Here is a 131930-nt window from a genome sequence, read left to right as displayed (position 1 = left end):
GAGACTGAGCTGGCTGCAGGAGGCAGCATCCCTGCTCAGTCCAGCTTTCCTTATTTTAATGGCTGGTGATTCTGCAAGGTTGTGAAGGTGCTCCTGGGGCTGTTCTCTTGCCTGGAGTGAATTCCTGCCTGGCCATGAGGAGGGAATGCAGGAGGATGCAGAGCCAAGAGAAGAACTGGGATTGCAGTGGGGTCTGCCTGCATCATAGGCTCCTCACCCAGGTCAGGGCATTGCCATGTCTTGGCTTTACCCTCCATGACCAGGATGAGGTGGAAGATTTGCAAGGCCTGCTGTAAAATGTTTTTAAAGACAGGTTTAATGCAAAAAAAAAAAAAAAAAATCCAGCCCTGAATCAGTTTCTTTTTGTCATGGAGAAGGAGGGAAGATGCTGCTCTGCAAGAAGCAGCCTCCGTGCAGGAAAGCTCCCTCTCTATATAAATGCTAATAAGCCTGGCTGATGCCACCGGAGTCATTTGACAAGCTGAGTCACCCTTCTCCTTCAGATCTTCCTCCCCTTCTGTGCTCAGTAATTTTTAGCTTGCCCAAATACTGAGAGGGAGTGAGGGCTGTGCCCCTTTTCCCACCTGTCCCACACACTGCCCCCAGCCCCTGCCATGCAGCCATTCCAGGTGACAGCCCCTGTGCCAAAGGCTCATGGTCATGGCAGAGATGGCCAGGAGCAGCCCAAAGCCTGGGCACTCTTCCCCTCCTATCTCACCCTGTCTCCTGTCCCATCCCATTCCATGTCCTTTCCTATCCTCCAGCCCATTCTCCATCTTCCATCCCTTCCTATTCTATTATCACCTGTCCCCTCACATCCTATCTCATGTCCCCCATCTCCTCCCATCTCATGCTTTCCTTTCCCATCCCAGCTTCTCTTTAAGGCTGGAGATAAAAGTCTCTGCTGCTGCTGCTGCTGCTGCTGCTGCAGAAGGCCTGGGGTTTGAGGTGATGCTTGGGAAAGCCACATTTGGCCAGCAGTGGCTTGTGCCACCTCAGGGCACGTAGCACTTGCCTGGCTGGGCAGGGGACAGCAGGGCACAGCCTGTTTCAAACAGAAGGGGCAGCTGCAGGGGCTGTGGCTGAGCACCACACCCAGCCCCAGTCCTCAGGGCTTGTAACATTCACACACAAAGGTTCATGGACTCCACAGCAAACGAGGTGCAGAGTAAATGATATGACTGTGATGCTTTTCTTTATGGGATTCCCACGTGGGAAAGGGCAAAATCTCAGAGGAGCTTACAGCTTTGGCTTCCACTCCCCTGAGACCTGGAGCAGAGGGGCTGCAAATGAGTTACACCTGGTTGTAAGCTGAATGTGTGAATTAAGAGTCAATTGGCACCTGGGCTATAAAACCTCAGGTGCCTGTGGGAAAGGGAGATGAGCCCTTGTCCTCCCTCCAATCCTTGGGGAATGGCAGGAGGCAGGTAGCAGCAGCAGGGAGGGAAAGGCTGTTTGCCTGTGGGGTAAGGATATCTGGGATCAGCCCCCTGGGATTGTGCAGGTTTGGGGGTTGGAAGGAGGGTGTCTAACCTAACCTAAACCTAACCTAACCTAACCTAACCTAACCTAACCTAACCTAACCTAGGTGATGAGGACTTGGGATCAAGCTGGAGGGTAGCTGGGGCACAGAACATCCTAAATATTCAGAGTCCAGCTGTGCTGTGGTGGGCTAGCAGCTCTGGGCCAGGGGCTACTTTGCATGAGGCTTTTGCTGCCTTGTGCCAGTGTGTGCCCCAACAGGAATGGTTTGTGGTGAATCCACACTCACATTCCCCCATCCCAGCTGCTGGCAGCAGGCCAGGGTGCAGTGCAAGGATGTGTCCCAAAATAAATGGGTGCAAAGCACCAGGGATGGCAGAGCTGTGGGTTTGGGGGTGTCAGTAATGCCATGGCAGGAGCAGAAGCCCCTGCAGCTCCTCCCAGCAATGGGGAACACGTGCCCCTGCTTGCACTTGGAATGGTTTTGCTGCTCCTGTAGCACCTGGGGTTTCTCCTTTGTGTAAATAGGTTGGGAAATGGAGGGGGGTGTGAGTTTAGGGCTATGCAACATTTAACTAGATGAATTGTTTTGGCCCAGACAAATGTTAGCCATGGCTTTATGGCTGCATTCCTGCTTCCTCCCTCTGCCACTGCCATTGTCTGACCTTAAACATATTTTACTGATTACTTCCTCTATTATTTTTTCTGGGAACCAAACTGAAGTTTGCATAACTTATCCCTACTTATACAACCCCCCATTCAATTTTTATTTGCTGGGAAACAATATGTGTTTATTTTTTCTTTCTTTGTCCTTTCCATTGGGGAGAATTTATCTTTTCAATGTGCCATTGGATTTGTCTTTTGCAGTTAAGTGATGGACATCTGCTGGCCCCTTGCTGTGCCCTGGTTCTGCTTTCTCACTCTTGCTTGCCAACAGTAGTGTAAAGGTAATTTGTCACAGCTGATGTTAAAGGTGGGGAGGCACTGGCTGCCACGTGCTGAGGTTATTCGTGTTCCTGTCATTTCAAAGGTTGCCAGCTTTGAATCCTGGAGTTTGGTTCTTTCCTGATTAATTTGGAGACTTTTGATAGCTGGTACCTTCCTATGTCTTATTTCTTCTCCTTGGTAGAAGAAAGTGTTGAGTTGACATTATTAAAACTAGGGAGAAAAACTGGGCTTATGAAGTGGTTTGTAAAATGGACTGGGCCAATTCTGAAGGCTTTCAGTGAAAAAAAAGCTAGAAATGCAAGTGGCCTGGTGCTGTCAGAATATGGCCATGTGTGAGTCAACATGTTGTGTTATCTCCCACACACACTGATTACTTACAGCTGTTCCCCGATTGTTGCCAGAGTTTGCAATGACCTTGTTGGCATGTCGTGGTGCTGGGGACAAAGTCCTTGGGAGAGGCTGATGGAGGAGCTGTGGCTTGTTAGTTTATGTCTCCAGTTAATGTAGGAATATAACCTAAAAGATAATGGGAAGAACTCTGTAACAGATGCATGCATATGCATTGAGTTTTGGGCCACAAATGGTTCTTGGCAAGGCCAGGCAGGTCACATCCTCCCTTCTACAGAGCACCTGCATGTGGCAGAGGCAGCCCCTTGGCTGGCTTGGCAAAGAGCTTTTCCAAAGTAGCTTGACTGCTTGGAAAGTCAAATGTTTTATAAAACTCTTCTGAGAATGGCAGGGTGCTTCAGTACATGCTTAAACAACTGGTGACTTCCAGCTGATGGTTTTGCCTTAATTTGGGATTGTATCTCCCCCCCACATGGCTATTTGTGATACTTTAACAGATCCCCGGTGGGAGGGAGCCTCACAGCACACACGTGAGTGTGCCAGGAGGGGGAAGTGCCAGGCTGGCTCCTTCCAGCCACAAGAGTCCCTGCAGAGAGTGGCTGCTCAGAGGCAGTGAAAGCCACTACAGCAGTGCCAGACGTGCCTGCACCTGCAAGCAGTTCAGTGCTCTGCCTGACTTTGTGCCAATACTGACCTCTGAGCAAAGGCACTCACCCAGAGAATTTACTTCCCCCTGTTCAAAGCAGGCCTTTGCTATTTACCAAAGCATTAAATAAGATAGGCCTGTTACACCCAATTGCTAAGGTTCCAGAAGGGTTGCATGGGCAGTACTGATGCCATCCCACAAGGACTTCTCTCAGAGACATGAACTATTATATTGCTTGCTGCCAGTTTTTACAGCCAGAGCCCACCTGCAATGGTGAACACACCTTCCTTTTCCAGCCCCTGCCAATCCACCACCTTGGTGTTCTGTCAGGTAGTCAGAAAATAGCACTTAATGCATTAGCACCTTTTCCCTCAGTGTAGTCAATGCCAGAAGGGGAATGCTTGTGCACAAACTACAAAGGAAGAAGAGAGTAGCAGAGAGAGACAACCATTCTAAACCCATTCTAAATGCCTGACTCCCAAAACATGGGTGCAAGCTGCTTATAAGCAGCACTTCTCAAGGTGCTTAAGTATTATTGGGCATGTAGAACTATCCCTGCATGCTTTCAGGAAGACGTCCCAGAGAAGCTATTTTCTCTTTTCATAATAAATACACCCCATGCAGGAAGCACTAGTGAAGTTCTTTGGGCATAGTCATTGGACAAGCAGTAGTTCAGCTGCGGGGCACAAAGCTGTAGAGCACTGTTTTATTCCATCAAATGCCATCCCACCCCCTGAGACATCAGTTCCAGTTCTGGAAGGGACACAGAGAAGCACACAAACACAACAGGGCATCATGGCTCTTGAACTTTATTTTCAGAGCGTAGTGCTTCAACTACAATTAAAATACTTGAGCAATTAAAAAATGTTACTGACTCCATACTAGAGCTGGACAACAACTGACACTGCTGCTCTCATGCACTGACAGATACTAGTTTGCTCATGCCACTGAAGTAGGCTCGTTCTCTTTCACTCATCACTTCAAAATGCAGGGGTCGTCGACAGAAGTTGCATTCAGCTGAGGAGTGTGGTTTCAGCTCTAGACCAACATCCTTCCATGTAGCCAGCAGTTTTTCTGTTAAGAAAAGTTTATCAAGATCAAAGCTTAAGACTGAATTGCTTTAGAGAAGCAGCAGAAGTTTCAGCATATTCTCCTAACAAGTGAGCAGGGATAATAGGATTACACTCTGACACAATCTACCTCTTGAAACAACTGGGCTGCAACTAAGTCTCAGCTATCCTCACAACACCTCTCCTGACAGGATCAAGGAGGATCTACTTTCTCTGAACAGATCCATGTTTAAGACAAGTTAACAGCTCAGCTGAGGACAGCTGAGTTTGGAATCCATGTAGCATGTGACGATTGGTTTGCACAATGCATGAGAAGAGCCCTGGCTGGGCTGCAGTGGCCTTGCAACTCTGATCCAAGTCACAGTGCACTGACCTTCACACCTCACACTCCAAGCAGGGAAGTGTGCAGGATGTGCTGCAGCAGTGGAAACAGGCTATCCAGCTCACGACATCTAAAACTTAAGTGCTTCCTAAAGTAAAAAGACTGCACAGAGAGGAAGGATCTTCAGTGCCCTGATGCAGGAGTCCACTCACCGATAAAATAACTCATCATCTGGGGGGTGTGGTGAGGTGTAGGGGCGATTCGGAGCAGCTCCTCTCCACGGGGAACCGTTGGGTAGTTGATGGCTTGGACGTAGATGCTGTGCTGGCTCATCAGCTTGTCACAGATCTCTGTATTTTTAGCAGCATCTGCAACCTGAAGTTCACAATTTTAAGTTACAAGAGCAACCAAAAGAATGAGAGTTGGTAAAATTGTCAGCCCAACTTAGCAAGATCTAAGAATCCAACAGGGCTGGTAAGTAACGTGTAGGTCAGAAAAAAAGGCTAAAGGTCTGTGTTGTATACAGATCAGACTTTTTCAATAGCTCTCAAAGATGGTTGACATCATTATGGCAAAATATATGTGTATGCCAGAAAAAAAGGCTAAAAGTCTGTGTTGGGCATAAGAACACCACTGCAGCCTGGGCAGGTAGCTGTTTACGACCCAAATCTTTTAGCTTGTTAGCAGTTTCCTTATTTTCTGTATACTGTTAGTGTATGAAACCCATGGTCTTTCTCCCTTTATTTTATATTTACACCAGACTTAAGGCAGGCTCCTGGCACACCACTGCTGAGCAACAGGGTGAGTTTGAATTTTGTGAAGGCAGTAACTAATGGTACATGTAACTAATGGTATGTATGAAACCCACAGTCTTTCTCCCTCTGTTTTATATTTACACCAGACTTAAGCTTAAGCCATACTCCTGGCACACCACCACTGAGCAACAAGGTGGGCTTGAACTTTGTGAAGGCAGTAACTAATGGTACATGTAACTAATGTACCTGATGGTACAGTGTGCTCACGGACAGCAAAATGGGCACCGCATCCCTGTGTTAACAGCACCCCCAGCGCTCACCCTGATGGGAATGATGTGGCTGGGGCAGTGCACCACGGGCAGCCCTGCATCCATCAGCATCTGCCTCATGAGCTTGACGTTGCGCTGGTGCTGGCGGCGCAGCGCCTGGCCCTCGGCGCCCTTGAGCGTGCGCACCGACTCCAGCGCCCCGGCCAGCAGCATGGGCGGCAGCGACGTGGTGAAGATGAACCCGGCCGCGTACGAGCGAACCGTGTCGATCAGGGAGCTCGTGCTGGAGATGTAGCCTCCCACACAGCCAAATGCTTTGCCTGAAGGAGAAAGTAAAAAGGTAAGTGATTGGATTTATTCTTTCCACCTATTGAAAAGCTCCAAGGCTTCACGTCGTTCCACTTGGGAGGAATGGGTTATTCTGACCACACATGTAATGTGGTCATGGTATGTGCCAGCTCCCCACCCAGTAATCTTGTATTTACTCAGCACATGGTACAGCTTTGTTTTTAAGCTAATCTTGATAATGTGGATCTAGCTGCTGCACAGGAAGGACAGTTCATGCCTCTATCAAATACACAAGTTTTGATTTTGGGGAAGACCTTCCAAGCCAAATCATCAAGCAAGGACTTGAACAGTGACCCCAGGTGATCAACACTAAGTCTCTCAGCAGATTTAAAATAATCTGTTTCAGAGATGCTAGAAATAGCCTGTGATCCTAAGGAGCACACAAGGCTGTTACTGTGATTGTGCAGTTGATACCAGGCCTTCTTTCCAAATGTTTGGAGTGCAGAACACAGCCATAGACAGAATTAGGGTGTCTGGTGAACATTTCTGTTCCTATTAAGCTGTAACCCAGGACTTTAAGTTCCAAAGAGCATGAACTTTTCTAGTAAATTTTATTTATGTTTTAAAAGGTGTTTAAAAAACCTTTCAAATTACAGCAGTAAACTTACTCCTTAGCCTGCATTCTACTCAGATAATAGCAGTTGCTTCAGTACTTGCCAAATCTCTTTACGTAACTCCCCATCTCAGGTTTCTAGATTAGGAGCACTCCATTTCACATAAAGGAACTAAGTACGACTAAATATAGAGAACTGCTCTACTAGCATTCTCACCTGAATTTCTTCTTGAGTTGTATAACATGCCACTGGAGGACTTTTTGCTAGCTTGCTTAAAAGAAAACCCATACAAAGCTACCATAACAATTTCTAAGGCAGTGTAAGTAGCTTAACAGAAGCTTTTCAAACTGTGGGGCACACTTAAATCCCTTGGGCTTTCTGAAAAATCCTAGGCCCCAGCAGCCCTTAACAAGTTCATTTGACTAGACTGATTTTGAGCTAACCCAGTTAATTGGGCAGCTCAGCAGCTTTGCAGCCTCAGCTCCTGCAGGAGTGCCAGGCTGTGCATACCCAGCGTTCCAGAGATGATGTCCATCTTGTGCATGACTCCGTCCCGGTCTCCTATCCCGCCTCCTCGGGCTCCGTACAGCCCCACAGCGTGCACCTCATCCACAAAGGTGATGGCCCCGTGCTCGTGGGCCACATCACACAGCTCCTCCAGAGGACAAACAGCACCTAGAAACCAAAGCAGTGACTGGCAGTTCAGGATTTTCTGTACGACTGGATAAACTCCAGAAGTACCCCCAGACAACCCCTACAGAACTGTACACTTTGATGTCAGCTTACCATCCATGGAGTGAACAGTTTCAAATGCAACAATTTTAGGGGTGGATGGATCAGACTTTTTCAATAGCTCTCGGAGATGGTTGACATCGTTATGGCGAAATATATGTTTTGGCACCCTGCTGTTACAGATCCCCTGGATCATGGAGGCATGGTTTCCAGAATCAGAGTAGATCTCACAGCCTGAGGAAACAGGTTACAGCCCAGTTACATTAGGAGTAAGTATAGAAAGCATTAACTGATTCTTAGCATTGCATTATGTATGGCAAGAGTTCAGGAAACAAGGGTAGCTTGTTCTTGAAAGTAATGCTCTTGATCAAAAGAGCAAGTTACAGATCATGAAGCAAGAATATTTGAGGTTTATTTTAGGCATTCAAATTAACACAAATGAGAGCTTGAGACAATAGTTATCTAACTATCCTAACTTCTGAAGTGAGAGAGAAGTTCATCCCTTCCAGTGGGAAGACAGTAAATTCTGCTGTCTCATTTTCAGGTAGAGTTTAACCACAAGAATAGAAGACTCAGTTTATGTAATTCCTCCAGCAGTTGCCAGCTCACAAATCTCAATCTCAATATGTTGATAGTATCATTTGTACTGAACATAACTTGAATATGATATTAAAACCAGCAAACCACACTCTGCAAATGGATTAGGGTGAATCCTCACTTTGGACAGCTTTTTGTGAAACATACTCCCAACAGCCTGGGGCAAGGCTGTGTTTTTGTGGCAACACAGGTGCAGTTTGAGATCTCACCTGGCAGCATTTTAGCTAGAGTGAAGAGAGTGGAGTCATTGGCTACAAAGCAAGATGAGAACAACAGTGCTGCATCTTTTCCATGAAGATCCGCTAGTTCTTTTTCCAAGTCGACATGAAATTTACTTGTTCCTGATATGTTTCTGGTACCTCCTGCTCCAGCACCATGTTGTTTCAGTGTTTCCCTAAAGAAGGCCCAAGAGAGGATTTAGCATTGCTGTGGGACACACAGAAGAGTAAAGGATCATTGCTGAAAACATTCTGGTACATAATCAGGACTGTTCTAAAAAACTGGCAGCAAAAAGCAGCTGCTGGGTCTTGGAGCAACCTGCACACTCAGGAGTCCAGCAAGGTCAGATATCAGTGGCCAAGCACAGCTGCAATATACCATCCAGTTTATCTGGTAACATTTGGAGCTTTTAGAGAAGATCCAAGGAGCACAATCAGTGACCAATACACACAGTGTAGCCCTGGATCTGAACACTAAGGGACCACTCAAGAAACAAGTGTAACCTTAACTGCACACCAAGAATCACATCAGAAGCAACTTATGTCCCGCAGTATAGAAATCGGTTTTTCAGAAGCCTTGCCAGAGAACACAGTTTGAAAACCCCTCTTAAGAGCACAGCAGCACTCACATCACTGCTCCACAGACACGAGGGTGGCGGCTCATGCCCAGGTAGTCATTGCTGCACCACACAGACACCTCCTTCTTGGTGATCAGGGAGTCGGTGTAGTCGTCTGCCATGGGGAAGATCTGTGCCTTACGGTTCACGGTCTTGAACACCCGGTAGGTGTGATCCTTCTTCTTCTCATCTATCTTCTTCTCAAAGAACTGATCATACTGGAAGGTGGAGACAGCTGAAAGGAGACAGACACTTCAGCACACAGGAAATAATCACAACAGACCAGGCCTCTGGGGGTTTTCCAGACATTCTTACATTTTGGCAAGTTATCCTGAAGCAGATGAGAGACGCTTTCCGGTTTTTGCTTCAGCATAATATCCTTAAACTTCTCGAGCAAGCCATTCTGCTCTGCTCCCTCAGCCTCAATCTTTCTCACTGTGGAAGTACTTGGTATTTTGGCAAATTCTGTACCTACAGATATTGTAATAAATTCCAGTGAGCTTGTTTGGTTTGAAACAGTGAAGTAGGTTGAATTCAGCAAAGCAAACATTTTAAGTAAAACCAACATTTCAATCTTTAGGAAGTACATGTCCAAAACCCCATGTTGATCCTGCTAGGATGAACTGTTTTATTTGCTTACAAATTTGCCTTTCACAAGACAGAAGGATTAGCCTTGCTAATCAATCACGGTACAACAGGCGATTTCCTTATAATGTATTTGGTTCATCATGACTCAGAGAATCACACTATACAGCTACAGCACTCATCTGAAAGGATTGCTACACACCTAACTGAAAGCAGAGCTCTAGTCAGCTGCTTCCTTTTTGCTCTGTTAGCACAGATTTTTTTTTAAACTATGCCACAGAAGGCAATCAGGAAAGTAAAATAAGCCTTCTGAGACAGGCAGCAAGGCTTTACTGACACTGCTCAGAAGATCCTTCCTCTGAAGGACAGCCCTTCCACACTACCACTGCAAGCTAGCCAACACCCTTTAGTTCCATAAACAGAAAAAAACACCCCAAAACCATTTGCCTGCTTTCAAGCTTGGATTTGTGCTGGTACTTGCCTGGTGTCTTGACACTTTGCTCCAGCTTTAAATATAAAGCCTTTGTCTAAACCAGCACCGTGGCAAAGCTCTCTACAGATCTAAGCATTGGCTTGGGTGCGAGTGTACCAGCCTGACTCACACATCTAGAGCCAGCCAGCACATCAAAATACAGCTCACGGTATTCCCACATCAGAACCACCCAGGGAAGCCCTGCACAATGTCACAGGTATGTCACTAACACCTACATTCTCCAGCAGCTTCTCCCTGCAGTCTCCCCTAATACCAGCTGCATCACTTCAGTGGTGCCTGTCAGACCAGGAATGCTCCACATCCGAGAAGGCACCAGAAGCTCTTGGGAGGAATCACTGCTTCAGTGCACAGAGAACGTACCTTTCCTGTCAGCCTGCACTTCCTGCACATCCTCCTGCAGCTCCAGGCTGGCTTTGCAGAAAACATTGCTCTTCTTGTGGTTCATCTGAGCTGCCAGGAATGGGCATTTGGTACCTGTACTCTGGTTACTGCTGGCAGGTGGGTGGCCAGCAGGAAGCTGGGCTCCATCTGCATTCTGCTGGGCCGCTTCTTTGACATTCTTGGCCTCTGAGATGGGGGCAGAGAAGGGAAAATATGTCAACTTCATCATTTTAATACACTGGTTTCAGTTTCTTGATCCATTTCTTTTGGAATTAATTTGGCAGGACCCATTCAGAACTATTTAACTGAGCAGTCACATTTTATTTATACAAGCACAAAATGCCAGTAACACCCAAGGGACATCTGAGTTAAGACGCTAGATCTAGCACTGTACCCTTTGAGGGGCGGAAATATCTCTTTCACTCCCAACGGGAATATTTAAGGAAAGACTGGATATGGCAGTAAAGGCCATGGTTTAGTAGACATGGCAGTGTTCAGCCATAGGCTGGACTCGACCTCAGAGGTCTTTTCTAACCTAACAGTGATTCTGCGACCTTCTTTCGAGGACTTTCTGAGATTCTTCAGCCGTGCAGCTTCCTCTGCTGCAAGCCTCAGCTCCTTCCCCTGAGTGCCTGGGGAAGAATTCCCCAAGGAATATTCCCGGGTGGCATGAAGGGCCACCGTACCGTGACAAACACCGCTCCGAGACCCAGGAACGCGGATCCCACCCGGGGCTTGCCGCAGGACGCCCCAACAGGCCGGTCCCTGATTCATACCACGGTCACAAATTTCATTACCGCGGACATTTCCAGGATTAAGCAACCCCTGCCTACTCCAGAAGTTTTCCCCCGTGACATGCAATGTCTGTGTTATTTTTTCCCCCCTCAGGGACCCTCGGCTCGCTCCCCGGCCGTACTCACCGCGGCGGCCCGCGGGGGTCTCCTCCTCCGCCTGCTGCCCGCGGGCGGCGGACGTGGCGAGGGCGCGGGCGGCCGGCGGGGCCGCCTCCATCATGCGCGGGCAGTGCTGGGCGTACAGCAGCAGCGACGGCCCAGCCTTCTGCAGGAACGCCTGGGACACACGGGCCAGGAACGGGCAGCGCCGCACGACCGCCTCCATCCTCGCTATCGGACGGGACACCGGAGGTGACGGCAAAGCGACACTGGTGACGAGAAGGCGACACAGCGCTGTGCTCTCGCACTGCCGCCTTTATAGAGCCGGGGGGCGCGGCGCAGGCGCGGCGGGGCTGCGCAGGCGCGGGGAGGGGCCGGGGGCGGTGCCCGGCGGCTCTGGGCTGTGCTGGGGTGTGAGGGGCTGGAGGTGGAATGAGGGTACGGGGGGGGAAAGCTTTGAGGGAATGGACGTGTCCCGAGAACAGGGAGAGATCTCCGGGGGTCGTGAGAGACTGGAGGCATCCTGAGCATGTGGAGAGGCGCAGGGGTTCGTAAGGGGCTGCAGGCGTCCTGAGGATAGGGAGAGACCCCCGGGGGTCGTGAGGGACTGAAGGAGTCCTGAGGACAGGGAGAGACCCCAGGGGTCGTGAGGGGCTGCAGGCGTCTCGAAGACAGGGAGAGACCCCAGGGGTCGTGAGGGGCTGCAGGCGTCCCGAGGACAGGGAGAGACCCCCGGGGATCGTGAGGGGCTGCAGGCGTCCAGACCCCCGGGGGTCGTGAGGGCTGGAGCGGGTGTGGGCGCCATGGGGTAATAGGGGCGCTGTGAGGGTGAGCGGGAGGCTGAGCCGCTCTCGCAGCGCTGTGAGGGCACGGAGGGGGTTTGGGTAGGTTTTGGGGGTTTGCCGGGGGTCTGTGAGGGGATGGGGCAGCCGGCTCTGAGCGGGGGCTGTGTGGGCATGGCCCGCACGGGAAGCGCTGCTCCGGGTTTCCCCAGAGCCCCAGGCTGTGCAGTGCCTGTTTCCCAGAAGGTTTGGGCTCCCTCACCCCAGGACAGGAGACTCGGGGTCACCCCAGCGCGCGCGTTCGTGGGAAAAGGCGAGCTCTGGGTCAGCTGCACTGGGGGAAATCCAGCGCTGCTGGGACGCGTCTCGGTGTCTTGTTCCTAAATGCCCCTCTGACTCCCTGCAGAACCCGTGCCTGGGGCTTAGGTAGTGGTGGTGGGATCCTGAACTCCTCTCACTTTTCCTACAGCTGGTATTAATTTAACAGCTCCTCTGTGGGTGATGCTCAGACTTTCACCATTGCATTTTTGCCAGGTTTTGAAGGGAAGAACAACAGCAACAAGTAAAACAGTACCCTTCATTCTCTGGTTTGCAATGGACGTTAAAGCTTGTGTGCTTACAAGAGTATTTGGTGGGGAGAGTAATGGTAAAAGGAGTTCTTCTTACGTGTGTGGCCATTCAAACAACAGTAGTGCTACTTCCTGTAAGCGCTGACTGCTCAAGTGTGGAAAGAATGGAGAAGGAAAAACGACAACACATTTTTTTCCCCTCATCTTGTGAAACAATTTCACGGAAGACAGGATTTGGGTAGAGAGCCAAGAGCTGCCTTGGGTGCTTTGGGGCAGGAGTGGGTTTTGTTAACAGGTGTGGAGTTTGGAGGAGAGCTTTCTTAAAGGTCACTCCTGGCTCTTACCTTGCATGAAGTCACGTTGTTAGTTATTAGAAGGTGCTCATGTAGCATTACTAGAGAAGTACAAAGCCTGTATAGGACTGTGGCTGCTGAACACAAATTTGACTTTAAAAAACACTTCTTTAGCATTTAGGTACTGCAGATTAATCTTTAATCTGGGGGACAACCAGCAAGGTATTTGCCTGACCCTCTTTTATTCAGCACTGACTTGCTTTGAGGATGCTGCATGCAGTTTGTAAACTTTGGGATCTGAGTAAATTGTTCAGGAAGAAAACCTCTTAGTCAAATGTCAGATTTGATGTCAGCTCCAGTGTGTTACTAAGCTCTGAGGCAGGAAATGGGACAGAGTTCTGCCCTCATATACTACTTACAAAGCCCTGAAAAAGTTAGCTGGGGTTGTACAAGGCAGGGTGTGGGATTTGGGTTTTAGTAGGGCTTTAGTAGGAATGTTTTAAGCACAGTTCACTTCTCGCTTATTAGAAATTTAAGACAGTGTTATATAAGAAGTCTCAACGCTCAGATCTTAACTCAATATTTGTCGGTGTAATGCATAATTGGTGTCATTACACCAGATATGTGCTAGTTTTAATTTGTTCTGTAGATAAATTATTAAAGTAGGGCAGTGGTATTTGACCTCAGCCTCTGAAGCAGTTATGATAGCAGGAGTCCTGGTCATTTGGTAATACCAGGATAGTGTTTTGAATTATTAGTTCAGTTGCTCATTAAGAATTTATTTTGGTTTTTTTTTTTTCCCCTCCCACAACTGTGTTTTGGGTAGTGTTACATGCCTCAAGCATTTAGCAAAATAGTAAGTTTAAAGGCACCTGATCTGTGTTTCAGATTATTGCTGTCCCTGTTTCCTGGAACATCAGCATTTGACTCTCTACCCTGAAGTTTTGTATCACATCAGTTATTCTAAAGATTGAGGGAACATTGCAGCATTCTAACTTGTGGATACCTGGCAAGTGTCCTTAGAGCACAGTTCATGTGTCTGGGCCTAAGGGACCACTCCTGTGCTCCTGGGGTTAATTGCAGTTTTAGCAGCAGAAATCAAGTCCCATAAGCTTGATTTATAGTGTGTTGTGAGTGTTTTTCTTTCTCCTCCTATTTTCCCTTAACAATTGTCCATGATCCTTAGCTCAGAGGGAATGTGTGTTGCTGTAAGAGGCACCAGAGAAAGGTGTTGAGCAAATGAGCACAAATCTGCTGCAAGAGGCTGCAGAGCTTGTCTGCCTGGACATCTGCCACAGCAGGTTAGATCCCTCAGAAATCTGCTAATCCTCCTTTATCCTGGTAATGTGAACAGCAGCATCCTGCCATGGTGTGGGGCTGAGGGATTGTGTGTTAGTCTGCTTGGTTGCAGGAATGCAGAGGCTGCTGGGTTTGTGTTCAGCAGTGCATGTGAAGCCTGAAGTGCATCTGCTTTTTACACAGACATCATTCAAGGCTGGCAGCTGAGACACCGTGACCTTGGCTATGACATGGAGATCTCCAAATGGAGCAGAACTCAGCTTTCCTGTCAGACTCCTCTCCAATCTGTGCTGTTCATCACACACTCCAACAACTCTTCTTTTGAAGCTTGATTTTGGTGAATTTATTTAACCTTGTGCATGACGGGAATTGCGCAGAGCCGCGGAATGACGTTAACTTGACCCTCATCTTGGAGGGTGAGGAAGGAACTGTCCTTGTCAGTGCACAGAGCTGGCTGCAGCTCTGGGAGCAGCAGAGCAGGGGAAAGTCAGGAAAAGGGGGTCTTGTCAACTGCTCTGCCAGTGTCCTTCCTCCCTTTGGAAACACTGCCAGAGCTTACGCGTTGGAGGTGAAGTATATACTAATAAAGATGCTGTTAATTAAAATTTCTTAGGGCTTCAGTGGATTAATTAAACGGTGTTTAAGGATGTTAATTGTGGCAGTGTATTACTGCCATCCTACAGGGCTCAGGAGAAACAAATGCTGTTTGCCACACTGCAGGAGGAGCACAGTGTGCAGCAGGAGGGAACAGGGGCCCATCCTGAGAGAGGAAAATCAGGCTTAGACCAGAGAAAGGCATCAGGTACAGCAGGCAGGGGAGAAGGAATGGCTGCTTGGCACTATGGAAAGGGCAGGGGAACATGTAATAAAGGAGGAAAAGGTGGCCTGACAAAATGTAGCTCAGAAGGTATTTCCTTGCTGAACCTATGTTTTGGAGCAGCCTTTACAGAGACCAGATGGATTGAGCACAGGAAGACCAATCTGCCTGAAAGGCTCCTGTGTTGCTGTGGCAGAGGAAGAGAAGGGAAGACTCTTGGCTATCCTGAGAGCCTCTGCTGATTTAAGTTTCCTAAAGCCCATTCTGTTCTGATGATTTGTCAATTTCTTAGCTCAATAAAAGTTAAGGGAAAACAAGGTTAAATTCCAGCAGTTTGAGTAGAGGGTGAGAAGCCACAGGAAGTGCTTCCCACAGAGGAAATTGAAATGGGGAAAAATCCCTTGCCATAAGATCATGTTAATGTCTGCAGATGTCCCTGAAGAGTTGCTGGTGAGGATGGTCTCTTTCCATGTTGCTGGTTTACATGTAGGGTCAGGTGTAAGTTACAGTTACCTTGAATACTTCTCTCCCATCCCTCTTCTCTCAAGCATGTTTGTACCAGCATTCCTGGAAGCAGAACTGGGTTCACAGGTTTGTAGCATTCATCTCCCCTTGCACTTGTCTACAGGTAGCTCCTTTCATAAAATTTTCATGAAATTTATGCTTTAAAGAGAGCATTTACATACTTAGCAGAAAAGCAAGGGTCAGAGCCCTTCTGCCTTCAGCCTGTTCAAATGAAAGGCTGTAACTGCACCATAATTAGCAACATCTAATCCCTTTTGCCCACTTCTGAAGTCAGGACTGTGCATATTCCTAATATTTTCCCATCCTGTCAGTGTCAGAGAGGGCAAGCCAGAAAAACAATTCCCCCTCCCCATGCACAAACCCTTGCCTATATTGAGATCTGAAATTTCTGAGGGAGTGGGTGTGATCCTGACATCTGGATTTAATCCAGACTCAGATTCCAGGCTTCATCTGAGAACTTCCACCTCCGGCCCTGAGACCAGCAGTTCTTAGAGAGGATTTAGTTTATTTACCTTTTAAGGCAAAATTGGAGGCCTGTTCTAGCAGCTGCATAGTGACAGTTCTTCCCATGGTGGATTTCTTTAACACGTTTCCTGATTTGGAGCCAGTGTCTTCTTTATGTGACAGAACAGGAAATCTCATTCCTTTCTAGGACCCTCTGAGCAGCAGAGACTTGGAGCAAGCTGGAGGAGCTGCTGGATGCTGAGGCTGGTGTTGTGGAGTGGCAGAGCAGCACCCCTGCCTCACTGACACAGGCCAGGCAAGATCCGTACCCATTTCATACAAACGAGTGTGAGTTGTTTTGTTCCCTGCTGTAATGGATCTCCTCAAATCCATGGGCTGCTGGTGGGCCCTCCCAAGGCTGTTGGGTCAGGACACTTTTCCTGTCTGCCAGGAGTTGCCCACTGCTGCAGAGGAGTTTGGTTTCCTGGCAAAGTCCCATCACAGGGGGTGAGTCAGGCTCAGTCTGGGCAGTGGAAGCTGTTGCCACCCTCATACAAGGTACCTTGCTGTCCCACTGAAGGGCACCACCCCACACTGCTGCTGCAGTCCACAGCCCAGCTGATTAACACATCCACCAGTGGCTTATCCTAAGTCCAGAATATCTCCCTGATGTCTGTCCAGTTGCTTCAGATGTGGAAAATCACATAATTTTTTTAATCTTTCATTGTTGAGTTTGTCTTGCTTTGTGCAGCACATAGCCCAAAATGATACACTAATCCTTCCAGCTACTGTGTGCTTTGCTGCACTTGCCATGACTTGCTTCCACACCCTCATTTCTTCCTCTCTCCCACAGTTTTCCTCCTTCTCTTAGAAAGAACCAGTAGACACCAACCAGTATACTTTTAGTTATGGTTATTGAAGTTATTCAGCCTGTCATTTTTCTTGCATATCTCAGCCCTCACTTCTCACTAAGTACTCAGTCAGAGACAGCACCTTCTACATCCAGTTTAGGAGCTCTACTCAAAGAGAGCAGAAATACCTTAGAAAATGTGAATTCAAGTGGTTCCTATATTGAAGGTGTGAGAGGATGGGAAAAGGACTTGGATTTTTAGTCAGAGCTCTTTATAGAAATAGAATGGAGTTTTCCAATAAATATTTAAATAGATAGTCTGCTTCTCTATTGGAAGGGCAGCTGTCAGAGGAGAGAAGTGTGAGTCTCTTCAAATTTAAGTGCTTTAGGCCCAGAAAGGCACTCAAGTCATGCTTATGTAGCAAAGCATCTTTGCTATAGCAAGTATCTCTAGTGAGAGCCCTGAGTCTTGCTCATACCTGTGCTACTGTGGGCTTTGGCAGACAGGTGGAAGTCAAAGCAGAAGGGGAATTGTCCAAGTCTTTGAAAACAAGAAATCAACCCACAGCAGTGAAAAATGCTGTGCTGGAGCCTATGGGCTCTCTCCCGTAAAGCAATGTCAATGTTAGGTGTTTTCTGCCAAGAAGATTGCTAGAAAGCAAGAAGCAGACCTTGTTCTCTCCCTCTTGTCCTCTAAAAACATGCTGGTGTTGGCTGGGATAGAGTTGGTGTTCTTCATAGCAGCTTGTGTAGTCTGTGCTTTGGATTTCTGATGAAAACAGCGATGATAACAGAGGGACATTTCAGTCATTGCTGAGCAGGGCTTGTGCAGTGTCAAGGGCTTTTCTGTTTCTCACACTGCCCTGCCAGCAAGTAGGCTGGGGGCACGCAGAAGTTGGGAGGGGACAACCCAAACTGAGCATATTCCACACTATATGACATCAAAATCAGCAGTTAAATTGGGAGGGTTGAGGTTGGCTGGGGCTGTCATAGCTCAGGGACTAGCAGGACATCAGTCAGTTGGTGGTAAGCAATTGTTTTCTTTTGCATCACTTGTTTTCTCTCTGTTACTTTTGTCCTCTTTTTTACTTATTAAACTGACTTTATCTCAAGCCACAAATTTTTACACTTTCACCCTTCTGATTATCTCCCCCATCTGAGAGAAAAGGGGGACTAAGTATGGGCTGTGTGGGGATTTGGTGCCTACTGGTGTTAAATCATGACCAAAAATCATCTCTCTGTCTTGTCTACCTGTCCCATGGGCCTGCCATGGACACCTGAGAAGGCAGTAGCATAATAAAACTGCCCTCACTTCTTTCCAGTCACCATAGACTCAGATTGTTACAGGAAGTGAAATCCTTTGTATAAATTGATGTCCTTTTTTTTGTCAAAATGAAGATTCCCTGACTGGACAGTTTTTAATCAGTACTATTTCCTGCAGCCTGTACATGCTGCCTTTCTGTTCCCAGGTGTAGCAATACAAGTAAGATTGCCTTTTCAGCCTGGGAGTAGGGGTAAAGGCATCCAGTGAAGTCCTAGTACACCTACTAGTGTACTAGTCACATTACACCTGCTAGTAAGGCTTGTTGTTGTTGTTGTTTGTCTCAGCAAAGGTTTGTAATTCTTTTACACATCTGGTAATACAATTTCTGCTGCAAAGGTCAGTGAAATCCAGTGAGGTAAGGAGAAGCATTTCAGAATGAAGTACCTGCTGATGACGTGAGAAGGTGGGGGAAGATCCTGCTCCTGGCTAGAGCCAAGCTGGGCGTTTCTGTGTAGGTGTTATCCCATGAACGAGTACCCAGTGAGGCAACAGAACTCTGCTAGCTGGGTGCCTTTTCTCCTTATCCAGTCATTCCATAGCATTACATATTGCTGGCTGTGAGACAGTTTTAAGAACTGTTTTGGAGAAAGCAAGCAGTAACAGAGTAAAGTGTAAAGTGGTTTCATCTTTCATTGTTTCCATCAATGGCTAGGGAAATGTTATAGTTGTAGAATTAGTTGTCATAGTTAATATTGGATGCTAGAGTTGTACAGTCAGAGTTAGCTCCTTGCAAGGCATAATCCAAAGGATTGAGGCAAAGTGGCCAAGCAGTAGAGCAGAAGGATGCCTCACATTTAAGTAGAGGTTTTGCAGACATGAAAATAGCATGAGAGTGTGTGGAGTGTGTGGTAACAGGGGGTATAAAACCTCACAGAGCCAAACTCTCCTGTGAGTGGAACACCACAGCCTGTGTATACACCAGGAAAGGTGGAAGAATGAGCTTACAGCCTTCTTGGAGTCCAGCTCCAGATGCTTCCAGCTCCCAGTGTGCATTCTGCCCATGGCATTTGCTGTGCTGTTTTGCAATAGCTCCTGTTGCTTAACCTATGAGATGCAAGACATGCTATTCCTCCTTATGCACTGAAGATTACAGATAGAGGGTGGTGATAAGTTATTGAAATGAGAAGAGTGTCAGCTATAGGGAAGAAGGGGCCTTGTGCTGAAACATTAAGGGAGGAAATTAGCACACTGTATCTCCAAATCTGAACTTGAAAGCTGCAGATCAGAGAAACTCTGTGACGTATTGAGATTATTGGAGTATGCAAGGCTTCCATTTCTTGTTTGCTTTGGTACTGAACCTTCCCAAAAGCTGCCAAGTGCTCTGTGTGCCCTGTCTTACAAACAGCCTCAGTCATGCAAAGCTCTGACTCCACTTCCAAGGCTCCCAGGCTGCTCTGCCTGCCAAGAGGCACAGGCAGTACCAGGAGCAATGAGGATGCCAGGACAGCTGGATTGGGAGGTTTCTTGGGGTACTGTGACCCTGCTGGCAGCTTTGTCTGCACTGGTTTACTAGACCTGATGGTTCTGCAGCTGCTTTGAACATCATTCCAGCTGAGATCTGTTGGACTAGAGGACTCAAAGGAGTGAGCTGTCTCTGGCTTGGTGTGCTGAGCAAACCTAGTTGTGTTGTGTTGGCTTGGGGTGGTGGTAGTGGTGGGAAAATATGGTGCTCTTCTGCCTCCAGGAGATGTGGTAAAGAACTCTGAGCTTTTAAGGTCTTCTTTTCAGGAATCTCTCTGGTTAATTGGGGGTTAGGCATGTGCTCTCTCTTGGAAATGCATCTTGTCCCAGCCCTGGGCAAAGATGAAAACTGATTCTAGAGAATGTCCTAGAAAGAGATGGAAGTGCAAACATTACATAACAAAAAGGTTGAGAGGGGTCAGCTGAGACATTAAGATTGAATTGGCAAAAATACAAAGCCCAGGTTAAATCATTGTCTTTACCTCTGTGCCTGGTTTCTCATGTCCCACTGGCTGTAAGAGTGGGAGGGAGAGTGCATCACTATTGCTGGCTTAGCACTAGTGATTGACCTGTGTGCTGTGGTTTTATAGAGAGCTCTGATAATCTTATGGATATATACATTAGATAATTTAGGCTCTTCACACTTTCAACCCAGAAATTCCTGCAGACATCCCTCAAGCTTTTAGGAAAACTGGGGTGTAGTTCTGATGATTTAGTTTTGTACTCCTTATCTTTTTTTTAAAGACCTTTAGTCTTGAAAAGTCTGTGCTTCAAAGTTTAATTTGAAAAGGCAATTCAGAATTCAGGTTCTCAAAAAGGTGCATTGTGTTTTCACTGTGAAGTTTAATAATGCATTAATTACAAAATAAAAATAATTCTATGTTACTCCAGGTGACCTGTTGTGAGACACCCTCTCTAGGCACTGGTAAGGATGATTGATCACATGGGGAGGAAGCACTGAGTGAGGGGTGGTGGCTCTTGTGGAGACAGAACTCAGGGCAAAGGATAACTGGTGGTTCTCCAGCCCTCAGTAGCACCAGACAAATTTCAAATTAGCTCCACTGCACAAGGCTCTTGCTGGCCACAAGTGGCTGAACTGTTTTCCCAAAAGCCCTGATGGCAATTTTATATTTCCTTGTAGTTCTTTGGCACTTTGAAGTCTGCAAATACAGCACATAATGATGGATTATTACAGTGTTTAACAAGTAGAGGTGTGGTTGGGTTGCTTTGCAATGTTTTCCCACAGCCCATTCACTACTTTAAGGTTAGTTCTTCTGTCTCTGATGGAGTGTGCTGAGCAATCTCTGTGTCTAGGTGGGTGTGAAGTTGGGTTTTTTTCTCAAGCTGAATTTTGAGGCAACAATACCTTGCAATGAGTAATTTTGGGGAGAGATGCCATGCTAGGCCATGCACACTTATTGGCCAGGCTCTGATATGGAGCAAATGTTCATCCTCTCCAAATGTTTATCCTCTCCAACGTGCAGCAAGAACGAGCTACAGTAGTGGAGGGTGTGGTGCCTGAGAAGGGGACAGCCACCATTTCAACCACAAAACAGGAGCCAACAGTTCCAACAAGTGAGGATGGGCAAACCTTCTGGATCTTTGTGCTCTCTAGTGCTGAAATCCAGAGGGATCTTCAGGGCTTGTGTAACACCTGGCCTTGCACTTGGGTTGGAAGAGGCAGAGAGGAGGCTGCTGCTTAGCACAGCAAACAGCTCCACTGTTCTTTGGGGGATATGATGGGGGCAAGCTCTGAGTGCACTTGTGAGCCTTTGAGGCCATGGATTGCTCTGTGAGAGCTGTGCTCTCTGTACTTCTCTCTTGGAAAGGTGCTAATCTTTCCTGTGTTTCCTTCAGCTTTGTTCCCAAAACTGCCTGCCTCCTCCACAGTAAAAACTCTGTCAGGATTATTTACCATGAAGAACACTGAGATTTTGAGCAAGTAATTGAAATTTAAAGCTCTAATTACAAGAGCAAATAAACTAGAGATGCTTCCTGAGCTCATATTTTAATTAGAAGAAGTGATTTCAGTGCATCCTTCCCCAAGTCCTGGCACTGTCTCTTGGGTTTGATAGCCAGTGACCCAGTTTTCATGGACTGATCTCACTGTAGTGCAGTCCCTCACCCAGCTGCACTTGGATCAGGGAGAACAGTGCATGTCTACAGGGATGGTGCATATACTGTGAATTTGATTGCTCTGCTTTTCAAAGTTTCCTTGGGTAGAAATACTGTTTTATGTTTACTTGGCAGCTTTTCTCCTTTCTAGTTGTCCTGGTTTAATTGTCTGTTCCCTGGCATGCTGTCAGTTGTTCATGTTGGGGAATACAATGCCTTTGGGGGTGGTGGTGAGCACAAGTGACACTTTAATAAAGGTCCCCAGAGACATGGCTTTAGTACTAAGCTGCCCCCCTCTCCCAACAGTTGTCAGTGTAGAGCTTATTAGTCATCCATCTCTCCTCTGAAACACTATTTTTAATGTTTCTGTTCTGTGCTGAGTCCTCAAAAGCTCTGTTAGGTGTTGCTGTTTTTGCTGACAGTGGCTGCTTTTTAATTGCTCAGGTAGCAAAAGCAGGGCTTGAAAACTCAATCAACATTATCCTGTCTTATCTCCCTGTCACCAGTGGATTTCAGCAGATCAAGATATTTGTATGGATCATGTGTAGAGGCAAAACACAACCAGCTGTAGAGGCCAGGGCAGGTGACATTTACCTAGACTGCTCTCGCAGTGCCAGCCATCCATGGCCTTGCCCTGTCAGTCTCTGCTCCCTGTTGGCAGATGTGCTCTCCACTGTCATGGGCAGGATCAGCTCTTTCTGCCAAGTGAACAGCCTGGCTTTGCCAGCAAGTGACCTCTCCCACTGCCAGCTGCAGTGTCAGGCCCTTTTCTCCTCTGGCCTTGATGCCCCTCTGCAGCACCCAGGGCTGTGACTGCCTGTGTGCAAGCTGAGGCAGCCCAAGCAGAGCAGCTGGTATCTTTTAGATTCCCCCAGAGTTGTGGGAAGTGACTTGGGACAGCACACCCCACCCAGCACAGGGATGTGCAGAGGAGAAGAGCAGGACTGCAGGTGGAGCACAGCCCAGGGATCCAGGATTCAGCTGTCCATCAGGATTTGGTACAGCTCCTCTGCTGGAGCCTCATGTCTGCCTGCCCTGGTCTGTTTTCAATCTCATCACTCTCCTGTGTCATGGATTATGTCAGTGTGGTTTGGGCAGGGGTTTGTGAACAGGCTCTGGGTTGCTGTCACTTCCTCAGGGGACATGGCAGGAGCCTGGTGTGTCTGCTGGTTAAAAGCTTGGCAGGGAGCAGGCTTGGCAAAGCAGATGCTGCTTGGCTTGGGTCTGGCATAACCCCTGGCCTGCTTTTTTGCTTAATGAGCCACCTTATCTGTCATGTTCCTCATGGCAGATGGGGAATCTTCAGGATTAATTAAGGATCATAACTGTGACCTAGTTACCAGACTTGCACTATTGTCACTGGAGCTCTCTGAGCCATCAGGCTGTCTGAGAGAGCTTCTTACCCTTTCCTTCTCTGGTTACTTTCTCTGTGTGTCCTTCTGGGACTGACTCTGAGCCCCAGGCAGGATCTCATTACATTAATTTCTCTAATAGATGCCTGCTTTACCCGTGGGTAGGTAATTCTCTGCTTCCTGCTTGCAGTGCCTCAGTTGGTGTGGGGATTGGATATGCTGACATAGACCTTTCACAGGGCTGTCTCCTGTTTGGGAGCAGGGGAAGGATTGGCTGCAAGATGAGGGAGGATGGTGCTGGAGACAACATCCTGAGACAGTCCAGTTCCATGCTGTCCACCTTAAACCATATGGATACTGGAAGGTTATCCCAGGGCCTCTCTTCTCTTTGCTCAAATCTTTCTCATTTCTAGCTTGTGCTTTATTGTGGCAAACTCTTAGGGATGTTCCCCTTATGAGGAAGCAGCAACGATGACTAGAGCTTGAGAAGTAAACTGAATTCAAGCTCTTCTAACCCTGCTTTCACCTGCCAGATTTTCAGGTAGAGCACTGTTCCAGCTGGTACTGTCTGAGCCCTGTGTTCCTGTGCTCTGCAGACCTGCTACAGCCCAATCCCTCCTTCTGCTGGGGGGAGGGCTTTGCACCACAGGGACCTCTTGTTCTCTCCCCCCTGTTGCTGCTGGTTTGATGGGAGCTCGCCTTGCCCACGGGACTGAGTCCCACACAGCCGGGCCACTGCATGAGCTCCCAGCCTCGTGCTCAGGGATGCACATGGCCTCTGTACTGCTCATGTGAGGGAGGTTTGTGTTCCTGAAGCTCCCCTCAGTCCCCCATGGAGCTTTAACCAGCCTGATGTTCTGCTCAGGGTCTGTCCATAGCCCCAGAATCCCAGCAGCTCCTGCTGGTTTTGCACAGAGGAGCATGAAGGAGGCTGTGGAGTGGGACCCCAGGGAAGCAGCACTTTGTCCTCAGGAGCCCACCTGGAGGGGGAGCTGCCTGGCTTTTCTCCTCTGCCTCAAAAACATCTCTCATGTTCCAGTGACCTGCTTATTATGTAGGTCAGCATCAACAGGAAAAGAGAAACAATTTCAAAAGTAGGAGAAATCCAGCATGAATCCTCCACACAGCAGTTCCTTCCAGAAAAGCAAGGAAAGTTTTCCTGGAGGAGGTGGCAGGCAGTGTGGCCTGTGGTTCTTCCACCCAGCCAGGGCAGAGCAGCTGGAGAGGGAAAGCTCTGAGGCTGTAGGGATGTGTGATACCCTGAAAGCAAGCACAGTGCCATGTGATGGGGAAACAGTGCCTTAAATTAGGCAATAGGAACTTGACTTGGGTGGGTTGTTTGTGCTTTATTGACTTCCTTGGGCTTGGTTTGGGTAAAGAGGAGGCAGTTTCTGCTGGTCTGCTTGGTCATGTGTCTGCACAGCACACACTGGTGCCATGTTGCTGGAGGAGCATGTCCCTGCTGGGACACAGTTGTCCTGCCAGGGTGAAAAAGGGGACACAGAACAAGCAAATGCCTTTGGATGCCAAAAGTAAAACTGGGACCTCAACCAAAATTCATCTCAGTGTTTGCTGGTGCCATTACTCTGGGGCTGCTCCACTATGCTTGTAGCAGAGCTGACACCTTGTGATACCCACTGAGGAAAGAGAAAGTCCTTAGCATAAACTCCTGACTGTAACCTAAGCAAGGGACAAGTTGCTCTGTGCACAAGAGGTTTGGTGAGGTCCAACTTCAGTTGTACTTGCCACTGATGCAGTAAATCTTAGCATCCCTCATTATGCTCACTTCTCTCTCAAATCACCTACTGAATATCAGCTTGGGGGGAGACACCCTGTGCCCTGGCTAATTCTCACTTGAGAATGTGTGTGTGTGTGTTCTTGCTGGCCAGCCAGCAGGCAGTTGAGAGAGCTGCAGCTTTCTCTTGGCAGGAGCAGGAATGTAGCTCCCCTCTCTCCCTTCTCACTATGGAATTTCTCTTCCCCTTCAAATATGTAGAAACACCATGTTTTTGAGACAGCTGAGTTTGACAGAAGAAGCTAAAACCACTCAAAGACTTCACTCATAATCAAGGTGAGGCAACACAATCTTGTAATTGTACAATGAGATTTCAGTATGCTGCATTTTTGGTGATGAAAAGGTGTGTGGGCAGGTGGGTTGTGCAGTGAGCAGAAGGCTCTGCCTGCATCTGCCTTGCTGTTTGCTGGGTCCCCTCCCCATTCACCCGGCCTAAAGCTGTCTGTCTGAGGCCTCTCCAGCTGCAGGAGGCTCCTGGCACCGCCTCTTGTGCTTGAGGGTGCACTGACAGGTTCTTACAGAGCTGCTCACTCTGTTTCAAATACAGCCTCCTGCAGCCTTTGCTCCTTGCTTTATACCAGCATCTGCTGTGCTGGCTTGATAAAGCATATCTGTCTGTGACTGGACTGTCCTTTCTCTTCAGTGGCTTGATCCTGGTGATTTCTATTTAGTATTTGAAGAGCTCTCTGCAGATCCCAGCTCTCCCATTGTCTCACCCAGGGGCAGGCAGTCCTTGCCCATCACACCATGGTAGTCTGGAGAAGTCAATGCAGGAAGCAGCACAGCAGTGACATTTTGAACAGAATGATGTTTTTTCAGCTGCAGTAACAGGACATCTCCCATGCTTTGTGCACTCACATGGAGCAGAGCATTAAGGCAGCAGGCATGTGTCTTAGCTGGAGGCACTGCCAGTGCACTGCACGCAGCTTGGAAGTCTCAGTCAAGATGTAGGATTAGGGTACATTCCTAGCACAAGATTTTCTGACTTAGCAGGGGATGGGTGCCCTGTGGCTGGGATTGTCACACTGGCTTGGTGGGTCCTTGCACAATGAGGCTGCTGTGTGCTGGAGACAGCAGAGTGCTGGAGCTGTCATGTACTTGCGGTGAGAGTGTTGAGGATGGCTTGTTATCTGTGCTTGGAGGAAGGATTTGATTAGAAACTGTCTCATAAATGTGTGGTTATTGAATGAGCTGCTCCTTTAATATGTATGAGCCATCTCCACATACGTGACAAGTGCATCTGTCCTGGGCAGGCAGCTGCTCTAAAGGAAAGCAGATGAGTTTTCCTCATCACAAGCCTTTTCTCATCAAGCTTTTTCTAAATTGCTCCCTGCATGGAGCAATTCTACAACAATATTAAACACAGCAGCAGGGGTGAGTCAAGCAGATCTTGTCAAAGCTGCCCTATTTTTTCTCTTTTTGGTTTTATTATAAATTGAATTCACTGTGCCACAGGGAACAGTGCTGTTCTCAGCATGATTGGTAGCAACAAATAGCCACCCAGGAAAAATATGTATTGTGTGGTAACTGAGAAGAACCTCCTGTTCCCAACATCTCCAGCCTATCTGGGGTTTGTTGCCATGAGATTGTGGAGCTGAACTGAAAGATGATTGGGCTGTGAGAAAATCCTTTTAGCCACTGGTTAGCTGAGCTTACTTATCTGTGTCTCATTGTCTATAGAAGTTGGTGAGACCATAAATTTAGCAAGATGGAGTGTCCAGCTCATGTTCTTAAATGGAAAACAAGGCAACCTGGTGTTGGAACCAACAGTGATGCTTTTGTGAGGGAAACTTGGGTGTTACTGTCCAGACATAAACCAGTCCTGAGGTGCTGGAGGCCAGGTATGCAGGAAGTCTGTGGTTCTTGCACCTCTTTGGGAAGTGTTTGGTGTTGGTCTGGATAAGAGATGAGGTGAGGTGGCCCTTGGACTTGGCATGGAGGCCTTGACAGCACTCTGCCTGGCCTGGGGCTCTGCATAGCTTTCTGTTGCGAGAGCACATCTCCCATTTGCTCAACTTTGCTTTGCTAATATCAAGATAAGTCTTGGTGTTGTTCAATGTAGGTTTTTGCCCAAACCATGAACAGCAGTTAAACAGTTACTGTAGCCTCAGATGTTGTAAAACTTGTGGGCAGTGGGTGAGCTGTACTGGAACATGCAGGGTCTTTGAAGCAAACACCAGCCTGAGTCTTGGATAATTACTTGGGCTGCTAGCAAGTAGTTGTCCCACCAGTTACTTGTCTTGGAAGCTTCAGTTGTCCTGTGGATGAAACAACTACTAATTTGAATTAATGTTAAAGTAAAGGGTGCCTGAAGAAATAAACCACAGTGGCTGTTTGTGTGGCAGTGGGTTCTCTGCAGCCTGGGGTTGTTCTTTCCTGCACACCCCAACTTGCCAATGCTCAGATCTTGGCCTCCACCTCCGGGGTGGTGCAGTGACCCCAGCACAGACCTGGCCTGCCCAGGGCAGGAATGAGTGAGGAGCACAGCTGGGCCCTGCTGGGCAAGACAGGGAGGACTTGGAGATGAGTGTGCACCTCTGGGTGCAGGCTGAGGGAGGTAAGGAGGCAAGAGGAGGCTGCAGGAACCTCAATGCAATGGTCTTAGCATGCCTCTTCTCTTTCTGCAGCTGCAAAAGAGGCCCTTGCAGCCTCTGTGTGTCCCTGCACAGCCTTGCCCAGACCCTGCTGGGTAAAGCAGGCAGGACATCCTCCCTAGGAGGTGATTTAATTACAACCAGACAAAGCCTCAGGGATCACAGCCTCCAGTAAGCCTCTGCCATCTCTGGTTGCTCAGCCCAGTGGAGTGGGACTGTGCAGGGAACTGGTTTCACAGCTCTCTTGTGCTGGGTGAGATCGTGCTGTGGGGACAGAAAACAGCCCAGTGTCCCAGCATGAATGAGGCATCCATTCACAGCCAGCCTCTCCAGCAGTACCAGGCAGTCCTGCACGGAGATGGGCTGCAGGGATAAAGAACTGACTCTCCTCTTGTGACAGGGGGGTTCATGCCAGGCAGTTGTGGCTGTTGGTGAGAGGAGAAGGAGACTTGGACTGAAGAACTTCCCTGTGCTCTGGCTGTTCAGGGCTGAAGATCATGAGTGTCCAAGTGCTTTGGTTTGGAGGTTCAGGCTACATCTCTAAGAATTGAGGAGATGAGCCTACAAACAAGAATCTTCTGATTCAGTGCCTTTTCAGATTTGGTTTTGCAATTCTCTTTTGCTTTAAAGGATTTTTGCCAGGATAGGATATGATTGCTCTTGGCTTCCTTTTCCATTTGTTTCAAGCTGAACTCTGTGAGGGCACAGTGCTGTTCTGGGGTTGTGCTGACTGCCTGCCAGCACCTTTGAACGTGGTGGCCTTGCTGCAGTTCAGTGAAAAGCTCAAAGAACAGTAAAGCTTTTAAAGGTTCCTAAGAGAGCTCAGAAAGCCAGTTGATAGAGACCTTGCCATCCACTGACCAAGAAACAGGCTGTAGCAGACTTGAACTGTGGTGGCCATGAGGAAAAAAATCAAACCAGAAACCAATTATCCAAATACTAAATCCATGAGGGACCTGGTTTCCTTAGGTCTGCTCTGAGGGAGCTCTTTGCATGGCAGAGGAAACAAAATCTCTCACCAAGTAGAAACTAAATGAGTGGAAAATAATTTCTGGATTGCTTGCAGCTATCTGCCAGTAGTATAAGGCAGGAAAAGGTTAAACATTAATTTCTATTTATCTCTTCTCTACTTTTTTTTTCACTTGCCCAGTGCTAATTCAGTGTGGCAGTCTGGAGGGTGGATGGCACACACAGTGCTGGGGAAAGAGGTGCTTTTGGGTGAGGATATAGTGGGAATGTTCACCTTTGGGGCATATCCTGCCAGGCCAGGGCTGCTGTTGCCAGTTAGGCCAAATGTCACTGAGCTGTTGGGGCAGGGGTTTGGCCTTGGCAGCCAGGGTTGCTGTGCTGTGGAGTTGCCTTGCTGCAGCCAGGCCCGTTCTGTGCTGTGTGCCTGGATAGATGAGAACGTGAGGACTTAGCCTGGGCTATAACCCCTGCCCTGGGTTTCTCCAAGCCTGTCATTGTGAGTCATTATTTGTTTATTTACAAAGTGCACACAAATGATATCAATACAGAGTCAGTCTGTTACAGACACTGCTGTTTGGACATCAGGCTGTGTTTGCAGAGCACAGGCAGAGCAGTTGCACAATCTATGTAAGTAGTCAACCATTCCTAAGAAAACCACTCAGATATCTCAGGTTTTCTACCTGATCAATTGCTTGAGCCCAATGACCTGACTCTATGCTTGCTTTTACAATGTAGAGGATTTGATTATCCTGCTGCAAAGGTGTTTTACCATGTGTGGGCTTTGTGTCATCTTTCTACCTCCCCTACTGCATAAAAGCATTAGGTGAGAAGCTGTAAAAGCACCACATCCATACAGGTGCATTTCACTTGGAAAGGACAGGAGTTGCATGAAAGATATGTTCAACTTAATTTAATGTGGTCACTCATGATTTTATTTTTTAGTGCTAAAGCTTCCTCTCCACAGTCTAAGCCCAGAACCCCACTGTGAATGCTGGTTTCACCAGCACAGCAGAGACCACAGCTCAGCTCAGGGGCAGGGTTTTGTACTGAACAAGGTATAAGAGGTTATGATGGGGTTGGCACCAGGAACCTTTACCTAATAGTTATGACATCTGGAGGTGATATGAGAGTACTTCTTTATAGCAGCAGGGAAATGTTTCTGTAACTGTGCAAGAAACATATATTCAGCAGTAAAATGATGCTTGTGCTGTTGACATTGTAAGATCAAGGCAGCCCCCTCCAGATATGTGGCAGAAAATCTGCTGCAGCATAATCCTCAGCTAAAATAACAGGCCACAGGTAGGTGCTTGTTGCCTAGCTTAAGAGAGCTTGGAATCTCTGTTTATAATTAGAGTAAATAGGCCCTGATGGAAAATTGTCATCCTCCTCCTCTTTGGGTCATTTTTATCCATGACACCCATGATTGCAACACCAGTGTGATTAATTCCATGCAAGGGATTTATCTAAGATGTCTTTTCATGAGAGGTTAGACCATTTGCTTGCACACTGTTGTAATGCTTTACAAACAAGAAGCAGAGCAGCCCTGTGTCTGTCCTCCTCGGGGATGGTGGTCTGTCTTTTCAGGCTCACAGGAGACAGAAGGAGGAACTGAACACTCTGAGATGACACTTTGAGAAACCCCACACTGCCAAATGAGGCTTTGTTTTGCACAAACAACACTGACACTTGAATACTTCAGTCTTGGCTGACTGGATGAGTCAAGTGAGTCAGAGCAAATGTCCATCCAGCTAGCAGCAGACTCTAAAGGAAGATGCTGGTGTGCACTGTGCTCCTGGCAATCCCCTGAGCCAGAGGACATGTACTAGGAATTAAAAAAAAAAAAAGAAAAAAAAAAAAGAGAGAGAGAGAGAAAATTGTTAATCATTAAAAGAATAAAATTTCTGGTGAACTCTGCCTTGATGAACTTTTATGAACTTCACAGAATCACTAGGTTGGAAGAGACCTTCAAGACAAGTGTGCTTAGTTTCGAGCTGAAACTTGGCAATGAGTTATACAGTTCTGTGTCATTCGGAAATGAACTTCCTTAAAAGAAAAGAATATATTTGTGTTCAATGTCAGCTGCACTTTCCTGCCCTCTAAACTCTAGGATAACATATCGCACTGTCATGAAACTTGCTGGTCTTTAAACTCTCAGTTTGAAAGCCATACGGTTTTGCTTTGGCTGAGGATCCTGTAATGTCAACAGCCTGCATTTCTGACATCTTTTGTCATGGTGTAAGTATTTATGGCAACCATGTTGTGCTAGAGAGATTTTTCCCTGAAGGTCAGGACAGCTGTAGATGAAATAGCTGATCCCTTCCTCTGCTGGTCCTTTACTGTACCTCTGCAATTTCTAATAAATGTTTGCTGATTAGAATAATTACCTTTGGGGAAATTTGACAGAACTAAATACTGCTAACCCTAATTGTTCAATAAGTTGATTTAGCAAGGGAAGTACTTTGCCTTAGGACCTTTTTGGTGCACCTAGGTTTGCACCACTCGGTATGGACCACTCTGCTTAAGTAGGAAAACAAAACTGGGTGTTCTTAGCATGAAACTTCTCCTGCCTCTTGAAACTGGACACCATCTCTCTTCAGGTTAACACAAAATACTGAAAATACTTCAGGTTAACACAAATTACTGAAAATAATAAAAATAACAGGAATTAGAAACAACAGGTTTAGCACCTCAGCTCTAATTACAATAGTGTTCAGCCAGTGCCTGCATTTGGCAGAGGTACTGGCTTCTGTGATCAAATCAGCCAGCTTGAACAAGAGCTTGGCCATTCTCCAGCTTTAGTGGCACTTTCCTGGGCAGGCAATGCCTTTCTCGTGCTGTTCTCGTGCTGTTCCCTCACACAGAACAAGTTTCAGTGGATCACTTCCTCATTCTGCTCCTCAGCCTCTGCTTGGCACAGGCTAGAAGTTGCCAGGAGTTGACAAGTGGGCAGTGGCCATAGAGCCCTTGAACTGGAGCCAGCATGAACACAGCTATGGCAGAGCTGTGGGATCTGCTCCCAGCACCTGAGGTCTGCTCCTTCTGTGCAGTTGTGGTTATTCAAGGGACCAAGCAACCCCTGAGGAGCAGCTGAGTGTGATGTTCCCCCTGTTCTACTCCTGGCTGCTTGGAGCATCCTGAAGCCCAGCAGGTGTTTTCTGTTCAGCTGTAGTAGCAGGCTGTACTAGATAAATATCTACATACTCAGCAGGCTCAGGAGGGTTTGTGGGTGTCTCTGTTTAGGCTGGTCTGGACTTTGTCATGTTTTGCTGCCCTTCCCAGATGCTTTCTTCTGCACTTAATGAAGAAGGCTATGGCGTCACTTTTGGTTTTGTCTTTGGAAGAGTAAACAAAACAGAGACCAAAAGCCAGCTACTTAAAACATATTCCTCTGCTGTAACTGGGGAAAATCTCTCCTTCAGATATAGGCATCCACTGTTTGGATTGCTCATCCTCCTGGCAGGGGTTACAGCTTTGTCTGCCTCACTTGGTTCAAGCCTAACCTTGCTGATCTTTCTATTTTTGAAATGCCTGAAATTCTATTGCTTCCTGTCACGGATTCTGGCTCCAGCTGTTTCCCACATCTCCAGGAAATAATGAAAAAATAACTCATCAGTGGGTCAAGCTATGGTGCTAGACAAGAATGTGCTTGGTTTTGCCAGGGCTTGGTTTTTCTGTCAGACACATTGCAGGCCTGGCATTGAGCTGAAAGGCAGGGGCAGAGGAATGTGCCTGGTCTCCAAGAGGGAGTAAGCCCGACCAAGAAATGCAGAGCTGTGTGACTTGCAGTGGCAAATAAATTCTTCTGAGAAGGCCTGAGGTGTTGCAGGAGACTCCTACACCTACAGGCTTTTCCTATAGCTCAGGATAACTCAAAGCAGCACACCCCAAACTCACTGCAGCTGTAGCACCTCCCTTTTTTTCCTTTATTTTTTTAACTTGTCCATCTTCCTGTGAGAACCAGCATCTTTCTTCACCTTTCTGCTTTCACAGGAAAAAACACAACAACTTACTTCCTGAAGGCTGAGTTGGGAGAGGTGGTGCTGTGATCACTGGATGCTGGTTCTTCACCCCAGAGGGTTTGTCCTGCTGCCAGCAGCTGCATGTTGCTGCTCCTTGTCTTCTGTGAATGCTTGGTGAGCTTTGCCCTTGGAGTAAGCCTAAATTGCTGAGGATTTTCTGGAGATAAAGCTGAAGTCAAAAGCTGAATATGGACACTTTATAAGGGTCAGAACCTGTTAGGAACTGGCTTGTTGAATCTGTTTTGAATTGAGGATTTACATTCATTTGCAAAAGTCTGGAGCTAGACAGTGAAATATCCTCTGACCCTCCAATTTTCCAGCCCTTAATAGAGTATTAAAGCCCTGTTGGAGCAGTTTGAGGGATTCACAGCTAGATATGAACTGTTCTATAGAGGAAATATAATAATATTTACACTTCTCCCTTGTGCTCCCTCTGTTGACAAGCCCTTCATTCATTGGCACGACCATGACAAGCCTGCTTTTAGCACTGTTTCCAAACTTAGCCAATGTTTAGAACAGATTGTCAGAAAACAGCAACCTGGCAGTGCTAACAAGGTGAGCTCAGGGGTTGTTCTGGGCTCTCAGCCATCTGCTGGGTCTCTGTCCCCTCAGAAATAGCCTCTCCTCTCACAGAGACCACAGAATGCTGCAGCCAAACTGCCTCACCCTGGGCTGCAAGAGAGAGACAAGCAGCAGCTCAGAGCTGGGTACCAAGACAGGTTGTTTGTATTGATCCTGCTGGCATGAAGAGTGTTTACTCCACACAAAGGCTTGCTGCAATGTGTTTCAACACAGAAAACCCTTTCCCCTTGCTTGGCAGAACTTTTCCTAGCCAATTAAAGGCTAGTTTGTTATCAAGGAGCTTTGTAAGGTGTTTCTCCAGTGAATCATAAAAGGTGCAGACTGCCAGGGTGTTTCTGCAGGTGTCAGAGGGGTGCAGCTGGACAGGTTTCCAAATGGGGCACTGGGATGTCCCAGGCTGCAGCTGTCCCTGCTGTCTTTGGGGAACCACTCCTGGGTGCAGCTGCACATGGCCCAGGCCTCTCCTTGCCCACAGCCCTTCAGGACAGCTCTGTGGACTTGCTCAGGTAAAAACTCAGGGCTGGTTATCACTTAATAGAACCATATTGTAACATCTGAGCCAGCCTAGGTTTGGATTTTGGCCAAGACTAAAGTCTTAGTCCTTATGTATTTTTGTTTTTCAGGCTTGAACTGGTTACAACTAACTCTTCCTTCTTCTCTGCACTTTCTAGCTCTGTTATAGCCCAGCTTTAAGATGGACCATCCCAAGGTGCTGGAAGGCTACAAGCCAAGAGTGAGCCACAAAAAAAAGAACCCCAGCTGTATTGTGCCTGGATGAGGAGCTGGAGGAAAGCTGCCCCTCAGGAAGCTGCCAAGATCTTTGGCCTGTCCAGGGAACCACTGCTGGCATGGAGAAGGAGGTGCTCACAGGAGCTCCTGCACAGGACACACAGGTGTCTGCTCACAGAAAGCCTGTGCTTGCCAAGGTAACACAGCTAACCCCTAACACATATCCCTGCATATGCAGACCCTGTACAGCTTGACAAGCAGCTGCTCCCCCACTTCCCAGCTGTGCTGGAGAATGTCTGGAATGCCTCATCTCTGTCACCACCACCCAGCAGCCAGGCCCTGGCTGGCCTCCGCCTTTGGCATCAGGGCTGGGCTTTCCCACATTCCCCCTGTGCAGCCTAGTGCAGTCCCTTGGGCTGGCCCCTCTCTCTCTGATATCCTCAAGGACATTTCTGCAGGTGTCAGAGGGGCCCAGCCAGAAATGTCCCCAAACAGGGCCCTGGGATGAGGCTGCAGCTATCCCAGCTCCTCCCTAGGAACCCACTCCTGGTGCAGCCAGACATGGCCCAGGCCTCTCCTTGCCCACAGCCCCTCAGGACAGCTCTGTGGGCACTGCTGGGCTCTGGGCTCCCACCAGACAGAGAAACAAGTTCCCTTCAGCAGTTTCTGCTTGGGCTGCTCCCACTGCCATGGCACCACTGAGATCAGTGGTGAGATCAGTGGCAACCATCACTGAGATATCACCTGCAGTGTCCCCAGAGCACAGGCACCATGGTGATATGCCAGAATATTTATTGGAACCCACAGTTAGCCGTGGCCAGTTGGCTTTTGCCCACTGACTGGGAGAACGAGGTATGGCTGTGCAGGGCAATGGCCAATGAGGGAAGCTTCAAGCCACCTGTGAGAATAGAAAAGCAAGCTGATTCCCCCAGAAACACCAGCCCTTTCTGCTCCAGGTGCACTGGGGCAGTGGGCTGACATGGCTGCTCCTGGCCTTCCAGGACAGGGGGGAATTGTGCCCTGTGACACTGCCATACAAGTGATGGAGGACGAGCAGGACATCTGGAATGGCAGTGACACACACAAGACCAAAGGAGCTCCTGCTGTTTCCAGTGAGAGCACAGGCAAAGGCAATCTATTCTTGCCCCTCTGCTTTCCAGAGAAGCTTTGGAAAATGCTGGAAAGTGACCAGTTTCGGTCCATTTGGTGGAGTGAAGGTGGAAAATGTGTGGCCATCAACAAGGATCTCTTTGAGGTGGAGGTGCTGGGCAGGGGAGTTTGCCAGCAGGTTTTTAACACGCAGCACATCAGGAGTGTCATTCGCCAGCTGAACCTCTATGGATTCACCAAAGTGCAGCGGGATTGCCAAAGATCTGCCTCCCTGCCTGAATTCCTATCAGAGGAAGCAGCAGCTTCTGCTCACAGCCAGGTACAGCAGCTGCTCTGCACAGCTACTAATGCTTGTGATAATCTGGGGGGAGAGGCACCTTCACAGCAAATAAGGCCTTGCCATAGAAGAGGTGGGGATGGGAGTGAGTGGTTTGGTTTTCATTCCTTTCTCAGCCTGTGCTCAGGCAGATTTGAGAGAGTCTTTCTGACTAGCAGAAATGCAAATAAGATACATTTCAGTGAGAGCTACTGAATTTGAACCTGTTTAAGGGACAGACAGACTCAGTGTAATCTGGTTTCTCTGAATGTTTGTGCTCTGTGTCTTGCTGTATTAAATCTGTATTAAATCTTCCTGTGGCACCTGCCCAATGCCAAGCAGATGCATCCAAGGATCATGGGATTTCCTGCCTACTCAATCTGCACTGAAGCTGCTGAGAAATAGTCATATTTAATTTTTGAAAGCAGCTGTTTTGCTTTGGCCTCCGGGAGGGCAAAACCTCAGTTGTGATGGCTGAACACAATGGCCACATAATGCTTTAGCCTGAGCTTTAAGTTGCATATTTAAGTTCAAAGTCCTTTTCCTTAGTCATGCTCTTCTTTTGCAATTCAGAGTCCTAGTTCTTGTATCTTGGGTTTTTCCAGTCTTGGAATAGTAGCAACTAACTCTTCTCCTTGTTTTAGATCCTCTACTACTATAACCCCAGCTTCAACAGAGCACATCCCTGGCTGCTGGGAATGTGCAAAAGGAGAGCTGCCCTCAAACAGAGAGCCCTGTGTGCAGCAGGCCTGGATGAGAGGCCCCTCCAAAAGCCCAGATGGTCAGTATGGAAGGAGATGCAGGTGTCAGCTGAAGCCCATCCCTCTCCACTGGCAGCTGCTCCCATGCTTCTAGAGCCTCCTGGAGCACTGAATGGATATAAAGTCTGATAGCCACAACCTAACAGAGTTGATAATAAACTGTTTGAACAGTAAACCTTTCTGGTTGTCCTGTTCTATTTGAACAGCGGAAAATTCTCTTATATAGTTCTGTGTCTTTAATGTCCCACTTGTGCTTTAGTGGCCTCAGCAAGACCTGTCCCAGCACAAATGTGGCCATGTCCTGCTAGCACAAAGAGGTGCAGCAAAGGCTGAGCTGCTGTTGGCACTGGACAGAAAGGAAGCCAGGAGCTTCTTTCTCTTTCTGAGGATAAGATGTTGGAAGGGTAAATGATTCGTGCAAGGAAGCAATTGGTTTGGGTGGTAGGCAGTGAGCCCACCGCTATCTAGTTCTGCCTGCTTCAACTGGCTTGGAAATACAAAGAGCCACTGTCCCCTCACACAGTTCAGTTCACAGCAGGAATGTCCAGCTTTAGTAATTGTGGTCTGTTCAGAGGGGAAAGTGCTGCAGGGGAGATGCTCAGGTGGGTGCCATGGAGTTTATGCTCATTGGAACAAGGGCTGCTCTGACATTCTGCAAACAGGAGCATCCTTCCCTTCAGCATGTAAGAGCAGCAAATGTAACAGATATTTGGGGTTGTTCTGTGGTCTGCTCTGGTCATACTTACCTGCCATTCCTTTCTGCAATGTGCAGGAATGGTGTGTGGGAAGGAGAGAAGCCAGCTCTGGGCCTTCAGGAGGTGAAGGCTTCTGAGAGCATAGAGCTTTAGATGAAAGACTGGGCAGTTCTGTGCTTGCCTGTCCTGACCAAACTCTCCTGTCAGCAGGAGCTTCTCTAGGAAGGTTGATGTCACCCTGCCCACTCTGCTCTCATCTTGGCTGAGTCTTCATCCTTTTAGTTTTTCCCACTTTCCACAGACACTTGATATTCTCTAGCAGGGTCTGACTGATACCCTCCTCTAATCTGCAGAGTGAGGTCCCAGATTTGTGAAATTCTGGGACAAAGAACTGTTTGATAAGATTAGAGGCTTAAAAGTCAAGGCCAAATGTGATCCAGCCCAGTGATCAGTGCTGTTTGGAAAGCAGCCCCATGGGGATGGGTGAATTCTGGAACATACTTGCATGGCACTGGCAATACCAACCTGCTTTGTAGGTAGGTGGTGCTGGACATGCAGTGTTACCTGCCCTGACCAGGCCAGCCCCAGGCTCTGTGTGGCAATGAACCCTGCTAGGTGTGGGTGCTGGACATGTGCCCCATGAGTGAGGAATTCCGTGTCCCATAGGTTTCAGCTTAATTCTTGTGAACTCAGCTAGGGTTTTCCTAGCACCAGTTTTTGTGCACTTTGGGCTCTGGGTTGACGCAATTGTGAGTTCAGCAAAGTCTGAACTCTGCTCACCCCTGCAGACACCAGCAGAGAAAGTTCAGGGACTGAAAGCAGCCACCTGCCCTTGGTCAGCAAGATCAGCACAGCTGAGCCACCTGTGCTGGAGACATTTTAAAGCCAGGTTTGATCTACATTCCTGTAACAGATCTTAAGATCTTATAGCAGCTTAAGACACTAGAAGCATTTTAAGTGGTCAGAGACAAATTTGTAGATGCCAAGAGGCTGTTGATGGTATTCTGGCTGGATCCAGCTTGAGGTTTTCTCACTCCTGGATTCTTCTCCTCTTTTGGCTAGTTCTGGAAACTGCAGGCATGTATGAGCTCCCTTTACTTGCTCTCTCTCAGATGGCTTAAGAACTGTGTAGCTCCACAGAGGGAGTAGCAGTGTATTCCTCTGGTGCTTCTGCAGGCATCCCCTTGCCACCTTCCCCTCACCCAACAAATCCACTGCAAAGACTTGCAACAAATAAAACAGGGTATTGCAATTAACAATTGCAATACTCTCTGCCTAGCAGACACTTCAAATCTGAAGCAGAAATATTTTCTCTTAGTGTTCTGAGCAACTGCAGAGTCCAGGCTTTGCAGGCCCTCTGCATGCTGAGGAGAGAGCTCCCCCAGCCCTGTCAGCTGTTTCCTGCTCTTGCTGTAATCAGCTCCTGTCACTTTCCTCCCTCTTTCCAAGGCACTGATAACAAGCACCTGGGGCAGCCAGGTGACCTTTGTCTGAGCTTCCTCTTTAAACTCCCTAGGCTTTTGCTTCATTGCTTGGTTGTTATGCAGCAGTAAAGATCTGTTTCGATAGCAGTAGAGGCTGCTCTCCTTCCTTTTCTCTTCTTCATACAGCATCAAAGCTCTCTGAATTTGCTTGAATAGATTTGCATTTAGGTCAGGACTTACTTGAGTAAAAGGTTGGTATTTTATTTCCTCCTGTCTTTCTCTTAACTCTGTAAGGAAGGGTAATAAGCACAAAGGCAGGCAGGTAAAAGAAATGTGGGCTATACATAAACAGGTTTGGCACACAGGGGAGGACAAAGTCATTAGTAAGAGAAAAAATAACTGATGTGGCAGCAAGCTACATCTTCAGCTGATGTAAAGCAGCCTCTCCCCATGGAAGCAGTGGGACATGTCACTGTCATCAGGTGAGCTGCTTGGTGGGTCTGCTCCCTTCTGCAGTGTCTAACGTGTCTGTAGCTGCCCCCTTCCACAGCAGCAGTAAAGGAGGCTGAACAACAACTCTCTGAGCTATGAATCTTCATCTACATTCTTTGGCTCCTTGTAGCTGTGTGCTTGGGCTGCCCAAGTCCCTGCTGTGCCCTCTGGATGCAAAGTGCCAATACCAAGGTGGCTGTCACACCCCTGATGGCTGTTTCAACCTATGCCACAGCATTCAGAGCTGGTTGCCCAAAGCCACTGCCTCCATCTCCAGGATGGATTGGGATGGGACATGAAACAGCAGTGAAGGAGCCATGCTGGGATCATGGGGACAGGATGGCCTTGTGGTGAGAGTGCTGCTAGCAACTGGAGACTGGGTGTAGGTGCTGGTTCCATTTTAGTGTGTGCACATTGCATTCACCAACTCCGTGTCTCTTGGAGCTTCCTTTGTAGACGGCAAAGTACTTCTTCCCATCACTAGTCTCATTGAGAACCTCAGCTTTTTCAGAAAAACTCTCATGGTGGCTTTCTGAAGCTTTGCATGCTGTCCTTTGGAATATTCTTAGCACTGCAAAGGTACAAGTAGAGACTGGTATGCTCAGCAGTTTAAGTATTAACAGGACACGTGAGAACTGGGGTTTGCCATATAGAATTGGTAAACATTAAGTTTAGTTGCTAAACTTAGACCCACACACTCTTGAGAGAAATCCAGGCTTTTATGAATTGGGCTTGAAGTCAAAGGTTAACTGTAATTTCATGCAAGAACAACTCATCTGAATTCTGGGTGTGTCTGATGCTCTGCAACAGCTTTTGCAGCATGCAGAAATCACAGCTTTGGCAGAGCTGCCAGTGCAAGGCTCTGTCGATGTGACAGAGGGGGCAGATCCTGGGGCTTCTGGTCCCTTTCTGATTCACTGTGACAAAAATAAGCCCAGGGAAGGACTTGCTGAGAATTACTAGATAATGTCTAAAGGTAGCAAGCTGGTAAGTGGCATTTGAAAGAGGCACGCTCAGACCGAGAGTTCCGGTATTCTTCCCAAGGAAGCTGCCTAGATGGGCCTGATTTATCTCTAATGAAGCCGCGCTGCATTTCATCCCTTTTCCTGCTGGCTTTTCCCTTTATCCAGGAGAGGCTGCTGCGGCCCCCGCCTGCCCCCCGGTGGCCACCTGAGGGACGGCAGGAGTCCCTGCGGGGACACCGGGGGGACAGCGCATGGATGGCCTGAGGGACGGCAGGAGTCCCTGCGGGGACACCGGGGGGACAGCGCATGGATGGCCTGAGGGACGGCAGGAGTCCCTGCGGGGACACCGGGGGGACAGCGCATGGATGGCCTGAGGGACGGCAGGAGTCCCTGCGGGGACACCGGGGTGACAGCGCACGGCCTGAGTGTCCCCTCCCTGGCTGGCTCCAGGGACACCGTTTCTGAGGGACTGGGAAAACTCCATCAGATAATGCCGCAAGGATGTTTGAATGGCTGAGCTGGACTATTCAAGACTGTCAACTTCACTGCTCGACCCAATGTGTGCTTGTTGCTCCCATGGGCTCCTGTTCCCCTCTTGAATTTTCTTTAATTATTAATGAATTTTCTTTAATTCTTTCTCTTTTGACATTTGCTCTGAACTCCCACAGGTGAGAGCGTCCTGCCAATGATCTGCTGCCCCCTCTGGCTGTTGGTGTTACACAGTGGCACCCCAGGGCTGAGGTAAGCTAAGTAACCATCCGTGGCCACCATGGATGCTGCTTGTGTATTATCTAGAAGGCAGCTTGGGGTGGTTTTTTGAGTGGTGGAATCCTTCAATTAAAGCAGATGTTCCCATTTCCTGCTTTTATAAGTGGGAGTGCAATTACAACAGGTTTCCGGTTTTTTATTTCTCTAAAATGGATTCTTCCAGACCTCAGGCATACTTAGCATCATGTTTATCTTCTTTTTTTATTTAAGTATAGAGGAAAAAAAAGCTAATACTGAAATGCCAAAGAATTTAATGAGGAACAGGTCAGGCCATGCTAGAAACCACTTCAGACTTCCAGATCCAAAATCCATGGCTATGTGGGCAGAAGGGCCATGTCTGAGGGAGGAATGCATCTCTTCAGATGCAGTACCTCAAAGGGCAGGGGGAATGCAGAGCTTTTCAGGCACACAGACATACCTGAACCAGCAGACAGTCTGCTGCAGGAAGGCAGTGTATCAGGGAGAAGGAGGGATGGATTCCCTGAGAAGACCCATTCATGGAATTGTGTTCATGGCTCTGCATTTATGAACAAAGCAGGAGTGATTCAGACCAAGTAAACCAGAATATCTCTTGACCAGATGGCTTGGACTTTGTTCCCCCAGCCTGATTGCTGGGTCATTGATGGATGGAAAGGAAACTACTGCTTTTGTGTCTCATGCCAGAAATGAAGCAAGTGTGTCCCCTGCTCCATCTCTCCCAGCTAATTTTAAACCCACTAGATAAAAAAGTGCAATCCTATTCAAGAAATTTGCAAAGACAATGGGTTGGCATGAATGAATACCTGCTGCTTAGGTGCAGGAGATGTCAAGAAAATTATTCTCCAATCCAATGTTTCTGCATTGCAGGGATCCAGGGAGCCCCATTTCTGCAGGTGTCAGAGGGGCCCAGCCAGAAAACTCTCCAAACAGGGCCCTGGGATGCCCAAGGCTGTAGTGGGATAGGATATAAGAAAATAAAGATAGTGTAGAAAGTAATCTTACCCCTAAGGAATTGCAGCTGGGCCAATTATCAAAGATAAGGATCAGGCCTGACTTTAACAGGCCACAGCTGTAAGCAATGAGAAGAAGAGTGCTATAAAAGAGTGGGGTGGCTGGGTGAGAAGGGAGCTGGAGTCAGTTGGCTGCCTTGTGATGAAGTGCTTGGAGGAGATGACCATGAGAAACACCAAGAAGGTATGGAACTTTTGCAATAAGGAGATAACAGTATGGAATAAGAGGACAACACAAGGCTGCAGCCATGCCAGCTCCTCCCTGGTGAGGGCCTACTCCTGGTGCAGCCAGACACAGCCCAGGCCTCTCCTTGCCCACAGCCCCTCAGGGCAGCTCTGTGGGCACTGCTGGGCTCTGCACTCCCACCACTGGTGGCTCTGGGACAGAGAAGCAACAAGAGAGATCAGCCTCTACAATTCCCTTCAGCAGTTTCTGCTCAGGCTGCTCCCCCTGCCAGGGCAGCACCACCAACCATCACTGAGGTGTCACCTGCAATGTCCCCAGAGCAGAGGCACCACAGTGATATGCCAGAACATTCCATTGGAACCTGCTGTCTGTTGGTGCCAGTTGTTCTTTGCCTGCCAGCTGGTGGGACACAGCCAAGCTGTCCAGGGCAATGGCTGCGGAGCGAGAGTTCTCGTCCCTGCGCTTTCCAGAGAAACTTTGGAAAATGCTGGAAAGTAGCAAGTTTCAGTCAATTTGGTGGAGTGAGGGTGGAAAATGTGTGGCCATCAACAAAGATCTCTTTGAAGTGGAGGTGCTGGGCAGGGAAGGACAGCGGGTCTTCCACACACAGAAAATGAAAAGTTTCATGCGACAGCTGAATGCATATGGATTCACCAAAGTGCAGCAGAATTTCCAAAGATCTGCCTCTCTGCCCGAATTCCTGGCAGAGGAAGCAGCAGCTTCTGCTCACAGCCAGGTACAGCAGCTGCTCTGCACTAATGCTTGTGATAATCTGGGGGGAGAGAGGAACCTTCACAGCAAATAAGGCCTCCTCATAGAGGGCCATTTGCAGGTTGAAAAGAAGCCACTTTTCATAAGGGTGCTTATAAAAATGAGGGAGAGGGACTTTTAGTGCAGGCAGAGAGTGACAGGACAAGGAACAGCAGTTGTGTAGTGAAAGAGGCCAGGTTTAGATTAGTCCTTAGGAAGAAATCCTTTCCTGTGAGTGTGGTGAGGCCCTGGCACAGGTTGCCCAGACAGCTTGTGGATGCTCCATCCCTTGAAGTATTCAAGGCCAGGCTGGATGGGGCTGTGAGAACCTGGGGTAGTGAGTGGCATCCCTGCCAAAGGCAGCGGGGTTGGGACCTGATGATTTTTAAGATCCCTTCCAGCCCAAGATAGTGTGTGATTCTGTGATGGAAGGGATGGGGATGGGAGCAAGTGGTCTTGTCTTCTTTTCCTTCTCAGGCATGTTTGTGTTAGTCTTTCTGACTACTAGAAATGTGGACAAGATACATTTTGGTGAGATCTACTGACTTTGAACCCATTAAAGGCACAGACAGGCTCAGCATAACCTGATTTCTCTGAATATCTTTGCTCTGTGTCTTGCTGTACCAAATCTGAAACCTTCCCGTGGCACTTGCCCCAATGCCAAGCATCAAAGGACCAACAAGATTACCTGCCTGCTCACATCTGCACTGAAGCTGCTGAGAAATAGTTTTATTTTCAAAAAGTAGTTCTGCTTTTGACAATCCTACACTGCTCTGCTCTCAGGAGGCAAAACCCCAGAGGTGGTGATGCCTGAACACAACCATCTCAAGCTTTAGCCTGAGCTTTAGGTTCTACACAGCCCTCAGGGTACATGATCCTCTGCTGTGGTTTGGAGTAACCGGGGAGATGGTGGCAACTAACTCTTCTCCTTTGCCTGTTTTAGATCCTCTACTACTATAACCCCAGCTTCAACAGAGCGCACCCCTGGCTGTCAGAAACGTGCAAGAGGAGAGGTGTCCTTAAAGGAAGGGGCCTATATGCAGAACAGATGGAGGAAAGGCCCCTTTAGAAGCTCAGATGGTCAGCCCAAGCTTTGTGGAGAGGCAGATCTTGGCTCCACACAGGTGCCTGTTAGAGAGCAGTCAGTGTGCAGTCCATAGTGTCTAATTAATAGTACTGTTCCTAGAGATGAACAGAGTTGGAAGAAATTTGAGTTAGTATTAAACCACTGGAAGAATAAACCCTTCTCGGTTGTCCTGTGCTCTTTGCACAACCCCGGGGTGAGTTCCTATTTGGAACACTCACAGACCAAGCAGAAGCAACTGATCTCCCATCAGCTGAACCACTTATTGGAAGTGAGCAGCCCAGCCTGAGCCCTGGAGAGCACGGCTTTGTGGTGCTCCCCTGGCTGCGATCCGGACCCAGCCTCGCCAGGCTCGGGAGCCATTCGGCCTCAGAGCAGCAGTGACACAAACGAGAGGGGTGGTGGGCACTGAACGAGAGCGGCACCAAGTCTGCCAGGATAACGGCTGTAACAGCGCCGGAGGGGGCTTTCCCAACGCCCCCCAACGTCCCGAGCCCCCTGACGGGGCCGGCCGTGCTCAGAGCAGCCCGCTACCACACCCGGCCCTGAGGCGCGGCCGGGCTCCCGCCCCGGGCCCGCCACGGCGCCCTCAGCCGGGCCCGCCCCCGCCCGCCCCTCGCTGGGCGGGGCCGTTGCTACGGGGCGCGCGCGGCGCGGGAACCGAACGGCGGCCGCGGGGCGTCATGGCCGCCCTGTGCGAGGTGAGCGCCGGCCGGGCGGGAACGGAACGGACCAGCACAGCCCGTGTGGGGCTGCTGAGGCGGGACCGGGGCATCCCGCCGAGCGGGGGAGAGGCGGTGGCAGCGGCAGCTCTTGGGCCGCTGTGTCCCAGCCGGCAGGGATGTGACACTGCCCGGAAGAGTGAAAGGACAAGGCAGGGCTGGTGCAGTGTCTGGTGCTGTGGGGGGCCCTGAGGCCGCGGTGGCGGTGGGAGGCAGTGCTGGGCTCGGAGGGGTTCATGCAGGTGGGGCTGGGGACAGAGGGGTTCGGGGAGCCTAATGCTGGGGTGTAGCCCTGGGTGTGGGGTGCTGTGCAGCCGGGGTTGGTCTGTGTTTGTTTGTGGAGAGCGGCACCTCCGGGCTCTTGGAGGGGTTCTGGGTCTCCGGGGGGCCGGACTGAGCGGGGAGCGCTGCCTTGCTCTGGGACTGGGTGCTGGGCTCTGGTCAAATCCTGAGTGTGGGATTGCCAGGGAGGCAGTGGCAATGTGTGAGAGCAAGGACTGAAGGCTGACCAGCCTGTCCTGAACGATTTTCAAGTGTTAAAAGCTCTTGTAATAGTTCTCTCAGGTCTTTGTTTTTTTTGCGTGGCCTCCGGCTTTTGTTGGCCTTTGCAGCAAGGTGCTGTGGGTGGGGTTAGGTGTCAGTCTGTTTTGCTGCAATTCTCATTTGTCCTGCCTGTTTCAACAGGTGTGTTAAATCTTGTGAGTTTGCCTCTTCTGTGCAAATAATGGCCTCTTGGCTACACCTGAGCTGAGATGAGCAGCTGTCAAAGCAAAGCTGAGCTTGGCTGCCTGCTCAGGTGATCATGGACATGGCTTATCTGTTCTACAGTCAGCTTTAGAGTCTCTGTGCCAGCAGCGTGTTGTAAAAGTGCATGAGGGATTTGTGCAGTCACTCAACATCCAAGCTAATAACACCTTGGATAATTTGCTTCTTTTAAAATTTATGGTATATGTGAGATTTGTGTTTTGTGTTGTGCAGTTGCCTGCACAATGGTTCTTGCCTCTGCCTGTTTTTTTGTGGGGTGAATATGTGGCTTGGTTCACTTCTTCTAGAAATAAAATGATTTTATTGTACAAAGATGGTTCTTAAATCTGTACTGTCTAAACATTCTTGTCTTCTAGGAAGATCCATCCCTGGAGAGGCACTTCAAAGGCCACAGAGATGCTGTCACTAGTGTGGACTTCAGTCGTGCTAAGAAACAATTGGGTAAATTGTCTGTGTTTTGGTGGCCAGAGGATAAAGAAAGAGCTGTTCTGCTTTAGTTAGATAGGGGGAACAGTAGAAGTAACTGAGCTCTGCAACAGCAAAAGGTCCTGCTGCTGCTTCCTGCTAACAGCAAGTTGAGCACTGCTCCACTCACCTTCCAAGCTTGTGTTTTTAGAATGTTGTGAAGAACTGCTGAGCTGACTTTGGTCAATGTTTTGCCACAAGGGAGAGGTGTTGGAGGGAGGTGTAGCCAGCCTGCTTTTAAGACACCAACTCAGTGGTCTTCTCTGCTTAATCTGAAGTGACATTTAACCTGCTGCAGCTAATGCCTTTGCCCATAAGAAAGTGAAGAGATAACCTTCATTTCCTGAGTGTGTGGACGATTTGCAACCTGTGGCTGTTGCATGTCTGGACTCTTGGAATTAAATTGTCAGTCTAAAGTAATGCATGGCTGGCCTTGTTTTCTTTGAATTACTAATGAAATTATATGCATGACAATAATGAAATCCACAGCTTGCAATAGACCGGTGAAGCTTCAAGGGCAATGTATTGAGACTGCTGGAAGCTACGATGGAGAGCTGAGTGTGAAATGTAGTTTTTCTGTAATTGGAGGAGAGCTAATGCAAGTTTGGTTTTGTGTGGTTTTGTTTTTCCTTTTTTATTTCAGCGAGTGGCTCAATGGATTCGTGCCTGATGATCTGGAGCATGAAGCCTCAGATGAGAGCCTATCGCTTCTTGGGCCACAAAGATGCAGTGTTGTGTGTCCAGTTCTCACCCTCTGGTCACCTCGTGGCTTCAGGCTCTAGAGACAAAACAGTTCGTTTGTGGATCCCTAGTGTGTGAGTACCTGTCCCTTCTGCCTCTCTTTGTGTTTAACTGTTGCCTGGAATTTCTCCTTAGTGCTTTGTAGCAGTTCTCTGGCTATGGGACAGGGATCTGTTGGAGGGAAAGAAGAACCACTGTGTCTTTGTCTTCTCTTCAGTCTGTGGATATGGAGCTCCTGGTGGTACAGTACATGCTGGAGGACAGATTTTGGACTGAGAGTTCCATAAACCTGTTAGATCTCTAAATACACTCTGCTTTGGATCTCTAAATATGTCTTGTGCTTATTAGCCAGAAAAATGCATTTATTTGGAAATGATGTGTAAAGAAAAATCAACACATTTGAATTGTCTTGCCTGGCTGAGTTAATGGCAGATTGCTCACAGCTGTACAGTATCAGGTGTGCTGAATTTGTGTGTGATGTGGCACTGGAATGGCCAGCTGGGCATGGGCCATTACAGGAGCAGTTGGGAGGTCGTTGCCTGCTTGGCTCTTGTTTGAATGAGCTGTGAAAACACCTCACTCTTTGCCTGCCTTGCAGCAAAGTACCTGGCAAGAGTACAGAACCAAAGTGTCTTCTTTTACATTGATCTTTTTGTGTTTAAATGGTTGCACAAATTAGCTGTGGCATTTTTTTCCCCTTTATAGGAAACATGGGTTGTTTCCTGTTGGATTGGCCTCCAGTATGGAACTGGAGCAACTGGTTTTAGCTGTGTATTCTGTACTGCACATGAAGCATGAGCAACTTTGGGGTCGATCAATGTTTTTATCCTACTGTGGTCACATGCAGTTCCCATAGAAGTTATGGTTGCTAGCACTGCTCAGCATGCAGCAGCTCTGTGCTTTCAGTTACAGAAAACAAATGCATTTGCTGCCCTTTGTGCAGTTTTAAAGAGCTCTTCCCTTTTGTGTAGCAAGGGAGAATCGACTGTGTTCAAGGCTCACACAGGAACCGTGAGAAGTGTTCATTTCTCCAGCGATGGCCAGTCCTTAGTTACAGCTTCTGATGACAAAACCATCAAAGTGTGGACGGTTCACAGGCAGAAGTTTCTGTTCTCACTGAGTCAGCACATCAACTGGGTTCGCTGTGCCAGGTGAGTGCAGCCCTCTGACAGACAGAGATGGAGATTTATCCCTCAAAGCAGAGGCTCAGTGTCATGGTCTGGTGCAACACATTTCTGTTCAGGGTGGTTCACGTGTGTCTAGTGACTGAAATACATTGCTGACCTGCAGATACATTCTTTGAGTAATTATCTGTACCCACGTTGTGTTTCTCCAGTAATCTGTCAAGCAGAGGCTTTCCTGCTTTGTGATTTGTTCTGTGTTTTATTTTTATCTGGTAAGGAGAGTTCTGTGTCTTGAAGTTGCTAATAGGAAAAAAAAGGAGAGGTTTCTGCTGTTATTTCAGCTTAGTTTCTTTAGACTTGTCATTCCCCTTGTTAAAATGATCACCAGTGCTACCTCTAAAATGTTTTAAGTGCTGCCATGATAAGAACATTATTTCCTGATAACGGTTTCAGATTTGGTTTCAAGGAGTTATTTATGCATACGTGTATCTAGGCTAAAGCCATGGTTCCTCTGTAGGTGAAGAGTTCATTACAGTTGTGGAACATGGTGGTGGCAGTGGCTGGTAGCACTCTAGATGCCCACAGAAGAGCAGAAAGGATGTTTTTCCAGTATGTCTGATAATCTGGAGTTAGGGACTCAAGTCCTGATTCTGTAATGTGTATACCTGTGAAGAGAGGTCTGGATCTGTCATGTATGTGATATTTTGAGATGGGAACTTAATATATTCTCCTAAGTCACTGGAATGGTGAAGGCTCTGCTGCAGCTGTTTTCTTGTGAGTGGCTGTGTTGCTCTGAACTCTTGTGGCAAAGGCAGGAATTGTTTTGCAACTTGAGGTACACTTAAATTGAAACAAGTAAGACACAAGATCTTAAGTCAGACTCAAGACTTTCCTGAGGGTTATTTTATGTGCTCATGGAGTTAGGGATAGTTTGAGTACTTAGGGCTTGCTTTCTTTTCCCTCAACTTAGTGATTGGATTTTCAGTCTCACTGATGCCTCTGTGACTTTTTGAGAAGCTAGGTGTGTTTACCAACATGACAAAACACCTGGCCAAATTCAGTCGACCCTGTACTCCTTTCATTTGATGGCTTTTGTTAATTGCTGTCACTCTTGTCTTAGATTCTCTCCTGATGGACGATTGATAGTGTCATCCAGTGATGATAAAACTGTCAAGCTGTGGGACAAAACCAGCAGAGAATGCATCCACTCCTTCTGTGAGCATGGAGGGTAAGTACCTGGTGGTGATGTCTGAAGTGGGGAATTTACACCTGGTTTGTGAGGTTCAGAGGTCCCTGTCCTGGCAATTATAAAACTGCTTGAAAAACCATCTTGCAAAAGCACCTCTTGCAAGAGCAGCCAGTGTGAGGGCCCAGTCCAGAATTGCCCTGGCCCCTTTGACTGCTCAAGGTTAGAACTGTGAGGGTTATATTTCAGTAACTGTCCAGCACATCAAGCCTCAGTTTCTTTGTGCTTAATTATTTTTGGAGATGCTTAAATTCCTTATCTCTTCTTTTATTTTGCTCTGAGTTGACATAAATTAGAAGTGCAAAAGTGTACTGACAGAATGGCACTTGGATGCTTTGATTCATCTTCAAGTTTTTAAATAATGAGGTTATTCAAACCCCCCGCTTTGCCTTCAGAAAAATAGCTGTTAAATTTGGAATGTAGCAAAAGATAATTTACCCAGAAACATAAAACAAGTCCTCAGAGAACTGAGACTGGAATCTCCCTAATTCATTGCTGCACTGAATTTCTAGTGCAATATTTTCTTCTTTCTAGGTAATATACAGTGATGGTAAGACAAATTCAGACATTTATTTTTTTCAATGCTCTTAAGTATGTGTCTTGTCCAAACAACCTATTAAAATAGCTCAGTTTTTTTTCAGTACTTGCTACAAGAATAGTCAAAAGATAATTAATTAATTTTATCCAATTTGTTTGGTGAGGAGTTATCTTTTCCTGAAGGGTCTGAAGCTTTTATTGTAATTATGTTTTCAAACTAAAAATTGATTTGACTCAGGTCCAGGAAGAAATTTGGCCTCAGCCTTGCTACTTTCCAAGGGGCAACATATGATTTCAGGCACAAATTCACTAAGTTCCATCTTAAATTTAATTAACAGAAGAAAAATCTCTGTTCAGTGTTGTACGCATCACTCTGGAAATAATGTTAATATAGTAGAAGATATATATTATGCAAACATTAAATGAAGACTTGAAAATGTTGTTGTGACAGTTGGATCCATCAGATTTCAGGAGGTTTGTGTCTGCAGCTCCTACACCTGCAGTGTGAACTACTGAAGATGTGCTTAGGTAGGAGCCTGCAGTCTGGCTGGGGTTAGAAACAAGGTCTTAAAAGAAATTCAGAAAAATCAATATTCAGGTTATTTCCTCGTTTCTTTAATGCTCAGTGAGTCATGCTGTAGCACCCCTTGTTGAAGAGGCATTTTTGGTGTGCAGCAGGAGTTGCAGTCAGCAGTTGGGTTTGGTGCTGTTGCAGGTTTGTGAACCACGTGGATTTCCATCCCAGCGGTAACTGCATTGCCGCGGGCAGCACGGACAGCACCGTGAAGCTCTGGGACGTCAGGATGAACAAACTGCTGCAGCACTACCAAGGCAAGTCAACAGCTTACAGCAGCTGAACCTTTCCATCTATTGATGCCAGTTGCTCTGAAATCCAAGGATTGTTTCTCCATCAGCTGCTGCTTTTCCAAAAAGGCACTGGGTTAGGCCTGCCAGCAGGAGCCTTTCTTCACCAGACGTCATGCTTTGCTTTGTGTTTAGCTCCAGAGCTAATCCTGAGGCTGTCCCACGTTACAGGTGGGCATGGGTCTTACCTGTGATGCCATTTGGCTCCTATTCACTGTTACTGAGAAGGTGCTGTGCAATAAAAAGGATGTGGCCTCTGCCTCTGAATAAGCCTATAGGAGGAGTCAGAATTGTATTCCAGCAATTCAGACTGTTAGGTTCTTTTATAAGAAAATTAGGAAAAGTTAAACAAAAGGAAAATCAAAATCAATCAATAGCAATTCTATACTATGATCCATGTTTATGGTTCCTTTTCCAAACTCTGTTTTTCAGCTTCCATAATTAGCTTTGATGATGCCAAATGGCATCTCTTCCCATTACATGTTCTTGTCCCACTGATTGGTGCTGCTCTTTGGTAGATCTGGATAGGAAAAGGGTGCTTTCCCTTCCCTGCCAGCTTCTGTGAGATTGATTGACCTATTCTGTGCATTAGTTTCTTCAGCCAAAATGTGGCTTTTCTTTGCTAATAACAGTTTTTAAGGCTGCTGTGATATTTTAAAATGAATGCATTCTCCAGCACTGTTTTCAGTGTTGGTAGCTTATTAAACTTAATTTTGCTAACTTTTCCCTGAGGAACTGCTTCTGGCATGCTCATAAAGCAGATCAGAGACATGGGGCTGGAGCTTGGTGTGTCCTTTCTGCCCTCAACATAAGCTTTTGTGCATTCCTGCTGTGACAGCCTCCCAGCTTCAGTCATTCTTCTGGATCACAGTCACTCCCAGCTCTCTGATAGTTAACAAAATCTAATAGAAATCAAACTTTTTGGTGACTGTTGTTCTGATTTGTCAGTATTGAGTGGGCAATTTGTGTAATAAGCATTGTTAGCTTGTGGCCCATATCAAAACTTGGAAATGCCTTCCTGAAGTCTTGTTGCTAAAATCAGTAGTGTTTTTAAATACTTGGGCAGCGTCAGGTTGTCCTTTAACCTGCTTTATCAGCTTTTCAATGGTGGCAAGATCTGCAGTGCATGTTTCCAGCCACAGTATAACTTGGCTCAAAAGTTGTCTCTTCCTGCTTTCCACTTACTGCTATTAAATTGTCCAAATCTGATGTGATTTAGGCTTGGCTGCCAGGTTTATTTTTTGTCTTACAATGACATATTTCCCTGGTATCCCACCCTTTCTGAATGGCATTTTAGTGTGACACCCTTGCTATTGAAGTGATCATTTTCCTGGGGTGAGTGTTATTTTTAACAGCTACTGTGTAAATCCTAACTGTGGATTAAACCTTTAACTAAAAATAGTAATAATAGCTGAAGAAACCTTAAATTGCAGTGGTGGATTTTTGCAATCACTCCATGCGCCTGTGGCTACAAACTGATGTGTTTGTAACATGTTCTGGGGATGTTTATAAACCCTGCCTTTCTGAGGGTTTATACATATCTCATTTTGACTAAATCTGATTTAGTTTTGTGTCTCCCCTGTGAGGCTGCCACTCCTGTCCCACTAGATGGCATCTGTGCCTTCAGAATGTGCTGATGCTGCCTGATTGCCAGGGACTCCATTTTAAACGTGGAGTTAATTGATGAGTGGCCCTGCCTCGGGCTCTTGCGTCTGAAGTTGGGCTGCTTTCCAGCACTGATTAGTCTTTTAGCAGTGTTGCTCTTGTTGCCAGCACTTGTTCCAACTGTGACATTTGTAAATGAAAGTTGGAAGTAGAGAGCAAGCTGCAAAACCTTTTGTATGGTGTGTTTTTCTTTGAGCCAAGCAAAGTATGCTCTGGTCACGTTTACTGTACAGGAGAACACACAGATGCTTTATTTGGTTCTCTGCTTGGCACTGACTCTTTTGTACAGCCCCTACAAAAATGGCCAGTGTTTACTGCCTGACATTTTTTCCCTGTCCAAAGCTGTGTGGGGGACACCTCTGTAGCAGGTCTATGGAAACAGCTCTAACCTGTTTTTTATTCCTATTTAAAAAGAATAATTGGTACTTCTATTCAGTTTGGATGGGACTGATGGTGGTTATCTGTTCAGTGGAGACTGTGGCTGTTTCAAATTCATCCTAATTTATCTACTTGCTGGTGTTACTGAGGGTTGCATTACATAAAAGAAATGCTGTTGGCCTTGGGACAGTTTTGAGCAGGCTGGGAGGACTCAGTTTTAGATGTTCACCCCCAGTATAAGTCCCCTAAGAGGCTCTTCTTACTTTGCTAGGGCTTGGCTGGCAGAAGGATGGGCTTGTAGCAATGAGTCACTGGGAGATGCCACCTGGTGCTGCACTGGATTTCTTGCTCACAGCATGAAATCAAGTGAGGTGGCAGGATGTGTTTGCCCTTTTTTGGAGAGGTGTTATGAATGGTCTTGTGGGAGGTATGAGCTGCCTTGACAGTAGAGATGAACTTTACTCTGAGTTTAGAAGAGCCAGTAACTCCTTGGGCACAGAAGCTGTGACTACTTATGCAGCTACAGTCTGTGTGACTTTTCCATTATGGAAAGGATTTTTTGTGAAGCTGGAAATCCTTTATTTACCTTCTAGAACTTGGAAATGTGATACATTACTAACCTTGTCTATTTCTGATGTGATTCCTTTCAGGACTTTCCTTAGTTGACAAGATACGTTTACATTTATCTGAATATAGATTCTAAGGGGGTGAGGAATACTACAAATTCCTCAGAATAAGATTTTCAAGGGAAAAAGATATTTATCACTCTTTCATAAGAAAAAACTCCACACAGACCTTTTTTTCCTTCAATAGGTAGCATGATACAGGGTAGGGGGTAGAGGAAGATATAGCTGTGACAGAGACAGTATTTACCAAGAAGAAGAACAGTTTAGAAGTTACCTGTGTTAAAGTTTTCTTCTGTTTTGTAACAGTCTGGGTCAAGAGGAGTTGTTTTCAGAGCTTAGCTGAGGTATTTAGTGTTCCTGAGAATTTCAAAAGTAGAGACATTCTGTTTTACAGTTGAGCAAGGTTATTTCAGCTATCTGCTTCAAATCCACATATGCAAAAAATATTTGCTTCTAATGTACTTAAAATGGTATTTTAAGGGATTTCTTAATATGCAGTGTGGATTCAAAATGCACAGTAGACTCTCAACAGAATATAAATTTAGTTGGGTGTGATGTATCAGAAGTAGTAGATTTGAGATACCAGAACATTTGGAGGGCATATAGTATAATTAGGAATAATTGGATGGTTAAATCCCTCCTCAGGCATATTAATATTCTGCAGTGTCACATACACTCAGGAAGCTGGGCATATGTGAGGTACTGCATGTTCTCATAAATAAATATGTTCAATAGCCTGTTCTGCAAGAGTTTGGGGAGGGAAAAAAGTCATATATTAAATGTTTAATGTTACTGAACTTCAGTGAAGTTTGACTTTTTTCCTAGAACATTTTCTTTAGCTTTTTTCAGAATAAATCTTGGCCTTCATCTTCATGCAGGGAAAATGGCTTTATTGCAAGTTCACACTCTTGATAGTTTGGCTGTTTGTATTTGTTCTAAATTTTTGGCGAGACAAATAGTATGTCTGAGGAAATAATGCTTGTACTGGACCATTTTCAAGTTGCTCTTATTTCCTAGTTTCTCTTAACCCCAGTCCTGGCTAGAGTCAGATAGTAAACCAGAAGAAGTTGTGCAGTGTCAACTCTGAGTGTCTTCCATTGTAATTTCAGTCTTCTCAGTGTCCTGAGATGCAGATTTTAATCTAGAATGACTTAGGAGTTAGACCAGCAGCTCCACAGTAGTAAAGTACATCAATGTCCAGCACTTTCACAGAATCCTGTAGTTCACTTGCACATACAGTACATTTTGGGCTATACTGGAAGCTTTTGTAACATTAAATCTCTCAGAATAATTGGCAAAGCTTCCTTTTTCCTTTCAGTAAAGTAGTGCCTATTTTTACAAGAATTGAGTTACTGTTATTCTTCTCCAGTGCTTTGAAGAGTTTTTGTGGAATGTTTCCCCCATGATAATTTTCCTGTTAAATTTTATAACAGAAAATTGCAATGTGCTAGTGCTTTATTTTGTTCTTTTGCCTTGGGCTTATGTAAACTGGTCTTGGTGACTATTATACTTTTTTTTTTTCCATCCTTAGTGCACAGCTCTGTGGTCAACAGCCTTTCCTTTCATCCCTCTGGAAACTATCTGGTTACTGCTTCCAGTGATTCAACTCTGAAGATTCTGGACTTGTTAGAAGGAAGACTTCTCTATACTCTGCATGGTCACCAGGTGAGGCAAAGCCTTTTTTACAGCAATGTACAGACTCACAATAAACTGAGCAAATGCATGCTTGAGACTTTCATTCTTTGTGACCAGAAATTGTTTGAAAGCTTCCTTGTGTAAAATCATTATTATAATGCTAATAATCTTTGAGATCATCACTGTTTTGAGGGGAAGGAGGTGGAGGTGAGGCAGGAATGGAGAGAAGAGAAAGCAAGACTAAAAGCGAGTTCCAATACTGAGGATTCAAGTCTGAGGCAGAAGGAGCTCAGAGCAGCACCCTTGACTCTGACTGACCCTGTCAGCCTCCAGTGCAGCTCTGTCTCCCTCCCTCTAGAGAGCTGCAAATAACACTTGGCCCCCTGACACAGGTGTTCTGAAGATAAATGCTGTTCACCTGGCAGGAGACTCAAGAACAGTAGCAGTAAAATAGAGGATATCTATTTTGGGATTTGATTTGGGAACATCTTGTTAATGGACTGAATCATACAATTGAAGGTGATAAATGGTGCTGGTTGGTTAAGTTTAACTGATTGGCCTATTAGTATTATGCTGCTGGATGTGTTGCTTGTAAGGTTAATTTTATGAATGCTTGGAGCTCTCTTTCTGAATCTTAAATGAAAATAAATGGACTAATTTCATTGTCCATGCAGAGTGGAGTGTGAAAAAGCAGAACTGCCTTAAGGCATCCCTTTCCAAAGGGACAAAGAGAATAGAAATTCTTAACCCACTTGTGTCTCTTTTAAAGTGGGGGCTGAATTTTAAAGCATAAAAACTGTCAGGGAAAAACCACAGCCTGAAGCTTTTTGGAGTTGGTGGGGATTGTTGTGGGCAATAATGGTATCTGTGTAAGCTGTAAATCTGATAATTCTGTCTTCTTGTGGCTTTGTTTAGTGACTGCCTTGTTTGATGTCTAAAAAGATCATGTTTCTTCTGTAACTTTTCTTTTGCTGTATATTAATATTTTTTTTGTAATATTAATGGAAAAAAATAGGAAAACCTTATGCTTAAATCTTTCATGAAGTAGAGCTTTGATTAAAATTGACCAAAGGGTTCAGCTGTTAAAAGAATGGGGAGGAGATAAATGCTGGTTATCCTAACATGTCGGCCTTGGCTGTATAAAACTGTTCTTGGAAGACTGGACTGAGTGGATACTCCTATCAGATAGGGGCCGCAAAGCTTCTGTTGCTTTAATCTTGTTTTCATATTTGTCTGTTGTGTTAATCTGCCAAGTGAGTTCTTGGGAAGAAGCTTCCTGGAAAAGGGTGAGTGTTATAAGCATGGGAAATCTTTACACTTCCCCCCTTCCCTCAGGAAGGGATGTGCCTGGTTATGGTTCAGCAGCAGCCTGAACCTGCTTTCCATTTTTCTCCCATTTGAGCTGCTAGCTGTGCCTCACTGACTGCAGTAGCACACACACAAAAAAAGAGCTTAGCATTGAATGAGAGTCCAAACCTGATTATGGTGATGGAGATCTTCAGAATGAGCAATAGATAGTCCCTTTAGGCTAATGTTGTACTTCACTCGAGGCTTTAAAAGAACAGTTTGTGGATCGTCTATTCAAAAGCAGAATTAAAGCTCCCTGTTCTTCCTCCCTGCTGCGTCAGATCAATAAAAGTGTCTGCCTCTTTCTCCTGGGCATCTAAGTGGCATTGGAAAAGCTTTGCCTTTGGCACAGATGAAGAGTAGCTGCTGTTGTGGCATTTACAGCTTCTTCAGTTTGGAAACAAGTGCAAGTATTGAAGTGGCTGGTGGAGCTTTCTGGTTGCCTTTAAGGGTATTGCACTGAGATATCTGTGCAACCAGTCCTGCCTGGCATTCCCTGTCTGGCACATGCTGTGTTGTTGTGGGGTGGTTCTTTTACTGCCTGATTGAACTTATACCTTGCTTTTCTGTTAAAAGCATATGGCAACCTGTGCTTCATTCCCACTTAGCCACTGTCAGTGGCTACAGGCTGTGCTGTCTCCAGGGGTGGATTCCTGAACTGGCTGCTTCTCCAGCTAGTTCTGCTCATAGATAAATCCACTTTACTTAATAATGAGGGACTTTTTTGTCCCTCTGTTATTACTGTGACTTGTGCCAGTATCCTCAAGAGGCTAAAAACAAAGTGGTGTGGGCTTTTTGGTCATTAAATTAATTTGCCTTTTTAAGTGAGTGCTGCAGGTTAGTCACTGAATGGACAGCCTGTTCTGAGGATGTTCTTCAGTTGTGACTTTTTGAGGTTGTTCTGGTTGACACTGTGTTCCTGCTTTGACAGCTGGCTGCTGTTACATTGTTCTGGGAAGGCTGCATGCAAGTGGACACTTAAAGGAAAAAAACCCGAGGTCTTTTAGACATTCTTTGACGCAACTGCTGGAGTGCCAGAAATTTGTTAGCAGCTGATTAGCTGTAGTTTACATGGGGAGGTTGGCCAAGTTTACATTGCTGTCTTTAATTGAAATGTAGCTGGCCCCTTGTAGCAGAAGGATCATTAGAGACAGAAGTTTGCAGTTTGGAGCTGACATCTTGCAGCTGCAAGATATCATTCTGTATTGTGCTGCATATTTTGGTTCTGGAGTGCTTCAAGCTGTGAAGTGCCCTTATCTAATTCCATACAGATGAGACACTGGCTTGGTATGTAAATCCACCTCTAGTACTGAATCATTGTTGAAGAACAGAATGTTTTGAGGCCTCAAAGCCACCCCAGAGAGTTGCTAGAGGAGAGCAGGTATGTACATGGTACTTGTCTGCCCTTTGGAGTGATTTAATTAGAGCATTCCAGACTGACTTCCTTAGTAGAATGGAAGTCCTCAGTAAATATTTAGAAAACATCTCATGGTTATGTTCATAAATAGGAAGATAGAAAATGCAAAGTTACAATTCTTCAAGCAACCTTGAACTGTGAAGTAGCTACATTTTACCTACCTGGGCAACATCACTGACTAATGAGTGAGGTCTCCTGAGCAGGTGCACAGGAAACAAATGTGCTCCTTTACTGTCAGCCCTGCCTAGGTGGCATTAAACATCTGTGCAGGCCTCTTCTCTTTGAAGAGTGTGGGGACATCTCTGGGCTGCACAGAAGTCAAACAAAAAAGAAAGAAATGTGTGTTGCAAACAACAAGCAATTGACTTAGGCCAGCATTTCTGAGTCTTGAAAGGAAATATGAGTTCTCTGTCCTTGCCTTATATTTTTATAGACTAAAACTTTCAGGAGTTAAAGCTGCTGAAGATTCAGCTGTAAGATGCCAGTATAAATTTGCCCTGTGTTAGTTGTAGCTCTTACTCCCTGCTGAAGGAGGATGCAAACATAGCAGTCTTGCTCAGGAATTTTTCAAAGCCCAGTGTACTGGGAATCCTTGGGGCTTCTTGTCATAGGTATTCCACCTGAAAACATCCTTGTCATTGCCACCTCTGTTCCCTGTGCTTTTCTTCTGGATTCCCTTCCCTTCTTCCTTTCCCATGTGACTTGCCCTCTTCTCCCATGCTTGAAGCAGCTGAAGCACTGTCAACAGTGGCAGTGATTGCTCTGTTTGTTCTTGGTTCTTTTATGCCTAGAACTGATGATGCCAGGGCTGGGATCCCAGAGTGTGGTTACTGCTGGATTTGCTTCTCAGGCCTTGTCTCCTCTCATGTCTCCTGTTTCTCTTTGCACTAGTTAGTCTGTTCCTGGAGAGTTTGGCTGAATGTACTGGCTCCCACTTTTACATCTTTTGTGGCAGTGGAAGAGGAAGCTCTCCTTTAATTCAAATATTTGCATCCTCTAGGTATGCCTTATTCCAACTCTTGGCATTTTCCTTGCTCTCTTACCTGGCTTTTCTCTACTATGCATTGGTTTCTTGCAGGACTGAAACAAAAAAAGTAAAAATCTGCTAGTGTCCTTGACCCCACTTGTCTTTCTAGCTTCCTTCCACACTGCCTCTCCTTTCATAGTGCAGCCAGTGCATCATTAAACTACTCTTCTCTGGTTTATCCCTGGACCCTCTCCAACCTGGCTGTTGTTTTTTTCTGTGAAGCTGAAATGTCAGCTCTGTTCCTAGCTGAAGCCTGAATGTCTGGCCTCTCTTGACTTGCCTGTTGGTGTTGGCCCTGTTGTTGTTGAAGTGTTGTGCCTTCTGTGCCCAGCAGCTCTGGGAGAAGAAGAGGGTGTTCAAGAGGGATTTCTCTGTGATTGTCCACTCATTATTTATGGATGGTACACATTCATCTGCCTGAGTGCAGGTGTGACTCTGGGCTCCAGTCATATTTCTCCAGACTAACCTCTTGGCCTTTCTCTTAAGTATTTCTTTCAGAGACATCTATTTTTAGCTCTACCCTTGAAAGCTTTGTGTTCAGTGATGCTATTCCTGTTGTCTTATGTCACCCCTGTGTCAGTTGTTACTGATGCTATTAGCATCCTGCCAGTCACTTGGTGGTGTAATCTGTGTCTTGGCTTCAGATCTTGGTGATTAATGCATTCAAGTCATTCAGAATAGTCTCACCATCTATTTTGAAGGCCAAACATAATGTTTTATGTAAGCTGATCAACCTGGGCAATGCTAGGGCAACAAAGGCCTTGCATTCACCAACCTCCTTTGTAGGAAGTGGAAAAATAGGCAGAAGGTGTAATCTCTATCTCTGCACATAAATTATGTAACTTGCTGGGCCTCACCTTTCTCACCTGTGCAAGCAGTTAGAAATGGGCTGTCACCTGGTGTTCCAGCTGCCATGCCATGCAGATCTGACCTTGCCTGAGCTGTGTTCACTGGGAATGCTGCAGCAAACAATGAGGCTTGATGCTGTTATCATTCCTTTCTGTGGCTTCCTTTTTCTTTATGGTTGCTTTGCTCCATCCAGTATTTGGGTTATTTGTCCTTTTCAAGGCTTTCTGGTACTTGCCTGGTAGTCTTTCATTAGAGGAGATGAGTTAAATGTCAGTGGCCATGTTCTCACTCAACAATTTCAGTGGGTGACTTGTTGCTTTCTTCTGTATTTTCTTCAAAATTCCTGCAGCTCTCCCAGTATCACTAAAGCTGCTGTTATAATTTCAAACTCTACTGGATATGCACAAAATCTTGCCAGTCCTGACATTGACCTGCTGAGGATTAAATAAAAATGTTCCTTACCACTGACTTGGGGTATGTCATTGCCCAACCCTTTCTTCCTGCAGCTTGCTGTCTAGTCTGAGGCAAGAAGCTGCTGGAGTTTGGGGATTGGTGCTAGCAGCTTGTGTGGAGCACCTTGGGCCATGGGGGTTCAGGCTGGAAATTCTGAACCTCCAGGAAACACTAATAGAGGGCCATTTGATCCTGCTACAAAAAATAAGATCCTTCTACAGATCCAGTAGAAGAAGGTTGCTGCATCCCACAAGTTCTAGTTATGTGGGAAATAAGCTTAAAATTCCCTCTACAACTTTTATAGAAGAATATGCAACTGCTACTTTTTGATACTTTTAATGCAAGCAGTAAATTAACACAGGGGGGAAAAGGTTTCAATTCTTTGTTCTCCAATCTCATTTCTGTTATCCAGACCTTCATCAGAAATCTGTTGGATTTCTGCTGTGCTTTCCTGGGAAAAATGGAATTTAGGCTGTATCTAATAACTGCCAAGTGTAGCTTTTTAGTTTTGTTTGGTGTGTCAATATTAAATTGCAAGGGCATTTGGCAAACTGTTGCTACAGCAAACCTGTTGTATCTTGGAAGAGTTCTGGGAGTGTATGGAGCAGGAATACTTTTTCACTTATGTCAACAAATCTGTAGAGGATGTTGCGTCTGTAGACTTGTTTGTTCCCTTTCTTTCAATTTATAAAGGCACATTCAGTCTTAGATATAATTTTCTATTTTGGGAAGAATATGTTCTGTTGAACTTTTTTCCCTTCATAATGCCATGACTTTGGAGTCAGTTCATTGCCTGTTTTGATGTGATTTGTGTTGTACTAGATTTTGTCTAAATAGACTGAAATATTTAGACTGATAAAAAATATTTTTAGGAAACACTGCTCCTTTCCAGTGTTCCTCACTTATGCTTGTTCCTGAACACTTTGTCTTAGAGTTAGGAGGACAGAAAAAAATTTGACTGGTTTATTATAGTCTAAGAGCAGCTTCTGTATGCTCAACCTCTGTTATCTTGGAGCAATATTCACCACTGCAGGTTTCTGGCTGTGGGGTTGTTTCTACCATTTCTTACTGCTTGTCTTTTGCTTTTGCTTTTTTTTTAGAGCCTCCATTCCTGACACATGACTAGAGAGCTGAACACTGGGGTAGGTGGGTGGGAATAAAGGCAGAGCACAGTTTGTGTCAGCTGGTTGATGTCTCTGGTGTGAAATACCTACCCCTACAGTTACTGCTGTGTCAGGTGAGTGAGCTGAGTCACAGCAGGGACTGCGCCTGTGCCTTGGAGCTGCTGCTACTGGAGCACTCCTGGCAAGGCCTCTCCAGTGAGGTGTTGCTAGGGGAAGCCTCAAAGCATTTGGAAATCACTGTATGTTAAATGATAATATGGAAACACCTTTATGTGTTTTAAGGAGGCTAAAACTGTTCACACTGGGATTGAGCCCAGCAAAGCTCTGGTTTTGCTGCCATAACCTTGTGCCAGCGTGTTTGAATGCCCACAAGACTGTGGGACACAGGTTGCAGTGACAGCTGGGTGCTTATTTCACATGCAGTCTTTGGGTATTTGTCTGTCTTCAGGATTTATTATGTTGAATTCACTTTTATAAAGAAGGCAAAGAAAGAGTGTGAGGTTTTCATGCAGTGTCCATTGGAAAGATGTGGACTCAGAGTTGTGTCTCCTTCCAACAGAGTAAGGAGAAGCTTCTTATTTGCCTTCTGAGATACATGGCCTTACTTGAAAGGGGGTAACTGCTTCTGTCAGGAGGTGGATGATCACTTGGTGGAGGTTTCTGGTGGTTGTTGTGGCTTTTCTGCTGGTTTTTGGTGTTTTCTCAAGCCCTCCCCAGCCAGTCAGCTCCATAGGCAGCCTCTGGAAGTTCTCATTCTGACCTCTGCCCCTGCTGCTGAACATTGTGCAGAGGAATGTGTTCAGCAGCTGACATAAAACCCCAGGATCTGGGTTCTCAGCTGTTTACTCTGAGCAGAACAGTTTGTCTGTTGTGCCTGGGCTCAAACACACGTAGCAATTCCTCAGCTCTGTTTGGCTGCAGCTCAGAGCTCCTGCCTCAGCCTGCCATGTGCATCCTCCTGTGTGCTTGCTGGAGGGTGGAAAACACATTGAAATAGGTGTGTGGTGTGGAAGGTGTGCTGTAGCACTCAGAAGTATTTAAAGTCTCTCAGAACTGAGTGTTTTAACCATGGGCCTTCTTCAAAATGCGAGTCCTGTGCAGAGGTAATCCTGGATACCTTAACTCTGGCATCTCTCCTATCAGACTGCGAAGAGAAAAGCAGTTCAAGCCAGCTTACTATACAAAAACCTCATAGTTTCAACACTTTTAATAAATGAACAGGAGTTTTAGAAATTGCTACTTCTAAAGTGAAGAGGGAATGTTTGACGGGAACAAGAAAAAGTCTGGTGATGTAAAAATTGGCTTGTTCCTGTCTCTGCCATAAATTGAAAAGTGGGTGTCTTAAACTGGGGTCAGAAGTGTGGGAAATGGTAAGTGCCAGCAAGCTGAGCATCTTAATTATGGCCCATTTACCTGACAGGTAAGAGCTTTTCAAATTTTGCCTGTAGATTGCTGATGTCAAATGATAAATACCTTGTAAAGCTGTAATGAATGGAACATAACAATTCATTTTCTTTTCTCTTTTTTTTAAACCTGTCTTTTAAATGTGTTTGCAGGGCCCAGCTACCTGTGTAGCATTTTCAAGAGATGGAGACTTATTTGCCTCTGGAGGTTCTGATGAACAGGTACCTGATTAATTTCTAAGTTATAATCCAGATTCACATTTCCTGAAAAGCTGCTGCTTTTTGTTCTCTGTTGAGCAATGGGGAAAGCAAAAGTGTAACTTTTATCTGGTATGTCTGAACCATGCTGAAGCAACTTTCTGTTTTATGAACAAAAAACTAGAGGTCAAACCCAATTTTTTTTGCTGGTAATATAAGACATGTAGCCCAAGAAACCCATACTCAATTGCCAAACTGCAATCAGGCCCAGCCTGTGCTGCAAATATGTCCTGGTTTTAGCACTGTGAGTTGCCCTGCTGTAGACACAGACAGACTTCAGCCCAAAGCAGTGGTCTGAGTAAGGATCATCAGTCTTCAAAGGGCTGTGTTTGCTCCTAATCCCCAGGTTGGACCAGGTGGCAATGCCCATCTCTAACAGCAGCTTTGTGAAGAGATAGATTTGTCAATTCATCAAGAACATCACTTTGTTTTTCCTGTTGTACAGTGGAATGGCCTTGTTGGTTGTCCATGAAACAGTGACAGAAAATTGATTTTATTTTATGCAAAGCAGTGATGCAAATTTGTAAATGAAGAATAAGTGCTCTTTCTGCTAACCAGAGGAGCAGTCTGGATTCTTGGGTGTCTTTCAGACCTCTGAAATTGTTGATTGATTGCTCTTTAACTTTTTTAGACTTGTAAAGTCTCTGCTGAGAGGTTTATTTCATGGATTTCCTCTTGATATATTGGAGTGATTTATGTGTCAGAGGCCTCTTTTCTGAAATCAGTACTATGTTATGGATTTGGATTTAAGTTTGGTGTTCAGCTGACAAACTAGCTTAAGATTTCTAATGCTGGTATTGGTACTAACTCTCCCTCTGAGTCTCATGATAAATGAATGACTGAGTTGGGCTGTGGCTGATAAATGTTACAATGCTGAGCATGGTATTTAAAAATATTTGTGGTTTTAATGGTGTATTCTTCATGTTGCTTTGAAGTTCTTTTGGTCATTCTAGTTTAATGATGTTCTTGACCCAAAGCATGCTGAAAGAGATCACTTATCCATTGAGAACTCAGTTAAACTGTCTGTGTTTAGTAGCATATTTACAAACAACATCCTTAATTTAATCAATGGCAAAGCTTTCCTAGGGAAACTTCTTGTGAGTTTGCAGCTTCTTCTCTGAAGGGTTGAAAAAAATGACCTATAAGCAAACTTAGATGGGAAATTTTAATGGAGGTAACTTTCTTCTGCAGGTCATGGTGTGGAAGACCAACTTTGATGCTGATTATGGTGAGGTAGTGAAACCCCAGAAATACTGCAGCAGTGTGGATGGGACCCATGGCACTGGGGTAGGTCAGCAACCAGTAATTGTGGAGAGTTCCTTTCCAGTACACTTGTGCAGCCTTGGAGTGGGACTCAGGTGGTTGAACTGTAGAATCATCTTTCTGTGCTGTTTGAGCTGCTGTTTTTTAACTAACCTTGTATTGTTTGTTTTTGCTTAACTGTACTTACTTCATAGGGCAATTATATATAATGATCTTAAAAGGAAGATAAACTTGATGCATGTATAAATGTGTTTTTTAGTAACAGCCACTGTTTAGGAATGTGTGGTTCATAGTGACATGAATGATAGTTCACCAAAAAAGCAGATGTAAGCAACAACTGAAGTTGGCTTTGCTAGCTGACATGAATCCTTCAGGCTGGTGTCAGTCCTGAAAATAGAATTCATGATATCTTTTCACTGACAGTCAGCAAAGACAAAAAAAATTGCCTTGTGTAGGTGTCACACATGACAAATAGGTGACATATTGTACTGGAGCTTCTTTCCTCAATACCTGGAGACATTAGTTCATATCTGCTCCCTGAATCATGTGTTTAGACCTCTGAGTTCTGACGGTACCTGAGGATAAATCCAGCAGCTGAGCAATTCAGTGATGCACAGATCTGAGTGCAACTTAGATCAGTGCATCAGATCTGGCTGTTACAAAAGTGACCCTTGAAAGCTGCTGCCCGTAAAAGCTGTGATTTTTGCACATGGTGGTGATTCATTTAAAGGTCTTTATTTTGTCTTGTCAATCTCTGGATATTTTTGATACATTTGGGTATACTTATAGGGTTCTGCTGTATGTTATTACCATAGCTGGTTTTTAGTTAATCTTGTTCAGTGTGAGCTGTAAGCTGAAAGGCTTTCTGTGAACCAGGGGTCTGTGCATGAGTGGCATTGCCCCAGCTGAAGGCCAAACTTCAGGCAATGTCTGTTGTTCTGTGGCAGTGTCTTTGACCCATATCAGTTTAGATCTTTACTGGGGTACTACAGTTACCTCTCAAACACAATGGTGTTTTTATTTAATATGGCTTCAGTCCATTGCTGGAGATACTGGAATAGCCACAGTATTTTGGCATGAACAAGGTTGGAGTTTGCAGCTCTAAGCCTGGTGCCCTGCTATGTGGAGTGCTGTGTAAAGAAAGCAAACAAAACCTGAGGTTGGTTAATGTAGGTTAGTGGGAGAGCATGGGAGGAAACAGTCACATGAGGAAGGAGGTGAAAGTGTTTATTGGTCCTTGGCTGGTTTTAGCTAAATTTGACTTCTTCCTTTTCCTCCTCTCCTGTTCTAACTCCAAAGTTATGCAGGCTATGAAACTATCAGTCCAATGACCTTGTTGTTTATTAGCCTATTGAACTGGTCTAGCTTTGAACTCTATCTGCTTTAATTTAAAACATGGCATAGTGTAATACTGCGCTGAAGTACAGCATAGATACATCCTTTCTGGGAGAAAAATAACACTTTTGGTTTGTAGCATGCTTAATGGCTTAAAAAATGTAGACAAGGTATCAGCTAATGGGAAATGATGGTAAATTTACCCTCTCCTGTGCTGATGTATTGCCAGAGCATCTTATCCAGTAGTCTTTTAAAGAAAGGAAGAAAATGCCTGAGCTCTTCTAAAACTTAGTTTTTCATTATGAAACCTTTTAAGATGTCCGTTGAAGGGAGCTGCTGAACAAATCCTTTGAACAATGCCTAACCACCTTGAACATCTGTCCCTCCAACACAAGTGTTCCCCTGTGGAGGAGAGTTTACCTGGCCAAACATCCAGTAGATGCTGCTGGGAGCAGCTGTTTGTGTGCCACTGACAGCAAATCTGTGTCACATGCTGGTGGCTGAAAGGGTTTGCTCTAGTGATGCTCTGAGCCTGTAGGAAACAAGGCTCTCTGTATTCTCAGGTGTCATGTGTTAGTTTGGCCCAGGTGCTGTGCATTTGCAGAGGCAGAACTGAATCCATGCTCAATCATGCAGCAGAAAGATATTTTGATTTGGGGTCCTAAATTACTTCCAAGGAGTTTTCTTAAACTGCCATCCAAATGCAAGCTTTGGCTTGGGCATGCAGCGTGGGAGGTGCAAAATACAGCTAGTACTATACCCTTGGATTATTAAGGCAGTTAAAATTGCTCAAGTTAGGAGGGGAAGAATAAATAATGTCCTCTGAGACATTTGAATACCCTAGGTTAAGATTAAATTTAGAATTGATCTGAAATGTTCTTTGCTGTTAAAAAGAAACTGATATCTGAAAATGGCTTCATTCTCTATATTAAGTATAACCTGAGCATGAAGATCTTGGCTCCATAGTAACTTATACACTCATGTCAGTCTCCTCTTTTAAGTGGATGTCATGTCTTGTATCTTTTAGAAATAGATTGTGCTGGGCTCTTTAAGAGTACTACCACTCCTACAACCCACTGCAAGACTTAAATTTCACTGTATTTTAATTTCTTTCGTATTGAGCCAAATGCTTACTTTTTTACTAGTGAATTGCTTATTTTGGTGGGTTTTGGGTAGGTGAGATAGTTGTTTTCTGTCAAATTCAGACTTGAAGCTGCCACCTGCAGATCCTGATTTCATGCCAAGGTCACCTTTTCCTTCAATGACAAGTGAACCTACTCCTCCTTTCTCTACTGCTGTGTTAGTGTGCCAGGATTCTGCCTATTGAATAATATTTAGATTTTGCAGACATTGCAGGATTTTAATTACATTTAAAATAGGCATATGGGTTCTTTAGTTTTGGTACCCCTAAAATACATGAACACTATTCTTGACACATCTTGAATCTGTTTCCACTCTTAAGTCTGTGAGAGTATTTTTCCAAGGAAAGCTTATACTGCTGTGTAGCTGTATAATTTTTTTTGTTAAGCATTGTGAAGGCACAGATATTAATGAAAACAGTGGCTGTGTAAAACCAGTATCTGGTTTCTCATGGAGAGAGGCTGACTGACATGCAAGAAAGAATAACTGAATACAGACATCAAAACTAGTCTGTCATCAAGTTGAATAGGAAGGAAAAACAATCCTAAATAAGCTGTGGGATAAGAATCATGAAATATTGTCAAGGTTGGTGAGCTTAAAACCAAACTTGCTCCAAACCAATTTTCACTTTCCTATGCAGAGGGAGACTGGAGCCTTTAGAAGATTCTGGTTTCTCAGGCAGTTGGTTTTAGTTCAGGATGAATCAGGCTATTGGACATGTTTGTAACAATGGACAGAAACTTCAAAGTTGCTCTGCCCACCTGCTTGTGTTTTCTGTAAATACAGAGGCTTGGGAGATGCAGCTTGCTTTGGAAGGAGAACTGATCTGTGCAAGGACTAATGCAAATGAGAGAAGGACACATGGGCAGAATTGCAGCCATGGCTGGTGTGAAAGCAGAGATGTGAAAGCGTGATAAACAACTGAAGCTGTCAGAAGTGAATTCTAAGTATGTTAGCATAGATGTGAGACTGTAAATGTTAGATCAGAAGTAGTAGCTCTGCAATAAATGCTTGCTCCTAAATTATAGGCTAACAATTGTTGCTTTAAAGTGTTGCATAATAACCTTGAAACCCAAAGCTCAGGGTAAGCACTCCTGGTGTGTGCAGTGGGAAGCTGATGGGAAGAAAGGAAGTCTTGCAGTCCCGTGCCTTTATCCTCTGACTGTGCTTCCTTTGATCTAGAATCTAATTGGTAAATTTATGCTTTATGCTACAATATTGAGTGGTGAGGACCTAAAAGAAAGTCAGAATGAGAGAATGGGTTGTGTAGGTGATTTCAAAAATACAAGCTTTTATAATTATCTGGGGTCAGGAACTGTAAGCATTTAGGTCTGTCTGGATGAAGAGTTGTTTAGGATCAGATCAGAGGGGTGTGTTCACTGTTCTTCTAAGTTATGAAAACATTCAACATAGGATTTTTTTTTCCAGAGAGGGCAGATAATGTGCTTTATGTTGGAGATTTGGTGGTGGACTTTTGTTCTTTCTACAGGTACAAGGAAAGCTTTGCATGTGTAGCTGCAGCTGATGTGAGTGTGCAAGAACACTTGTTTCATTATGGAACAGATTTGCTGCTGTTGTTACTAATTCCAGGAAGGCTGTGTATGGTAAAGTGTCACAGCAAATGCTGAATGGCTGACGTCACACGGACAGTTAGACAGTGCTTGGGTGTTTATCTAAGCTTGTTTATCTAAACACTGCAAATGGTGAATAAAAGCATTGTAGTATAAGCTAAGTAGGTAGACAGTTTTTTTAATAAAATATTATGGAAATATGCATTGATATATAGATCTTTTTGCTCAGATATAAACATAAACCTTCTGGCATGTTGTAACTGTGCACAATGTTACTTTGCAAAGGAGGAGGCTTATGTGAGGAGAGTTTAGCCTCAACATCCATATATAACTTTCTAATGAAAAATACCTTAAAACTTGCTTGTGCTGAGACAGACGGACTCAGAAAGAGGTAATCCCTTGGTAGGGCAATTTGGGAGACATGGCCAGAAGTAGGAACTGTCCTCTGACGTTCTCTTGGCAAAAAACTGTCCTCTTGACATTGTCTTCTGAAATTCAGGAACACAAATGTTTTAAATATCCTTAGCTCTTACAGAGTTAAGTGGCTGACCTTCACAAAGGAAAGCTTGGTAAGAGCAGCATTTCAGCAGAAAGGACTTGGAAACAAGCAGCCTGTGACTCTTCAAATGTGTCTTTGAGTTAAGACAGACATTTAGGTTCTTTTGATGCTGCTGAGTTTAGAGCTTTCTCCAGGCCTTGGACTGTACTTATTTCTTCAATGGTAAATTATCCCAAATGGTCCTGTTGGATAGAATTGGAGGCAAATTCCAGAAAATGTGATCTGATTATAAAGTTGTCTGAAGTCCATCACTGAATGTCCAGAGCTGACTCCACCTCTCTCCTTTGCTGCTTGGGTTTGTTTGGTGACCTCGGGTGCCTCCAGTGCTCAGCCCATGGTCTCATGCTGACTGCAGCAGTTCATCCTGTCAGTTTGTCCTTGTGTAAACAAATTCCTTCTCAATTACTCACAGGCCAGATGTGCCTCTTTTTTTGACCTTTTGACTCCAAATTGGTAACTGTATCTAATTTTGGCATTTGTTAATACTTATGAATCCTGTTGTACCTTTTTTTTTTTTTTTACTTCCTGTGAAATTCCTTCCTGGGAATCAGTTTGATTGCATAGAGCTGCAGCTCTTTGCAATGGGATGCGAGTGTGGGTTTTTGTTTGCACCTTCTCCACCCCCTTCTGTTTATGTAACTTTAAGCATTATAAGGAAGACACACATTATATCCTGTGTTCGAGAGCGGGGATCCAATCTTCAGTCTGTGGTGAAGATGTGGTCTGCAAAATGATGATTTTTCCCCATCTGCTATCACTTTACTTTTCTGAGGATTCCCACTCCAGGAACTTAGGCTGGTGCACAATTGCCTTCCTCCTGGGATAGGTAGGTAGATTGTTTACTTAAAAGAAAAACTATGATGGGTACTCAAGGTGTTTCCACTGTTCTCTATCCTACCTGGCTGTCCAAGCAGAAACTTTGTAGGGTTGAGCAGCAGCCTTGCTGTGATTGATCACAGGAGCTCTTCCCTATGTCCTTCTCAAGCAGGGTGGTTGCAGATGATTACCCATAGCTTCCCCCTCCTTTTAGTAAAGGAAACCTACTTATCTAAGCCTGTTTGGAGATGTGACTTTGTAATTGGTTTGTGAGGGAACAAATCTTAAACAGGAACAGAGAAAAAGAGATTGAGAGCAGCCCTGAAGAGAAAGACTTGAGGATGTTGCTTGACAAGAAGCCTGACTTGACCCAGCAATGTGCACTTGCAGCCCAGAAAGCCAAATGTGCCTTGAGCTGCATTCAAAGCCCTGTGGGCAGCAGGCTGAGGGAGCTGATCCTGCCCCTCTGCTGTGCTCAGGTGAGACCCCACCTGCAGCCCCCAAAGTGACAAAAATGTGTTGGGGTGGGTCCAGAGGAGGCCATGGGGATGATCAGAGGGCTGGAGTACCTCTGCTGTGGAGACAGGCTGAGACACTTGGGATTGTTTAGCCTGGAGAAGACTCCAGGGAGACCTTAGAGCCCCTTCAGGTACCTGAGGGGGAACTACAAGAGGAGCTGGAGAGGGATAAGGGCATGGAGTGACAGGAGGAGTGTCTTGGTGAAGAACTGGGAGAGAGGAAAAGGCAGCACCCTCAGCTTGGCTGTGCAAGGAGCCTGAATGACTGCAGCAACCTGCAGCAGCTTTGCCTGGTAGTGGATGGAGCAGCTGTGCTGCTACAACTGTTTTCCCTTGTGCTCTGGTTTGACAAGATTTCTTCCAGAAATAAGAGGATCAGCTTTGAATTTCTGTCATCTTACTGTGAATAGATTTGTTCTTAGACTCTGGAACAATAAGGCAAGTTCTGACAAGTCATTATTGGTCAGAATAAAAATTGCCTTTTAAGTTGAGCATCTCAGGCTAATTAATGTAAATTCTCCCACTTAGGTTGCTGCTCTATGAGGTTTGTTTTAATGCTTGAGTCATAATTCAAAGAAGTGAGATGGAGGCAAGATTTTAAAGTTTTTTTCAAGCTGCAGTTTTGTGCCAGCTCGGAGATGGATGAAGTTAGCTTAAGCTTTAAAAGTTCCTAAGATCTCAAACTTTTCTGCTAAAATTCAAACTTCAAGGAGTAAGAACAAGTGCATGTGTTGTAGTGTGTCTGTGTCTGCATTTACATACACATGGCATGCATTTTTATACATGTATATAAGTAACAAAATAGGTATGCACATGATTTGTATGCTACACAGTGTGTATATACCTAATTCAGTGGAAAAAGAAAAATTACTCTGATGAAGGGAACGAGCTGGAAGCTGTTGTTCCCATTTCAGCAGATCACTTGCCTTGGAGGCTGGTGCTTTTAGTGTAAAAGAACCTGTAGCTGGACAACCCAAGGCTGAGAATAAACACTTTTTTTCAATGTTTGGATGCCTTTACTTGGGAGTTTTTTTTCCAAAATCAGGACCAGAAAGAAGCAGTTAAATTCTGGGTGACACTTCTTGCAAGTGGTTTTCATTCTTAGGTTTTTGTTCCTATCATGGCTTGTTTGCACACAAAACTGTTCTGTTGAAGTTTTTGTGGTTGTTATTCTCCAGGAGCAGTGTTAGACAGTTGAACATCACCTATGCAACAAAGCTTAATTATTCCATACTGAATTCTGAATGACCTCTTCCTATTTCCTAAAGAAACTCTAGGACTGATGGGAGGGGAAAATTGATAAAATGCAGGAAACATAAATCTAAAATGAAGTCCACCCTTAGCTTTTCCTTCTCAAGAAATACAGGCTTGCTTTATTTTTTTTAACAGTTGGCAGTCATTAAGTTTTATCTGTGACTGGGCTTTCAGTGTCTGGCATTACTATTTCTTACTTCACTCCTGACATGCATGCTGTTTGTGCTTTTGGAAATGCAATATGTGCCAAGCTCCCATTTGTCTTCAGTGTTACCTTGAAGCTGATGGTACTACTGTCTGTCCTGATTAAAAAGTGACACAGACTATAGGGTAAGTAAACTGGACCAATAGACACTGAACCACAGAGCAAGGTCACTGAAATGTGGGAACAGCTTTTCCCTTCTGGTGAGGACCTGTTCTTGGTTGGAGATGGCCAGACAGGGTCACTTGCAGAGATAGGATGCTGATATTTCTGCAAGCAAATCCAAATTTCAGTCCAAGTGCAGCCTTCTCTGTATGGACAGGCTGTTTTGTACATTTCTGAGTCCCTCAGCTGGGCACCAGCTCTTCCCCTGTTTGTGTCCTTCTGGGCATTCTGGTCAGCAGGGCTGGATGCTCTGCTGCTGTTTCACTTAAATACACGAGCCTGCTTCTGCCTCCTCCTGCCAGTGCCTCATTTAGGCTTTGGCACAGCAGTGCCTGGGCATTTAAATGGCTTTGAGATGTCCATATTAACTCTTATTTCTTCCTGAGTTTATCAGGAACTTAATATTTATTGGCCTATGGTGAAATATGGCTGCTACAGTAGAGGTGCCAAATTTTAGTGGTTTTTTAGGAACACCAGTAGGGGAGGAGGGTTCTGCGTAAATGATTGCATCAAACCCAAGGTACTGTTTGTCTGAAGCAAAAATAAAAGTAAGTAATGTTCTTTTCACCTGCCTTCTCTTTCCTCTCTCTCCCTCCCAAATTCTCTGCCTTATTGCAGCTTGAATTCTGACATAAGAGTTGAGCATAGATGAATGGTCATATAAATTGTTTCACAAAGCTAATTTAACCTGTGTCCTAAATTGAGTTGTTACCCTATGCTGGTCTGGATAGTAGATGGGGAGTAATGCAAGTCTTGAAGAATGTGATGGCTCCAGAAATTTCAGTGCTGCCTTGAAGAGGGGATGCCTTTCCAGGCTAGAGAAATGTGCCTGTGCTCAGTCAGTGGTACTTTGTGTGCAGCAGGGAGGACTGAGGTACTTCTTGGCTTTTCATGAGCCCTTCTGTCTAGCACGGTGTGCTCCATCTGACCTTCCTGTGGAGCTTACCTTGGAGCTGATGTGCTTCCACTGGATGTCACTGTTGCTCTGTGGGAACACATTAAAGTATTTTACCTGTAGTGAAAATGACTTCTCAGAATAGACTTTTAAAGGTATTTCTCTTTTTTTGGATTAGTAGAATTGGGGTTCAGATGAACTGCATGCAGCACCTTTGAGGATTTTCTGCTGCTTTGTTTTTTGGGGAATTTTTTCAGCTAAGATAATGAATTTGATTGCACTAGGGAATTTTAATAGATTGAAGGTCTGTGTTGAATTGAACACGTTGGATGTATGTGTTGTTTAAGGGGTGTGCTGTCTTTCTAGGTACTTGAAAATTAATTCTTGGCAACATCATACTGTCTTAAAAAAACCCCACCAAAACACAAACCTCTCAAAAGAGTAAATTATTTACTCTTAATTAATTGAAAGAGACTTAAAGGTAGAGCTGAACCTACCCCCTTCACACCACTCAATTCTTCCCATCCAGTGGAGAGAGGTGAGGAAAAGGGAGAAGAAATACTTCTTCTGGACCGAATTATAAGAATCCTACATTTTATTAGTGGGTGTAAAACTGAGGTAGGTGGTTATTGTATCAATATATCTTCTGAGGATCACCATTTAAGGAGCAAAATGGCATTTTTAGTTGTCTCCTGCAGTTTCCTACAGATGCACATGTGGTGTTTAGCTCATACCTGCCCCCCAAGCCCTGATCAGCACTCTAACTGCTGGCCAGGATGCTGTTTAGCCAGAACAATTTTCATAAGAGGCTCACTAAGAGACCTCTGGAATGAAGGCTGATTAATTTTCCCCTTCCCCCAGGTAGTTGCCTTGTGCTGTCTTTAAGTGGTTGCTATAAATAAATCACTTCTGTTTTCCCTTTGTCACTGAGATCTGTATTGTATTCTGAAACTGCTAATCTCTTCTTCCTTTAATGTTCAGCTGCTCCTTGCTCTGCTCTCAGGGTGTAATACACAGATGTTGTAATAAGATATTTAATGGCAGACACATTTGTTTGGTTGTGCCAAATAAATTGTACACTTGAACTCTGACTGAAATGAATCAAACCTCTGCAGCAGTGCCATTGTTTCTGGTGCCTGTCCCCAGCATTCAGCTGGCACTTCACCCACAGGTGAGTCAGATGAGAGCACAGGTGTCACTGCCTGTAATCATAATGGTCATTGGTACTGAGACTGACACAATTTTGTATTTTTGCAATGTTTTTCTAAACCTGTTAGAATTTAAATTCCTGATGGCTGGCTCAGATGAAATAAATTGTCTTTAGAAGGGCTCCTGGAGTCTCTCTAAGGCTGTATGTTTCTAAGGGTTTTCTTGTTCATTCTTGGGAACAGCAGCTGATTTAGTCTACTTTTACAATATTTTAAAATATTTCAACCTGCCTGCAATTTGGTTCTTCCTCAGCTAGGTGCACACTTCCCAGAACTGAGTGGTCAAAGACCTTGGTCAGCTGGAAGGCTCCCTTTGGGAAGTGGCTGCTGTGACCCAGTGGTTATTTGCTGGCTGGCTGTGTCCCTGCTTTAGACACAGGCACTAACTCAGAACCTCACTGCTGAAGGCTGCATCTGTGGCATTTCTTGATGGGCAGCAAGGAGCCTGTGCTGTTTGAAATGAGACAGTATGCCATGTTGTCATGCTTCTGTTTTTAAATGCAGATGGATTTCTGTTCTTGGGGCTGTTGGCTTCAGGAGCCCCCGTGGCCTTTGGGAGGTGGCTTTTTGTGGGAGTGGGACATAGCTTGTGAGGTGAGCAGCAGAACATGGCATCCGACAGCTCTGCCTTCAACCTGACATGATGAGGGAGCACCTGACCCCTAAAGCATCAGTGTGGGAACATCTCTGCAGTATTGCCTTTGCCAGGCTCTTACACTTTGTGAACTGTAACAAAGAGAATATAGACTCAGAGTTCAACCCCAAAGCTTTTTATGAAAAACTGTCTGACATATGCTATAAAGATAGATGGAGAAAATCTGTTGCTACAGTCATTTTTCTGCTCTGTGAGTCAGCTTGTTCTAATGGGTTTTGAAGAGGATAGCTCATCATCATTTGGGGTTTTTAAGTGCAGGTTGTATGCAGTGTTAGCTCACTAAAATTTCTGCTGTGCCATGATTGACTGGCCTGAAGTTACATCATCAGCATAAGCTAGTCAGCCTTAAAATAGAAAGAAAATGTTTTTTTAATGCTAGTTACCTATTGAAAAGCAGTGGTTTGTGGGTTTTGTTTGTTTTCACTTTTAAATTTAAGCAGCAAATAGGAGGTTTTTAAGACTGGATTGATCTCATCTCTGCAAGAACCTATTTTAGTTGATTAAATCAATGCATCAGTGAGCAATGTGTGGCTCTTTGGCTTCCTGCAGCACAGGAGTAGCTGGAGTGTGGCTCCCATGCTGTGTGACCTGGAGTGTGGGCTGTGTTGGCCAGGGGCCTGTAGACAATCCCAATTATTCAAGCAGGTGGGAGGGAGGAAATGAGCAGAGGCTGGTGTGGCTGGTACCACCTGATCCCCAGCTGCACCCTGGCCTGTGGGGGAGCACAGTGAGCCCTGTGGAGCAGCTGTCACTGAAACCTTCCCCTTCTTTCCTGCTCCCTATGCACAACTGGCCATGTGAGGCTTAGCTGTAGGAGGGTGGTTTGGTGGGCAGGGTCCTTGTAGTTGGTGGCCAGCAGCAAGGCTTTCTCCTGTCAAAGCTGCTGCAGCCTCCTCTTATTTCTTCTTCTCTTGCTCACCCCCTCCAGTCTCCACCTTCTCTAGGTACTTAATTTCTGCTCCTTGTACTACTTATTGCATATTTTGCCTGTGTTGTTGAGCTGGATCTCAGCTTTGGGAGCCTTTATGTGGCCTCAATCACAGCACAAGGGTTTTTATGTATATTTTTTAAATATATGAATTTTTTTTGTATGCATGTATATATCTTCATGATGTACTGAACAGTTTGGTGGTTCAAGTTATGTGAGCTGGTCTTGTTGCAGTTTATTTGCACATCTGCACACATCTGGCATCAAATACAGAAAGGAGCAGGTAAATCAGTACTGTGCTGGTGAGAAATGCATGTCTGCTGTTGCATAGGAGAGAAGAAACAGAGGCAAATGTTTGTTTCTACTTAGAAAAAGTACATGTGGAAGAACTTCTGGAGACTGTTTTTCAATCTGTCAGAATTCCTTGCTTTGTTGATTTGTAAACTTGGTGTGAGTAATAAGTGAATGGGATGGAGCTGCACCAGGCACTGGGCTATGGAGAAGTGTTTTGAGAGCTGTGATCTTGGCTTTCAATTCAAATTCTGTCCATTAGTGTAAATTGAGAAACTGAAGTCTGCAGTTGCTTAGCCAGTTGGCTACCTCCTTTTGCTAAACCTCTTTGTACTGCTTCTACTGGCAATATTGCAGGTAAACAATGCAAATAGTGTTTGTTCTACAAGAAAGATACCATTCTGAAAGAAAATGAAAGAAGAATAGGTTCTTTAGTAGAGATGTATTTGTGTTTTTCAAACTTAATTTATTCTGAATGAAATATTCAAGCTTGCATAACTAAAACAGTTGAAACTTCAAAGTAAACTTGTTCTTAATCTCGTTGAGGAGGAAAACCAGTTTGAGATATAAACAGAATTAAAATTACTTAATCAAAACAGTTCCAATGCATATTGGGACATCTTGCTTCTGCTGAACTTAACTATGGTACAGTGTCTTTGTCTTCTTTCAACTACCAAACATGGAGAGAGGCTTTAACTTCACTGTTGGAGTGAAATAATCAGACTCCTCTGGGATAGCTTACTTAATTCCTGTCATTGAGATGTAGTGCTTCCCTAAGCAGCTCCAGTAAGTCTTCACTTACCTGTAGTCTGTGCCTGTGTGCCACAAGAGCACACCAAAGTTCTTTGCACATAGAAAACTTCAATCTTGTAGTATTGCTTCAAGATTTTTATCTAAGGTTTGCCTTTCCTGGTGGGAGTTTAAAAACAAAAGCACACACAAAACCCCCCCAGAAAACAACAAAACCACCCTCCACCTGGAGCAGGCAGACAAGTCAGCAGAAGCTTTTCCTTTTCCAGCTGTGGCAAGAACAATTCCTTTCCTCCTTTGCCTGTTTTTAGTAGCATAGACTGTCCCAGCATAAACTGTCCTTTACTGTTTACCCTCCATGGAGCAGCAATCCCTGTGCAGTTATTTGCATTGCAATAGCAGATCATGTCTGTTTATTTTTCTAGCAGTCAGAAATGGATGGTGGCATTCATCATAAGAAAACAAAAACTCAGGATTCTGTTAGAACCCATGAGCAGCAAGAGGAGGAGAACAGTCTTGCAAATACCCTGGAGCATATTATGGGACAGCTGGATGTTCTGACTCAGGTATGATTTGCTTTTTAATTTGTTATTGATAAAGGTACTTGTGACTGAAAGAATTGGGCATGTTTTGCAATAGTTTCATTGAATAATAATATGCTAGTTCAAAACCTCTGCTTTTTACTAGTATTTTGATAAGTCTTTCATCATCTGCTTCTCAGCTTCTCTCTATCAGTTCCCTCACAGTGACTTCCACCTTAGGCCCTGTTCTTCCCTGGTTTCTTTGTGTGGTAGAGGCTGCTGGAGCAGCTCTGATAGACTGTGCTGTCAGCCAGGGTTTATCTGAGGTGATTCCTAAAGGAGTGGTTGGCAGAACAACTCTGTTTTGGTGAATAACCTGTGTCTCTCTTGCCTCCTCCGTTATACCACAGCCCATAGGTGAACTCTGTTCAGATCCTGCTCCTTTCCCCCACCCTGCAGTCACCTACACAGTCCAATCTCTGCAGAATCCTCCTCCCATCAACAAGTCTGGGCCCTTCTGTGCCTCCTTGCTGGAACATGTTTTTCACCTACAGCTACAAACAACTAATCCCTTGCTAAAGCATTAACAAACAGTTCTTTCTTGGAGTCAATAAGCAATGTTTGAAGAGAACCAGCCATGAATGGTGATCATCACAGAATGTGTTTACTTAATAAGAATTTGGGGATAGAAGTGTTTTTGATTATCTAAACTGGTCATTGTAGAGAAATACTGTTTCTAGTGGGCTGGACCTGAATCTCATTGTGGTTTTTTGAGCTATGTGAGGAGCAGGGAGAAAGTATGGAATGGCAAACATTGGAGGTCTCCTGTAGCTGGGACTATGGTGGTAGGATGGAAAAATCTGTTGGGAGGGTTTTTCTGTGAGTTTCAAGTCTGTTTCTGAGGAAGAACAAGTAGGTCTTAAACTCTTGGTGTTGAACATACTGATTAGTAGTCTGAGTTAGCTCTCTGCTCTTGAAAGAGTTAACTTGTCAAAGTACTTGTCAAAGAGTGTAAGATGATGGGTTGGAGGGCCCATCAGGAGACTGAAGGCTGTTTTAGGGATTAAAAACATGCCACAACTACAAGCAGTCTAAAATAGTGTAGGATGAAACCCAAAAGGTATTTAAGTTCACTTGGCAGAAATACAAAAAAGCACTTTTGCTGTGATCTTTAAAACACTGAACAGTGGAGGAGGGGAGGGAAATCTTGTGTGACTCTGGGCCCTCATACTTGTGAGTAAAAAGCAACCCAATGTATACACAAAATATTTTAATACTGTTTTTATGTCTCCCTAGCAAGCTTGGAATGTGATTGTTATCTTTCATTACATTAATCACATCCACATTTCTGGTGATGGATGTGTAATGGCTCCTTTTCAACTTCATAGGTGTTTAGAGGAGGCAAATATTGCAGTAAACAGTACGTGTGGGATTTAACCTAAATATAAGCAATGCAAATATCTCTGTCGAAGATATTGTGTAACTGTAGAAAATTCTAAATGTTGTTTTAAACCTAGCAGAAAGAGAAATTGAGATCAGTGGGGGAGGAATAAATTAGTAAGTTATAGGATAAAATTGGAAATAGCCCTGAAATAGCAAAAAACCAAAAAGCTGCCTTGAGTAACTGTGTTCTTCAACCTTTTACCTTTTTTGTAGCATTTTTACCATCTTTGAAGCACTTCATTTCCCATTGGTTCTACTCTGTGTATGTTGTATTAACACCATTTTAAAGCATTTGTACAGGTAGGTGTTCCTGACGTGCTGCTCTCATGCCAAGGTTTTGATGTGTAGAAGCAACACAAACTGCCACCAAAGAAACTTTATTAGCAAATGAGCCTGGAAGAATTCCTCATTCCTGGACTAAGGCACCTCAGAGAGGAGGGATGTGGGCAGTAGCAAGGCAGATATGGAGGGCATTGACTTGCATGTCTGAACTTTGGCTTTTCCACCTTGGGCTGGTGGGAGAAGGGAGTGCAGCTCCAGCAGAGCCACTGTTGCCCCTCTCTGATGCAGCTGGATGTGCTCTGGTAGGAGCTGTGTGTGCAGAGATCCAAGGGAACTGGAAGCAGGGCCTGGTGTGGGGCTGGTTGTCATTTCAAGGCATTTCTGCCAAAGCACAAATGGGTGCTGCTCCCTGCAGGCAGCAGATTCAAACCAGTGTGTGTGTGTGGCAGCTTTGGACCTGATGGCTTCTTTGTGAAAGGAGGACACCACTGCTTCTTCACAGCAGAAAGCTTTCATAAACAACACTTAACAGGTGTCACTGTTTTCTCTTCTTGGAGAAGGGCTGAAGATGCTCCTAGTGCTCTGTTAAAATCATAATTCCTGAGTTTTATGTGTTTCAGGAGAACTCTAAGGGCATAAACAGAGCCATCCACTTGAAGGGAAAGAGCATGATTTCCAGAAATGATACAGCCATCCATGGGCTTCTCAGAAATTTTAATCTGTTAGCTCCATGGGAGCTTGGATTAATTTCTGATGTGGTATCTTGAGTTCCTGTGTTCATTGTTGTTGTAGATGCAAGGCTGTGTTGCCATCATGTAAAGTTCCGGTGGGGGAAAGTTAAAGTTGTGATAAACCAGTTGGGGAAATTATGCAGATCTAAGCCAAATTTATTTTCCTAATATTTTTTTCTGCAACTCTCATTTCAAGGTTTAAACCTGGTATCATGTAGAAGTGGGAAGGAGAGAAAATACTTCCAATTTCTGCTGAAAGAGGTGATAGTAAGACATCAGCTGTGGGCTGTCATCTCTTGCCAGCACACAGCTTTGTTCTGAGCTGCACACTTGAAGCTGCATCACCAATTATTAGTACCTTCCCTCTGCTGGCAGTAGATTTCCAGATGAAATGAGGTGTCATGTGCTTTGAGTGAGATTGTTTTTGTTCAATTCAGAGGTCTCTTCCAGCCAGTCACCAATCACTGAGGCTGTGGAGGTGCTGTGTCCTGCACAGGAGGATACACTGAAGCAGAACTTGCTCCTTCAGCTGGGCACTTCAGTTCTTATCAGAGAGAGATAGATCAAAAGAATCCAGTGGCTGTTGTGTATCACAACTAGCAGTAACCATGAGAGTGAATAGAAGCTTTACTAGGCTTCATTCTTACATTGTTGATGTGATTCAATTCTTTAAAGTTTTGGCAACTTTCTTTCAACTGGTCTTTAATTCAATGAAACCTTTTTTCCTCCTCCTCCCCAAAGCTCTTTCAGGATCTCTTTCATTTTACTTGTAAGAAACTGGGCTAATGTGACCTGACAGGGTCTTCATATTTTTTCCTAAGAGCAGTTTGTGTTTGGCCTTACATGGCTCTTTTTCAGGAGAGTAGCATATGCTTAATAATTCTGCTGCCTTGAAGAGTGAAGTTGAGACCTGGACATAAGCCAGTTGTTCCGGTAGTTTTGGATTACTTAGATGCCCTGGTTCCCCTCTGTAGGAAAGCAGGCAATTCACATCTGGCAAAGGAATGAGGAAGATGAGAATAATCAATGTATGATACTGATGCTTTGCTCCTCCCTTTCCTGCAGCTTATTCTCGTCAGTGTCTCAGTGTTTAAAAATCTCTACTGGCATTTCAGAGATATGAAAATGCAAACTGTTCATCCATTTATTTGTTTATATTGAGGACTGGACCTCAGTATCTCTGAAGGGTTGGGGTGAATATTTAAGTTTAAGGGGAAAACAAGGTGATTTTTCTCTCTTGGATAACCTGGCACAGAAAAGTATATTTTGGCTGAAACAAAAATGGAGCAGATATCAAAGATTTGCTTGGTTCAGGTGCATTTCCTGCATTTAGAGCTGAGATGCCCTTCTGCAAAGATCATCTGTGAGTAACTGTCTTGGCTGCATTTGCAGTGATCATCTTCCAACAGTTTTGTCCTCACTCCAAACACCTCCAGCTGCTGTGTTCACTGTTCATCTGTGGGCAGCAGGCACTGAGGCAAAAGCTGCTGGTTTTATGTGGGAAGGAAGATGTCTTCTCCAAAAGAAGAGTTCAGAACCAGGTTAGCATAAAAATTCATAAATAGCTGCGATAATCCACCCACAGGAAATGGCTTTATATGCTTCCCCAAACTAATCTTGCAGTGAAGCTGGGAGAAAACAACACAGTGAAATGGAGAAGACTTGATAAATCTGTAAAATAATCCAAAGCCTGAATTGAAGGACAATCTAGCTCATGTGAGATTAAAGGATTATTTCACTCCAGAAAAGATTGCAGGCGGAGAAAGAATTTTTCTAAATTATTTTTTAGCATAAAAATAGACTTGGACACAAGTAGGCTGCTTTTTAATTAAAGCTGAAAATGTTTGTGTGTCCAGTGCTTAGTAATGAAAGCGGGTTAAATCAAATTTTTACTCTTTTTTTGAGATGTGGTCTCAAGCCTATGTTGGTGAGGGATGAATGTGGTCTCACTTTAGGGAGGCACTGAATGTAAATTAGTAAAATATATGCTTTATGACTTTAAGCAGTTTCAAATCAAGAAGAAATATTTGGCAGTGGTGGGGGGATCAGTATCTTTACTGTTCACAAATATCTTGGTTTCTGTAGTGCTCTCAATACCTGAACACCAATGGACCCAATATACAGGGAAAAAACTGCAAGTAATTTTTACTCCAAGAGAACTAGTTTGAAATCTGAAACACTAATAAAAAAGTTCTCATCTGAAAATCTGTGGAGTGTCAGATGAGCCTGTTTTTTAAATCTGAATTTAAAAGACATAGAGGCTATTTCTTGTGAATTAGACCCATCTCTTAGAGATTCAGTAGCTTTGATCTCTCACTCAATACAAATCAAGTACCCTGCTTATTGCCAGTCCTCTGTGTCATTCAGCAGAGCAACATTTTTTTCCCTCCTGAAATTTACTTCCAAAATACGTTTTATAAAATCTTGATGCAAATACACTTTTCTCCTTTCTAAGATTGCTTAAATTAAATGCACTCTGAGGGCTGTTGCTGTGTTAGCAGGGCACCCTCTGAAGGCTGGCTCTTCAGAAGTGCTCATCCTCTCCCTGGATGGTCACAGGACCTTCACCTTCCATTTTCCCTCAATGGGAAGGAATATTAAACACCTCCCACAATTTGTTTTCACAAGCAGCCTTTGAAGATGAATATAAGTTGTTATTCAGCTATTGGTACCAGCAGCTGAGTTCATTTAGGTGGGAGATTTGCATCCTCTCAGAGGCTGGGGATGGATATGGGAAGGCTTTGATGTCTTTGTGGTTGGGCGAGACCTCTGGTCATTCAGAGTTCTAACCTCTGTACTGTTGCTGTCATGGTGCATGTTTGGACATTTTGCTGTAGCTCATTCTGACTGGCTGTGTTTTCTTGTGAAAGTGGGAGTCTCCTGACTCCTTTTGCTGTGCTGGCCCAGCCCCAGAGGTCTGGGGGCTCTGCAGCAAGGAGGCTGCACTGAAGCCATCAGCCATTCCCTTGTAGAAACGTGCAGGATGTGATGCAAGTGCCATCAGTTCACCTTTGGCTGAGCAGCTGTCAAGACTAAAGCAACAGCAATGTGTGATGAAACATTTCTACTCAGAGGGCTGTAAATGGAAAGACTCAGTTGCAAGGGGCTTGTGTGCCTTGTGTCTCCACCCTGTGTGGATGAAACTGGCAGAGCCTGTGGCTCATTTTTGTAGCTGGGGTTTATTTAATACAAAAGACAACCTTTTCTGTACCCCAGGGTCCCTTTGGTCACTGTGATACTGGTACTGATCATGCTGCTTGCTCTGGCAAATACTGGAATTTTTGTGTATGCTTGTGTGGTTTTCCTACTGTAAAAAGCACGGTGAGCACTGCAAGTGATCACTTGTTGCTGTGCTGAGTACCACTGCAGGGGATTTGTGCATTACACCAAAGTTGCTCCTATAATTTAGTGGAAGGGCTGGTAAACTGTAATTCAGGTAATTCTGCAGAAAGTGGGGTGTGCTGGGAGGTGGAAGGAGAGGTGGCAGCTGAGAATGATAGAATGGTTTGTTTGGAAGGCACCTTAAAGTTCATCTAGTTCCAGCCCTGCTGCCAGGTTGGGTTGCTCCCAGCCCCATCCAGCCTGGCCTTGAGCACTGCCAGGGATGGGGCAGCCACAGCTTCCATGGACAGCCTGGCCAGGGCCTCAGCACCCTCATTTTAATTCTAAGGGAGGGGTAGCTGAGCACTGGCTTTGAGTTTTCTCAGTAACCATTTCCCTCTTGTAGTGCTTCAGGCTGCTGAACAGAAAATTCTTTACTTTTCAAGTGTCCTCAGTAGTGGATGTCTGAATGGTGGATGAAGAGAGCTGGTGGGACTATGAACTCTCATGCCCTGCACTAGAGAGCAGACAAGGAGGTTGTTTAGCAACACAACCTGAGCAGATCCTGATGAGGCCAGCCTAGTGCTGGCATCTGTCCTTCTGCAGGCATTGTCATGTGTTCCTAATGCATGTGACCCCACATGTGAGGGTGAGCCTTGGATGGATGTGCAAAACCTGCATTGAGGGCTCTGTGGGACTTCCTGACTCAAGTCTGTGCAGCAGCACTGACCAAGATGTTCCTGGCCAGCCACATTTGAAGCAAGTTACAAAGTAAACCCAGGAAGGTTCATGGTGTTGAATTAGAGAATGGGATAGTGCTGAGTCTTCACTCATTAACTCAGCCTGGTTTTAAAGTCTGTGCAAATAGGCTTTGTGAGAGTCCACATTAGAGTCTGCCTTCAAAACCATTCAGATGGTGAGGGGCTACAGACCTGGTTTTAAATGTTTGGGGTAGCACATCTTGTTTTAGTCTGAGCACGTGAGGAGTTATCATTTGTGTTAGAAATCACCCCACATCTTATTTTAAACCAAAACCCACTCTGAGGTTAAGGCTTTGACCACTGGAGTAAGGCTGGTCCTTGCAGGCATTTGTTTGCTACATAAAGTGTTAATTCTGTGAAAGCTTCATGCCTTGTTCTACTGTGAGATGAGACTTCTCACTCAGTCTGAGCTGCCAGCTCTTCTGAGAATGCTTCAGAGGTGCAGAAGGTGTAGCTGGCTTGGGTGCCATCTCAAAGCTGATAAATTCCAATTTGCACTGAGGAGAGCAGCCCAGCTCTCTCTAGGTGTGCTTGGTAAAAGCAGGGATCTGCTCTGGGGGTCCAGGTGCAGCTGCTGGGCTGAGGGGCACTGGCTGCAGGTTGGGGCAAAGCCCAGCAGGGAATGGGAGGAGGAGAAGCTGTTCTTGCCAGACAGGTTTGTGCTTGAACTCTCTGCATAAGTTCTGCCATGAGCCTTTCAATCTTGCAGCTGCAGTTTGGAGTTGTGAGCTGTGATTAGTGGTGGGAGTTCAGGGTTTTTTTCCTCCTGTAAAAGGTAGGGAGGGCTACCCCAGTGCAAACCCTTCCCATGTAGTTTATTTCACTCATTGCATTAGTTTAGAGAAAGGGCTCCCAAGCTTGATTTACCTCCTTGCCCTTTGGATGCTAAGGCAGCATTTTGATGATGCAGTTCATATGTACTTCCTGGCCATGTTTGGGAGTAAAGCGGGCTCTGAAATAGCTAATTTTAGGGAAAATCACCTGAAGTTACAGCAGGGTGTCTTTGAAAACACACCTGCACTGGCCATGCTTGTTACAGAGGGCAGAGCTCTCTAACCTGCAACTCCAGTTCAAATGTGACAAGTCCCATTCTGTAAATCTATGGGCAATCTGTAGTCTTCAATGGACCTTTTAAAAACCATCAATCCCTAAGTTCTGCCTTGTACCCACACAGTGGAGTGGAGAAAGTGTGGGTGCAGAAACTTACAAACTTCTGCATTTGTTGTGTGCTTATTGTGGGTGATTATTTTTTTATAAATTGAAAAGAAAATGCTGTCTTCATAAATTAACATGTCAGATAGGGAAGAAAAATCTGAAGAGGCAGAAGTAATGTTTTTTCTTTGAGCTGTTTGATACATTAGTGCTCTGCAAAATGTTTTAGCATATGCTTAGAAAAAACAGTGGAGCAAACTTATGAGAATCTTTTAAAGTAAAGCTAGGAAACTACTTCTGCTTCCTTTGAGATCAGTGGAGAGAGGGATTTTCTGCTATGAAGAAACAGGAATAGAAGTGCAAGTGTCCTACTTTTCCTGCACAGAGCCAAGAACACATCTGTGGTGCAGTCAGTGTGCAGGATCATATCCCTTGTAGGTTCAGCCAAGCTGTTGTTACTTTTCTGAGGAACTGCTGTGTCCATACCTTTTGGGAGAGTTTCCTGAATATTGATGATCAGTCAGGCAGTTCTGTCCCCTGTTCTATTCCATGGCTAGCTCAGAGCCACTGTGGCTGCATACTGGAAAGGCCCTTTGGCCTTGCAGAGAATGTCCCTGAGCAGGCTGAGCTGAGCATTAGTTATTCCATTAGTTATTCCTTGCCTGCCTTGCCCCCAGCTCCAGGCTGAGTCCTGCTTTGGCCCATCTGGCTGGCTGGATCTCTCCTTCCAGGGGCTCCTCTGCTGCTCCAGAGCCTTGCTGGTGACCTCTGCTCCCTGGCTCTGGACTCCTGTTCAGGTTTCCTTCCATGCTGGTGGAACTGGTTTCTTTTGGCATTCAGTTAGCACCTGGTTCTCCTTATCTGTCCTCCTCAAAAGCCCCTCCAGGGCTGCTGCAGAAGCTTCAGCCCTAAGGCAGTGGCTTTTGAACTATCTCTGCTGCTGAAGAGGGACTAAGGAAGAGATACCATGAGAGCACCTTGGAGCAGCATCCCAAATCACTGTTATTTGGGTTGTAAAAGTAACATGGAGAAATGCCATAAGGGACCTGTCTTGAGGTAAGCAAGCATGACTGCTGGGTGCCTCAGTTCAGGTGTCCTGGGGGAGGATGGGAGTGAATATTCCCCAGAATTTTTAACTAAATTGGAGGCAACTTTTTATTTATCCATAGCTTCTCATTAATGTTTCCAAACAGAAGATTGGTTTTTTTCAGTGTTGAGTCTGTGAAGATAAGTGAAGACCAATGTTGCCAAAAGTGTTGGTAGAAGTGATTTAGGTTTTCTGTGAAAAATTCCTGTATTCTGTTCTGGTGCCCATAGTAATACTCAGTATATTACTACAATGTCAAAAACACTCCTTAAAAAATAAATAGCTTGGTCTTTTTTTCTTGTTTAAGCCTAAGCTGTTGTCCTTCTGCCAATCTGAGCCAGGACTTCAATAAATTATCCAGCATTTACTCCCTGGTATGTGATGGAGACATGCACTGAGTTCCTGACACACCAGGAAGCCCAGATCCTGTCTCAGAGTGCCAACTGGGCTCTGTGAATCCTCACTGGATAACAGTGTTCTCCTTGGCTTAACTGCTGGTTTGTTATCTTTGAGAAGCCATAGCAAAAGCATGCAGGAGTTGAATGGGTGCAGTTTCATTTGCCTCCTGAGAATGACTTGCTTTATAAATAGCAGCATGGAAATATTGTAAAACTTTCAGTTGCTAATAAAAGAGCTTTTCTGTGCAAGTTGCAATATAGCACTTATAGCAACTGGGCAGTATTTGTGCTTTCCCTTACCTTTCCAGGATATCAGATGCCCTGGCTATTTATATTCATCATATATTCAAGTCTAAATGGACTAGAGTCATTGATTCCTACTTTGTTCTTCCTGAATTTAATTTCTGACTGCTACTTTTCCACTTTTAGTTTCCAAAAAATACTTACTGCAAGTTTCTGCTTATACTTACGTGCAATTTCCATTTCAATAAACATTTTCCTTACAGCTTTCTCACAAATTCAACACTCTGTGAAAGCTGCTTTGCTTGTGTCTCATGGTGCTGTATGTAACAGCTCTTAACTCCTATTGACAGGATCATGGTGGCAGTAAATCATGGAACAGAGGAGCCACGAGTGATCTGGGCATTGCTTCTGGCCGGGCAGTGTGACTGGGCCTTTAATTCAGCTGATTATCTTTCTAAAGGAAATTTGATGCGATGTTTCATTCTCTCTCTTTTTATTGGAGTGTTGAGTTACTAGTTCATTTTTCAGATGGAAAAGCCAGGATCCCTACTGGTTTTCATTCTCTGTCTGGTTGCTTAAAGGGTGAGATCTTTGCTGTAAACCCTTGGTAGACATTTGGCCTGCTGTGTTCTGCCCTTGGTGGCTTTGTCCTGGTCTCCAAGACAGTCACTAGGCAATGGCATGGCTGGATGTGGAAAAGATTAAGTCCTCTCTCCTTTGAATAGATGGGAGGGCTCCTGCTGGCTCTGGGGCACCTGGATGTTACCTGCTGGCACCACAGTGTTTCTTCTGGTTCTCTGTGTACTTCAGTTCCTGTGCCTCTAAGGGATGGAAGTAGAGGAGGAAAAAAATGCAGCTGGTGCTGTAGCCCATGAAATATTTGGGCAATGCAGGGTTTATTCTTTCAGGTGAAGCTTTCTACAGCTGCAGCAGAGCTCTTCTGCCTTGTCACAGGTCAGAAATAAGAAATATATTAGAAATAAGCTTTGAACTGTGTTTAGGGAGGAGAGGAAGGTGCATTGTGATGCACTGAACAACCTCAAGCCCTTCGTGACTTCCTTGATGTAGTCTTGCAAGATGGCTTTGCCTTATGCCTGCTGTTTTTACCATGTCTGTTTTCTCTTCTCCCCCACGACTTGTTTCATTCCCCAAATCATTTTACAGCAGACTTTTCTTAGTCTCAAGTGGCCTTAGCCAAGCTATTTCCTCTCTTTGTGCTTTCGTTTCCCCAGCTGTAAAATGGGGATAATGAGACCTGCTTGCTTTTGTCAGGCACTTAAAGATGTGCTTACGAAATGTGCTATTAAAAGGCTTTCTATGTATAACTGCTATACAAACAGCAGTTGGCCAAGTTTATTTTAATTACTTCATTAAAGTCCAAGGTTCTGAGCATCCTTTGTTTTTAGCAGAGGATGTTATTTATGCAGTAAAAATGCCCAAAATGTGAAGCTATCGATTGTTGCTGATAAGTTTATGGATATTAAAGCATTAAATCATCACCACCCATTATCAGCCATTCTGGTGTCTCTGGAAGCTGAAAGTGGTTGTGCATAGCTGAGGCCCTTGATTATCTTGGAGTGATCAATAAAAGGTTTTCAGCAGAAGCTTTTATTGCCACGTGGTTAAAATGTTCTTCCTGTGCATCCTGTACATGATGACTTCAGCTCCAGGAGAAAGAGAGCAATCCTTTGCAGGATAAGTGGATTACACAATGAAATGTAGGCATTATGTTGAGGGAGATATTGCCACTTTTGGAGTGGAGTTTTTCCCCTCCATCTCCTGCTGTATTGTCTTGGGCTGGGAAGGTTTTCTTGCCTGTCATGTCCAGCAAGTTTTGAGTGTTTTAATTACAGCAGACCCATGATGTTGAGGGAAGGGAGGAAATGGTTGGCAGCAAAGAGATAAAATCAGAGCCATAACTGAGTAAAATTGTTTAAAATTTCTGTCTCGTTAGCAGAAATGTGTCTGGTGGCTCTCCAGTGCCTGGTGCCTCATGAACCTGTCCAGGAAAGGAAATGCAGAGCCAGTGCTGAAATGGGTGCTTGGTGTTGTCTGCAGAAGGGCTTTGTGCCCACTGTCTGCTATTGCTCCTCTCTGAAGTCATGCAGGGCTCTGCCCTCCTGGAATACTGACACTGGAGTTCCAGCCTCAAAATATTCCTGTGAATTTAGCATTTTATTGGGCACATTTTATTGGGAGTGCAGTGTGTCTTTGTCAGTAGCTCAACAGCAGCTTTCACTTTTGTTTTGCAGACAGTTTCCATCCTGGAGCAGAGGCTGACACTCACTGAAGACAAGCTGAAGGAATGTCTTGAGACTCAGCAGAAAATCATTCAGAACAGAACAAACTGATTTCCTGAGATTTCCAGGAACTGAAGGAGTTGGGAGGTTTGAGGTTGTGTGTGTTCCTAACAGACTGTGTGTGACTTGCTTTTACAATTTTGAGCACAATCTATTTTTCAATTGGAATGTATAGTTACTGTATCTGTAAATAGCTTTGTTACTTCACTAAAATAAAAGCAATATTTTATTCCTAAGTGGGTAACAATTGTGATCTCTTGTGCTTTCCAGAAGTCCAGCAGCCAGCATGTGGACTGAAGGTCATATCTCTCCTGTCTCTGGGCCTACTAAGTTAAAGTGTGTAAGCACCTTGGAGTTGCCAGATGCCTGGCCCAGGCTGTACTAGGCCAGTTGCTGAGGCATGTGCTGCCTGAAGGTGAGGAGCAAAGTGCTCTCAGGATATCTGGGGCAGTGGTATCTGCTTTCACCTCTGCTCTAGGACCATATTGAGCTTTCACCTCTGCTCTAGAACCATATCAAGCAGGTGAGGTCCTGTGCAACTGGCACCTGGAAGGGTTTGTCTCAGCCAAGTGTCACACAGCAAATCTGACACAGCAGCTGAGCCCCTGGGTGATATTTGTGCAGAGGTGATTAAATCTGTCACATTCAACCTGCTCCCATTTGCAACAGGAAAAATGATTGAGGCTGGAACAGAGGCCCCAGCATGTCAGATGGAGGGTGATTTCCAAGGAGATTTTGCTTCATCTTTGCTTCTTAAATTAAAGACAGGGCAAAGGGACAGGAAGTGGAATGTTTTCTCCATCATGGAACTCCCCTCTTCTCACTGGACTGCCTTGAATTTTTGGTCATTTTGCAGATGTTTTCACTATTGAGTAGCTCATCACTGGCACCTTCCTCCCCTCATTGCTCCTCCTGACTGTTCTGGGGCTTGAGCAGCTGCTCAGTATGTAGCTGCACAAGAGTTTAGACTTCTGGGAGATCCTGTCTGCAACACCTCTTCTGCTAACACATACTGGTGGTCTCCTTTCCTGCAATAAACTCTGACCCACATTCCTGGAGAAACTTGAGCACCCCAGGGTTACCTTCGCACCACTGTCTGTTTGAGCTCTGCAGGCAGGGAGGCTGCCTCAGTCCCTGCCCTTGGTGGTACCTCGTGCCACAGCACCTGCCAGCCCTGCACAGCTTGCAGGGCCTCCATCTCCATGTGTGTTGTGGCACTCTGGATGCTTCCCTGAGGACAGGCTGGCATCCTTACTTCACATGGGGTTTAGCTGGTTTCAAGGCCAGGCCTTGTGGTTTTGGCTTTGGGATGGTTTCAGGTGTTGCACCTGGTTTTGTTGCAGGCTGTGTTGGCTGGGACAGTTCCTTGGTGGTGTTAATGCTCCTCATCCCACAGGTTGTATTTTCCTGCCAGCCACTAGGAAGCTTCTGGTCTCTTTCCCTCCTGGTCCTTTGTACATCTCTAAGAGCCCCTTGCTGGCATGATCACAATATTTCACTCCTTATTTGTGGGAGGCTGAGAGCTTTCTCATTTCCATGCTTGGTTGATGATGAGTTTCTCTCTGCTCTGCCACAGACTTTGTTTTCTGTTTCCAGGCTCTGAGTCTGATAAATCATTACTTTCCCTTAATGGAATCAATTCAGTGGTGATACTCTGTGCTCTTGCTCTAAGCTTTCAGTGGCTTTTTGCTGAGAGCCTGACATCATTTTCATTGAAATGAGCTTGTGTGGTGATGCAGATGGGTGGGGAGGAGGGGACTCAAAGATGCTGTGGCCAATTTGCTGCTGGAAAAACAGCTGTTCCTGCCCTGATCTGCTGCCACTGAAACAATGACATAAATCAGTTGCAAGAGCCTAAACTTTCAACGTGATCCTCAGTATTGTGGACTGGCCTTTGGGATTGAGGTGTGGAGGGGAAAATTGAAACATTCCTATATCAGTTTTTAAGCTCGGGTAGAGCGTGGTGCTAATAATGCCAAAGTTGTGGATTTGATCCCTGTATGGGCCATTCACTTGAGAGTTCGATTCAATAATCCTTGTGGGTTCCTTCCAACTCAGAATATTCTGTGATTTACTTTAAAAATAGCCTTTGCATCCTTTTAATGTGTAGCTTCTAATGTCTTAGAGACACAGAAGCAACTGTATGTAGTATTTTAGAGAGGATGGCAGTACAAGTAACACATTTCATGTGTGTCCAGAGGTGCCCGCATTTGGGCACTTTTGATACACAGATGCTTTTCAGATGTTCTGAGTGAATCCATTTGAAAGATGTAATTGTGCTTCTGAAACAGGTTAAATGCTCAAGTGCTGAGGACAAGTGAAATATAGGGTGTTGTGTTTTAACCCCAGTTGGCAGCTGATCCCCACCCAGCCCCTCACCTCAATGGGATGGGGAAGAGAATCAGAAGACTAAAGAAAACTTGTGGATTGAGATAAAGACAGTTGATCAGGTAAAGCAAAATGTGGAATTCATTCACCACTTCCAATGGGCAGGCAGGTGTTCAGCCATCCCCAGGACAGCAGGGCTCCATCACATGTAATGATGACTTGGGAGGACAAATGCCAGCACTGTGAATGCCCTCCCTCTCTCTCTCTTTCCTCAGCTCATATGCTGAGCATGATGCCACATGGTTGGAGTATCCCTTGGGTCAGCTGGGCTCAGATGTCCTGGTTGTCCCCTCCCAACTCTGTCCCTCAGCCTCCTCTCTTGGGGTGGGGTGAGAAGCGGAAGGGGCCTTGGCTCTGTGTAAGCACTGCTCAGCAGCAAACTAGAGCATCCCTGAATTATCAACTCTGTTACCAGCACTAATCTGAAACAGCCCTATAGGAGCTGCTGGGTAAAAACATAAACTCTATCCCAATCAAAAGCAGCAGATTGGGAAAATTGCTTTTCTTACCTTCTGTTCCATGTTGTTGTAGTGGTAATACTGGGTGGATGGCAGAGGGTAGTCAGAAGAAGAGGGAATCTTACAACCTGTATATGATTTAGGAGGCAAGAAAAAGATTCTGACAATATTAACTACCTACTTTACCCTAAATCTCAGCAACTTCATTTTCCCCCTTACAACCCTCCTACCTGGAATAGGACTTAAAATGTACCAGCACTTCAGAAGGCTGGCTATTGCTTGAGAGGCAGGCAAGGCTTGGAAACTACAAGACTGACATTTTAATCCTTGGGTTTAGATTGAACAACAGCTTAAAAAAAAAATCTTGAGGAGCCCAAATCCTGTTGTCTGTCTTGTTCTGAGGCTCTTTATCCACGAAGCAGCACAGGTTTTGAGTGCTAAGGAGAGAGTAGCCTCTGGAGTGAGTTAAACCCACTTTTACACTCATGATCTCTTTTTTTTTTAATGTAGGCACATCTGCAGTGTCCCATTTGTGAAGCTGTTAACTCGGGGAGCAGTGGAGCAGCCAAGTGAGGAGCAGCCTGTGGCTTGTCCTTAGGCTGCCATGGCTTCTGCACTGCTCGAGGACAAATCCTGCCTGGCAAACCTCATGTGGTGAGCTCTGTGCAGGAGGAGCCCACGAAGAGTTAAGGATTTTGTTTTGGATCTCCAAGGCACGGTGGAAGCCAAGTTCTTAAAAAAGTAGTTTAATTTGTTGCCATTACATTTGCCAGACATATGACCTCACTAAACTTTCAGCAAGGGTTCTTTGTGCTGAGATTGGCCCCTGGGGAGCCTGGTGCTGCTGCAAATGGCTTTGGCTGCTGTGAGCATGGAGCATGTTAAACATAACTGTGATCTGTGAAAAAGTAAGAATCTTCAAGCAGTGCCCACTTTCCTTCCTGTCTGGGAGCTGGAGTTGGACAGATACAACAACAGAGCTTTACTGAATAGGCAGAAACAGCAGAGCACTGTGGTTCTGACTCTCCTGGCCAGGAAATGCAATGGCCAGGAGCATCCTCTGCCCACAGGCTCGTCACTGGACATGGGTCCTGCCAACTAACCAGGAAATATAATCCAACTATGATCTAAGTAGCTGGGCTAAAACTAGCCAGCCTTGTGGTACAAATCACTTATTATATAACCTCCTTAAAGAGCTGCTTTTGAACGAAGTGTTTTTTGAAACACGAGTGAGTAGGAGGGGAGGGAAGCGAATCGTTTTACAAAGGTTTGTCACTCTGACGTGAGAGCAGGGCTGTGTTTCTTCTCTTGCTTTTAGAAATGGTTGGTTTACAAGTGCTTCTCAAGTGGCAGGACCTGATCACTGGTAGTTTTGGGAAGGAAATAAGCTGGGAAAGAAGATTCTTGTATTGATATTCTTCTGTGTATTTGACCTGTGGATTTAGTGTGCTGTAGGAAGTTTTACGTGTGTCTCAGGGAAAGGTGGGATTTGCAGCTCTACAACAGAGCTGTCACTGCAGGCAGACATCACTCTTCAGTCCCCCTGTTCTCCTTGTCAGAGGAGATGTCTATAAATTCCTTCCTCTGTTGAGGTACAGGTTCCATGAAAGAAGAGTTTGTCAGAGATTTGAATGTGGGGCGTCAGTGAAAAGAGTGATGGGCTTGCAGGGCACAGGTTTCTGGCATCCCTTCTTTTCTCCCTGTCTCCTTGTAGCACAGCAGCCAGTGCTGCTGGTAAACGTGTGCTGAGAGCCTTTTGCACTGCACAAGTGGTGGCTGTCACCTCAGGTGGAGTTTGAAGTTACCTGGTATCAATTCTCAGCAAAGGTGAGGGTATATGGTTAAACCAGCAAGATGGGAGAGAGTGCTGTGGGGTGGTTTCTGGGTGGGGGTGAGCACTGTGAACACCTGGACATGTTCTGGCAGAGGGTCATTTTCTGCTTAGCTGTAGCTGAGACAGGCCAGGTGACCACTGCTCCAGGCCAGGAATTTGCCATCTGCAAGGAAGTCTTTCCCCAGTGACCACCTTTAGATTTCTTTATAATCACTCCAGCCCTTCCTCCCTGATAATGCAATACAGCTGGAAACACACCGCTCTGTTGTCACAAAAATGCTGGGCTTGAACCAGTGCCGTCACCCAGTGCCAAAAAGCTGTCACCCCTGTTCTCCCTGGCTGTTTCTGCTCCCTGCAGGCACCTTCCATGCAGCTCATAACTCACTGCTGCCTTCCAGAGATGAGGCAAGCTGAGGATACAGTGGTGCTCTGTGTGGCACGAGGATTTTTCTGCAAATTTCCAGTGAGGAATGCTGCTGTGGCCGATCCTGCTTTCTGCAAGAGCTTGTGGCTGTGTGGAGCATGTGCCACTGGTGGTAGCTGTTCTTGCAGCTGGTGACTGAAAGGGTTAAGCTGAGCAGCTGCCTGCATGGAGCTCCTGCTTCCCTCTGGGGTGGCTGCTCCTGGCAGGGATTCCCTCCTCATGTTTTCACAGCCAGAGCTGAGCCTTGGTGTGCTGCAGTCTTCCAACTGCAGGAAGGGCTTTGCCTGTTCCAGCTGAAATGAGCACCTTGGAGTGTGCTGGGCACCATGGGATCCTCTGGCAGCATGGGCAGGGGACACGGGGGGCATTGCTGTTCCCCTTGTGTGAGTCCCCTCTGCCACAAGGGCTCTGCCTGTCTCCTGTTACACCTGGTCCATGAGGTGACCAGGGCTAACTGAGATGGTTTTCATCCTGTGACAGCCTAGGAATATCCTTTTCCTTTTGTTCTTCTAGGCTGTGGTTACTTCAGGAGACATTGTTCTTTTCATTCTGGGAGCAGTAGGTGTTGATTTCTGTGTCAGAGTCTTCTAACGCAGGCCTCTGTCTGGAAAAGTTTCTCATTGCATGTTGGATTCCCTAGGCTGGGAGCTTTTTAGAGGAGTTAGGGATGAAGATTTTGGCTTTTGGCACTTGTCCCCTGTGGACACCAGTCAGTAGAACCAAGGCAGAGGTAGCTGTGGTGTTGCAGAAACTCCTTGGGTGCTCCTGGAGTGAGAAAGGCAGGCTTCAAGATCATGTTTGTGAAGCAGGATCCCCAAGGTGACCTGTTTGACTCTGGCCCTATCTCTGTGCTGTTAAGTTAATTAACAAATAACTCTAATGCCACTTGATCTCTTGCTTAAAGATCAATGCTTGCCTGCTGGGCTATTTTTTCTTTGTAGCTCCTCTTTGTTTCTTAAGGGAGAGATTATTTGACCTGTGTATTTGTGTGATGTGTTTCTGTCTTGTACTCTATTATTTATGAAATCAATAGGTCTTAAAAAGGAGCTCTTACCACAAAGTGTCTGGAGCAAGGTGTGCTGAGGAGAAAGTGAAAACCTGCCTGCTGGCCAGCCTTTCCCATCTCCCATGCTGGAGAGAAGAGGAGCTCACCTGAGCACAAAGGGGTGGATTGTCCATGAAAATGCTTTAACAGCGGCCCAGGTGATGGGGGCAGAAGCAGAAATTCTTGCCTGAGTACCTGCAGGTCACACAGTGGAGCAGGGCCAGAAATAAGGGCGGGCCATGACATTTGGTGTTTTAAATTTGGCAGCCCAGGTGGGAGGTGGGGGGTATGGTCCATGCTACGTGCTGCAGAGGATGCTGAAAATTCTTGGGATACCTTTGGGAGGAGCTGTTGGTGGTGTTGAGCAGGCTCAGAGTGCTCTGGAGACATTGCAGTTGTGGTGAGGGAAAGAAACAAAGCTGAGCAAGTGTCTGTGTCTGGTCCCTCTCCCACCCTTTGATAGTGATGGACTTGTTTTCCCTGCCTCCTGTGCTCCCTCCCCAAGGGTCAGCAGTGCATTTTGGAGGTTGTGTTGTTTGCTGCAATTCCCCCACTCTGCCTCTCCTCACTGTGTGCTGCCTTCATTGCCAGCTCTCACAGCAGAAGTGAAGATGAAAGACAGCAGAGATAATTATATTTAATAGCAATGAAAATCGGTGTGGTGATTGAGGGCCTGCTTTCCTTCCTGCTCTCCCACCTATTGAAGTTGGGAGGCAGCTTTGAAATCTCACATGGTCATTTGACCAGCCCTGTACCAGGCTCCACTGTGGCACCAGAGGGGAAGGGAAAGCCAGGTGGCATCTGTGTTGTCTGGATTTTCCAGCCTGGCCCAGGTAGACAGAAAAGTCTTTTCTCCCCTCACTTAAATAAAAAGCCCCTTTGCCCCTTCTACAAAGTGCCTCTTCCCTATCCCCAGCAGGTTGGCTCACCTGCCTTTTGGATGCAAATACTTGCTAATTTCTAAGTTGGGAAAGGAGCAACAGAAAGCTAATAAAAGTCAGCTGAAGTCCTCTTTCCTTAATCCACCCCAGCAGTTCACAGTCTTGATCAAAGAGCTGTGGGATCAGCTGCCACTCATCCTACAACCAGCTGCTGTGGCCCTGTCCTGGGAGCCAGGCTCTGGGAGAAGGTGCTGGAATGCCAAATGGTAAATCTCCAGCAGACACTGGAAAGGTTTTCCCTGTCTTTGAGACTGGCATGAAATGGATGCTGTGCTATCTCAGGTGTTCAGAGAGCTCAAGACTGAGTGAGTGACAAAGGGACTGTGACTCCCATGGTTGGAGCCAGTGTGTCTGTCTGTCTGTCTGCAGTGAGTGGCGAGGCAGTGCAGCCACCAAGCCCGGGGCAAGGGCATGCAGTGGCCTTGGCAGAAACCTCTTTAAAGAATGACTGGAATTCTTATCCCAGCATTTATTTGATGTCCTGGGACCCATTCTTACCCTTCATCAGCTTCCCACCACCCTGCACCAAACGCTGCTCACTGCGAGTGTCATCCCCCAGGCTGTGCAGCCAGAGTGCAGGATGTGGCAGTGACCCAAATTATTCCTGATGTGTGGCTTACTCCCCTCTCCTGTGGCTATCTGTAACCTGCCTCCATCCTCCTGAAACCCTCCTGCCTGCACAGACCATGACACTTTCCTTTCCTGCACACCAGGGAGATGCTGGATCTGGCTCCACCTCCTCCCCACGTATTTCTGCTTTGTGATTTTTGTTTGCCTCTCCTTTCCTGTAGCCTCTCAAGAAGCCTGGCCTGACTGAGAACTGTGTGCACTGTTTCTTATCCTACCCTGGCAGTCATGGGCTTCTGCAGGCTCTACACCTGAGGTCCCCCAGTTGGTGGGTTTTCCAAAACCCTTTTCTAAAGGATTTCAGGGCCAGTCCTGTGAGACAACACAGGGCTGGAGGGAAAAACATGTACTACTTGAGTGTACTGGTATGTGTGTGAGTTACACTACATCCAGGAGTCTGGGACAGTGTGGGAACAGTCTTTTTCTCCAGCTGGTGATCCTTCCTGGACCCCCACCACATCCCTGCTGGGAGGTTTCTCTGCTCTCCTGTCTGGTGGAAGCTGTCACATAGGTGGGATGTCTCATAATGCCAGCATGGCACAGACATCCTTGGGATCTTTGCTGGAGACCTGTGAGGTGTGAGAGGCCATACTCCAGCTACCCTTCATGGACAGGGATCCTGACTCACTGGGAGGTGCAGTGACTTGTTTCAGACCATGGCACTTGCCTGCAGTGGTTGTGCTGTGGCCTCCAGCTGGAGCATGGTGAGGCAGGTTTGGTTGCAGCTGCCTGGGTGCTGCTGGCAGTGGGAGTGTGGTGTGGCTGGAGCATCCAGCTGTGGTGCCACAGCCTCAGCTGGCCCTTGCAGCCTGTGTGGGGCTCAGCTTTGCAGCTGCAGTGGCTGAGCCAAGATCAGCACCTGTGTTTCTGTTTCTTTTGGCTGTCCTGTGGGACACTTGTGGCTTTGCCTACTGGAAGGCACCCCAGAGTTTGGGTGCTGGGTAGGGATGTGGTGTTGCAGCAAAAGTTTGGTTTGGCTCTGAGCTCCCTGTCCTGAGCTGGAGCTGATGATTGACCCTGGAGACCTGGGCCTTTTTCTCCATAGACAGGGATAATATTGCTGTGAAAGGGGTGGTGTGGAAGTCAAAGCTAAGTGGTACCAGAGTTACTGATAAAAAACCTGCTGGTGTGGAAAGCTACAGGAAAACTCACTGTGGTGATGTTCTCCCCTCTGTTGTTACAGTCCATGAGATGGAAATGTCAGTCAAAACAGAGGCTGCTGAGAGTGAACCAGTCTCTTTGGAGATTGCAGAGCAGCATCCTAAAGACATGTCCTCACAGTTCCTGCATCCCTCACCTGTGTCTGTGCTTGGCTGAGGAAATAGCTCATGGCTGTGTTGAAATGTGTTTGGTTGGGTGACAGCCCAGGTGCAGAGCTCTGGGTGCTCTTTCATTTCCTGTGCATCTTGCAGCTCATCTCTTGAGTGCTTTCTCAAGAGGCTTTCTTGTCTTCCACACCAAACCTCCTCCCTTGTTGACTCTTCACAGTATAGTTTCTACACTTGGATTTTGTGTCTTAATTCTTTCTCTTTGTCTCCTGAGGGTTTCATGCCTGTTAGGCTCACTGGAGACCTCTGAGAAGGAAGGGATCCTTCTCTCCTTTTTTCTTCCCTGCAGACTGCATCTCTTGACAAAAGGCCCTTCTCCCTATTGTGTTGTGCTGAGTGACTAGAGTGTGTCCCTGCTTCAAGTCCCTTTTCTTGGCTCTCTCTCAATATGCTCAGAATTTGCTGATAGGATTTGCAGTTCTTGAGAACCACATCTTTCCTCAAGCATCAGGGGTGGAACAGACTATCACCACCACTTTGAGACTGGTTTCCTTGGTTGTGGGCTTCAGGTGCAAATCCCAAAATTAAGGTTTCCTTCCCAAAGGCTTGCAGAGTGCAAGAGAAAGCATCTGTTGTCCAGCAGATGCCATACATAGTGTGTTACTGATAACCACAGTGATATCCTGCAGTGTGAACTCGCCTCTCAAAGCTGACCCAGGGAGCTTGTGCTGTGAGATAAGGCTGTGCTGGATGGGATCTGCCCTGGCTGGCTGTGTTACACCTGCATTGCACAAAGAGGGTTGCTCAGGCAGTGTTACATCTTTCCCTAATGTGTTTGGGGTGATACCTGCACTTTCACCATGGCCCAGGGTGGCTCAGGGCATGAGGAGAGGCTGCTGCAATAGGCAGAGGAAGGAGCCAGAGATGAGGCTCCTGCTGCTTAAGCTGGCTGCTATGGAGTAGGAGGATTTCAGAAAAAATCCACACAATTTGGACGTGCCCAACACTTCCCTGAGCCTGTGAGCTTGACCAGCCCCCAGGCAGCCCAGCTCCCCCCACCCTGTGCTGTGTGGGGCTGTGCAGCTGAGGGAGCTGGGGAGGTCGTGTCCTCACCCAGCCACAGGGGAGGATTAGCTCCCTAAACCATGCCAAGACAATAAGCTGCAGATCAAAGCCGATGAGGTTGGCCAGGCTGTGTGCACTTCATCTGCCCTTCATCGCCCATGGATCCTGCCTGGGGGTCCGAGGGTCACCCAGCCTGGGGGAACAGTGCTTTGGTGGTCTCTGTGCAGATTGTGGGGACAGTTTAGGCTGCATGGGAGGCATAATCAGGAGATTATCATACCTTCTCTTATCTTAAATGCCATCTCTTATCATACCTTCTCTTGTCTTAAATGCCATCTCTTATCTAAATGCCCTCAGTTGTGCCTTCTGCAACAAAAGCTTACAGGTCTGAGTTTACCAGGTGGTTGCTGTGGTGTGGCTGGGTGAGCAGCAGATGCCTGCCTGTGAAGGGAAGCTTGCAATATCTTGTCTTTGGTGCATGATGCTTGTGGAAAGCCTCTGGGCTGGCTGACCTGGAGTCTCTGTACTGCTCTAGAGAGTGAGGTTTCATGTTGTGGAACTGAAAATGATGAATGAAGGCTGGGGAGTGTGGGCCTCCAGCTTTACACCAGTTTTCTGGAACAGAACATCTGCACTGTTAGAAAACACTTAACTGGTGTAAACCCTTCTTGAAGGAACTGGGTTTTACTGCAGCAAGACTCTCCTCAGTCCAGGGCAAATGCCTGCTCTTCTCAAAGCCCATCCAGTGTTTCTGCACAAGCTCATTTTGTGTGGGCTCTTTCAGAGGTCTGACAGTTATTAAATCTTACAAACCAGGTCAGTAAAACTCCTGCTTGGCTCCCAGGCTGAAGGAGCTGGTGTCACTGGAGGCAGTGCTGAGTGGGCCATGGTTTTGTACCTTCCATCAGGAACCAGGTGGGTCTAGGAGAAATGCTGACTGCCTTTCTTGAGGTGCTGGAGAGCTGAGGTAGAGCTGACAGCTCTGGGAAATGTGTCATACCTGTTGCAGGTGTTCAGGAAGTGTTTTAAGTGCATGCTGCACACAGAACTGTCCCTCTGCCCAGGACCCAGGTGGGTTGTGAGCTGTGCCAGGGTACACAGTCATGGGCAAGGATGGACAAGTACCTTGGTGGAAATAGTGACACTATTGCATTCTCTGATGAGTTGGCTTTCCTAATTTCCCACTCCAATTTTGACACGTGTGGATAGAAAAACAACTGTGAATATTTTCCCATAAAAATTGCCTTTGTTTTCCAGCACACTCCAGATCTGATAGAAATGTTTTGGGGTGGGAGGGATTAATTGCCCTTAGCACAAACTCATTTTGCAATGCAGGTGTAAGGTGTAATGGCACATCCTTTATCAGGAACTTGGAGCCTCATTGCTCTCGTAGAGGTAATTCTGAGTTTTTTTCCTGTTACACAGATCCCATAGATGTTTCCATATACTCAGTTGTGTTGTGGAGGAGGAATCAAGCAGCAATTTTCTGGTTTTCATTCATGCTTAGAGACCTCTGGGGTCTTTGAAGGAAAGAAATGACACTTTTCTTTTATGACTGAAAGAAAATTTATTGTCCTGTTTGAAATTGCTTGTTTCTTATTGCTTAGTTGTTTTTAGTCTTCCAAGGGACAAGTGGTTATGATTTCCCTGCTGTTGTTGAAATATGATAGACTTCTCATTGGATAGCATTGGGGAAAATTTTCTTTACCAAAAGTGGAAATTTTGGGAGTCGATTTAGTGCTTCAGCAGGAGTCATTCTGCAACAGCAGCAAATGGCCTTTGCTGCCAGCCAGCATCTACTGACTTGCTGTGAGTGAAGCTGGGTGAGCAATTCAGGTGAACAGCAATTCTGCAAAAAAAGTCACTTCCTTTACCCTGAGCCCATCACAGATTTAGGCTGACTTTGGTCAGGGCAGTGCTGGGATTTTTGCTGCTTCTCTGTGCTCAAAGCACTCCCTTGGAACTGCATCCAGGTGCAACCTCCTCTTGCTTCTGGAAAGATCTGAATCCATTTTGCCCAGTTCCTAAATCCTATCACCTTGTTTTATTCAGTATTTTTTCAGTCATTTTTTCAGTAAGAAGCTGCTCAGTTTGTCCTGTGTTGAAGCTCATGGAGATGGGGGAAGATAAGTCTTAAATGATCATTGGCATTGGGACATCAGAGCTAATTTCTAAGGCATCAGGGAGGAAAAGGCTCTCTAAATCACACCCCCTGGCACCCTGATGTTCCCTGCTTGGCTGGGGACACCTGCATGCTTCCCCCCTGGCCTTGGATGACAAAATGACTCCTTGATGTTTGTGGTGTCCCCTTCCAGGTGTTGTGGTCCTTCACCACAAGCCTTGGAGGGCTGCTGTGACCCTTGGGTTCAAGAGGAAATCAAGGAGAATTCAGCAACTTTTGTGCCTCTGGAAAATATTTTCAAATATTTGCCCTGGACTGAAGAGCAGGGGAAAAGTGACCAAATAAATTGGAATCCTCCAGAGCAGAAATGTCTGAGGCACAGCAGCTCTCCAGAGCAACAAAGCAATTGAGCTGGACTCCCTTTCCTCACACACAGACCTTCCACTGAGGCTCTCCAGGGAACAGACCTGAGGTCTAATTCCAGAGATCTGGGCTGGAGGACCTGGCCCTGGGGACAAGTGCAGCAAGGATGTTGTCTCTCCTGCTGGGTGTTGGGATGATGCAGCCCTGTGTAGGTGTGAAATGTCAGCATGAATGTTTACCCAGGGTGCCTGACGTGACGTGCAAGGACCTGCCTGTCATTTTGGACCATCTGTTTCTTGCTGTGGAGGTGTCTCTTGCCTTTCCTGGTGTCTTCCTCAGCCTGGTTCTTCTCTTTCCAGTCATGGTCCTTTACTGCAGGTGCTGCTCTCTCCCTCTTCCTGGTCTTCTATCCTAAGCCTGCTCTGCAGCCTTCTTCCCACCAACATCCTGGTGCTGGGTTTGGGTTTTTGTGGTGGATTTGATTCCCCTTTTGTGATCTTGTTTTTCCCCATTTAAATGGCTCTTGCTGTCTCTCCCTCCCCTTGGCATGGAAGAGACACACTCAGGCTCTGCCTGTCTGACTTGCACTTGCTCAAGCCCTGGGGACTGCAGAGCTCGTCCTGACGTGATCCTGCAGCAGTGGAGAACACCTGTAACACAGGGGAGAGAGATTTACTGCTGGAGTAACCAGGGAAATGGGAAATGCCTGCCTGACTGCCTTGGAGCCCTTCTGTGGCTCTCCCAAAAGACTCTGCTCAGGGAAAAGCTCCCCTGGTTGTTTCCCCTCCCTGTTCAGGGCTTGGCAGCACTGTAGGACAGTGTGTTTGTGCATCTGTGGGTGATTCTTACCCTGACCCCACACTGTGGGTCCCTGGTGCAGGGGGAAGGGGCCATGTGCCCACTGCAGCCTCATGTCAAGTGGGATGTGACTGTAGTCAGTTCTGCCTTGTTTTTGGTGTCAGGGAAGGGATCATCCCTTTATCTCCCACCTCTGAGACAGGAGTTTTGTTCTGCTGGGGGAGTGCCTTTCTCTGAGGGAAAGGGGAAGAGCAGGGAGGAACAATGCCAGGAAGATCTGATCCTGTCATTTCCCTCCCAGCCCTGTGTAGGCCTGGGCACTGTCTGCCCCTGCCACCACCACAGCTTTTGGGTGGGCACAGGGTGTCCTGTGCCTTGGCATCTCTCCTCTGGCCATGTGGTTTCTCCTTGCATTGTGGTTTCTCTTCCCAGGGCAGATGATGAATGAAGGAGAGCAGTTCCCAGGACATCTCTCCTGGGTAGCCCTCTATGGTGCTATGGTGATTTATTTTGCAGGATTGATGTGTTGTGCACTTCTCTCTGGCTGATTCAAGCAAACACACACAAATAACTCTGCTTTTATCTGCCCAGGTCCAGACCCTGCTCAAAGCCTCCTCCTGGCATGACTCACTCCTGGGCAATCCCTGGAGAAAATAGATGTGGTAATTCAGTTGCAGGTCCCATCCTTTTCTCACGGCCCTGTGGTCAGCTGGCTTTGTCAGATGTGCTCCAGGTGGCTGACAGGAGAGCAAGGTGCTCTGAGCAGGAGCCTTGCATCAGCCAAGTGTCTTTTCCTGCCTCTCCTGTCCTCCCAGAGGGATCCTGCTGGTTGACAGGGTACTTGTCCCACAGCCACTTTGGGACACTTTCTGTCAGCTGTGACACTTTGGCTCTGGTAGAGGTGTAAACTGGGTTCTTGATCCATTGAGTAATTCATATGAAGTAATTCATAAAAAATGTGCACTGTCACTTTGGTTGATGTCCTGGCCTTTGTTGGTTTCTGTGAGGGTAAATTTTGTTCACTGAAAATTTTGTTGTTTTTACAGAATGCCTTTTTTATCATCTTGTTTTCCTTTCTCCTATTTTGCCTTTCTATGTCCTCCTTTTTAATCCTAAAGTAAAACCTCATCATAAACTAAAATCCATATTTTAGGAAAAACCAACACATAAAATTGAAGAAGGAAGCTGGAATCCAATTTGATGAATAATAAATAATCCTGGACTCAGAAAAGCCTCAGCTATTTTTCTCAAAGCATCCAGTGCACTACTGGCTTGATTGGCTGCTATAAATATTGGCCAGGTTCTTTCAACCCTTGGGAAGGTAAGTGAGAGGCCAGTGCCAGGTTTGGGATGATGAAAGGGCCAGAGGAAGGGGCAGATGTGTAACTGTGAGCAGGGAGCCCAGCCCCAGTGTGGGCTGGCAGCTCAGGGTGCAGCACAGAGCCCTGTGCTTGATGTGGGATCTCCCTTTGCCACAGCTCCAGCACCAGCCTGGGCCAGAAATTGCACTGATTCCAGCATGGCAGGGTGCTGGCTCCCTCTAGCATGGCAGGATGATGGCTCTGGCTCCATCCAGCATGGCAGGGTGCTGGAAACCTTCCTGCCCACACAAAGAGCTGAACCTTCGTGACAGGCACTGGGTGCACCCTGACATCTCCATGCTGCTTGAGGCTGAGGGCTTTGGAGAGCTGACACTCCTCACACAGCCTGGAGTGATGGAGCAGTTGGACATCAGGGGGCAGCTTGGGGATGTCCTTCCTTCCTTCCTAGGGCCTTAGAGGAGCATTTTTGCTTTGTCAAGACCCACTTGTGACAACTGGAGCTTTGTCCTCTCTCTGTCTTCAGTGAGTCAAGTTTTTATTCTGCTTTCCTGCACAATCTGCATGATCATAGGGCCATAGAATGGTTTGGGTTGGCATAGGCCTTAAAGATCATTGAGTTCCACTTCCATGCCTTGGAGATGAGCTGTTCTAGATGATACCTTTCACTAGATGAGCTTGCTCAAAGCTCCTGTGCAATCTTGAACATGGAGCCCTTTCTGCTTGACATGCTGGCAACTCCTAAACTCACAGGACTTGTCTGCCTCTCATCTTTCCATGCTTACAAAGCCCTTGCTGCTGTTCAGCTCCAGCACAGCTGGCCTCTGTCCAGCCCCCTGGGGCAGGTTGCTGCAGGATTGAGTGTGGTCCCTTCTGGCACAGCCTGAGCCTGGACTTGTCCCCAGCCCTGCCTAGCACAGGGCTTGAGCACAGCCCTGAAGGAGGAGATAAGAACAGCCTTTGTGTGTCCGACTGGAGCATCTCCTGTTTCCAGCAGCAATTGTGAGGGATGCCAAGAGCCTAGAAGAAGAATCAGGGGCATGTGTGGTCCCATCCTTCCCTGGCAGGCAGCCCTTGGCAAGCCATTGCTTAAACTCTGCTTCCCCTGGCAAAGATGGTTTCCATCATGCTTGAGAGAGGATGGCTTCTCCAGGAATTGATAACCTCTGTTATTATCACAGCTGCAGCTTGTCCTCCAGGCTCTGTGGAACACTCCCATCACCAAGGCTGCTGTTCCTGACCTCAGGGGCTGCACCTTGCAGTTTCTGGCCTGAGGAGCGTGCATCAGGCTGGGCTATGTCCTGCTTTTCACTGCAAGGACTTTGTCTTCCTGTGGTGGCCCATGGCACACCTGCACAGGGCTGGCTTGACTGGCCAAGTCATTGAGGAGACCAAGTCCTTGAGCACGGTCACCTGAAGAACAAGAAACATTTGGAGATGTTTTCCCCTTGACTTTATAACTTTCCAGTGGAGCTCATGACAAAGAAAGAGCTGCATTGCTGCCACCATGAATGTCAGGTGGCCTCTGGTGTACTTGCCATTGGTGCTACCCTCAGTTTCCTGGTCTGAGGGGCTTTCACTGCTGTTGGTTGGGCGATTTTTTAGCAAGTTGCCAAGGGGGATTCTCCAGCAGCACTGCCTCGAGGATCCTGGCTGTGGTCCCTGCCTGTGCTGGCCGTGCTGCAGTCGGATCCAGTAGCATCGTGTCCATTTCCATGGCAACAGCACGTGCGTGACCATAATAAAGTCAGATTACAGCTCCTTCCCTGTGTGTGTGGGCAGGAAAGGAGTTTTCTGAGGTAAGAGCTCAAATGACTTGCAAAGGAGCATTTTGGCTGGGTAAAGACAGACTTTCCAGTGGTTAGGGAGGCTGTTTGTGCAATGCTGGAAATGCTAATGAAGATTGTGTGAATTTTCTGGGATTTTTTTTTTGCTCTTCCAAGCAGATTTCATACACACATGTAGTAGGAGCTAAATTTAAGGGGTGATTGTCCAGAAAGGGCTACAGAACAGGTCTCTGAAGCTTTCTTGTCCCACAGGGTAATAACATGGGCTGTGCATTTTCTCAGAAGTGGCTTTAATGCTGTGGGATTCAGTCTCAGCTTGGAGCCTGCTGCTGTTTGTCATGGGCTGAATGCCAACAGCCCGGCTGTGGGGAGAGCTCACACACAGCCCTTGAATTTATTCTGTGAAGAGCAGGAGCTGGGCAGGACTCTCTGCTTGGCCAGTGGTGAAGGTGGTCTCCTCTGGAGATGTGGTGTAGTCCCAAGGGGTCCATTTGGTACCTCTGGAGGTCTCTTCCACATGAGGCCGTGACAGGGCTGTTGGTAGGTCACTGGTGCTGGTTGATGTGGTTTGGGCTGTTGGTTGGTTGCTCTCCAGCACTGTCAGCACCCGGGCTGAGTTTGCAGGGATCTGAAATGATGAGTCCTTTGACCCCAGCACTTTGGTAAAAAAGCAGGAACCCTTTTAATGTGGTCAAACCTGGCTTTCCTTGTCCAGTTCAACTACAACTAGTGAAGTGAGATTCCTGAGTGGGCTCAGGAGTGTAATTTCTACTTCAGTATTGAGCCATGCACAGGACCAGCAGGATTTAGGCACCACATGGGTTTTGGAGCACCAGGCATCTGAGCTGTGCTGGGGATGCTGGTGTGGGAAGGACTCCAAGGAACCTTGCTGCATTCTCAGAGTGCCAGGTGTATCTTGGTGAGGTTTCTGTGGTGGCTCCTCGCTCAGTCTCATGGGGTAACATCAAAGGAGGCTGCCAGGGGAAACAGAGACCAAGGTAATGCCTCATCATGGGAGAGCTTTGAAAGCCCTGGCCAAGGGAAACCTGCCTGATGGGTCCAGTGGGGCTGGCAAAGCTGGCTCTTCCCAGCTCAGTGTGTGGGGCTGTGTGACAACTGTGCATGGATGGGACTGTGGGACACTGCCCTGGTGGCTGCTTACAACAGAAAATAGGGCAGTGCTGGGGCAGGTACTGCAGCCTGAGGAAGCTCCCAGAAGGTTCTAGGGAGGGGTTTGGTTGTGGGTTAGAAAAGGTCAGGCCCCAGGTACTGTCAAATGTCACAGAGGTTCAGCACCACAGACATCCTGTGGGTTTGTGTTTCCCCTTCCCATGGCAGCCACGGCCTCTGCTGTGGCCCCCAAGATGTGGCTGGGAGCTGACAGTGTGTTCTGGAGGTGGCACCCGGGTGGCACCCACTGACTCAGCCAGTGGGTGTGAAACCAGGGGCTGGCTTTAGCACCAGCCCTGCCAGAGGGATCTCAGCAGTTTCAAAGCATCCTCGCTGCTCAGCCCGGCTTGGCTCCCTTTCAGCAGCCTCTTGCTTGAGCACCAAATTCCTCCTCGGGAAGTGCAATATTCATGAAGGAGACACGTTAATTAGCAAGCTGTCTGCTCCCTGCTTTGGCATGTGAGTAGGTGGTGTTACCTCTGGAATTAGGTTGAAATCCGTTTGGTATTTAGGTGCATTTGATTTGCAAGAGCTTGTAGGCCCCTTAAAGAGCACCTCTAAAGCACGTTGAGCTACACACAACTTTCATGTGATGTGTTTTCTTTCTGTCACTCTGGGACATGCAAGGACACCTCATTGCCAAGCTGGTGTCCCCTGGCCATCTGAACAAACTGTGGGCAGCTGACTGCCGGCATTCAGGACAGATGCACTCATTCCTGAGTGCATCCTCTCTTGCTGGCACAGCAGCCAGCAGGTCAAGAGATGTGTGGTTATCTCCGACTTGGTTGTGGAAGTTGCTCAGAGGAGGCTGATTCTCAAATTGCACTGTGTTTGGAAGTCAAATGAGCAAACCCCAGCTCTGCAGCTCCGCAGCAGCCGTGTGTGGCTTTGCTGTCCCCAGCCTGGAGAAAAGTTACTGTCTCTGGTTGGCAGTTTTGAGCCCCAAAGGAGTTGTGTTGCAGCCTCTTATTGAACCCCAAGGGCATGGAAGGGAACACAAAATGGTAAAAACACCATCAAACCCAATTAATTCCAAATCAATTCCTGGCTATTGCCACCACCATCACTGCTCCAGTGCTACTATGTTGTCTTCAAGTATCAGTAAGTTTTGGCAACTTCTCTTGGGCATGAGAAGCCAGAATCTGTGGAATGGAGATTTTTTTTCCCTGAATCTTTTTAAGATATCTCCCTGTTCTGCTGTATTCTAGGAGTAAGAAGGTAGAAAGTGAAGATGCTAAAAAAGACTAAAAATCTTGTGTGTTGTAATTGAGAAATAAGATTTTCTTCCCTTTTGTAAATGATTTTCAGTGGTTTCAGTATTCTCTTTTGCTTTCTGTCATAGCAAAAAAATGAGAGGAAAAAATGGAAGCAGTCATGAAAAGACCAAGTGTTTTTAATTTTCTGGTCAATCTCTTAAGAACTTTAAAGAAATGGCTTGTGCTAGTTTTTGGAAAAAGGCAGAGAAATTCCAGTTTCTGCCTGTCATTTTTTCCTCCCCACTTGAAATAATTCATCCAGGCCTAAATTAAACCATTTGATTTGGAAACTGGGGCAGAAGGTGAGTGTTTGTGGGTGTGTTGGCAGGGGCACTCTGAGCAGAGAAAAGCTTTTGGAAGGGCAGGATGCAGCCCCAGCACTGCAGGGTGAGCTATACTGGGACTGCCTTTGGTAGAACCACGGCGGGTGCTGCTGGGGTGGACGAGGAGGTGAAGACGCCAGCCCAGAAAATCTTTAAATACTGCAACACAGGAGCTCAGCCCCCACTCCTGTTAATTTGGGAACCACTCCCAGCTGCTCTCTCTGGCTCTGAGGGATGCCCTGCTCCCAGGGTCAGCAGCCTGGGCACCCAGCACCCCCCAGGGCAGCTCCCTGCCCTCTCTGCCTGGGTGTGTGCTGAACACCAAAGAGAGTGGAGGAGAAGCCCTTGCTGCAGTGAGGAGTGAGTGCCTCCTTTGCTATTGGAGCCCCTCTGGAAGGTGTTCATCACTAATGCCTTCTTTCTCTCGTTTAAATGAAGATTTCTGCATCCCCCTGCATTCCTGCTCTGCATCACATGAGTCTCTACTCCAGGCTCTTGTCCTTGGGGTGGGCAGAGGCTTTGCTGAGCCCACGGACTCCTGGTTGTCCACAGCATCAGGCTTGAGACAGACTGAGCTGGGTGAGTGGTTTCCTTCCTGCTTTCCCTGAGCCTTTTCCCAGCAGTGTCACCCAGCCCACTGAACAGGAGCCCTGGGGGCTGCTGCTCCATGGCAGTGCCCTCGTTTGGGTGCACCCAGCTGCACTCTGTGAGCAGCCAGGATTCCTTCTGGGTGCCTCTGGAAGCAAAGCCTGCAGCAGGGCACTGCTGCTGTGCCTGCTGTGCCCCCTGAGGATGGCAGGGAGGAGAAGGCTATTGGTAGAGAATGGTTTCACAGAGCCACTCTGGGAGCTGGTCACCCCTCCTCAGTGAGAGCTGCTGGAAGGGAGCCCAGGAGAGCCCTGCCAAGGATGTCTTCATCCTCACACCCCAATGCAGGCAGTGTTTGCAAATCTGAGGGGATGCTGCTCCACCAGGGGCCAGCCAGGGATGATGGTGTAGCTTTGGGTGGCCCTGCTCATAGGCCCAAGGGCCTCAAGGTGTGTTTTGGCTTGTGGGGCACAGTGGGGGCTTGGATGGCCCTGGAGGAGGTGACAGGAGGACGTTGGCTGTTTGGCCATGAACCCAGGGTGGCTGTACTGAACCCCACAGTCCTGAAGCACAAAGGGGGATCTCCTAATGCAGCACAACTTTTATGGGCTGAATTGATTGCTGGTGAAATACCCAAGCCTCAGTATGCTATGAGATATCCCTGCTTCCCACCATCACCTCAGCACTGCAGAAACACTCCAGTCCTGGTGCAAGGGCTGCATGTGGCCAGAGCCCATCCACTGTGTATTGTCCAGAAGGACTCTCTTTGCTTTGGCAAGAGTGAGAAGCAGGTTCATTGAAAAGATCTCCACTGGAGTACCAAAAATGCTTTAAAATGGTCTGTTTTGCATTGAGAAGGCGTAGAAATGCAGAATGGATAGTTCTTGTAAGCTGCCCCACCTGAAACACCAAAGGATGGAAGTAATTAATGAATTAATTTCACTGTCCCCATTGGAAAGGTGCTGGCCACAGCCCTGGGAAGCAGTTGATGGGGATGGGGAAGGCAGCTGCCTCTCTTGCTTTGATCCAAAGCAGTGTGAGCACCTGGCTAGGAATGTGGGGTCATGCTGGCATCTTGCAGTGCCAGGGCCTGAGATGAGACATGGCTTCTCTTTGAAGTCAGCAGCAACAATCTCTGAAAATAATATTAATTAAACAAAGGCAAAACAAAAAGCAGGACCTACTCCTCTCTGCTCCCCCACTGGGAAGGTATGACAAAGCCTTTCCTGTGTTTGGGCTGGTGCTCAAAAAAGAGGAGGGAAGATTTCTAGCAGCCTATCTCCTTGGTAATGGGCCCATTTCAATCCTGTGGTTAATTATATTAAATAATTATGGTATTTAGCTCACTTATCCTGTGTCTTTTCACACCCTGGGTGACTGTGGGATGGCAAGTACCAGACAGAGCAGTGAGGAGTCCATGCCCAGCCTCAGCTCTCTGTGCCAGCCCTCTCCCAGTGCTGGTGGGTTCAGAGGTGCCAGGCTCATGGGGGCTGCACAGAGCACCTGGAGCAGGGGGTGATGCAGGGGCAGCACCCAGAGCACTCTGGAAGCTCTGGTGCCCAGGGCCAGGAGCTGTTCCTTCTTGCTGTGTAATGAGACACTGCCACACCTGTGCAAATTTCCCCATAGCCTGGGGCTTGGGTGGAAACGTGTGGGATCATTAAATCAGGCTGCTTAGGAGCTACTTGAAGATGGAAGGTATGAAATCCACACATGAAATGGTGGCCATGTCTAGGCCATCCCCTGAGGCAGAGCTGGCTGGTGCAGAAAGCCCAGCTGAGCTTGTGCTCCGTGGTGCAGAGTGTTTGGGGCTGGCCTGGCAAGGCCAGGATGTCCCCTGGCACGAGGAGCCAGCAGCAAGCTCAGGTGGTGCCTGTAGGGACAGGACCTAAGGGAGATGGAGGAAGGGGTAGGTGGGTCTGGGATGCAGACCTGGTCCTGCTCTGTTTGGGCCATGGTTCATGCCCTTTCAGAAAGTTCTGCTCAACTCCTCTGCATTTGTGCTTCCTTCTTCCCCTGGACTGGAATCCCAAGGAAGGAAGGAAGCTGGGAGGGAGAAAAAGGCTTTTGGTTTGAAATGCCTTGATGTGTTTGGGAGCTTCCTTAGTGCTTTGCTGCACACACCCCAGGAGGGAGCTCCAAGCAGCTCCCTGCTTATGTGGGTCCCCAGGGAATTCTGTCTTGCTCCACCACCTTCCCTTCCCAGGCACTAATTCCTGGGAGCTGGGGCTGTGCTCTGGAGTCTTATAATGCAATATCTGTTCCTTTGGTAGTCAAGACTGCAGGGTAGCAAGCTGATCCCACACCTCATCTTCATTCTACAGCTCAGTGATGGATCTCACCTCTGGGCAAGGGGGTGGATCACAACATGGAAGCCACACTTTTCCCTTGGAGACTTGTGCAGATCTGGAGCAGCTCCAAGCACAGCTCCCAGGCTTGCTGCCTGCTCCATGCCAGGCTGCAGTGCTACAGGGGCTGACAGGCATCCAGGTTTAACTGGAGGAGCTGCAGCAGTTCTGGTGTGAGCAAAGAAGGTGCAGACAAGTTGTTTTCCTCCTGTTCCACTGCACATTGCCTTCCACACCTGTGCAGTGTGAGGGGTGTTTCCTCTGCCTTTGCATGGCACCAGGCTGGTCTGTAAATCCCTGTGAGTCCTCTGCATGGGGACAAATGCAAATGCTCCATCAGCCATGGCCTCCCCAGGTGACATTCAGCATGTGCTTCCCTGTGCTCTGACTGCCTCCCTGCAGCCTCATCTCAGAAGCACCACTCAGGCTTTAGCACCTGCTCTCTTGAGCTTTGCAGCCCTGAAATGCAAATTATCTTCATCACATGTTATGTGCTGCTGACTGTGGGATGTGCCCAAATATTGAGTAACTTCCCAAGCTGAGCCTAACTGCAGCCAATGGGATCTAGGGCTGTTTCTTTCCATTTGGGTCATGAAGAGAATTTGGATAGGTAATTAAAAGAGGTGCTGCCCTCCCCAAACAGCTGGTGGGAGAGGAAACTGCCAGGAGAGAGCTGGGTTGGAGGTTGGCTTGAAGAAAGATAAAGTGAAATGTCACACTGGGTCCAAAGAGACCTTAAGTATTTTGGAGAGGACCAAGACTGATGCTAGATGGTAGTAAATTGCTATCAGAGGGACATTTGGGAACCAAAACTCCAACTCTAGAGCCTGATTTTGGGTTCCTCTTTCTTACACATGGGACCTGCCTCTCCCAACAAGATGGATTGCACACCTGCTGTATCCCCCTTCCCAAAGCAGCCCTGGGCAGCTCCCATGAGATCCCTTTAAACCCAGCCCTGCTTGGCCCTTGTGTCCAGTTGAACAGCATGACCCAATCCTTGCCCATGGGGAAGCCTTGTTTGACTGTGGAGGTAATGAGCTGATGGGAACACAAGAGCTGATAGTTTCAAGTAACTGCAACTTAACCTCGCTGCATAAAGGGTCATTGTCCTGCCACAGAAATCCTCTGTCTGGGAGAGCACAGCTGCAGGGGAAATAAATGCTCTTCTTTTTTTCCTTTTTATTTCTCTTTTTGCTGTTTGTTTGTTTAAACCCAGGGCCCTTGGGTCAGTTTGCTCTGGTTGGCTGCACGCAGTGCTGGTGGGATGTGGGTGCTGAGCTCTGCCCAGGGGGCTGGGGCTCCCTCAGTGACTGCGGGGCAAATTCCCTTTAATCCAGGGAATTAAACCCCAGGCAAAGCCATTGATGGCCATGCTTTAGCTGAGATCCAGGCCAAATCTTGTTTCCATTGAAGCTAAATGGGAGCTTTAGCTGCTGGTTTCAGAGGGATCAGGGCTAGGACCTGCTGCCAGGTGTTGAGCACATCTGCCCTACTGACCTCAGCAGGATGGGCTGCCCTGCCCAGGGATGGGTTCTGGCTTCCTGTGTGCTGCAATGATCTCAGAGTACTTAGGCTGACAGTGGGCACTCAAGCTGTGCTTTGCCTCCCCTCTACAGGTCCTGACACCAAAACAACCGTGACAGGTTGACAAGGTTCTGACAGCCTTGCTCCATTTGAGCCATCTCCAGCTGCTGATTCGTCATTTGCCTTCTCAAAACCATCTCCTGATATGGAAACAGCTCATCACCGCCTGTAACCAGCAGGAACACCAGGTCCTGCAGCATCTGTTTTGGACATCAAGGCAAGTGGGCCTGGGACAGCTTTATCTGGGGAAGAACACTACTGATGTTTACTACTGGTGTTGTACTAGAACTGCTGCTTGCCTGCTGCTGCCAGGAGAAGCACTCCCAGACAGGCTGAGCTTCCAAGGTGCGTTATAAATGAAGAGAAAACCCAGGCAGTTTTGAATACATGTATATGAGTGGTTATTTTGGACAGAAACTGCTGGTTCTGGGTGCTGGGAGCTGCAGGAGCAACCACCTCCATCAGTGCTGCATCTCCAGCTCAGGGCTGGAGAGAGCTGGCTCAGGGCTGTGTTGCCCAACACACAGAACCATGTTGTTCTTTCAGCAGTTTGGTCTGTGTGAAGGTAAGAGGCAGAGGGGTTATTTTGTTTACTTAGTTTTATTTTTTAAAAGCTTCCTATATTTTTTTAATTCCTCACCCACACAAATCCACGGGGTGAACAAACAAGGTCTTAGTCCAGCTGGTTTTGGGCGCACTTAGAAATCCCCACGGGGATTTTCATCTGGCAGGGCTGGGATCCTCTCTTCCCGGTCACAGCTAACATAAAAACATTTCTACTGATTCGTTGCACTTATTTATTTGTCCAAACACACAGCAGCCCAAGCCTGTGTTTGTGTGTGTACTCAAACGTCTTCCAAAAGCCACTCCTACCACCCCTGCAAAATAGTTGGAGGGTGACACAAGAGTGATAAACATCTGGCCATGGGAATGCTCTGGAGTGAATGGAGTTGTGAATGGGGACCAGTGGCACTGGAGTGGTGGTGATTTCACTCCACATGAGACCAGAATAAGCCAGGCTTGATGCCCCTGTGTCCCAAGGCACAGGCAGTGACTCTGAGCACCCAGCTCAGGAAAGTCCCTTGCTCAAGGAAGAGGCTTCAGTAGATGCTTCATCCAAACTTTTCTGCTGGCATGGATCGAGGCTGGATTTGTGATTTCATTGTTCACACTGAAATCTGTGCTTAGTGTTGACTCATAGAGGGAAGCAGAGGTTTGTGATCTGTGGCAGCAATCAGCTGTCTTGTTGGTCAAAGCTTCCAGCTTGATGATGGGGTATTTGTTGGAAGATGTAAGAAATTCTACTGCTTGGGACTGAAATAATGTCACTTAATTGCTAAGAGACTGGGAAAGCCTCAGAGATTGAGTCCATACCAACTGCTGGCTCACATGCTGGTGAAATCCTGCTGTTGTAAGTATATTCTTAGACAAATGTGATTTTTGTGCTCTGTAAAAGCAAACTTTTATTATTTTTTATTATTTTTCAAACATTGCCTCTACAAGCTATTCACACTTCTCCAAGAAAATATCTTTGCCATTACTTCGAAGTAGGTGCTTTTTAGAAACTTTGGAAAAATGAACTTTGAAATGAAATCCAGAAACAATTAAATCATCCAGTTCTGAAATATTTTTAACCATAAGTTATTTTCTCTGGTTTATGGGTGTCTTCCCCATTCTCTTCTGGAATGCTTTGGGTTTTGCTTAAAAACACTGCAGCAGTGGGAAATGGTTTTGACAGAAGATCCAGCCCTTTTTTTTTGCATGTCCTCAGCACAGAGGCAACAACTATTAGAAGAAAACCCCAAATATTTTCTGCCTGACGTGTTTCTCATCTGCCACTGTGGTGGGCACTGGGAAATGCAGGAATGCTCTGCCCAGCTGCTGGCAGTGCCCTGAACCTGCCACTTGCTCTTCTTTCCCAGGGCAGCACAAACTGACCCTCCAAGCTCAACAGAAGTTTCATGGTCCATCTTTTAAGGCCCACACATGCCACAGCCCACACTGCAAAGTCCAGCTTGGCTCTGAGCCCTTGGAGGGGCTGGTGGGCACCACCTGGTCCTGCACCTTGTGTCTGTCCTAGCCCTCATCCACAGGATATGTGCAGCTCTCTTAGGAATTGCTGGAGTCCCAGCACCCCACCGCTTTTTGACCTGAGTCTCCAGCCCTTCTGTGCTTCCCTTCTTCTCTCTGCTGCCCATAATGAGAGGCAGATCTGGGAAAACAGGAACAAGTAGGGGTGGGAATGGTGATGTGGCTGAGGCTGGCTAAGGAGGAGCTCAGTGATGGACCTGGACAGCAAGGACTAGGGTGGCTGTGATCTCCCTGAAGACTTCCCCTTCTGCACCTGGGCTTGTACCAGGCTCAGATCCCAAGGAGCTCCAAGCCATGTATGGCTTGGCCTGCTCATCTCAAGCTGGAGGTGCCTGATGAAGCTCCTGTTACCTTCCACCATGGCCCAGAGCAAGGACCTGGCTCTGCTTGCATCTCCTTGGGCAGAGGTATTTCCACCTGCCAGCACAACATCGCTTTTCTCCTCCAGCACAGATGCACAAGCAGGGAAGCTCTGTCAAATCACAGGGGCTTTGGCCCTTGAGAAATCTATTTCTCTTCCTTTTTTTGGTGACCCGAGCCCTTATCCCAGCTGGTGAAGAGCTGGTTTATGATTCATGGCTGGAAAGAGAGGCTGAATCAGAGAGTTCTGGCAGCAGCCAGGCTGAAGGTGGGGTTTGAGGATGGCACTGGCTGCAGGAGCTGTGTAGGCTCAAGCAGCCCCAGGAGCGTCCCCAGCTGTTCCCAAGCCACCTGCACCTCTCCTAGAGACAGCCCTTGCTGGCATTGAGATTTCTCTGCATGGTGCCTTGGTCCTAGCAGGGCTTTTTTTCTCCTAGGGAGGGTTGCATGGAAATAACCTGATGTGGGAATGTGCTCTTTGCACTGAGGAGTTAAAGTCTGCTCCCTCCTTCCAGGCTGACCGTGGAAAATGCTGCTCATGCCAGGGGCTGTGCAGGACAGAAAGGAGGGCTCCTAGGATACAGTGATACAAATAACACAGCTTGTTCCAGGAGCAGCGGAAGCCAGCAAAGCCTGGTTTCCGATGGGCTTGTGTCGGTGCAGGGGCTCTCACACACCATCACCTCCTCATCAGCCACCCACCCTCACAAAACTTACATTCCCACAACAACTGGGAGTCCCATGTGGCTGAAAGTGTCCAAAAAGCAGGAGAGTTGGGCTGCAGGGGTGGTGTGGCTGTGAGAGCCTTGTTTCTGTAGAAAATCAGGTTGTAAAAATGAGGATGCAGGCAGACAAACTCTGAGCTAGTTTAATGATGTTTCCAATCATTTTCTACCTCAAACTGTGCATCTGCTTTGTGATGATGATCATTTTGCCAGGGCCGAAGGCATTCAGAGGCAGAGGTTTTCTATGACAATGTAACATGGTGTGACATGGGGTACTGTGGGCCCACAGGGAGAAGTGTCATTCTGTTTGGCAGTCTGGCTTTTGGCCTAAAAACTGGACAAACTTGTGTCCCACTAGAGCCCCGATCTGGCATTTTTGCTTTGATTGCCTCTGCATCTCAGACCTTGGGATATCTGGTGGTCAGCGTGTGCTAAAAGCAGAGCCCTGCCCCTGGTCACTCTGCACCAGGTGTGAGTGACCCCTGAGCTGTATCTGACACTGGGAAGATGCAGCTGTCACATATCCAGCTACTGGTGACCACTTAAAGAAAACAGCAGCTTAGCTTTCTACTTTTTTCCTGCTGGGATAACATCACATTTGATTTCTAGGAGACAATACTAGATGGAGATGTTCAGCAGATGCATGCTGGAGCCTCACAGAAGCCAGACCTTCATCTGTTTGTCACAAGCCCCTTGTTAGGAGCAGCACCAGCTCATGTCACCCTTTGAGGGACAGAGGAGCAGTGGAGGTGAGGAAGAGGTTTCTAACTAAACTTGACAAAGATGTGCTTGATGCTTTCTGTCAGGATGTGGTGAAGGCTCCTTGGTGATGCACTAGTGGGGAGGAGGGAGAGTTACTGTGTCATTTTCACGAGGGTGGCAGTGGGGCCACTGGTGTCCCTTGACTCTGAGCCACCCACCCGTGGGGAGAGGCCCCACCAGAACTTGGTGTCCTGTGAGTGAGGGGGGCTGGGAGAGCCCTGCTCCTGTTCCCACTCCCCTGGGTGGGGAGCAGCGTGGTCCATACCCTGCCCCACCTCTGAGCCAGCCATGGGAGTCTGACTGTGGTGTGCTCCTTGACAATTGTCTCTGGGTTTGAGGGGTGAGCATGAAAGCTGTGCCCAGCCAGGTGTGGGGGGCAGGAGGCTGCTTTGCCCTGCTGGGAGCACAGCCCGAGGCAGTGGCATGGGCAGGAGGTGACACAGCTGAGGTGACTCCTTCCTGCCAGCACTGCTGGGTGCTCATTAGCAGGGGGAGGAGAGGGTCTCGAGGTAAACAGAGCAAGGCTGGCAGATGACTGTGCCATCTCTGCACAACCTCGTCTAAGCCTATTTATATAAATCATGTGAAACCCAAATTAGAATTTTATCCATCTGCTGTGCTGCAAGTCGCTCTTCCACCAGCACAGCAAGCCAAGAAAATGCTCTTAACTCCCTAAGATCTGCCTCGAGTGTGAGCAAGTTCTGTGTACAAGGCCCATGGCTGGTGTGGGGGTGCTGTGCTGCACATCCTGCAGGACAGGCTGGCACCAGGCCTCCAGCAGACTGCAGTGCCTTGACATCAAAGGCGAGCCAGACAGAGGTGTAGATGTTCAGAGAAGCCTCCATGGCTCCTCACTGTGTGTGGGAGGACAAGGGCTCACCTCTGCCTCATGTGTCACACAACCATGGCTGAAAGCGTGGAGCAAAACCACCTCTGCCTGACTCCTGTCCCAGTGCTGAGGCCAGACACTGAGGTGAACTTGCCATGGTTTGGCACCATGAGGAAGGTCAGGAGATGCTCCCTGCTCTTTCCCATGTGTCCTCCTTGTGACAAAGCTGTACTTTCATCCTCTCCCTCAGGGAGGCTGTTGCCCCTTTGCTTTGCAGATGCTCAGGGCTCTGTGCAGGACAGCTCCTTGGAGGAGTCACACCCAGGTAACCCCAGTGTGGCCACAGCTCTGTGCCTGCCTTCATGTGTGGTCACTGAACCTGCCACTCCTGTGGGAGCATCCCAGGGCCACTCCTGTGGGAGCACACACTTTGGGAGCACCCCAGGGCCACTCATTTCTAGGAAACACTTCTGCCTCCTCACACTGGAGTCCCTGTTGGAGATGATGACTCACCAAGGGATCTTTTAACCTCCTTACCCACTACAGTTATGATCTGCCTTTCTGGGCATTTTTTGCTTTTCCTGTCATTAAAAAGAAAACCTTTTTTAAAATTAATATTTTTATTATTATTTTCCCCTCACCAAATTGAAGATTTCAGTGAACAGTTTGAGGGTAAACAAGCAGAGATGACACTGTGGAGGAACAGTTGGTCAAGTTTGTGAGAGATGGAGCCAGATCTAAATATGGCACAGCCTCGCTGGTATGGAGCAGAAGGAAGGAGGCATATGTGTCTGAGCAGTTGGATTGCTGCACGCTCTGTTAGATTTCCTTAACATCAAGTGCGTATCTTCCTCTTTTCTTTCCTTTTTAGTATAAAAAAAGGAGTAGAAGCTCACCAAAAATGTCTTTGTGTGGAAATAGGGAAGGGCTAAGAGGAGGTGATGGGCCCTCTCCATCCCCACTGGCTCAGTTTTCAGGTGCAGGCAGATGTGTCTGCATGAGAGGCTCCTCTAAGGACCAATCCAACAGGCCACCCCCAAAATTTGGCCTGGCAAAGGCCTTCTCCCAGGTGGAATGACCTGTGTGGGCCATGTATGCCACAGAATGCAAGACCTGCAGGAGGGAGGAGATCACTGGTGTTCATCTGGAGATGCTGCCCACTCTCAGCTGGGCCTCTGCCCACCAGGGGCACGACGGACCAGGGCTGTGCCCTCAGCCTGGGCATCTCCTTCAAAGTCCCAGGCCAATGTGTTAGCAACAGAAAACCCAATTCCCTCTGGCAGTTAGCTCCTCCTGGGAAGAACATCTTCACACCCCTCTGGCTGCATCAGCTTCTGAGCCCCTTTGTCTGCTGACAAAAAGCCTGCAGAGAAATCAATGTCCTTAGAGTGTGCTCACTGCTGGAAAGAGCTGCACAGGGATTTCGCTCTGCCTCTGTGGCTGCTGTGGAGACAACCAGAGGTCAGGTTATGCCAGAGAGACAACAGGCTGCTGAATGCACACTGCCACTCCTCATGTGGCTCCTGCCTGTCCTGGTGGGAGGGTAGGTGTCCTCACAACCCCTGGGCTGGGGGACTGAGGCTTTCTTGTCCGTGGGATGCTCTTGCTGCATTTTCCCACAGCCAGGGAAGGGCAGGAGCTGGAGAGGAGAAGCCAAAGGTGAGACTGTTGCAAGCAGCTTTAGTCAGGGCTGTGCAGATCATGACCTGCACTAAAAAGTTATTTGCCAGCAAATTACATGTTTTTATTTTTGTTTAATTGCCTCTGTTTCCTTAATTGCATTTTAGATGGGAGACCCCAAAATCCTCAGCACAAGAGAAAGAGCTACAGAGGGAGAATGGAGCAAGGCAGGTCCCAGAGCCCTGGTTGTGCTGCCTGGTGTGTCCCAGCAGTGTCAGCTGCCTTGGAGCAGCACCTCAGCTACTTCTGCTCTTTGAAGACTTGTGTGAAAATGACCAAGACACAAAGGGCCAGGACTGCTCCTGGAAGAGGAAAAGCCTGTTGGTGTTGCCTGAATGAAGGGGCTGAGTGTCTGCATTCATATCCTGGGAAAGCAGTTGAGATTGATCCTGGTTTGGTCACCCACTGATGAGCTAATTTTAACACCAACCATGTGAGTATAAAAAGGATTAACCCTAAGTTTTAGAGCTTTGATGACATAAAAAAACATGGTCAAAGCGTTTGTGTAAGGAGATGTTTCAAATGCCCTTTTGTGCATGCAGAGGTTCATCTTATTTGAAGAGGTAGAAACAGGAATACAGAAACAATCTTCTGCAATGTAACACTGCTGCTTGTTTCACAATTTTGTTGAATTCATTTTTATGAACAGGCTCTTAATTCAAGTCTCTTTTTTTCCCCTGCTCCCCCTGTGCAATGCAATCCCATTTGTGTCTAGGTTACTGGCAACCAGTATATCAAGCTCTAGCCAAGCATGTATTAAAATAAAGCTGCAATCTGCTGAAAAACAGGTTTTAAGATGGAAACAAATAATTAGAAACACACCAATTAGTGTCTGTCTGACAACAGGTTAAGCTCTGCACGGATTTAAACAAAGCTGTAATGGCAGGATGTGAGCGATTCAAACTGGAGGCGATGGCTGAGTGTTGATTTTAATGGGTCAACTGGAAAAGATGTGGGGAAGGAGCAAACCTGGTTGGCTTTGGCTGGGGCTGAGCACCCAGAACTGTGAGATAAAAGAGAAACACTTGGGGGCCTTGTAAGGATACAGGCCTGGGGTGGAGCAGGAGCTTTGGCTGATGTTGGAGTGCAGCCGCTGGGTCCTGCCCCTCTGCAGGTGCCTGCATGGTGTGTGTTTGCTGGGCACTGCTGGCACACCAGCCAAAGGTGTGGAGGCATTTTCTGTGGTTTTGTACCTTTGCTGTGGGTGTTTTTGTGCCTGCAGGCTCTGGCAATGCCCTGTGGCCAGGCAATGGACAGCAGGGCCTCTGGGGAGCTTTCCTGCAGCTGCTGAGAGAATTCAGTCAAATACTCTTTTTCTCTCATTGACAGGAACATCTCACCGCTGGAATTGCCGTGTGCCCGCTTGTGTGAGAGAGCAAATCACTCCAGCAGTAGCGTGGATCGTTCTTCTGCACCCATTGTTATGGAAATCGCCTTAGAGACTGTTGCTCCAGCAAACATTTTTAGAAGCACGGGTGAGTTGCGCAACAGGAGAAGCGCTCGGAGGTGAGGAAAGCCCCTCTGGCGGCTCTCAGCACTGCCCCTTCCCCCAGCGGCTCTCCTGGTGAGGATGGGGTCTGGGGTGGGGATGGGATTTGGGGTGTTCCTTTGCCTGGTGAGGCAGGGAGAGAATGCTTGTGGAGGAGAAGCCCCTCGTGCGTCAGTCTCCAAGGAAACCCTCGGTGCTGCGTGGCTCAGCCTTCCTTGCACGCCTGGGCAGTGCCTCACACATCCCAGGCTTGTGCCTGAATCACACATCCACACTGTGCTCTGCCAGTGGCGTTTTATGGGTGCAAATTTTAGGCAAATTGTGGGGTTTTCCTACCCCTAGATGCCACTTCATCTCAGAGAGCCTCGTGGTTGGCTTTGGTGTGCAGCACAAGTGAAACCAGCCCTATCTCTGTTTCGAGTGCACATTCCTCACCGTTGAGTCTGGAAGGAGAAGCCCTGTAATGCTCCCACACCTCCCAGCTTCTCCAGAGCAAGTCTGGGAGCCTGCTGGTTACAGGGAGGCTTGGCCAGCAGGTGATTCCAGGTGTGCTGCCACCAGCCTGGCTGCAGTGCCTGCACCCCTCTGCCCCCTGCCTGGTGACAAGCAGGAGGGGTAGAGGAGAGCCAGTCACTGCCCCAAAAGCTTCCAAACCCCTACAGGTTAGGGCTGCCCACCCACAGGGCAGTTCCACTGCTCATCCCCTATTTGTGCTCAAACACCTAGCTGTGAATTTTAATTAAAAGAAATCATCTCTTCTTGTCTTGATTAACTACAAACAATTATTTCTCTTGAGTTTGCTTCTCATGCTCCTCATCACTGCCTGCAGTGGAGCAGGACCAGCTCTCCAGCCTGTGCCCAGGAACCTCCTGCAGCCTCAGCTGATGAAAGGGGAAAAGCACAGATCCAGTGACCTTTGTTTGCCTCACTGCTGCTCACAGTCCCTGCCTGACATTTGAGGAGTGCTGTGAGTGCTGGAGGGGCTGTGGGGATGGGGTATTGGGCAAAGCACGTGAACTTCATCCTTGCTGGTAGAATACAGGCTGAGCTGTGACCCTTCCTTTCCCTCTCTGGAAGTCACAGTTGACTTTCACGGTGGTGTCTCACCAGGAACCAGGAACAGGACACTTCCTCCAGCTCCCTGCTGGCCAGACAGAGGCACTGACCACAGTTTGTCTGTTCCCAGTCTGTTTTACTGCCCACAGCAGTGGGGCTGGAGCAGGGTGGGATGTCTGGCTCTGTGGGATGTTGTGTTGCTCGCTGCCAGTGCCATGGGATAGGACAAGAGGGAGCTGATAAGCTGGATCTGGGAGGGGACTTTGTCATCCCAGGAGAGATGCTGGGGATCCTGAGGTGGTGGCAAGGTGCCACTGAACAGCCAGGCTGTTAAACACTGACCTGTCAGGTCCCCAGCTTCAGCCTGGCTGCTCCCTGGCATCCCCCAGCACTGCCTGGGGTGGGGAATGACAGCTCCATCCCATCCCATCCCATCCCATCCCATCCCATCCCATCCCATCCCATCCCATCCCATCCCATCCCATCCCATCCCATCCCATCCCATCCCATCCCATCCCATCCCATCCCATCCCATCCCACCCCACCCCATCCCATCCCACCCCATCCCACCCCATCCCATCCCACCCCATCCCATCCCACCCCATCCCATCCCTGCCTCCTTTGGCTTTTGCAAGCTGGCTGGTCTTAATTTCTCCAGAGGACCACAGTGCTGGGTGCTGCAGATGTGCTTGAAGACACCAAACACCCTGACCCTTGTGCTGGTACATTGTCCAGCTTTGCAGCCAGTGCAGCTGAAAGGGCATTTTTCTCCCTGAACCTGGCAAACTCTTTATCCCAAGGATCCTTGGTGGTGTTAACCCCCAAACCTCAACCCTCAACAGCCAGAAGCGTGAGATTAGCATAAGCCTCCATCTTTCTTTTGATAAAGAAAATTTGGGGGGAGGGTGAGAAAGGATAATTCTTTGGATTTTGCATTCTGAGACACTTGTGCTTATTTTACCTCCCTTGGTACTTTATCTGCTGCACTTGTGCAGGCTGGAAGCTCCCTTTTATTTTGTTTTGTTTGCTTTTAATGTGAAAACTGAGCTTTTTAGGGCAAGTAGCTGAAGCTTGGCCACAGGAACTGAGCCCTGGGCCGTGCCTGACTATGAAAGTCAGATGCCTTTGCTGGACATCTGGCTGCCTTAGTGCCAGATAGCAGGGAAGAGCACTTTAATATTTATCCTGAGCTAAAAAAACAAGGAGAATGGAGAAAAATATACAAAGTAGGCCATGAAAACAGGGTTTGTGAACATCTGAGATCCGCTCCTAATTAATAGCAGTTCCCATCCCAGAAATCATACCATTCAGCAAAAGTTAATCATCTTTGCTCATACATACAATACCCTTCAAGAGAGAATGAGTCACCCTCATTGAAATGTCTGATGTTATGAAATCCAGTGTGACTGATGTAACAGACCCAGCTAAGCTCTCCAGATTGGCCGGCAGCACCGTGGTGAAGCTGCTGTGTGTGAGCTGACTTCATTGAGTTCTGCTCGTTTGCACCCAGGATGGATTTTCCCTTTAGTTTCTGCAACAGACTCACAGCAAAGGGCCCAAGAAGGCTGTGGGAGGGCAGGTGAGGGTGGCAGGAGGGGTTGGCATCACCAAGCCCCCATGGTCCTCACTTCCCAGCAGCAGGAAACTGCTTGTCCCCACCTCTGGGAGCCCACAAAACTACAGCAGCCCTGATCTGAAAACATTTGGGCACCCACGTAATTCACAGCTCTTCGGGGTGTCTGGGACCAGCACTTCAATCACACCACTCTACATCTTTAACCATTTGCTGGCCTGGGTCTTTATTCCTCCCTGCTTGGTTGAGAGAGAAATGTAGGTTGAATTCAGCATTAAGATTCTGCCTTGATATCAGCTGTTCCCTTTTAAATGAAATATTATTACCTGCAAACATTTCCTTTTAGCACTGGGAGCCGTTTGCTTGGTGTACTTTGTTTAAATGTCACCATATGAATTACTGAAAGTAATTTAAATATTTAAAGACATATACTGCAAGTCTAATTTTATTTTGAAATCCCGAGCCAGGCTCGCAGCTGATGCAGCAGATAACAGCTCAGCCTGACACCCCTGGTTCCCGGCCCAGTTCTTTAAATTAATGATTTGCATTTCCAACACCTTTCACCCAACAAGTCTGGGCTCTGAGATTTTTTTTCCAGCCAGATTTTCTTCTCTTTGAGGCATTGCAGCCCCTCTAGGATGGGTGTGAGTGCCTTGGCAGCTTCTCTCCCATCCACCTTGGGTGTCCTTCTGGGGCATCTGCTCCATAGGGCAAAGCCTAAGAGCAGTAAGATCAGAAATGCCAGGGCCCCAGCAGAAGAGACAGCAGTGCTTTTGTATTTCGTGCTTTCCAGCTAGAGAAGATCCCCCTCCTGACACAACCTTTTCATCTCTTGTTATCTTTATGAACAGCTTAAAAAAACCCTACCATTTCTGGCACACTGGCCCTGCTGCTGAAGAGCTGTTCCTCTTCCACCTCCTTCACCTACTGGGATTAAAAGCTACAGGTAATGCTGGGGAGTAAATGAAAGGCTTTCCACAAGGAAATAAGCTAAAACAGTAAACAAAAGGCTGATTCTTAGAAGCAAAACAACTGAAGGTGTCACCAGGAAAACATGGTAACGAATCTCTCTGGTCCTCGGAAGTTGCCTTACATGTGTTGGAAATTACCTTGTGACTCAGCCAGCTCAGTGTGTCTGGTGCCACTATGCTGAAAGCTTTTAGCTGACCTCAATACCCAAGGTTTTCAAGGAAATAATATTTCCCTTGAGAAATGTCACCACCAGAGCCAAGCCTTTCCTGAGAAAAGCCTGGCTTAGGTGGGTGATTTCTCCTGCTCTGGGAGCAGCCTCCCTGAGGAGCTGAGCTCCCACTGCTGTGTCCCTGTGGGCACACCCAGAGCTCTGCTCTCACTCCTCTGGCAGAGGGGTCTCCAATGCAAGGTCCAAGTGAAAGCCTTTTAATCATCCTGCAGCCATCTCCTGGGAGTGTTCTCTTCCCTGCTGCCCTTCTCCCTCCAGAGTCTGCCTTCTTACGCAGAGCCAGTGACTCATTCCCTGGGATGTCTTTGCTGAATTTGCCTGGTCACCTCCTTCCCTGAGCGCTGCTTCTTGCTTGTCACATGGTGAGTGAAGGAGCACAGGCACAGTGTGTGCTGGGACGGCACCAGCTGCTGGCAGGATCCCCCTTTCTCGTGCCCTGGGTGTCCCTAGGCTGTTGTGGGGCAGAAGGGAAGGGATGTGTGTCTCCAATTCCATCCTTTTCTCCAAGATCCACCACCTGAGCTATGGAATGCTGTGAGCTCTCCCTGCTCCCCTGGCTTTGCACGTTGCAGGGTGCCATTCACAAGGACCTCAGTGTGCAAAGAGGAGCTTTGTGAAGTCCAGCAAAGGGAGTAGGAGCTCCTGCCCCCAAGGAGGAATGACCCCACTCACCTGTACAATGACCCAGTACAAACTGGGGACCAGCTGGCTGGAAAACAGCTGTGCAGGTAGAGACCTGGGAGGTCCTGGTGGATAACGAACTGACCATGAGCCAGTGGTGCCTTCTCACAATCAGCAACATCATGAGCTGGATTAAGAAGAGCATTGCAGCAGGCCAAGGGGGAAGGAGGAAGGAGGTTTTGATTCATCCTTTTTGATGAGGCACTGCTGCCAGAAACTGGATTGGCACATTGTGAGTGCTTCAGGTACTTCTTGCCAACTCTGAGGTCCAGCAGAGTCCTGCATGAAGGAACTTAAACCCCAGTTCAAGGCTTGGAAAGCAGGACACAGACAGAGGGAAGGAACCTGCCCAGCATCACACAATTAAGCCAGTGGTGGATTGGGAAGTGACTTGACTCTTCCCCGAGACCTGATTCAGTTCCCTCTATGCTGGGTCCTGTTCTTGTAGGTCATATATGTGTATTCAAAAGTTGTGAATGTACCCAAGAGCCTCAGGCTGGCCAAAGGGGTGCTTTGTGTTCAAAATAAAGTCCTGTTTCCTGGAAACTAAACTTTTTTGGGGAAAAAAGAGCAGGGCTCAGCTGAACATTGCTAACACTGTGAGGAAAATAGAAGTTGTTTTTTGATGCTCTGAAAGAGGAACCAGCCCCTTGCTCCTGAAATGCTGCATGGAAATGGATTCTTGGGTGTTGTTTAGTTTTAAGTGCAGTGAGGGGTTGCAAAACCAGAGAATTTGACACAAGACAAAAACCTTTGTAACCAGAGCATCTTCACAGATGTCCAGCAGAAGTTCTCCAGGGGAGAGCACAGGTGTGAGAGCTCAAAGCAGGGCATGAGCCTGGGCTGCCTATCCATTCATAGCCACAAAATACACTCCAACCAGAACTACTGCATGAATGAAAAGCAGCATTGTAGGAAACCTGCTCTGGCTGGGAGATGTGCACAGCTCATTGGAGTAAAAGGATATGAAGAATGATTGACTTTACACCACCCATGGTGAGAAGCAGCAGCACAGTGCAACTTGCTGCCCCAGTGTCTGTGTTGGCTGAGGGTTTAACTGGTGCATGTTGGGGTTTCACTGATAGCCAGGGCTGTGGGGCACTGCCACGGGCTGGGGCTGCCTCTGGGCTCTGGGGTAAATCCCAAAGCCACTGGGCCTGCCCTGGCTCCACCACAGCAGAGCTGAGCTGAGCTGCCCCTCTCTTGCAGCACTGGGAGAAGCCCTGGCAGGGTTTGCATTTCAGAGGAGCACCCAGGTGCCTCCCAGAACCAGGCTGAGGAGCAGTGACACCCAGATCTGTGTGGGGAGAAGCCTGTCCTGGTAGCTGATGGCCCTGCTGGAAATCAGACCCAGCAGCACAGTGAAGAGGGAAAATGCAAAGGCTGGAGAGCCAAAGTATGGTGAAGTCTTTATGTCTCCTCACAGCTTCTCCCAGCAGAGGGGCAGGCCATGCAGAACCTTCCCTGGGAGGCTCTGCACTGCCTGCACCCAGTCCAGATCTTCACCATCTGTCCCCTTCCCCTGCCACAGGTCAGCATCCCAGCAGCAGCTCGGGGAGATGAGTGAGGGTCACAAAACTCAGCCCTGGGCATGCACTGGGAAGCTGGGCTGGGCACACAGAGCGGGTGCAGCCTGCTCAGTGACAGCCCTTCCTGGTGGGTGGTGAAGCTGCTCTCACAATGGTTTCCCATGAAAAGCCCGCACCAGGAAGTTCCCCACTTAGGCTCCTTGGAAAAAAAAAATCTTCCTCTGCAGGAAATTGCTTCTTGAAAACAGCCTGGCTGTCTGGAGGAGCTGCTGAGGAACTGACGTGTGCAAGGCCGGGCGAGGTGCTGGATCTGCAGAGCCAGGGAGGGATGGAGCTCCAGCAGAGTCAAGGGCCAGGGCTCACACAGCACCAACAGGTCCTGCACCCCGTGCCTTGGGCCATTTCTGTCTTGCTTCACTCTTTCCTGAGGAGGAAGGGTTTTTCTGGCATGCAAAAGGAGGGATAAATGGGAAATGGAGGTCTGTATTCAACTCCAGGCTGTGCAGGCTGTGTCCAGTACATGCCTGAGCCATGGTAGATGTTATTGGCTTCTTAAGTCCCATGAATATTCTGTCCTATTCCATCATTGCAGTGACAGACTCTGGAGGGTGTCATGCCAAAGGGAACATTGGAGCTTTCCCCTCCTCTGGTCCTCTGCAGGGGAGGATTTTCTAAGGAGCAGCTTCCAGACCTCCTCATTTAAAACTCGCTGCTAAAAGGACAAATAATCTTAAATATTCTCCAGTTCTTCCTCTGGAAGGAGCCTGGAGCCCAGGAAGTGAAGCAGGGAAGAAGGGGAATGGTGTTGCTTAAGGATGTTTTCTCAGTTTAATTAGATTGGAGCTGCCCTCCCTTGCTGGGGGAGCCTCTGGGCTCTCAGCTGCTGCTTAAACATGAACCCCTTTCTCTCCTGGGTTTCACAGAAAACACACCCATTTCCATAAAAATTCAGGGCTTTCCTCAAACCCTGAACATGGAGCCAGACTTTTCCTGGGGTGGCCAGTGAGGGCAACAGGACCAAATTGAAGCACAGGACATATCAGTTCTCTTTTTCACTGTGAGGATGATGAAATACTGCACCAACCTGGCCAGAGAAGGTGTGGAGCCTCCATCTTTGGAGATATTGGGATACCCAATAGTAGGGACAATAGTTGCCCTAAGAGAAGCTGCTGTGAGACAGGAGCTGGACTGGGCACTCCTCAGAGGGACCTCCAGCCTCAGCCCCTCTGGGCTGCTGTGCCCCTGTGAGATGGTAATGGCCCCACTGCACAGGAAGGGATGGTTTGCTTCTTCTGCAGGAACCTGCCAGAGAACAATTCTGTTGTCTTTGGAGCAGAGTTCATTGACACATTGACATGAAGGTCTCCAGCTGTGCAGCAAAAGGGCAGCTCAGAGAGCCAAATGTTGTGTCCATTTAATAGAAGAAAAACGGATTATCCCAGGACCTCCAATGCCAGTTCCACGTGCTTGTGGCTGCCTTGTGTTTCAGGAGATGCTCCACAAAGGTTTCTCCTTGTGGTGCTTCTCCCCCATCCTCCATCCATCTGCCTTGCCATGTGGAAGACGCTTCCAGGGCTCAGCATCCCTGTGGGATGGAGCCCAGCATCGGAGATTTGCCCCGAGGCAGGGCTGTGTCAGGAAGGGTGAATCTGTTCCCATGGCTGAGCTGGATGCCTGCAGTGCCAGAGCTGATGCTCCACGGGGATTGTTTGCTGCAGACAGGAGACTTGGACCCTCCTGCTGAGTGTTTGTGGGTGAAAGGCTTCGCCAGGCCAAAGTCATCTGACATTTTTCTCGGGGGCGGGTGAAGTTAATGAGTCCAGATTAGGCAGTGCGGAGGCAGGGGAGCTGGATTTCTGCTGAATATATATGAAGACAAATGTAAATTCTAAACTTTCTAGGGAGTATTTTTACCCTGGCTCAGTGCTAACACTGATAAAAATAGTCACAAATTAGTGCAAGAGTAGAAAGTAAAATTGGGGATTTTTTTTTCCCTGTTAAAACCATGCATCTGCTACCATAACTACCAGGAGTTAACCTCTTCCATGCATTAATGAAACATGGGGTAAACCATCAACAAGTGCCCTCTCCTGACAAAATAACTCCTACTACATTAAGTAATTAGGAAGAGAAGCTGAAATTAAATAAAAAGTCTTTTTTAAAAATTTATTTTTAAAGATAGAAAAAAGTGATTCAGTCCTAGAAATTCAGCACTGCAAGAGGATGTTAACATCACACCAGCCCACCTGCCTGGTTCCTTAGCACCCAAACTCTTGCAAAGGTGATGGGAGGTATCAGCCCCATCCTACAGATGGGAAGTACACAAAACTGTGGATTCACTCAACGTCACAGAGCAAACCAGAAGCTGCCTGGGGGCCCAGGTTACCTGAGCAAATTCCCAGCTGAAATCCTGCTCACAAAACACGGCTTTGAGCTGCCAGTCCAGCATTGAGCTGCCAGGAAGGCACTTCCTGTCTTGGTACTGATGGATATTTGATCATAGGCACCTGAGCCAGGTGAAGAATCCTTCTGGAAGAGTTTAATAGTTTTATGGGCTGGTATCTGGGCCACCAATCATACCTAATACCTCTTCTTAGATGTAGCAAACAGCTGATGAGTGGTGAGAAGGTAAGTCCTATGAAGGTTCAGCTGCTGTAGCCCAGGTTTGTTGGGGGAGAGGCTGGAAGGAAAATCCTTTGGGGGTGAAGTGTTGTGGAGAAAGTGCAGGTTACAAAAGAAAAGCTTTCCAGAGGTTCATTTTTAAGAAGAAAATAGATATTAACTTCTGGCCAGCTTCTAATTTACTTTACTTTGTAAATCCTTAGGAGCCCCTGCCTCACCTAAACTGTAGGTGGTACCATGCATCCTCTAGGAGTGTGACACCTTCTGCCCTTTACTCACATCTTGCTTGGAAGCGATGCCTCTGCAGGGCTGCCAGGGCCTGGAGTGGGTTTTGGGCAGACATCTGCTAATGATGCACTTACCTTGTGTTCTGCCATGACTCATGGTCTTTGTTTCTAAAACATCAAAACAGCCTGTGGGCTCTGCAGTCACAGAATCTGGGAAAAGAGAGGTGGTGGTGATGGAAATGAGGAACCTGAGCTGACATCTGCGCCAGCATCATGGGAGGTGGGGACAGGTGAAGACAAAAGCACTCTGAAGCCAAACCAGCAGGATGGGGCTGTGGGCAAGGGGGAGTTGCCTGTTCACTGCACTGGGCATTAAGCAGAAGGACTGTTGGAGGATAGAGCCTTTCCACAGCAGAAAAACAGCCAGAAAGATGCACACAACCTGTATTAGAAACCCAGGTTGGGTCTGGTATTGTGGTGTGGGGATGATGGCAATCCCTGGGCTCCCCAGGCCAGTGGTCACCAAACCTGCTGGAGTTCAAGAAGGGTTTGGACAATGCTCTCAGGCACGTGGTGGCACTCTTGGGATGGTCTTGGGCAGAACTAAGTGCTGGGCTCAATGATCATTGTAGGTCCTCCCAGCTCAGGATATTCTATGATTTAATGAATCCACATGTAGAGTGGTTATCATTTTGTGCAGTCCTTGTCACAAGCACTTGGGGCTTTTGGGACCTGAGCTGAGAAGGGCCAAAGCAAAATAATGTCACTTAACAGAAGGGTGACATCCTTACCTGCCCAGCCAGGAGCTGAGGGACATTGGAAAAGCTTCCCCTGGCTCCTGGCTGCTGCGGGCTGGCAGGGCAGGGGCCATTTCTGGACAAGTGGTGTTGTTCTGCCTGTCAGCAAAGCCTTGTGCGTGGGGAGACAAACGCCACCAGCACCCCTGAGCCCTGCCAGCCGCGCTGGGCTGAAGGAGGTGCTGGCACACCGTGTCCTGGCCCCAGCCTGCAAGCCACGTCTCAGGAAACCTTGCGGTGTGGAGATGCCCCGTCCATGGGAGGGGATTTCGGGGGGTGCCCGCAGCTCTCTGCAGAGCAGGGATTTCCCTGTGACGGGAGAAGCCCGCGGGTGTCGGTCCCGGATCCCGGTGCCTGGGCTGCCTTGGCGCACTGTGAGCGGCTGACTCCAGAGGGCAGCACGGCCACGGCTGGCACCGCACCCAGCACCAGCACCGCGACCCTGCCCTGCCAGCCCGCAGCAGCCAGAAACCAGGGAAAGCTCCTCCGGTGTCCCTCAGGTCCTGGCTGGGCAGGCAGAGAGTGTCACCCTTCTGTTAAATGACATTATTTTGCTTTGGCCCTTCTCAGAGTGAATTCTGCGCTTGTCTCCGCAGGTGACGCGTCTGGAGCCTGTCCCGAAACTGATGCGGTTGCTGCTGCGACCGCAGAATGGAGGTGAAACATTTCTCTTCTGGTTTCACAGGACCACATGCTGGCGGCTACACCTGCCTCCCTTGCACCACCAGAAAGGATCCCTGTAAGATTTCTGGGCTGTTTTCAACACCACAGGGACTTTAGACCCAGATTTTAGTTCTCTGCACAAGCTGCTGCTGCTGCTCCCCTTGTGAATTGAAGGTGCCTCGATAAACATTCTGAAAGGTCAGCTATTTTCACTGTGCCTGTGGCTTGCATAAGAACCTCAACATCCTCTGCTGCAAAGAGCAGTGTTAGGAACTTCCTACTGCCACCCTGAATCACAATGGCTTCCCACAGCAACTAGTGGTAAAAATAAACCGGGCAAGGGGAAGTGGACAGCTTCTGCTGTTCCGCTTTCTCGGGCACACTTGAGTCACAAAAAAAGCGATGTACAACAAGACATTTATTTTGCTGATGCCAATGAAATCCATGAATGGTTCAGAGCACGGTCCCGCTGAAATCACAGAGTGTTTTGCAATGAGATGCTCGCTGTGCTCAAAGTTAAGCGTGTGCTCAAATGCTGTCTTAAGTTGGTATTTTCATTAGGATCCAGCCTTAGGAATTAGGCTGAAAGGAGGCAGGGACCCCTGCACATCCAAGAGCTGCTTTTGTACTAAAGGCATAGGAATACAGCCCTCTTGGTATATTTCATGTGTTAAGGGTCTATAAAAGACCACTGAGGAGACAATGGCTCTGAAATAGTTTCAGTAGTAGATCTCAGCTTTGAGAAAAACAGATTTTGACCAGAAGAAATATGTCTTCAGATACAAATCAATGTGAAGTTCTGCCTAGAGACAATGCCATTTGAACAGCACAGTTCTCAACAACATTACAACTAAGACTGTGTGTGCACGTGTTTGTTTGCGTGTGGGGGAGTGTTTTAAGAGCAATATTTTTCCTGTTACACAAGGTACAGCCCAGTTCTGGCTGAAATTCAGCCAGCTGGGAAAAAAAACTTGAGGAGACCTAGTCAGATTGCTGAGCCTGGGAATCTTCTGGTGAAACAGACCTGCCTCTTCCCTTCAAACAGTGTGTGCTGACAAAGTTTATATTAAGAGGCTAAAGAGATGAAAAGTTAGGGAGAATTGAAATGGCTTATCTGCCCCAGACTGGGAAAAAGGAATGGTTCCAACTCATGCTTACAAGAATTTGGAGAGCAGGGGCTTGTAGGGTAACCCAGGAGAGAAGAGAGCACAGCAGAGCTCCAGTCAGACCTCTGGCTGAAAGCTGGGTCAGCCCTGGGGACAGGTCAGGTTACCTGGGGATGGTTGAGTTGGATCCTGAAATCAGTCGAGGACGGAGATTGCACAACCTCTCTGAGCAATCTACCAGGTGTTTGACTGCCTGCATGGTGAAAATAGACTGCAGGAGAAGTGGCTCATACAGAACCACATTTTTAATGTCATCCTGCTCATTAAAAAGAGAAAGATCAAATCTATTTTGTAACAGGAACAGTTTGTGTGAGGCACGGAAAACTTCTGGTACCAGAGGTCTGATTCACATGAGAAGGAATGTAAAAGATGGAAGGAAACCAAAGGGTGCCTCCAGTTACATTCCTGTCTTCAAATGTTAGTGTTGCAGCACAAAAGGTTTGTATTTATAGTAGTGGATACCAACGGGGAAGATACTCTAAAAATAAACAAGGATGCACGGATAAAAACATCTATGTTGTAGCTCATTCTGAAAACGAAAGGCAATGCAGAGGCTTAATGAGTCTGAGTGGATTTTATTTTGAAACTGTGAGTTCCTGTCAAAGACCAAACAGGGCTTGGCACGACCCACTCGGAACCCACGCGGGCCTGCGCACCCTCCGGCCCGTGGGCTGGGTCACTTCACTGCCTGACCTTTGTATTAAGCCCACGCTCGGGTGAAGGGCCCGGGCTCAGCCCGGGCGGGCCGTGCCGTGCCGTGCCTGGTGCCGTGCAGTGCAGTTAGGTGCCGTGCCTGGTGCCGTGCCGTGCAGTTAGGTGCCGTGCCGTGCCTGGTGTCGTGCAGTGCAGTTAGGTGCCGTGCCTGGTGCCGTGCCCGGTTCCCGGTGCCGTGCAGTGCAGTTAGGTGCCGTGCCTGGTGCCGTGCCCGGTTCCCGGTGCCGTGCCCGCGCCCTGCGGCTCCCGCGGCCCCGCGGCCCTTCCCGCGCTCTGCCCCCGCCGCGGCCCCGCCCCTGTCCAT

At 47.0% G+C, this 131930-nt stretch overlaps 3 protein-coding genes across 7 annotated transcripts; 2 read left to right on the top strand and 1 right to left on the bottom strand.

Moving 5' to 3' along the window:
- Positions 1 to 4217: 4217 nt before the first annotated feature.
- ALAS1 (5'-aminolevulinate synthase 1) lies at positions 4218 to 11526 on the bottom strand. Its single transcript, XM_058812980.1, has 10 exons — positions 11286 to 11526; positions 10345 to 10551; positions 9222 to 9377; positions 8919 to 9141; positions 8281 to 8465; positions 7529 to 7708; positions 7253 to 7417; positions 5892 to 6160; positions 5029 to 5191; positions 4218 to 4498 (listed from the first exon to the last, which is right to left on the bottom strand). The coding sequence occupies exons 1-10, from the start codon at positions 11482 to 11484 to the stop codon at positions 4338 to 4340; spliced, it is 1908 nt and encodes a 635-aa protein (XP_058668963.1). The 5' UTR covers positions 11485 to 11526; the 3' UTR covers positions 4218 to 4337.
- A 23230-nt stretch (positions 11527 to 34756) lies between these two features.
- On the top strand, positions 34757 to 36093 carry LOC131563225 (heat shock transcription factor, Y-linked-like). Its single transcript, XM_058813162.1, has 2 exons — positions 34757 to 35206; positions 35848 to 36093. Exons 1-2 carry the CDS (start codon positions 34757 to 34759, stop codon positions 36091 to 36093), a joined length of 696 nt encoding a protein of 231 aa, XP_058669145.1.
- A 2123-nt stretch (positions 36094 to 38216) lies between these two features.
- On the top strand, positions 38217 to 87936 carry POC1A (POC1 centriolar protein A). 5 transcript variants are annotated; one of them, XM_058812956.1, is made up of 12 exons: positions 38217 to 38334; positions 40209 to 40281; positions 45166 to 45246; positions 45914 to 46085; positions 46983 to 47162; positions 48256 to 48363; positions 49634 to 49749; positions 53983 to 54116; positions 61860 to 61928; positions 63156 to 63251; positions 75940 to 76080; positions 87706 to 87936. In XM_058812956.1, the coding sequence occupies exons 4-12, from the start codon at positions 45925 to 45927 to the stop codon at positions 87802 to 87804; spliced, it is 1104 nt and encodes a 367-aa protein (XP_058668939.1). In that variant the 5' UTR covers positions 38217 to 38334; positions 40209 to 40281; positions 45166 to 45246; positions 45914 to 45924; the 3' UTR covers positions 87805 to 87936. The 5 variants fall into 5 exon arrangements, with proteins under 5 accessions (XP_058668939.1, XP_058668936.1, XP_058668935.1 ...); XM_058812953.1 differs by lacking the exons at positions 38217 to 38334; positions 40209 to 40281 and adding an exon at positions 41426 to 41481 and having other exon boundaries at positions 45162 to 45246; positions 75943 to 76080; XM_058812952.1 differs by lacking the exons at positions 38217 to 38334; positions 40209 to 40281 and adding an exon at positions 41426 to 41481 and having other exon boundaries at positions 45162 to 45246.
- The last annotated feature ends 43994 nt before the right edge of the window (positions 87937 to 131930 follow it).

Source organism: Ammospiza caudacuta, chromosome 12 (genome assembly GCF_027887145.1).
Source record: "Ammospiza caudacuta isolate bAmmCau1 chromosome 12, bAmmCau1.pri, whole genome shotgun sequence".
In the NCBI taxonomy this organism is placed as follows: domain Eukaryota; kingdom Metazoa; phylum Chordata; class Aves; order Passeriformes; family Passerellidae; genus Ammospiza; species Ammospiza caudacuta.
This window is presented reverse-complemented; position numbering and strand designations above follow the sequence as displayed.

Excerpts from the sequence above, each read along its gene's own strand:
- ALAS1 (XM_058812980.1), bottom strand. The coding sequence starts at position 11,484 with ATGGAGGCGGTCGTGCGGCGCTGCCCGTTCCTGGCCCGTGTGTCCCAG. Across the intron at positions 9,378-10,344 it reads AGTGCAGGCTGACAGGAAAG|GTACAGAATTTGCCAAAATA; the intron begins GTACGTTCTCTG and ends CAATATCTGTAG. Across the intron at positions 6,161-7,252 it reads CATCATCTCTGGAACGCTGG|GCAAAGCATTTGGCTGTGTG; the intron begins GTATGCACAGCC and ends TTTCTCCTTCAG.
- LOC131563225 (XM_058813162.1), top strand. The coding sequence starts at position 34,757 with ATGGCTGCTCCTGGCCTTCCAGGACAGGGGGGAATTGTGCCCTGTGAC. Across the intron at positions 35,207-35,847 it reads CAGCTTCTGCTCACAGCCAG|ATCCTCTACTACTATAACCC; the intron begins GTACAGCAGCTG and ends TCCTTGTTTTAG.
- POC1A (XM_058812952.1), top strand. The coding sequence starts at position 41,440 with ATGAAGTGCTTGGAGGAGATGACCATGAGAAACACCAAGAAG. Across the intron at positions 41,482-45,161 it reads CCATGAGAAACACCAAGAAG|GAAGATCCATCCCTGGAGAG; the intron begins GTATGGAACTTT and ends CTTGTCTTCTAG. Across the intron at positions 49,750-53,982 it reads ACTGCTGCAGCACTACCAAG|TGCACAGCTCTGTGGTCAAC; the intron begins GCAAGTCAACAG and ends TTCCATCCTTAG.